Source organism: Uloborus diversus, chromosome 9, assembly GCF_026930045.1.
Source record: "Uloborus diversus isolate 005 chromosome 9, Udiv.v.3.1, whole genome shotgun sequence".
Classification (NCBI taxonomy): Eukaryota; Metazoa; Arthropoda; class Arachnida; order Araneae; family Uloboridae; genus Uloborus; species Uloborus diversus.
This window is the reverse complement of record NC_072739.1, coordinates 18,370,668-18,514,846: the sequence shown is the minus strand read 5'-3', so window position 1 is coordinate 18,514,846 and position 144,179 is coordinate 18,370,668. Positions and strand designations below refer to the sequence as shown.

The 144,179-nt window shown below is 33.3% G+C and overlaps 1 protein-coding gene and 1 long non-coding RNA gene across 3 annotated transcripts; one reads left to right on the top strand and one right to left on the bottom strand.

Moving 5' to 3' along the window:
• The first annotated feature begins 22,714 nt into the window (after window positions 1–22,714).
• LOC129229920 (uncharacterized) lies at window positions 22,715–27,874 on the top strand. Its single transcript, XR_008581126.1, has 3 exons — window positions 22,715–22,851; window positions 24,875–25,017; window positions 27,616–27,874. It is a non-coding gene; the product is annotated as an uncharacterized LOC129229920 (long non-coding RNA).
• Window positions 27,875–38,434: 10,560 nt separating this feature from the next.
• Window positions 38,435–123,203, bottom strand: LOC129230075 (septin-7-like). Of its 2 annotated transcripts, none has more exons than XM_054864465.1 (13): window positions 122,842–123,198; window positions 84,050–84,309; window positions 80,658–80,764; window positions 78,861–78,961; window positions 76,202–76,336; window positions 74,932–75,049; window positions 71,856–71,951; window positions 67,503–67,599; window positions 67,315–67,366; window positions 61,925–62,038; window positions 61,056–61,191; window positions 57,616–57,779; window positions 38,435–39,356 (listed from the first exon to the last, which is right to left on the bottom strand). In XM_054864465.1, exons 2-13 carry the CDS (start codon window positions 84,303–84,305, stop codon window positions 39,305–39,307), a joined length of 1,428 nt encoding a protein of 475 aa, XP_054720440.1. In that variant the 5' UTR covers window positions 84,306–84,309; window positions 122,842–123,198; the 3' UTR covers window positions 38,435–39,304. The 2 variants fall into 2 exon arrangements, with proteins under 2 accessions (XP_054720440.1, XP_054720439.1); XM_054864464.1 differs by lacking the exon at window positions 38,435–39,356 and adding an exon at window positions 51,378–51,487 and having other exon boundaries at window positions 122,842–123,203.
• Between the last annotated feature and the right edge of the window lie 20,976 nt (window positions 123,204–144,179).

The following is a 144,179-nucleotide window of genomic DNA, read 5'->3' as shown; positions in this document are numbered from 1 at the left end:
TCTGTAACTTTTAAATTTCATGATATCTTATTTTCAGAATGTCTATATTTTAAGCAATTTTTAACTATTTCAAATTTAAAAAAAAAGCTTAAATATTAAATTTATGTGTCTGACTTCAATATTAAACACACTTTATATATATATTTAAAAAAAAATAATTGTTGGGAACTCTGTTTTCAAAGACATAGAAGAGCTTTTCTCTGATGCTTTCGTTTTTTTCTGAAGAGGGGGGGGGGGCAGAATCGCTAAAAGACCCATAACTTTTTTCATAGGGGAAGTTAGGACTCATACTCATGATCATTTTTCATTGTTAAACATGATTTTTAAAACTGACCCTGATGTTAAAAATTTGACAATGGCTTTTTTCACCAAAAAAAAAAAAAAAAATCAATTTTTCTTTTTCCAATTTTTAAAAAATTCTTAGTATAAACCAAGATTATTATAATATTTTTAATAAAAATATTCAAAATCTTAGCATTTTTTATGAAAATTTCCAAAAAGGTAAGTTTATTAGTTGCTAAGAAACAATTTTTTCCCATTAAACAACAGTTCAGTTTGAATGTCTTAAAAATGACAAAAAATGCAAAATCAAAAAATTTGATAAGTCTATATAATATCAAAATACATTGAGATTGAAAGAAAAAAAAAATAAGGGGTTGCTTTTTACCACAAAATGAGGAAGTATACCAAGTTTCATCAAAATCTGGTGGTACATGTTAAAATCCCATTTTTACGGTAGATTTGGGGTGGAACTACCCCATATTTTAAGTTATTTCAAATGAAAAAGAAGCTTAGATTTTTTTTTACATTTGAGCCCAATGTTCAACACACTGTATATTTGAATTTTTGTCGTAATTGCTGACAATTCTGTTTTTAAGAATATGGAAGAGATTGTCTGTATGATGTTTCCTGCTTTTTTTTTTCAGAATGGGGGGGGGGGGGGGGGCAGAATCCCTCAAAGTCCCCTAATGTTTTTTATTGGATAAGTTTGAATACATATTCATGATCATTTTTTAAAAAAATTATGATTTTTAAAGCTGACCCTCTTGTTGAAATTCAGAATTATGTCAGCACCTTTTTTTGACAAAAAAAATTTAAAATTTTCACTTTTCTAATTTTTTAAAAATTTCTTATGTAAACTAAAACTATTAAGATATTTTTTATCAACATGTTCAAAGTCTTTACATTTTATGCAAAAATTTTCAGAAAGATTATAGCATTACTTACCAAGAAACAATTTTTTTAATAAACAACATCTTCTCAGTTCGAGTGTCTCAAAAATGATAAAAAATGCAAAATCGCCAAATTTCAAAAGGCTATAAAATCAAAACGAATTGATATTGAAAGAAAAAAAATTAGGGGGTTGCTTATAAACATAAAGGGATGAAGTATACCAAGTTTTATCAAATTCCGAGACAGTGGGTGTTAAAATCCCATTTTTGTGGTTGATTTGACGTGGAATGACCCTACCACTACATTTTCTGAAGATAAAACCAGAAACAGATGGTTGCCTTTTTAGCAGACGTGATTTTTGCAAAACATTATTTTCCGTTTCAGACATAGGTGATAAATTGTTTTTTTTTTTTTTTTGCTTTTCAATCAAACATTTAAAAGTCTCTCGAGAACCGCAAATCTTAAAAACCGCTAGATTCAAACACCAAACTACCAACACATCTGTCAACTCCCTTTTCTTAGGAACCTGGAAATTTCTCGATTTTTCCTCCCCCCTTTTTTTTTTTTTTTTTTTGTGTGTGCTAGCTGCGATGAATGGTAATCCACGCGCACCCCCTCTCAAAGTTGGATTTGACATTGAAAACTTCAGGCAGATGTCCGTAAACAATAATCAAGGCCATTTCAAGCTACAAATTTGTTTTATTGGGAAGAACACCCGAAATAGCACCCGCTGAATTCGGTCGTTGTATTGGATTAGACGACACAGAATGGTCGTTATAACGAAGGCAAATTAACGTAGTGTTCATAGGAACAAAGTTGGGACTTTTGCCACTGGTCGTTATAGTGGGACGGTCTTTATAATGTGTGGTCGTTATAATGAGCGTCGACTGTATTAGTGTTTTGGTGTTTTATAATAATAAATAATAACTAGCAGTTAGAAATAATTACCATGGACTATAATGAAATCTATTTAGTTATCAATTTAACGACAAATAGTTAATGTGATAGTCTATTTGAGATAGCAACCTGGGATCCCTCTCAAACAGAAACTTGGCTACGTCCACTGCAAACTATTGACAAAAAACTAAGGGTTCCAAAGTGAGCATTTAGAAGGGTTCCGCTGATCAAAGAAGTTAAGAAACGCTGGTTTAGATATTAGTAAATCAATTGCCATACCTGTTTAATGAAATTATTACCAAGTGTTTGTAACATCTCAAAATATTTTGGGGTAAATAATGTAAGCATAATTCATGTCTAAGTGTTTCTTCGTTGAAAGTTATTATACACAAACAGTTCATCAAAATCTAAAAAGAAAAACGAGAGTTAAGCTGTTAGTTTTGCATCAGTTACCACTCATATACTCTCAAAACCAGCCTTTGCAAAATTTTGTACCTTTTTTTTTTTTTTTTTTGCTGCCGCTAAACATCTTTTTTTTTTTTGGCCCCTCCCCCCTTTTTAGTCCCAATCGGCGACTCTGATTTGATTGCATATCTTACTTCTTTTTTTTTCCCTAAACTCAAGTTTATTCTTCATAGAAATGCACTTTTTCTTAATTATTTGAGCCAATTTTCTGAAGCTTGCATTATTTGACCAACGTTTACGAGTAATATAAGGTAATACGGAATAGAGAAGATTGCTACACACGAATCAATCCAAATAATCATCATTAGAAAGCGTCAACAAATACTAAATGTTCTGAACGTTCTAAAATTGACCTTAGACTGAGTTGAGTCATATTCTTTTATGCTTTCGGTGGCGACGAATTAGTTCGCTTATATACGTGTGCGCTCCCCCAACTCAGGGGCGTGCACAGGGGGGGGAGGGGAGGAGAAGGTACACCTGTTGGTTTGAGCCCGAGCCTGAAGGGAGCCCAATATTTTGAAACTAGGGGTGAAATATGCTATTTCCTTCTCCCCCACCCCTTTCTTGCATGTTAAAATAATGTCTAACTGAAAAAATGCAAGTTGTTGTATGATAATATAATTTGCATATAGATTTTAAAAAAAATCTAATACTTTTTGCACAATTTTTTTTTTTTTTTTTTTTTTTTCACAAAATTGGCTCAATAATATCAATGAGGGGAAACGTTAGAGGTGAGAGTTTCTTTTATCTATTAGAGCTGTGCGATGTAGGAATTTCTGCATCGTGATGCATCGCCAACCTTACATCACGATGTAAGGTTTTTTTTTTTTTTTTTGTAATAGCTTTATTTGTAACTTCTTGTTTATATTTTAATTTTTACATTAAATATTTAAAATGAAAAAATATAAATTATACTACAAACAGATTCAATCAGCAAGAAATTGTTTAAAAAAATAATATTGTTAAAAATAAATAAATAAATAAATAAAATTTAAAAAAAAAACAGCATTGAAAGTGCAAGATAACAGAAAATATGAAAATATTACAGAAATTGTGTTTTGAGATTACAATGAACATATTCTTTCAATGCAAGAAGATGTGAAGTCCTGGAAACAGTCTCATCTGCTTGCATTTAAAAAGGGGTGCCTCGAAGCACCAAAATGCGTGTGTTTTGGTGAATGATTACAAGATAGCTTTGTTCATCAATGAGTTTTCCGTCAAGACTAAAATATTGCATTTCCTGCAAGTTTTGAGAAAAATGGAAGTCTTGGTTTGCTAATGATACTTCCACACAGAGAACTCTTCCACATACTAAACCTTCTTTAGCAAAACCAATATCATTAGTGAAGAATATATTTTCCTTCTTCATGAAACAAACAAGCATAACTTTAATCACAGAACTGTGTTTCTGCTGGCTGTGCAAACCAAATGTATAACTGTCGTGCTAAGCACAAAAGTGGAATTTTCAGTTGAGCTCAAACTGAGATACTGCGTTTTAAAGTTTGGCTCATCCATATATTTGATTCAGATGTCTTTTTTCTTTTGTTCAGAATTTTGTTGAAAAATAGTTCCCCATCAAATGACCCTAAAATTTTTTGTTTATTAAGTAAAGTACGAAACAGAGAACAACTAGGTTACATTAACCCATTATTTCGTTCAAAAGTGCGGGCATGGGACAACTTTTACTACTGTGGTTAGCACAGCCATATCGCTTTTTTACTTGAAACTCCCATTTAAATTTTGTTTCAGCTATGTTTCAGCTATCAAAACCATTTTCTTTTGGTTTGGGGTTTCTGTTGGAGAGATCAAGAAAAACTAGTTTCGTGTTGATTTGGACTTAGCCTGGATTGGAAAAAATCAAAACTCAATTGCTTTCTATTTCAAACAGTATAGTTACGTTGCAAGGAAATCATACTTTTTTTAAAATAAAAATATCAATCATGTGTGTTTGAAAGTCAATAATTGCTATTATTATTTCAAGTTTCAAAGGTAATCTAAAATAAAAAATGCAATTGTCATGATTAGACACACCTTACCCACTATTATTGGTTGAACGACGATTTGATTTATTTCTGGTGTTTGACCAAGAAAGTTCTCAGTTTTAAAGCAAAAAGGCTTTTTTTTTTCTAATTGAACTTTCCTGCATGTGTATTTCTGTCAAACAGAAAACGATGTGTGGATTGCATATATTGTTGAATGCTTAACCCTTTATTTGTCATAAGAAAAACTACTATTAAGAAACCCTATTTTCATTCATGAAAAAAAATCATTTTTTCCAATTTTTCCAGGAAAAAACCCGGTTTTTTCCACCTCTTCAAAATTTCCAGAAATTTTATATCTCTAGATGGGCTCCGAAACTTCTGTGAACGCCCCTGCGCCGCCCCCTCCCCTCTCCGCCCCCTTTATTGTAATTATGTCCAATTTCCGCTTCAGACAAACATCAAAGTTTGAAAAGTGCTTGAAGTTGCTAATTGGAAATCTGAAAAAAAAAATAATAATAATAGTAATAATTAGATTTATCGTACTCTAGCGCAGCGTTTTTTAATTTCTTTGACTATTGGATTGGAACCTTTTCTAATATCCAATTTTTTTATGGAACCCTTGGCTTATCTTCATTAATCTAGCTTGAATGCAGCATTCATAAATAGCTTACTTGCAACAAAAACAAAAAATATTCCAAATAATAATTGTGTTCAAAAACTAACGCAATTTTAAACTAAATGTCATAACAAAAATTTCGTATTCTTGTACTGTTGCATTGACAATAAATAAGTTTGTAATTCACGCTTCATTTTGATGTTTTCTCTGCTGTTTATTCGGAAAAGATCGATTTAAAACTTCATTCAGAAGTTATTTTTATCGATTATTTTAAATAAAGATTTTGAATTTTAAATAAAGAATGTGGACCGCTTGGTTGTGAGATCTCCATGGAGCTTTGGGGTTCTTCGGAGCACAATTAAAAAAACACTGCTCTAGAGTTAAATCGAAGAAGTAATATCCAATCCATTGCAGGAAGACTGGCTTAACCGAAAACTTAAACCTTTACCAAAAAAAAAAATGCATTTTCTATATCCTTTTTGTCTCTTTTTTTTAGGCATGCTTTTGAAAATTAATCGTTTTCATCAAATATTTGAAGTTTAAAGTAAAAACATCCGTATTTTATTTTTATGCCATTACAAATTATGACTCCTGAATAACTAAAATAAAATTTTAATTGTTCCGAAGTGGGTATAACTACAGGTCCGTCATTTCGCTCCCCCCCCCCCTGGATTTTAGAAATGTAATGAAATAAGGCATTTCTGTTCGTACTTTGTTGTTTTTCCTATATAGAAAGTATTCAACACAAACCCTTTACCGCCTCCCCCCCCCCGGGAAATTTTGAAATGACGGGCCTGCGTGACACCCTTCCCCCACCCTGTCGTTGCGCTTATGCTTGCCTGCTTGACCCTCCCTAACCCGAATTTTGGCTACGTCCATGGTCATGATTTGTACATAAAATACACAGGCCGACGAGTGTCATGTCAGCCAAGTTAAAAACTAAGGGCCCGACGCGGAATCAAAATAGCAAAATTTTCATATGTTCGAAGGGAGGAGGAGGGCCCGGCGGCTAAAATGATAAGGGGCCCGCCCTGCCTTGATAAAATATAAAACCATGATTGACAATAAGGTTTTAACCTGGAGTTCTCAAAGAAAAGTCTGAGAACTATCGACAAAGTTGTAATGACTAACAAAAAACCTTGCGAATTAAGAAGACGATGTTACTGACGGAGGGAAAACTCTTATTGATAATTTTATGTTTCACATACTCAATATATATATATAATATATATATATATATATATATATATATATATATATATATATATATATATATATATATATATATATATATATATATATATATATATATATATATATATATATATATATATATATATATATATATACATATATATCTTTTTTCCCTTCTTGTTTTAAAGGTGAATTAAATGAAAAATGGCGGAGAAAAAAGTCGCCATTGGAGCAAGTCTACTGTTTTGCATACTTGTTGCGCTGCTGCTGTTGATCCTGTATTACCCAGATCAATCGAGAATTGAAGGTAAGCATCCTAGGATCACACATGGAGTTTTCGATGCTCAAACTTTTCGACAACATGGCGCTATAGCTTTTCATTTCTCCACAATTCTTATGTTAAAGTTTTAACTAAACGGGCTTTCTCAACTATGGACAGCATTTCGATGGACATTAGCTTTGACAGTCATTACCTGCTGCCGTTGCTCTTTTTTACATCGCTTGTAGCTTTGCATGATTCTAGATCAGAAATCCGACAGCGCCATCTGTTGATAGCTAATAAAACTATTCTTGGTTCGTTGCCAGAAAAAAAACCCGGCTTCTCTTAAATCCGTTTTGTGTGAACCACGTCTTTTTATCTTATTTCGCTCTCGAATTATTTATTTTTAAAGTTGGTCCTGACTCTTGGATCACCCGGTATATAATTCTATACTTTAAACTTGCTATCTACAGAGACCTTTTGCTTTGAGGGAAAGTCCTTAAATAAGTCAGAAAAGCAGTCCCGGATCTGCGTACGCACAGACCCCACAGTGCGGAGGGGCCCACGCCCTGAAGGAGCCCAACGGTCCAAGAAATTGAAAAAAAAAAATGATAAAAAACTAGCAGTAAGACTTATTAACGCAGCAAATATACACTGCTGGCCTCTGGGGTGAGTCCCTACAGATTTTGTTGCACTGGGCTCAAAATTTAAATATCCAGGCCTGCACAAAAGACAATAAATAATAGAAAAAGAAAACGTCCAGCATCCAAGCCCTTGGCTGCCATTCATTTGCATTTTGACGTCTTGAATGGAAATGAAATCCGTCGCACCCGTCATATTATGACTGATTATCTAGATTAGGTATTGTGAGGATATTCATAACAAGAAGTTTCGTCGAGAGCTAAACGAGCCTACTTTCCCGTATACCCATATTTTTCTCCTGTTGCCAAAAAATGACTTTTTAAATGAATTAATGTACTTTCCAAAACAAATCTTTACAAATATTATAAAAAGAGAGGGCGGATTTTTGTGTGTTTATATGTTCGAAGTAATCTCCGGCACCACTGCACCTATTTGAAAAATTCTTTCACTATATGAAAGGTGCTTTCTTACTGAGTAACATAGGCTATAATTCGAAAAAATCTGATAAATTGTTCTTTTTTTATTCAAATTTAGGCTCAAATTTCAGGTAAATTGCCTATTATTGGCTATTAAAGGGGGTGAAAAATTACTTGCACATATTAATATTATATATCGTTAAAAAGGGTAGAGTTTTCTGCGTTTTAAACAATTTATTTCAATGCTCTAACTTAATTACGGCGGGAGTAATTTGCGTTTTTAGCTCAAACTTTTTTAGGCTTAGGTGAAATTTAGGCAGTACTTTCTTCATTAAATCTATCAATAAAAAGTGAAGGAATTGTCCCACAGTTTTCTTTTTGACAGCATTGAAAAAAGCGAGATTTTTTACTTCAGATCTCTCTCGACCTGTGGTCGAAAAAATTAGCTTCTATCTTCAAAGGAAAAAAAAGTTACAAGCGGTTTTAAATCAATTTCGAAATACGTCATTTTGATTCAGGTTTTCAACCATTTTATTTTCGTGTTTCCATGGTTACGCTTTTTGAATCCATTGTTAATTTCCATCTTTCTCATTTTCAATTCTTAAACGTATTTTATTTCATGTTTCCATGGTTACGCTTTTGAAATCCATCTTTCGCATTTTAATTTCTTAAAAATATTTTAATATCTGTCGTCATTGTTTGGAAGGGTAATTTTGCATGGTGTTTTTTTCTTTTATTTAAGTTATTAAGTTATTCTTTTAATTAATTGTTGAATATATGTCACTTGACACAATTTTTGTTCTCAAGGTAGACCGCGCAAAGCCGGGCAACGCAGCTCTTACGGCACGTTAGGCGCTGAACAGTTCATCCTAGGATTATTGTTTTAAGGCAACCGTTAATGTAATTCATTGTTTTGGCGATTTGTTTTGAAAGAAAAGAAACTTTTGATTTGTTTTTATCCGAGTGAAATGTACGACATTTTCTTCTTTTTTTCCGAAGGCGATTTTTGAATGTTCCACGGGATGTCCCCCCCCCCCCCCCCAATGATTTTTGAATGTTCCACGGGATTTATTTTTTTTTAGACGGATGGATTATGATAGCGTGGTTGCTGGGCAAGTATGGCGATAAACAATAGAGCTGCGGATTTATTTTTACATTTGAAAGATATTATTTGATGTCTTTTTTTTTTTTTTTTTTTTTTTGTTTATTTGGCGAAATATTTTAAATTGCAGTAAAAACCGCTTCACTCGCTAAATAGAGTTTTAAGCAACTGTAAATCTAATTTAATGATTTGACGAAAAGTTTTAAATTCCAAAGAAACTTAAATAATTTTTTTTTTTGAAAAGGTGTGTACGCATTTTATACATACGATCATTTCACATCAGAAGGGGAGGGGGCGTCAGTTTGTTTTATTCAACGGACTTCCATTAAATTTTTAGCACGGGCATCTCTGTGCGGGTACTGCTAGTAAAATCAATATAATGTCAACTTGAAAAAAAAATTTTCAATGTCAAAAAAAAAAAAAAAAAATCGTCTGCGCATAAATTAATGTAGAAAAATAAATAGGCTTGCCAGATTTCTGAAATGTTCAACCTTGACACCGGAAACCCCCCCCCCCCCCTAGCGTCGTAAGTATTCAAAAGAGCTGGCTTTTAGAGTATTTTATAGGGCAGTTTATTCTCAGTCTCAGTGATATGAGTAAATGGTTACTAATTATAAACCTAAAAAAAGGGTAATAAAAAATGACACTAGCTGATAAATTAAAAAATTTTACTTCTTGCATGTTAATATTTACAAGTTATTTTAGTAAGAAGAAACGCTTTGAATGAGGAATAAAAAAATTGACATTATGTACTTTTACTTTTCATTGGCAAGGCTCTTTTTACAAAGTCTCTTTTGGTTTTAATCTTATTGTGAAAATACTCACAAGCTAATCCGATATTAAATTTTTCAAGTTAATGCTACAAAAGGCAAAGTAATTATCCCAGATAATCCTTCCCAGTCATTATGTTTAGATTTAATCGGTCATCTGTAATTAAATTTCTCTTTTTCCGGGACATGAAGTAAACCGGTTGGGACACCGGGATTTTGTCTGAAAACCGGGACGTCTGGCAAACCTAAACATAAAGGACTTCGAGTTTATTCGCCGAAAGCTGAATACATAAATTAAAACTTAAGAGTGAAAATAAAAACAAGTCATATCAACAATAATTATTTCATGGCGTCGGAGTCGGAGTCAATCTCATTTTGGGATAAAAGAGGCAGATTCGGGAGTCGAAGGTAGTTAATTCAAAGACTCGGAGTTGAAATCGGTCATTTCCCTTAGAGTACGCAACTCTGCCAATGTTTGCGGAGTCTTATTTTGGGATAAAGGAGTCGGAATCGGAGTTAAATATCCAAGAATCGTCGTCAGTCATTTTTCCTCCGTGTATAAATTTTTGCCAAAACTACGAAGTCGGAGAGTCGGAGTCCGACTAATTGTCGGGCAAAGGAGTCGGAGCCGGAGTCAGGTACCCCAAAATTCTGGGAGTCGGAGTCGGGAGTTTGTCGTCAAGAGCTATTGCCAACAAAATTTGTTTGAAGTAAATCCGCCTTCATGTGCGGAATCTACATTGACTTTCAGTTTCCCAGAGTAGGCACTAATGTTAAGGGATTGAAATTGAACGGTAAATTGTTCAAATCAAAAAGATTTTTATGTACATGTTTTTCATCAAAAACTTTTTCCTACAAGTTTGTTTGAAGCAAATTCGCCTCTAAGTTCGAAATTATTGAATGCAATATCAGTCAACCTTCTATCGATGTCATAATAACTGTAAACTGCTATGGAATACAGCTGATGTAAAAAAATGTAGCATAAGGAACTTCTCACACAGAAACCTCCGTGACATTGTGATAGAAGCTCCGTCTTAAGCCGGAGGTCGTGGGTTCGATTCCTGTCGATGCCGTGGGTGTTATTTTCTTCTCTTGTGTTGTCTGTGTACATCCGAAGGCAAAGCGCTTTGTACGCACGTTTACATTTATTATGAACCAGCGGTACCCGCACGGCTTTGCCCGTAGTAGAAAATTAAAAAGTCTTTTGGTTTGCCTGTATATTTACAAATAATGTAGGATGAATTTCTCGCCAATTGGCTTGCCCATGTTACGGTTCCACGTCATGATAACTTGGTAATTTACTCGACCATCTTATGATAATTTTGCTCGGGAAAATGTTCTTAAAATTGGAATAGAAAAAGAACAAAATCGAATTTTCAAAAAATCGCTTCGATGTGCACACCCTCATGTTGCAAACTAACTTTTTGCCAAATTTCATGAAAATCGGCCGAACGGTCTAGACGCTTGGCGCGTCACAGAGATCCAGACATTCAGACAGAGAGACTTTGAGCTTTATTATTACAGTGGTGGACAAAATTATAGACTCAATTTTTTTTTCTTTCGTTTCAATTATAACATGACTCAGTTTAAATTATTTTCATTGAAGTGAATATGAATAGTTGAAGAAATAGTTCTAAAATTAATATATCTTATCAATTGAATTAAAAAATTCATGAAATTAGAAAATTTGCAAATTTAATATTTTATCATTACGTGAAACCTGGACAAAAGTATAAACTCAAAGGTAAAAAATCCAGGATTACGAGAAAGTTTCGTTCGAAAATGTTAATTTAACGCCATAGAATGAATAAATGTTGTCATCAGTGATTGCTAAAAGTTTTGTTTTTGGAAATTAATGAGAAACATATAAATGCACCGCTGGACAAAATTATAAACTCTTTTTTTTTTTTTTCCATTTTTTCAATCATAATTTAACTCGGTTAATTTTTTTTTTCCAGTAAAGATAAATAACTGACTAAATAGTCCTAAATTCAGTATAACTCATAAACTTCATAAAATAAATAATATAATTAAAACAATTCTCAATTTTAATATCTTAATTCGCAACTCCAATAAACTATAGGGGTGCTGCAGCCACTGTCTGATGGCGGATGAAAAAGGTAAAACAAACAGTTGCCGTAACTTATAACTTGCTTTGAAGCTTAATAAATGACAGTAATATTTCATCGTGCTTGTGGGAAATTTTCTTTTTGATTCCTCTGAAATTACATTACACCATAAACACTCTGAAGCCTGTAATTTTCTCCAGAGAAAACACGTGGAACGGAATGTTTTACCTTTTTCTTTAGTATTGTTAATCACCGCAAGGTAGCGTATTCGAGCTCTGGAATTGCGAAAAACACATGAAACCTGGACAAAAGTATCAACTCAAAAGTAAGAAACTCAGAAGTTTGGTAGAATTTTATTTTTAGAGTTTTGAAATGCCTCAAGGTTTAAAACTTACAGAGTAACAAGTAGGAAAAATTGTGGCCTACAGAGATGCTGGTAAAACCCAGCGCCAAATTGCCTTTGTAGTTAAATGCTCCCAAGGGGCAGTAAAAAATGAACTGAAGGATCCCCCAAGTTATGGGAAAAGAAAAAGGACGGGGAGGCATTCGAAACTTAGAGAGATTGAAGATATATTTTACGCACAGCATCACACACTAAGACACTAAAGCTTCTTCCCGCAAAATTCTGAAGACTTTAAAACTCAAAGGCTCTAGAACAGTTAGAAGAGTTCTACAACAAGCTCAGAATATGAAGTGGAGAAAAATGAAAACACAGCCAAAACTGGAGGTTCAGCATATTGCTGAAAGACTACAGTTTGCACAGAGACATATGTCTTGGAAAAAAATGTGGAATACAGTTGTTTGGTCCGATGAAAAAAAAATTCAACTTGGATGGTCCAGATGGCTTAAGATACTATTGGCATGACATTAGAAAAAAAGAACAACACATATTTAGCCGAAACTTTGGTGGAGGTTCTGTAATGGTTTGGGCTGGTTTCTCTCAGCATGGTAAAGCAGGATTCGCGTTTCTCAATGGAAGACAGAACGCTCAAGATTACCAATTAATACTGGACGATCATCTCTTATCTTTTGCTCATCTGATTTCTGCAGGTTACTGGTTATTTCAGCAAGATAATGCGAGTGTACACACAGCGAAATGTACAAAAGAATAGTTCAAGCACTGGGGTATCAGTTATCAAATGGCCAGCTCGTAGTCCGATTCAAAATCTTTGGGGGACCATGGTTCGCAAAGTTTATCATGATGGGCACCAGTACCAAACCACAGAGGAATTAAAAAGGACAATACTTCCAGCATGGAACCATATGCCACTGCCTTTGTTGGAAACTCTTGTGAAATCTATGCCTAGCCGCATATTCGAGGTAATTCAGAAAAATGGTGGCTCAAATCGTTTTTAAAAGTTAGTAGTTTACACTGATGGCTAGATTTAATGCAGTGTTAATTTTCAAATATTGATTTTTTTTTTTTTTTTTTTTTTCAATTTGTCCATGTTAATAGCAAAATTACATTTTCCTAAATCTCTGCTTTGTATTGCTAAAGTAATTGCAAATGTAACTTAATTAAACTCAAATTTTTTTTTTATTTTGTCAGCTTATAATTGTGTTTACGCAGTATCGTAAGTTTGTAATTTTGCAATTCAGCATTGGTTCATTTTTGGATATTAAATTATTAAGTATTTGAATAAAATTCTACCAAACTTCAGAGTTTTTTTACTTTTGAGTTAACACTTTTGTCCAGGCTTTATGTGTTATGAAGATATTAAAGTTGAGAATTGTTTCAATTAAATTATTTATTTTATAGTTTATGAGTTATACTGAGTTTAGGACTATTAAGTCAGTTATTTATCTCAACTGGAACAAATAAATAAATAAGTAAATAACTGAGTTAAATTATGATTGAAAAAATGGAAAAAAAATGAGTTTATAATTTTGTCCAGCGGTGCATTTATATGTTTCTCATTAATTTCCAAAACCAAAACTTTTAGCAATCACTGATGGAAACATTTATCCATTCTATGCCGTTAAATTAACATTTTCGAACGAAACTTTCTCGTAGTCCTGGATTTTTTACCTTTGAGTTTATACGTTTGTCCAGGTTTCACGTAATGATAAAATATTAAATTTGCAAATTTTCTAATTTCATGAATTATTTAATTTAATTGATAAGATGTACTAATTTTAGAACTATTTTTTTAACTATTTATCTTAAATTCAATAAAAATAATTTAAACTGAGTCATGTTATAATTGAAACAAAAGAAAAAAAAATTGATTCTATAATTTTGTCCACCACTGTAGTAAAGGAGATGTGAAGCTGTTTAGCTTCTGTGGGAATAAAATAAAAAAAATTTTGTACACCTAAATTTTGTGTACGTAAAAATATACCGATACAGTTAAAAAAAGTGTCACTTTTAATGCAAACGGGTTCGAAAATAATATTGATAGTTGGAACTACTGCGACTGAGAAAGAATTTCTATCTCAGCCTTCGCGAACCCTAACTACCGTCCTTTTGAAGTCCAGATGGAAAAGGGGAGGGATGTCTCTCCCCTCCCCCCTCGTCCCGTCTACCGTATAATAGAACTGTGTAAGGAAATACGTTTCCTGTTTATACGAGGGTGATTCAATAATTAAAGAAACAAACAGACCTGGGGGAAAAAACATTTATTCCTACAAAATAAGATTTTTCCTACTTTTCAACATAATCCCCATCAACATTTAAGAACTTGTCCAAACGGGTTACTAACTTTCTTGTACCAGCTGCAAAAAACTCTATCTTGGTGCCGGAGCCAATTTTCAACAAATTTCTCTACACCCTCCTTGTCCTGAATTTTCTTTCCACTTAACGTCTCCTTCAACGGACCAAACAAAAGAATTCAGAGGATGCTGAATCAGAGCTATAAGCAGGGCCGATCCTAGCAGGTGTGCAGAGTGTGCGCCGCACAAGGGCGGCCAAAGCAAGGGGCGGCCGCAGACCGCATCATATAATTCTTATAATCAAGAAAAATTACTCAAGAATTTCCCACAAGATAACTTATAATAAGAAGAATAAATGTGCTAATTTTTAAATGTTCAATTGTCAAAGTATGTCGATTTCCCGACAGCATAGCATAGTTAAAAAAATAGAATGTTAGGAAACTTTGTGCTGTTTCATTGCCCATTAATATCTACTCTTAACACACATGCTTCATTTGGTTACAACGTTTGTGACACAACCGGTAATCAGGCATAAATACAGGTTAGGGGAAAGGCCCCCTTCTGAAGCATGAAATGGTGCCGTCTAAAAAGAGCACCGAGGGCGGCGCTAATGTTTACCCCCCAAGTTTACATAGACCTAAACAATGAAGACATATTTTAATTATTTAAAAAAAGTTATACTGATTAGGTGTTTTCGCAAGCATTTCAAATAACAAACTATGTAAAAAACTCTGTGTTTAACAATCGTGGATGCGCGGAGAGAAAGTGGAAAATTGCGACTTCCTTGAGAGTAACATACATGAATGACGAACTAAAATGTTGTACTTTTCCCCCTTTACGACAATTTTTCTGATTAAAATCTTGAATGAACTGCCCGGTTTCAGATCAGATAGGAGGACAGGGCCCTTGCCCCGGAAAGCAAATTTAAATGTAGCTCCAAAACAAAGATCCAAAAGGATACCATGACCTCCTTGACGAAACTAAAGAAGGCTTAAAATTGCGTTTCTAGGACTTTACTTTCGGAAAATTTCGCTGGTAAAACCATCGATCTTAAGGACCCAATTAAGTCTCTGATTCACCTCTTCCACCTTAACTTAATCAAACATAGCCTAAAAATGTTGTCTTCAAAATCCAAAACGTGTTTTCAGACGACAGGCCTTCCTATCATCAAACGTCATATAAAATTGCTTGGCATTTTTCGAAATTTTTGCAGTGGAGGACCCCGAAATCCATTCGCAAACATTACTACCAAAGAAAGTCTCAATTAGCGTCTTTAGAGAGGCCCCTAATTCCACCCCCTCTCACTTAACGTATTGAAAAACAAACTAAAATTGCGTTTTTCAAACATCAGTTTCAAGAACTTTTGGGGAAGACCCCGGATCCCCCTTTTCTTCAACGCAATTACTATACCTGAAAATTTCGTTTTTAGACGGTTCCGTGGAGCCACAGCTTCCTGCCTAAACTAGCCTAAAGACTTCAGTTTCAAAAACACAGTTCGTGAGGGCACACTGAACCCCCGCCCGCTCTTAGTCCCATCGTTATCAAACATTGCTTAAAGTACGATTTTGGGACTTATATTTCTAAAGAATTCAGGAAGAGAACTGCCATGCTTATGTAACTTTTTACGGCGCTGGAGCATATCCATCAATCGTCGAGGTGAGGTGGACAAAAGTCTATAGTTATATTTTCAGATATTAATGTTGAAAAATATCCGAAAGATCCATAGAAGTTTCCCAGTTTTGTTAACGTCACCAAAGATAATATAAAATTGCGATTTTAGAAATATCCGCTTAAGAGCTCCAAAATCTTTCCTTCCCAAAAATAGCCTATGATGGATTTCAGTTCCGAAAAATATTTTGGTTCCGGATATTTTCACGTTTCCCCTACTGATTTCAAGTCCAGCCAAAAACGGGTTTTTGAAAAAATAGTGCCGAGAAATTACTTTAGGATAGCCGCCAGATCCCCTACCGTCACCAAAGACGGCCTAAATTTGCGTTTTAAACTTCGAAATCTTTCGGTGGGAGACGATTGAATCTCCTTTCCTCTTGCAGCGTCAACAAAGGTAACCCAAAATTGAGGTTTTAAAATTTCAGTTTCGGAGATTTTTCGGGAAGAACGCCGATCCTTTCTAAAGCTACGGTCTTAAAAAATAGCTTCAAATTGATTTTGATTTTGAAAGAATTTTAGGAAAGACTGCAACATTACTTTCACCTAAAGTCTCGAAAACGTTCCTAAAATTGCGATATTTGACATCAAAATTTCTCCATGCACCTTGAATATACTTGACTCTTTTGTCCTTGCAACCAAACACAACTAAAGATTAACTAAAAATATTTTTCATACGCCAATTTCGATAATTTTCTTGGAACAATCCTCTTCCCCAGAACCCCTGACACCTCCCCCCACTCTTCCCCTTCCACCGTCCCTTCTCTGATGTCACCGAAGAAAGACTATAAAATGCGAAAAGCAACAACGTATAAAAGCACAAATTCTGCAAATTTGTGATTTTTATACGTTGTTACTTTTCGTTTCTTTACAACAGCACAAAGGTACTTATTTATCTTAATATAAAATGAGTTTTTACGACTAGAAAAATTTGGTACCTATTACTTTCTTCAAAAATATAAATTGTACCTAAGGAGTTTAATATAAAAAATTTCTTCCTTTTTATAAGATCATTTTTCTGTCCCCCCCCCCTTTTTATTTAAATTCGAACTTGGTATAGAAATTTAAAGAAAGCTTTATATAGATGTTAAAGATAAGTCAAAACATGAAAATTACTCTTGAGGGGCGGCACATTAGGTCTTTGCACACGGGCGGCCGACACCCTAGGATCGGCCCTGGCTATAAGAATGATGAGGGAGTACCTAACAGCACTCTTTATCAATGGTTTTACTGGTTAATTAATCCACGTGAAGACATGCGTTGCCTTGTTGGAGAATTCCACCTCTCCTCTCAGATCCACGACGTTTCTCTGACGTCGCGCTGTTTCTGCTACCAAGATTACAGGCAGTGGCCGATTTGCCTTGTCGCAATTGTGAGTGACGACATAGGGACCCCGGAAAGGATACCAAAAAAGGATATGAGAAGTATATTCAGTAAATTACCACCCTGTAGCCAGGGCTAAGGCAGAAATACATGGCCAACTCAGTCATTCCACAGCCGAGTAGTACAGTTTTTTGCTTAGCACCCTTTAGCCCGGCATAGGAAGTGACTGCGCTGGAGGTGGAAAACCTCTTAAGGAAGCCAAGAGTGCCAAACAAACTGGAAGCTAACTCCAGAAGTAGCACTGACCAGAAGGAGTGACCGAAACAATGGTTCGGTTCAACTCGAAGATTGAAGGCAAGGCATGGCATATTGCATGGTATGTTCCAGCAAATTCCAATTGCATGGTATGTTCCAGCCTCGGCTGGAATGACTAAGTTGGCGGTGTATTTCATTTATATGAGAAGTATTTTACGTAGTTCTGTTCGTCTTTAAGTGGTCCCCAAAAATGTATTACGACGAGTCCCAAAGTCAAACCAGTAAATCTGCCACTGATTGCAGGATATCATAAGAACGAGTTTTAATCTTACTTCTCACATAGTTGTCATCAAGGCTCAACTAACTAAAAGGGAGGCCCCAGGCCCACAATGTTTTAGAGGTCTCCTCTCAATTCTATCCGTTTAAGTCAACGCAAAATAATGCTGAACAACTTTCGCCTTATCTGAGGAAAGATTTGTGTGTTGGAAAGGGTTCAAAGAAGGGTAACTGGACCAGGAAGGGGACTTTCAGATTTAGATTATGATACTAGACTTAATAGGCTTAATATGTACAGCCTGGAGCAAAGGAGGATCATAGGGGACATGATTCAATTGTTTAAATTTATCAAAATGGATGATGTTAATGGATTAAATTTTTGCACCGAAAGTAGGACGAGAGGGTCATTGTTTTAAGCTATTCAAATCTCGAGCTAACTTGGAAATTGGGGTGATGGTGGGAATCGTACTTTAGTAGGGTCGTGGGCACTTGGAACAGCTTACCGGCAGAGGTGGTAATGAGCAAGGGAGTGGATAGCTTTAAGAGGGCCATTGATCTTCATTGGGGGCTAATAAATTAACTAGGACCAGCCTAGCTAGGCCAAGAGCCTGTTGCTGGTCGTCACATTTGTATTTGTATTTGTAACGTCGTTGTCCCTTGTGTGTAATGGCACGGGGCACTGTGAATGTGCTGTCGCACTGTTTACGCATACCTAGCACCGGCACTGCTATTTTTAAATTCAATTTTATATCTTAATGCCTTAAAAGCTCAATTAAGCAGTGAAGAACATATTGTGAACCCTCTCCCTCCCCGCACGTAAATATTCAAAAGATAAAACATGCCTTTTACCAAACAATTCTTTTTTCAGACTTTTAATTTTAATTAGTCTGTATATTTATGCGGAGGGGGTTAATTATACTTAACTTTGCATGACACCCTTCAAAAAGTAAAGTTTTTTTACTCATATAAAACCAACTGCATAAGAGATATACTGATAAAGTATCAAAAGAGTTTTTCTAGTTAATAAATCATAATTTTTTTATAATTCTTTTTAAAAATACATGCTTCTTTAATGGTATGCATTAGTTTTAAAAATTTTTTAGGCCTCTCAGAAGATGGGGCCCTAGGCCCAGGCGGCCTGTGTGATAATCAGGTCCCGGTTGCCATATTTATCGAATGCTTATTTTATAAAAATAGTAAATATTCAATTTTTCCATACTTTTTCATTTTAGATGATGAACTCAAAGAATGGGAAGTCAAGAATATTGCTAAAGTTAATACTGCAGCTACAGAAACTCTGTCTGAAGAATCAACACTCACTCAACTAAGTAAAACGCTGGAAGAAATTGGCATCTTGTTTCTAGTCCTAATTGCTGTAATATTTGTCGTATTGGCTGTTGGCTGTTGCACGTGCTGTTTCTGTTTGTAAAGGAAGATTTCGTCTTTTTTTTTTTTTTTTTTTTTCAAGATGGAAATTGCTTATGGATGCAAAACTTGATCGAAAGTGTCTTTACCGATTTTATGTCAGCAGAGATTTCCAAGTGGGAGGTTTGATCGACGTAATAGGACTGTAGTAGCAAGGAATGGGCTGGCATACCAGTCTTTAGAAATCGTCTGTACCAGTGGTTTCCAACCTTTTGGGGATCATAGCCCCATTTTAGAGTATTACTAACACCCAGCGCTCCCCCATCCCCTTTTTTCTTTCTTGCAGAAAAACCCTAGTTGGCGCTTGTGGGCATCGATGTTATTGAAAGAATAAATGTCTAGTTTTCTTTGAAATAAAATGTAGAAAAAAAAGCAATTTTACTTAATTACTTTTAGTTAAAAAATGAAAAAAAAATTTAACGCTTTTTTTTTTCAAATCAAGCTGATAAACACTGTTTCATAGGATATACTTAGCTATGACCATTGATGCACTTTGCAAAAACAGAAGTACATTTCTTAATGGAATTATTATTTTCTTAAATTGCTATCTGGGGAGAATTATAAACCCTGACACTTACTATTAAAAAAAAAGTGCAGATTAACTTGGCGATGAATGTGGAAATAAATCCTTAAGGTTCAACCGAGGTGTGATTAAGAAGCGCTCGAATTTGTTCTACTTTTGAACTTGTGATTCTTTGTGTGAACTCTAACAATCGTTCTTGTATACATTTTCAATCTCGCTATTTGCTTACTTTTTGTTCTTTTTGTCTTTTAAATACTCATCGCCTCTTTACCTCCCCCCCCCCCTTGAGTAAACAAATCGCCCACTGGTCGGGTGCCACTGGTCTACACGAATTTCCTTTATCGAACATGTTGCTTAAAGAAAAACTTTTGTGAAACGTCTTATTTGTACGAATCTATTATGTTGACTCTCAAGATTGCGCACCCCGCATCGATTTTCGTGATTGTGAGAATGTACATTGAATTTCATGACTTTGCAAGTGTACAATCCTGACATTCATCAAAGATTTCCAAATGTTTGGTATGATTAACTTAATAGACCTGCAACAGCAAAGAATGGGCTGGCAAGTGGAACATATCAATGGACAAATGTCTACCAGAACGTCCTGCTAACGGTTCGTGCTTTATGAAACGGCTTGATTTTGCGAATCTATGTTGACTTCCGTGATTGCGTATTGGCGTCGATTTTCATGATTGTACGAATGTACATTGCATTTCAAGACTATGCAAGTATACGATCTTGACATTCTACAAAAACTAAGAAGTGTCTAAGTCCCAACTTCTATGATTGCGCATCAATTTCTATAATTATTCGAGGTCACAACAAATTGCAAGCATTTACTGAGGTGTAATCATCAAGTTTGATAAAAATTCGCCAGCGTTTGAATCGATCAAAAAATAAAAGCTGCACTGCAAGGAATGGCTACTGATAAATATGCCAATTTTAGTCAACCATTGAAAATCCACAAGAGCTGCCCGCTGCCCTCTTCCCAGTCAAATTATAAAACAAAACGTTTCAGGATGTTTATATTGACTGCCATGATGGCAGTCGTTTTGAGTCTGTGACTATGTACATTCGTTTCAAGATTGTGCAAGTTAGGTTTTCACGACTTCGCGAGTCGTCTTGGGATTTTAAGACTTTGCAAACCTTGATTGATTTTCAAAAATGATTCTACAGCTATTTTGACCATTGCAAATCTGTGACGGTTTTAATAATTTTAAAGGTCCGCGTCGTTCTATGATATTTTAATACTGCGTCAGAAGTTGTAACTGTTAATGCTGAGCTCTGTATCATAAAAGTTCAGACGGTCTTTAGAAACAACATTGACCCCCCCCCCCCCAGACTTCGATGAAAACAAATATTACCATGTGTGTACTTTTGGCAGCTTGAACTACAAAAGCTGTATCGATGAAATAAATGTACACATTACTTTTGTAGTTTTATATTAGCGAATATAAAAATCACACAAAAGTGTTTCAATCGAATACAGAAAAATTTCATTGCCTGCTTTTCCTTAACTTCAAAAAAACATCCAAATCTTTCTTGTGGGTTTACTCATTGTGTTCATTTTTGCTGATTACTTTAATTTTTTAGAAGACACTTTTAATTTTCTTCATTAAATACTTCGCGTGGCAAGAATTGACGCTTCAATCAGGGAAAGGAATTCAATTCTACAAGGATTCAAACTTCGAACTTGAAACTGTGCCGTGCTTTCATGCTCAAATATTCATCGTGTTCCAGATTTAATTATCATGTTCCAAATCATTTTCATAAAAGCGTTCTAGAATATTTTTAACTGACTTTAACTTTAGAAATGAATGTGTCACTAATTTGTGACGATCGAAGTTTTTTTTAACTTCGGTTCTTTAGTCTTACGAACTCAAATGTTGAACTTTAAATGTGTCATGACTTGTCGTTTTGAAATGTCTTTTTCAATATTGTTTTACGAAAAGTATGTGAAATAAAATGTATACTTATTTAAATTAGTTGCATTTATAAATTTTAAACTACCATTAAGGTCACCAAATACATCAACTATTCAGTCGAGTTATTATGCAGAATTAAACTTTTGACCTTAAAGCACAAAAAAAATCAAATAAACTTTAAACTTGAATTTTAACAAAACTCTCCAAAATTCGAGCAAAATGCTTAAAATTTTGCGGATTGTGAAAAGCAAAATGTAGAAAAAACAGAATTCAACAAGAATGCGATTCATCGCTTTAGTTACAGAGCAACTCAATAGATGGCGCTGGAATATATTGGGAAGAATTTATTTTTACTGCGCCATCTATGAAGTAACGAGATAACTAGAGAGGTAAATTGTATGCTAAGTTATACCAAACATTGTAACAAACTTGCAATATAAATTGCATACTTACAATTAAAAATTCCGAAATTCTCCCAAATATTTTAAATTTCTATACAAGGAAAATTCGTCAAAAATAATTTGTGATCGCTTTAGCCAATTTTATATAAGCTACAGTTCAAAATGAACTTCTTTCTAAAATAAAAGAGCTCTGTGTTATTAAAACCGGACTCTTTTGGGGAAACAAGGATGCAATTTCCCAAAATGTTATTAATTCGTAACAAATAAAAAAATAAAATAAACTCAGCTAAAGTACCTATATTTCTTCAACATAAAAAATGTTTCAAAACTTCGGAGATTTTAATAACATGCCATTAAGAACAAAAAATATACCACCTCCACAAAATTTTTTTTTTTAAATATGCTTGTGATGATTAATATTATTTTCTTAATATTAAGATTTTGATGAATCAATAACATGATTTGCATTCGATAATCTATGCAATAAATACTGAAAGAGAACACATATAACCCCATGGTCCTTCAAGCGTAACAAAAAAAAAAAGTTTCCACAGCAAACATAAAATACCGAAACAAAGACAAGGAAATAGTATCATTCCAGAATATTTTCAATATGTTCGAAAAAACAGAAGAAGGTCGATGTTTAGCGCTCATGTTGCAAAACATCTGTTACCAATGTACACTATAAAAATGGCCGGCGTTCATTTTCGCCTGCAAATATTTATTAAACTGAAAAATGTTTAGTTTTTGCAATCTTGTCTACATCCGCAACACTATTAGCGCTTTTCAGTTCTGTGCTGGAACTAGAGGTGAAACAACAGGTAAGTCATTTCTCAGCTATCTTAACTGATCGATTGATGTTATTACTTGCAACAATTTTAACGAGGAAAACGGAAATTTATTAATAACAAAAATTTTTACACCGGAAATGGTTTATAACGATTTTGTCAATGCTCATTTTTGTCCCTTTTATTCCTTCCTTTCTTAAAAAATAAATAAATATTAAAGGTTGTCGAAACTTCATGAGTTACCAGTAAATACGTCATAATTTGTGTTTAAGGTTTTGGAGCAATAGAAGGGTTTCAAAATTCATAGCTATTTTCTGTTATTGTGTACCGATTCAATGTAATGAAGATTCAGATACATAGCTAAAAATTTTTCAAGGCGTTAAAATACTTCTTGACCTTTATTAAAGGCGGGAAATTCACATTGGAGAACTGCACAAAAAGTCTCATCTATCATTCAGATTCTTAGTCAAACAAACAGATCGCCAATTGTCAATCAATTTCCTTTGTAATGAAATTCTCAAATTTTCATTCATATTTAGGGTGAAATTGTTTCATGTTTCAATATCATTCAGATTCTTTAAAGATCAAGAAAACTACTTTCAGTCATCATTCAGTTCAGATTCACGAGGATCCTATTAATATCCGCTAATTCAATATGGCGAAGATAACTATTTGAGATCATCAGATGCAAATTCATTGATATGTAGTTATTTTCACAACCATCTTTCAGTTTAGATTCACATTGCGATGAAAACACTCCATCTCACTACCATTCGCAATTTCGTTATGGCGAAGAAAAATATTTGTGATCGAGATCTAGGGACGCGGGAGCATCTCGCCTGCCAAAAAAACCGAAAGAATTAGAATATTCGACTAAGGACAGTTCTCACGACAAAACAAAAAGTTTTTTGAACAAGCTTCCCGCCAAACAGCATTGGAAAAAGTTTCAATGATCTATCCATACTGACGAGGAGTTGGCGGTTGGGGGAGTATCAAACGGAAGTAGGCGTCGTGAAAGAGAAAACAGGGAGGACAGTAGTTTGGCAGCTAGAAGGGCAAACTAGATATCATAACTTTTTAAGGCCAAAGGTTTTGAGGTTTAGTATAAAGACGTTCTTTTTTGCGAAGAGTGTAAGATTTCCTTGAGCGAAATTTTTTACAACTAGGTTGTTTTTGAGGATCAGCATTTACAGGGTGTGAAGATAGTTGTTTTCATAATCATCCAATTCAGATTCATTGTGATGAGGATAGTTCTTCCCACTACTCCATTCCTCGCATATTCATCATGACGAAGATAATTATTTAAGATCATTATTTAGAGATTCATTGTTGTGAAGATAGATTATCATTCAGGGGTGTAACTGACTTAATAATAGGCTTGGCAGATTCCTAAAATGTTCAACCGGTACACCAGAATGCCCCCACCCCCTTCAGCGTCGCGAGTACATTTATAAGGGTACACATTAAGTTACTTAAGGCTGGTTCTTAGAGTATTTTACAGGGCAGTTCATTCCCAATGCTTTGAGTAAATGGTTACGTACAGTCGAACCCGCTTAATGGAATAGCCATTTTGCCACAAAAAAATGTTCTAATAAGCGGGATATTCCATTAACCGGGATCAAAATAACACGTTACATTGATTTGCTACATTGAAAATGTATTATATTAAGCGGAATATACCTATAACCGATATTCTAATAAGCGGGCTTGACTGTACTAATTATGAGCCTTAACCAGGGGTAATAAGAAATGACACAAGCTGAACTTATATTTACATATACTTTTCATAGGCATGGAGTTTTTTTCAATCAAGTCTTTTTTTTTTTTTTTTTTGGTTTTAATGATGTAAAAATCCTTACAAGCTAATCTGGTATTAATTTTAAAAGTCAATATTACAACTGACAAAGTAATTATCCTAGATAATCCTTCCCAGTTAATTCTTTTTAGACTTTTTTGGTCATGTGTAATCAAATTTATTTTTTCCGGGACGTGAATTAAACCGACTGGGACACCGGTATTTTGTCTGAAAACTATTTCTCTCTTTGTTTGTCAACAGATTCAATGTGATGACGATAGTTATCCTCCTATGTGCTTTGGTGGCAGTAGGGAGTTCAACCATCATACCATTCACAACACATGATTCCTCATCCCCAGAGAGTTATGAAGATTTCAGATTTCTAGCCTTTCCGTCTCATCATAGTAAGTTGGATATCATTATTCTGCGAAATTCAAATGAAATATTCCAGTTCTTAAAATATTGTAGAAATAAATGAATAAATAACTCAACAGCCAAATATCTTAACAGCCGAGAGTGGACCTTGTGGAAATGGAAGACCTTTCAGAGTTTTTTTGGTGATGATTTTTTTTAATCTCTTTCTGAAAAATTATAGCTTTGATGAAAACTTGAACAACACGCAATCCGTAATTTTCGCTTCCCCGACTTTTTCAAATTTAGTAACATTTATAATAAATGCTAATAATTTACTGTTAAAACAATACACAAATATGGAACTTGGATCTCGCCAATGGGGTTGTTTGCTTCAGTCAAAAATAGTACTTTTTGTCACTAAAACTGACAGAATAAGCAAAAAAAAAAAAAAAAAAAAAAAACATGGACCCAGAAAATACTTTCATTTTCCCAACAGTTATTTTTTATTATTATTTTTTTTAAATGTCCGATTTTTCAAACAAGGCGTGGTCTTGATGACGTCACAAATGATGCTCTTTGGCGCATCTTTCTACCGCGATTCCACGTTATCATAATCAAAAAGCGAATTAAAATTGCGCTCTACTCTTGCTATCAACCATATCATTGCCAATACACGTGAGTCAAGATGCGAATTAAATATTTTGCTCTGTGAATGGCATTTCATCATTTGTGATGTCATCAGACAGAAGCATAAATATTGAAAACGCGCCAATTTAAGTATTTTTTTTTAAATATTAAACTTAAACAAATTATTTAAAATAAATGGTCTGATCCTATGTTTTTAAGCATGCTCTTTCATGCTTAAAATTTTGGAAACGTAATTTATCAAAGAAGCGATCATACAGGAGTGCCCTTCCCCCAAAGCAAGAGCCTCCCCTAAAAATGAAAAAAAAAATACCCCTCAAAACAAGCCCTCTAAAAATTTCAATGGCGCAGTTTGCGCCATAACACCCCCCCCCCCCCACCTCCTAGGCGGACATCCCTGGATCACAGTTAAAGAAAATGGCGCACTTTTGAAAACCCAAATTCTTCAAAGTAACTGCTGAATAAATTGAAATTTTCTCGAAACTTGGGTGGGTTGTTAGCTTGAAACTTCTCAAAATTTTTGAGCTACCGTATATTTTTGAATGGTTTTAAGGTGAAAAGATATATGGATGAATATTTCACCTCTCTTTTTGAGCGCTGTAGATATTTTCTAGTCTCAGAGTTGATAAGTTTCAGAAACATTGAAGTATTCGACAGAATTTTAAAATTTTAAGCCAAAAAATAGATCTAGTTTTCAAAAAATTTTGTCTTAGAAATGGAGGTTGTATGATTATTTTCAAAGCATTTACTTGACAAAATTGAAAAGAGATTCAACGACATTAAAAAGTGGTAATGTGACTACTAAATACCAATCCCAAAGGGGATCATACAGAACAGTGGCGTAGCTAGACCCGACTTTCGGGGGGGGGTTACTTCTTTTATATATATATATATATATATATATATATATATATATATATATATATATATATATATATATATATATATATATATATATATATATATATATATATATATATATATGTATGTATAATCGCTTGGAATTTTTCCCTTTTCTTCTTTTTTTTTTCTTTCTCTTCTCTCTTCTTTTTCTCTTTTTTTTTGAGACTAATTTTTCGGGGGGGGGGTTTTGTCCCCAAAACCCCCCCCTTAGCTACGCCCCTGATACAGAACGTCAGACTTTGGGCAAGTGAGATCAATAAGTAATCTCCTTAATTGTTCAAAAAGGAAAAAAAATAAATAAATAAATAAAAATAAAAAAAAATTCAAAAAATAATTAATGATGAGTAGTTTTCTGCTTCGCAGCATAAATAAGGTCGAAATTGGACACAATTGTCTTGTCTAATTTTAACCTTATTTATGTTGCTATAAGTTAGCAAGATTGAATTAAAATTAACAATTGCTTTGAAGCCCAAACTAGACCACTAGGCCTACTATAGTTTTATGAGGAACACAAATTGTGGAAGAATCAAACGTTTTTCTGAAAAGTATCCTGGGTACCCAAGACCTTGGGTTCTAGAGATAGTCTTGTTACTCCCCATCCACTTGTGTTGCATCCTAAGTTTTCAAGGATTAGGTGCTCTAACCAAGCGTAGATTCCACAAAGAAAAATTACATGAGCAAGACTTAAAATACCAATCTATGAGCCAAGAGCTACCACAGTACGCAACAAGCACTCCGTCAGCAATTTTGGTCACAGTAAAAGTTTAGTTGAAGCTGAAAGGTCACTTGAAACTGAAAGGGAATCCTGTCTTTCGTTTATTTTGTACAGATATCGAAGCATAGCAAATATTGTGCGGGAGGGGCCTGAGAAAAGGGCTAGACTTCCAGTCCTGAGGATATCCTGTGGAGATCCTCCACAAGTTTGATGTCCTGAAGACATTCAGAGGTAAAAGTATTAAAATCATCAATTGTCACCCACAGCGGGGGTGGATCCTCCTAGTCTTAATAATAACCTATGTATAAACAATAAGAGAGACACAAGTCACTGCACATCATCTTACAAAACTTAGTTTGAACTAAAATATTGTATTTTGTTCCAGATATTCCTGAAAAACAAGAGGATAGAGGTTTGCCCAGCTTCCTATGTAATGCAATATTTGTCTTCATAATTGCGTGCACTACCATTGTCATCGTAAGCGGACTTTGTCTCCTCTGCTTCACTATATGGCAAATGTACCTTGAAGCGAAACTCTACAACGCCTACTTCATCTGCACCCCTAATGTACAAGAAATTTACAAGATTTAAATCAACTCTGAGTGGCTGATTATGCAACAGAATAAATATCTTGCCAGTAGTAATATGACGTTGAGATAACTGACTGAAAATCACAAATAACTGTTCAGCAACATCAAATTTAAAGGTATTATTGCAATTTCAAAGTTACGAAATAAAGAAAATTTAGGATAAATCTAATGTGTGCTGGGCTCAACAAACAAAGTGTAGTCGAAATGATTTCCTCTCACATATGCTCAGAAATATTTTTAACGGCTCTTCAAGCGTATATCAAATGCAGGGGGCGCGGATGGGAGGTAAGGAGGCCGCTGTGACTTTCCCAAAAAATTTTATTCGACAAATTTTGTCTGAAAATTCCGCAAATTGGAAGACAGAATTGCAAATAAAAAATACATATAAATGATGATATATGGTAATATTTTATCATTTGGCAGGATTCGGAGCTCCATTTGGCAACTTGAAAATACCTCCCTCCAAAAAATTTTAGTTTGGGGGGCCCCGGATTACATTCATTGAAATCTTAAAAAATTAAGTCAATCGTATTTTTACTAGTGTTGAAAAAAAAAAAAAAAAAAACCTATAGCAAACTGGAAAATGGAGGGGGGGGGGCAATTGGGAATTTTTAATTTATTACATTTGAACACGATTATTTCTTCTATTATCATGCCTTAATTTGCATGGGAGCTCACGAGAGCTCATTCCCTGTACTTCTATTTAATTTTACTTTATTTTGCACATTTTGGAAGGAATTCAGACTATTTAAGCATTGAAATAAGTAAAAGGGACGATAGAATTCCTGTCCTTCTTTCGTTAGAAATTAAACTTTGATTAAAATTTTTTAAATCTTATTTTTATTATTTTATTTATTTATTTTTTGAATACAAAATGTCAATCATTCTAAAAGCTAAAAATCAAAATAGTTGACATCTTTTTTCCCCCAGCCATTTACCATTTTATACTTATACAGTTCCTTACAGAATTGATCGTTATTATTGTCTTCATTGTTTTCGCATACAGTCGAATCCCTATTTACGCAAGGGATGTGTTCCAATGCCCCCCGCGTTAAGTCGATATTTCGCGCTGTGGAAAAGGTAATGTATTTTTTTTATAAGCATACCTAATTAATTTAAACACTTGTTAACACCATCTCAAACTGTTTTAAGCTATTCCTTAACTATACATTACCGTTTCTTACATAAAGAACTGAATTGTTATTTGTACTTCTTAAAAAGCTGGTTTAATCAACATAAAATACTGTTACGGTGCACAAAATTAGTGATCAACGGGAAAGAGAGACATAAAATAAGCCAGTACGGTATATAAGGTAGTGAGTAATAATAAAATGATGTACTATAATGATATTGTACAGTAGATCCAGTAATGATATTCGTTACTTTAAAAAATGAAGATGTTGATGATTGCGTGATCAATTTGTTATTCTAATATATTTTTAAATAGTTGCTTCTCTAGGTCTTTTATAATATGTTTCCATCTATGGCAACAATCCTCTTCCTGGTTTCTTTAATTATCAATACAACAGCAGCTTCCGCTCATAATTTTTGCATAGACCAGCGGTCGGCAACCCCTTAACTCTGTGCCGATCTACTTTCCAAGTTTGGCGAGCGCCAAGGTCGACTTCGGGAGTGGGGGGGGGGATTTCCCCTCTCTGTGGCATTGGTAAAATGTTGTTCGAAACAGTGTTTTCTTACTTTAAAAGTTTGTACAACATTCGAAATAAGTTTGATCTAAATTTTCCTTTTGTGGACAGTTTTCAAGAGCAAAAGGAAAAAGTAAATATTTCTCTTGAATATTAGAAGTTGGGGCACTTCCAGCTTCCAGCGATAACAAAATGCTCTGGAAATGTTTTAAATAAATTTTGTTTCAGAAGTTCAGTCAAATTCATTTGCGGAAAATAATGTGTTTTAATGGTACTCTGAAAAAAAAGTTCCAAAATGTTTTAAGGATCGACTGAAAACGAGCTCGAGATCGACCAGTCTATCGCGATCGACGGGTTGCCTACCGCTGGATAGACGACTCGGCAAGTTTTTACAGATTTCCTTTTCTCGACTTTTAATTGTACATATGGAAGATTCACTCAGACTTAATTGTCGTGCTACTTTCGAGGCATTATTTAGTTGTTCAAGCACATCGAGAACCTCTAGCTTTTCTTTAATTTTTAGAAAATTTCTTTTTTTTCTTTTTGTCTTCACATACTTTAGATGTAACAGTGCTCTTAGGTGTCAATATTTCATCAATTTTCATACTTAGAATTAAAAATAAAAATATGGTAAATGCGGAGTTGTTATTTGTATGCACAAAGTTATGCTCAGATTTGTACTGTGTGGGAACTTCCGCTGCCAGTGATTTTAAAGGGATGAGAAGGTCCATTCACGACAAAAAATATTTTTAGTAGCTAATAACAAAGCAAATACTTTTACACCACGATTCCCTTTAGAAAATTTTCACGAGAAATTCGCGTTAGGTCTAGGTCTAAAATTATAAACTGGGGGGGGGGGGGAAATCGCGTTATAGCTATTTCGCCTATGTCGAATTCACGTTGTAGTGGGAGTCGACTGTATTTCGCTCCTACAAAACAAGTGGCACTGCTCAGAAAAATGTCAAGTACTTTCATGCCATGAAAGAAAACAAAAAAGAAAATAGCAACAAGGTAAGTGCATGTATTGAGGATATTGCACCAGAATCGGGTAACGTCTTCGAAGAGAAAAAAAGATAGTAATTTTTTCTTGCTAGGTGGTCTCTCAAAAATTAGCCCTCCCCCCTTATTCTTTTAGAGGAGCCACCTAGCTATAGGGAAAAAGTTATTATCTTTATTTTTCGAAGACAGTATCTGCTTTTGGTGTATATCCACTATAGGTGAACTTACGTTACCTCTGCATATATGCATACAGTCAAAATCCGCTTTAGCAAAGTTCGTTACGAGGAAAATCTCGTTTTAGGAAAGACTTGAAGAACAATGTCAAATTTCAACATATCATTCTTCCAAAATTTCGCTAGAGAAATGATTTTGCAGGTCCCTCGGTCTTCATTAAACTGGGATTTGACTGTAATATTACAGAATTTTTGTAAAACAAAAACGTCATGATGTAAAATGCCTATTATAGGACCAGAGTTATTATTATTTTTTTTTTTTTTTTTTCAATAGTTGGAACCACACTGAGCTTTTTTTTAAACTTGAGATATCCATGGTTACCACACAAACAATCTCAATCATAAACAAATAAACTTAATAGTTATAGCTACTTCAAAATGAATGAAACAAAGACAATGTAAGCTAATTTTAAATTTTATTGTCTTAATTCAAAATGTCCAAAAGGTTTGGTCATTTATTCATTCATTTTTACTTTGAGCACAAAGTGAAGGGTATTTATGAAATGGAACTTCACTACAACACTTTTCTAAAACATTTGGCATCCACAGTAAAAATGTACAGTGTACAAAATGTATAAGCAAAGATGCACAGTTCATAACTCACAGGCTAAAAATGGAAATGCACTATAGTACAGGACAATAATGTATGAAGATAATCATGCACGTACAAAAGGCATGACTATTTCTAATTTGAATGACAAGAGCTAAGATGAGCAGAATCCAGTTGAACGGTAAGTGGCGAAATTGTTAAAAATATTTAAACAAAATGCAATATTTTCTGTTAAATGAACTTCTTTGAGACACTTGCTTTTCCCAACTCATATAATTTAAAATTCTTCTTTTCTTCCTTTTTTTTTATTTATTTATTTGCTCAATCCATTTGCACCAATGTGACATTTTTGAGCATATATTTGCACTTTATTCCCGGGATTTTAAAATGTGGCCTTTAACTGATAAACTGACTTAATATACCTATTTAAATATAAGGAATCATTATGAATTGTTTGTGAGGCATCAACTTTCTAAAGAAAAATTTTGTACAGTGAAACCTGTGTAAGTTGACCACTTGCGGTGCAGTACTTTGGTGGTCAACTTAGACAGGTGGTCAACTTATAAAGGGGGTAATGATTTTTTTTTTTTTTTTTTTTTTGTCATTTCTTGCACCATGTCATTTTTTGACTCTTCAACTCACTTTCATTGTTTAACATTACTTTGAAACAATAATTTAAATTGTTACTCAAATATTTTTAGACGTTATTTTTCTCAGAATGACGTATAATGTGTCATGTAAATTTAAAATTTCAGTAAATTGATCAAAAAAAAATCATTGTTTATAAAAACTTATTTGATATTAATAGTTCGTAAAAATTCATAGCTAATCAAAAATAACTAATTTTTTGCTTATTTCTTTTTCTCATATACATTTAATACATTTATAACCATGATGATCTACTTTTCAACAAAATAACTCCTTATTGAAGTTTGGCGCACTTATTAGACACTACTTTTGGAAATTCCATATGTGTTATCTAATTTTCTCTGGATTTCTCCCTTTTCAATTAATTTTAATATTTCATACTTTTTATCAATCTCAAGTTCAACTTTCTTTTTGAAGCCATTTTACGTAAAACTATAACACAAAGAGCAACAAGCTGGACTCTCATAGTTCTAAAAGGCAGTTGAAAATGAAAATGTCCTATTTCTTAATCCCTTGCACCAGAAATACTGCAATGCAAGTAGGTAACTTTTACTCTAGCACAATTCCAGTGTTGCCACAAAATATTGCAACTGGTAAAATAATACTTTGTACTTTTCTACCGACACATGTTTTCATTGAACAGAGAGTACAAAAGGTAATCTCAAATAGAACAACAAAAGAAAAACAAGTTTGGAGAATAAAAGGGTTCTTAGTAGTTTTCCAATGTGGTTAAACTTACAAGGAGGTTTAGTTATGCTGCTGTTTTATTTAGTTGGTAAAATGTTGGTCTGGCATCAAAAATATTCTTGGAAAGCTATTAAAAAATAATAGAATAAAATAATTTGCTAAATTAAGTTTTAAAAAACAAACCAAGTGGTCAACTTACAAAGGGTTTTTTACAATACTCCAAACCAAATTTGGGGTACATTAGTGGTCAAGATAGACAGGTGGTCAAGATAGAAAGGTGGTCAAGTTACAGAGGTTTTCCTTCATTATACAAGATAGGGCTAATTCCGTTCCTGACAAAAGCGGTCAACATAGACAGGTGGTCAACTTACAAAGGTGGTCAAATTTACAGGTTTTACTGTACTTTAAAAATAATGATTTGTACTTGTTGCAGGTGCGACTTTACGGTCACGCCCACCCAACAGGTACAAATCATTATTTTTTTAATACGAAAAAATGTTTTAGAAAGTTAATACTTCATATTTTGATACGTATGATCCCTAATACGAATATGACAATTGAAAGCCAAGTTTTAAAATCCCGGGAATAAAGTGCAAGTATATGCGTAAAAATGACATCCCCGTGTAAATGAATTGAGCAAATTAATAATAATAAACAAATCTGTCAAACAAACTCAACAGAACATTTTGTAAAGAAATAATATTTTAATCACAATCTTAATGAAAAAATAATTTAAGATGTTAGTAAAAAAAGGACTTTTAAATTTATTATCAAAATCAATCAGTACTGGATGTCCACAATAGAGCTCTGGGGTTTGAAAAATCATATTGAATTAACCGTATCAGTTAGGAGGGAAGTTAGTTAATTTTGAATAAATTCCTAGCTCATCGAATTTTCTGCCCGCCAGTTTTTATTTGTTTTTTCAGCATTAGGAAAATTTGTGTGTGACAAACATCACTCCGAAAATCCAGGACACAAGAAGAGGTTGACTATTGTTTAAATGTGTGCCATGTCACAAAAAGGCACACATTAAAATCTACTAAATGGTAAAAATCTTTAAAAATTAGCCTTTAAGTACATTTAACCTAATTTTGTGATTGAATTTTTAAAAATTTGCTTCCAACCCCTGAAGTTTATTTTATAGACATCCTATATATTTTTCATTCAAATATCCTTTTACTAAGTAAAAGACTAAGATGTTATTTTAATTTAGCCACTCACTTCATAAGTTGAAAGACTTTTTGAAAGCAACCTTTTTAGCAGCAGTCTTATTATATTTCCTTATAAATGCTTAATAAACAACTGTGAAAATTACACAAGAAGTGCTAATTTAAAATTTCCCTTGTGACTACTTAATTTCACATTGGAAGAAGTTGTAGTTACTTTTGTCTGATTTCAAGTTTTAGACAGCAATATAAAAACATACTAAATTATAAAATAGTTAAGTTCATTTGACTATTTCAAAATGTAGTTTTGCACACTTTTTTTTTTTTTTGATCTGTTCCGATTTAATAGTATTCTAATAAATATAATACAAAAAAGTGTAGATCACTATATACATAACTTCAAGGTTCGAAGATTGTGACAGAATTGAGCAAAGTCTTGATCTAAGATATAGAAAAGACTTATTCAGTCAAGTAAGGATCAAGATAGAGAGAATATAAGAATCAAAAAATGACATTACTAAGGCGGGTGCAAATATAATTTCTATATATTTTTAGTTACTTTTATGGCATTTATGTTTTTTTTTAAATTTTTTAGCGTTTCTTTAACACTCAAATTTGATCCTTAAATTACTCTTGAATGAATAAGAGACTTGATTTTTAATAAATTTTGTGGGTTTCAGCATGTAGAACAAAAATATTTTAGTATTTTGTATAAATTTTGTTTTATGAAAATTCTTCAACAAATAAAAATTGACTTAAATGCAATATATAAATAGAACTTATTCTCATCTCAAAACAAATATAACTGTTAAAAATGAATTTAAATCTTCTATTCAGTCATAATAAAACATAAAGATTTTAATCTGATATTTAGACACATGACTGCTCAGTATAACAATGAGTCGCACATTGGCATGACAAAAAGCAATGATTAAGTCAGGGTCTGGTATTCTCCCAATGAGCGATCTACCGCTCAAGTATAACCTGGTAACTCAACAGGTGGAGCTACTTACATTACATAAAAAGCAATTGATTTCAGTGGTACCATCTGTTGATTTACTACATTTCTTGAGTTGTATATCGCACATTGGGAGAATACCAAAGTTATTTCTAATCTATGATTATTACATGGGCAAAAATTCATTTAATTACATTTATTGCCTTTTCACTTAAATAAAAAAAAAATAATGATCTTTCTCATTTTCCCAAGCTGTTTCTTGCTTTCGCTATTTAAATGTTTTTCAAAAATATTATGGTAAATTGTTCTAAGATTCTGAGACATCTAAATCGTGTATATTGAAAACATTTATACTTAGAAAAATACATATGCAAATATTCCAAATCTTTGTACTGTTGTAGGAAAAAGTAACAATATAGTTGCATAACAAATTATTCAAACTGGCATGTATAATAGAAATATATAAATTGTTTCACAATAAAAACAGACTTAAGATGTAATGCATAAAAAAATGATTTGATTTTCTGAATTTTATGAATAGTTCTACATATTGGAAAAGCAAAGAGTTTGAATTTTTATAGAGAGAGGATGCTTATCATAATAACATTAGGTGCACACAAGTAGGTGAAGGACAAAATGATGCTAATGTTAGAAAATTACTATTAATTAATACTGTTATAATAAGAATAACTTAAACATTATTGGATGTAATGGAAGTGTATCAATTGGATTCCTAATATTTAATAACAAATTTAATAAATTAAACAATTGTAATAGTGATATTTTTCCTTTGAAAAAAAATAATTTCAAAATGGCAGCAGGGAAAATTGTTCCTCATAAGAATTTGAAAAAATTCTATTGCTGAAATTTAATTTTTTTTCACATAATATTAATACGAAAAAAATGGAAATAATGCAATCATAATTATAAGGTTTCCCAAATTCATTCACTCTGTAAAAATACTTATCACAAATAATGATAACTAAATACAAACAATAAATAAATACACCAAATAGTTCTCTCAAGGCAACAATGAAGCTTTTTTATCAATGCAAAATATTTTAAGGACAACTGCTAATACACAAATCACTTATGATTATTTCATTATTGACCAATTGTAATTTGAATATTTTGCACTGCTGGCGCTGCTATACTCAATGTATTACATCCTTGAGTCACTGTTTGCTGTAATTTTACTATTTTTATCTTAAAAAGCATTTTGCTTGCTTCAATCAATAATCTCTATCAGTCTTATTTAATGACAGTTTTATAAGAGGATTTCCGTATTTTGCTTTTCGAAACAGAAAAACACAATTCTAAAAACAATATAAATTAATTGCTCAATTCATTTGCACGGATATGAAATTTTTACACATATATTTGTACTTTATTCCCGGGATTTTTAAACTTTGGCTTTTAATTTCCATAGAATAAAATATAAGTAACCTTCATATCTCATAATACCTTTTGTCAACTTTGTAAAAAGCTTTCTTGCATTTAAAAAATAACGATACATGCATGTTGTGGGTGTGAACAAATGGTCACGCCCACAACAAGCAAAAATCATTTCTAAGAAAGAAAAAAATTTTTGAATCCAAGTAATGATTGTGTATCATAATATTAATTATCTATTCCCTAAAAAAAAATTGTTCTTCAAAAAAAAAAAAAAAATGATTTGTATGAGTTGCAGATGTGTCCGAACCAAGGTCGGATCTGCGTACCCGCAGACCCCACAGTACTGGGGGCCCAACAGCCCAAAAAATTGAAAAAGACTTATTAGCGTTGCAAATAAGGGTGCCCTCTGGGGAAAGCCCTACAGATTTTGTTGCAGGGGGGCCCAAAATTTATAGATCAAGGCCTGGAGCCATACCATCACGCTCGCAACATGTACAAATCATTATTTTTTAAATAATAATAATAAAACATTTTAGAAAAATGAAACATGACATCATGATACATTGATACATAATGGTTCCATACATTCAAATATATAGAATTAAATAGCCAAAGTTTAAAATTCCTTGGAATGAAATGCAAATATATGCATAAACATGTCTTATTTGTGCAAATGGATTCAAGAAAATAGTACAATTCAAAATGAAAACAAAAAAGGAAAATGTAACAAAAAAAAAAGAAAAAGAAAAAAAAAATGAAGTTATCATATATATTTACAACTCATGTGATTGATTCAGTCTTCAATATTGCTACTTCTTAAACCACGTCCAATGCTTTTCATGGCTCCTATTACAATCAAATGTTGAAGAATAAATTTTTGAGGTGGTCATAAAATAAATGTGAAATGTTAACAGAACTGCGAAAAACAAAATGCAAAGCAGAAGCAAAGTGGAAGTTTTTAAGTGCCACATAAGAATTTAAAATCAGTAGCCAAGAAACAAGCATAGGCTAAAATTCAAAAATGGAGGAAAAATATAACTTATTTTAAAAAATAGTCCCAAGGTATTAATATTGCCTGCCACCTGATTTAACAATTGTCAAGGACTGGAAAAAGTTATTATTAAATCAAGGATATCGTTAAATCAAGTAGCATAGACATTCAATGCAGTCAAATCCGGAGCAGTGAAATGTATTACTAAATTGGGAAATTGTTAAATCGGGTATCATTAAATCGAAGTTATACAGTAGTTATTTTTAAATATTAAGTTAATGCATTGAGTTTTTTGATGCAGAAAACTCATAGGTTTATCGGGTATTTTTGAAGATGCACTTACCAAAAAAAAATTTAAAAAATAGAGTGATAATTACAAGACATTCAGAGTAATGTTAATAATACTGCACAAAGATATTAAATAATTACTACCTAAATCTTTGAATAAATTATCAAATAGAATGATTGAATTATGCAAAAAAATTGTTTTCTAAAAAAATTCCTTTTTCAACCTCAGAATTTTAAATAGCTTTTTCAAAACACAAACCCAATATACACAAATGCACCTCCCTGCATACATAGCATCAACACTTTTATTGTTGCAATTAAGATTTCCTTTCAATATAAATCATAAATATACTGAAACAACTCAAAAAATAATGGTTTTTCCCATTTTTATAAAAAATAAATAAATAAATAAATGCTATCTTATCCAAAGAATAAAAGAATACCAAAGAAACTATTATGCAATACATTTAAAGTAGTATTTAAAGATGAATCTCATCTAGTTTCATCATATTTTTAAATTAAGACATAATTACAATTATCACAAAATACATTATTTACTGATTTTTCCCAAAATACGAAAATATAAGGAAAGCATATTTCTGCAACAGATTAATTGAGTATCTAAAAGTATTTGCATCACAGAAATATATTAAAATACTTGGCACATAAGCTATTTAAACTTAATTAACAAAATAAAATGAAGGAAGGAAAGCTCATAAGTGAAAATAAACATTAAACTTCGTTTTCTAGAAAATATTACCGTATTACCCCGCATTAGCCAGCATGCCACAAAATTCGGGGGTCACCAGATTTTCAATAACACTTGCCTGGACCTTTCCGGCACGCCAGAAAAATAGAGGTTAGGGAAAAAAATTAATGCTATAAAAAATATGTGTTTATCTTAAAAAATAATAAAGTTCTATACATATCTTATTAGTATTATTAATCACCTAATTTTGTAAAAATATTGTCATTTGTTATTTTAACAAGAAAAATATTATTCAATAACAAATAATTTTATAAGAATTGATTTCAAATGAGGCAAATATTAAAGCAGTAAGTTAGCGCCCCTAAACCAGTGCTAAAGACTTTACATTAGCTATTCAATAAATAAAAATTAAACTTACCTTTATAAAAGGAACCTAAAGTAATTTATAGGCATATAATTAAATCTGTTAATAATGACCTACCATAAATAACAAGCAGATATTATATGCAAAGCACAATTTTATCTTGCTAATATGGTTGATTCAGTGGGCTGCTTTCTGATTGGAACTGAATGGGGAAATCTATTTTGTTTTGTTGCAAAATAAACCTCACAATATCCGACATAGCGGAAAATTCGAATTTCCCAGCACGCTGGTCAACCTCGCTTTTTTCCGGCACACCGGCTAATGCGGGGTAATACGGTAGCATATGTTCATACTTTTAAATGATGCTCGAAATTTAATGCCACCAAATATGGAGTAAGTATTATAAATTATAATTCCATATAATTCTGAAGAAAATACTAAAATGAAAATACAGAAAAGTTTTGTTCAAATATTCCAACTGGATTATTTTTGGAAGATTCAAAAACTTAAATTAATTACTTTGACTAATACATCAATCAAGTTTAAAATGCATTCTTTAAGTACAGATGATTTATTTTCCTTCAGAAACCATACAAATCCATGAATCTCATTTCACTTCAGTTCCAATATATACAAATCAATAAAAATTGAACACAGGAATGCTCCAATGAAAAATGTACAAGCACTGTTACAAATGCAACTGAAAAATGAGGAATTGGTGTGAGCAGGTTTGTTTTCCGAGCTGTCGCCCCTTCGACAGCCACACGATACATAACGTTGCAGGTAACACTGGACAGTACAAAAGCAAACATTGGTATAAAGAGGCACGTCAAACCCAATTTTATTTCACTCAGAAGAGACCTTTCTTTTTTTCCTTTTTCTTTTCTTTCCCATCCAAATGCCTGAAAAATAGCAAATGCTTTGTTTAAGGTGCGCATAAAAAGCAACTATGTTCATGCTGTTAAAGGCAAGAGTGTAGTAAAGGTTTACATTGGCACTATAGTGGATTTATCGCTATTGGAAACCAAGGATTTCTTGGTTGGCGACATTCTGTGACTGTATGGCAACCATAGTTCAGGGTGATCCAAGTATCACACAATATGTTAGAAAATATTTTATTCTTAAAAATACTATTGATTTTAATCATACACAATTTGTTTGGCTATTTGGAAAAATACCATATTTTAGGGATGATATGCCATTTTTTCTTTTCATTTTTTTTAAACACTGATACTGTCAGTAGCTTTTGGTTTGTATTATGGTCAAGATGGGCTTTTTGCCAAGATCAAGAAATGGGAACAGAAGCATTCAGAAGTTTAAAATTAATGAGTTGAAAAATAATGCTCAATAATAAAAAATCTTCAATTCTGGAGAAAAAAAAATCTTGACCACACTACTTACTAATAACTGTTGAAAATGTTGATGCACATGGAAAATGAGAATAAAACTGGCATGTCACTTTTAACAATATAGTGTTGTCAGTCAGCCAATTAATTTGAATTTTAAATCAATAGGTATTTTTAAAATAAAGTAATTTATATTGGGTTGTGTAACTTTTAGATCAACCCTGCATGTATCGATATATTTGGTCAAGGTTTAATGGAAACTATTCATTTGACATCACACATGATTTCACCGTTTCAAGGTACATTTAAATAATACAAGCCGTTTAAGAGGAATAAAAATTCATTAAATGTAAAATAATCCTCTAAATAAATAAGTTTAGCTTTTTAAATGCAAATCATTCCACTAAAAGAACGAAGTAAGATATTAAATAATGTTAAAAGTTCCATTAAAAATGTAAAATCCTCCATCACCAATCCTCCAATTAATTCAAACATCATTAAAAGCTCCCTTAAATGCAAAATAATTCAATAAATGAAAAAACCATGAAATTAAAAGCAACAACAATTCCATTAAAATGCAAAATGAAGAGCACGGTAGCGTTGTTGGCGATATTCTAGTTTTTGCCAAAAAAGAAAGTAACCCAATGGCCGAGCCTCAATATACACCTACTCTACACTCTTACCTAAGCAACTACGATTATTGTTCATACTGCATGCTGTTAAAGAGCACGAAAAAAGTTTCATGCAGGTTAAGCACAGAAAAGTAGTTAAACTATGCAAAAGTAATGAAAGAATTAGGCTTTGAAGCTAAAAGCAATTTCTTATGATTTTTAAACATACATTAACGAGCAATTCCACAATAACAGAAATAACAATTGTTGCAGGAAACACCCGAAAAAGGCTCCAAAATTAATGCTTCTTGTTTTATTGCATGAACATTAAAAAGAACTTGGACTCTACTTCTAAACACAGTCGCCCCATTTTACGCTTCGACTTTGACCGCTTTACTTTGTCATGTCACTTCTTTTTTTAAATATAGTCACAAGCTTTTTTTTTATGCGGTGATATCGACTCTTTTCTTCAAAAGAGTAACAAAAATATGGTATCAAGTAAGCTCTTCTGAGGGACTGCAGTAGTACTAAATGAGGGAGGGGTATTGTGGGAAACCCATAAATTCATCAGATCAGTTCATGCAAAAGGAGAAATCCCAATTGCGCAACCACTTGAACTCCCACAAGGCTAACTGAGAATGAGCATTGGCTGTCAGAGCAAGATTGTCACTGGAAGAGTGAACGTGGAAATATGTGTATTAAACAGTAATCAACTAAAACCGAGTTATGTAGTGAATATACCACCTCTGACATCTCACACCATCACTACAGTATAAAATCACCAAAGAAAGCGTACGGAATCTCTATCTGATTTCAACTGTTAAACACTAACTGAGGAGTGTTTATTACTATGTTATTGCTAGGGAAAAATAAATTTGCAAATAGTAATCACCTACTTTCTTTTCGAACTGTAAGTCAGGGTTCGAAAATATCCTATATTTCGATACATATCCAATACTTTCAATTAGTACAAACTAAAGTCTTCAAAATAGTAAATGCATCCTCAAATCACTCTTCATTTTGTTATATTATAATTACAATATGTAGACTTGAAATTAACAATTCTTTCATTATTTATATCTAATCTAAAATTTCATTTTGCGTTTCTATCAATTTTAATGCAGCTAATTTAGCATTAGCTGTTTGACTCATTTTTCTTCTGTTAGCTACTTTTACAGTTATATGACTCAGAAATAACTAATATACATTAGTCAGTGCACAGTCATTAGACATTTTCATTTTTTCTGACCAATGTTTAATAATTAGGCACATTTAATATGAATTAAAATTGTTACATTACTAATAATTTTATGAATATAAAATACAAGTAAAAAAGACATATTATATTACTTTGTTATATTAATGATGTATCATAAAAATATAGTACATAACTTTTTGGTTATTTTTAATAATAAATGAATAATATTACTATGATTAATGTGCTTTTAATATTGAAAATACCATAGCTGAAAAAATAAATATTGAAAATATCAAAATATCATGGTATTTTCAAAATGAATATTGGATATATATCATAATACATATCGGCGAACCCTGCTGTAAGTATTGCCTTCAATTAAGAAAGAATGCAGAAGAGTACTGGGAGAGATAATGTCACTAATTTACTTATTTCGTCATCAAACAAGTTGTCTTATTTTCATGGGTTAGTAGTACGGTGGAAGAACTGTGGGTATAAACTCAATAATAACAATGTGATTTTTATTATATAAAAAATGTGTCCTTTTCTCATCCTGTGTGTAAAATATTTAGTTTTATGAGTGTAATGGTTACAAAAGAATGTCATTTCATATTTAGAGGGCTCTAACAATGTTTTAAAATGTATTTAAGGTCATAAATATATTTTATTCTGTCTAACTAGGAACATATTCAATTTTTAAGTAAAGAATCCTACTTCATGGAAATTTAAATCACCTGAGAGTCAGGAATGGATAAATTGCGACGAACATGGGTTGACTGTAGCGCAATTAAATTTTGAAGATTTCTATGAACAAAACTTAAATAAATGTTTTTGCTCAGTAACGGAAGTATCTAAGAAGATTCGTCTGTTGCAAGCCAAAAAGCATTATTCCAGTAATGTTTCTGGAAACCTTCAAAATTTAATTCCATTTTATAGAAGTAGAGTCGATATTTTTCATAAAGCTCATGTAATAAAACAGGAATCTAACAGTTTCGGACTTTGTAAGGCGCTATTTGCAATAACTCATAAATATATTAAAAGAGAGTTGCCCTAACATTAATTTTATGATACATATTTCTATTTTCAGCATTAAAATTTGCTATTAGATTATATTTTTTATCTCTAGAGAGGTAAACATGTAGAACAGCAAAATACTTTTCATTACCCACCTTATCTTACCTCAAAATGTCTCAAGGTTAATATATAACTCAGAATAACATACAAAAAATTCATTAGTTTCTCTGTAATATCACATACAATATATATTGCCCAATGACAAGAAATAAAAAGAGGCAGGAATTTAATTCAAGTAAAAGTAAGAAAATTACTTGTGTATACTTCATATTATATAACAATTTGCAGTAATTACAAATTTAAAAATACTTGGAGTAATTCTTTGAGGTATTGCAGCATTAGAACATAACATACAGATATACATGAAACACACCGCCAGCTCAGTCATTTTTAGTTGAGGACTGCAACTGCAGTCGCTGTAGTCCTCGACTGGAAATGACTGAGCTGGCGGTGTATTTCATGTATTTCTGCTTTAGCCCTGGCTATTGGGCGGTAATTTACGGAATATAACATACAGATGTTGAAAAATTCTCAAAAAATCTAGATTCCAAGCAAAAAATTGGAAATCAGTCTATATTAGGAAACTGCAGAGTAAACATCCTCACATTTTTAGAGATTGACATTGAAAATGTATGTCAAGTGATGAATGCATTTAAATAAATATATTGCAGTGGCCTTGAACTTATAGAATGGCATTAGGGATAAAATAGATGTTGTTAGTCTACTGAAAAATGTAAACATGGTGTACATATTTTGATACTTCAGTGTGTTTTGCACAATTTGGATTTTCGTATATGCCACATCATAGCCATTGATGACAATACATCAAACATCATAAACTAAATCCGAATATCTGTATTTAACTTTCAAAATGTTCAACTTGTTCAGTTTCTGAAAATTTTGACAGCCAATTATGTACTTATTGAAGAGCTTTTTCAATTTCGATGTATTAAATCTTTCTTTTCGCTTTGTTAAATCCCTCACTGAATAAAAGAAAAGGCTGCAAGAAATTTTGATTGCAAGTTCACTTGATATTTATTGCTTCCAAAACTATAAGTAAGCACGTATGGATGGAGTTTTCTTCAAAATTTGTGCTACAAATATTCATTTCTTAATTTTCATGACTATAATAGGAAAATTAATTGAAAAATTACTAACAGTAACAGGAAAAATTTTAACATTAACAATAAGTGACACTTTGCAAAGAAATATTATACAGATAAAAAAATGTACAGTGACCATCAACAACACAACATAAGAAATGTGACCGAATTTCTCACCAATCCCCTCCAGGGTTTGGGAGGCTTATTAAAACAAACATGTTAGCAATACATCAACAACCTTGACTTTACAGTAAGTTACCGCCCTATAGCCAGGGCTAAGGCAGAAATACATGAAATACACCTCCAGCTCAGTCATTCCAGCCGAGGACTGCAGTTTCATGCTTATTAGCACTCATCAGCCCAGTTTAGGAAGTGACTGAGCTGGAGGTGGAAAACCTCTTAAGGAAGCCAAGAGTGCCAAACAAACTGGTAGCTAATTTAGAATTAGCTCTTGGCTTCCTTAAAAGGTTTTCCACCTCCAGCTCAGTCACTTCCTAAGCCAGGTTGATGAGTGCTAATCCACCTCCAGCTCAGTCACTTCCTAAGCCAGGTTGATGAGTGCTAATAAGCACAAAACTGCAGTCCTTCGCTGGAATGACTGAGCTGGCGGTGTATTTCATGTATTTCTGCCTTAGCCCTGGCTATAGGGTGGTAATTTACTGAAAATACCACTGCCTTTTGCCTTCAATCTTCGAGTTGAATCAAACCATTGCTTTGGTCACTCTCGTCTGGTCTATGCCAATTCTAAATTAGCTACCTGTTTGTTTGACACTCTTGGCTTCCTTAAGAGGATTTTCCATCTCCAGCTCAGTCACTTCCTAAGCTGGGTTGATGAATGCTAATAAGCACGAAACTGCAGTCCTCGGCTGGAATGATTGAGCTGGCGGTGTATTTCATGTAACCTTGACTTTACTTTAGAGAAGTACTACAAATTTTGTTTCACAAATGTTCTACATGTGTACCTTATGCAATGCAGCTGATATCAAGTCAAAAGTCTAATAATTGTTTGACTCGTCTTAACACGGCATAAATCTTGTAAACTACATTACACAGAACACAAGATCTTTGATATAAATCCGTTTAAAAAATGTGTAGTTAGGTCCAGAAAGCAAGGTAGTTGTGGAAGAAGATGATTGTCCCCATTAGAACCTCGTCCAATCCAATGACCAGAAAGCTTGTTATTGAGTTACTGGCAAATGTCCAACAGATAATGAAGGGAGCCCCATCTTGTTGGAAAATGAAAGATCATTGATCCTGACATGTTACAGCGAGTGAAACAAGAATAGGACATCAGACTTGATAACTGCTGCATTACGAAAGGTTCACATATCCAACATTTGGGGAACAAAACTTGTTTATTTTTCCTGTAAAGTCAATGTTGTTTCTGTATTGGTACAATATGTTAGTTTTGAAAAGCATTTCAAGCCCTGGAGGGTATTGTGATTTGTGACAAACTCTGTATTTACCTTTCAATTTTCAGATTATATCAATCAAAAATAAACAGATTTTCAGAATGAATTACATTAATTTTCATCACAGAAATAGTTTGAAAATGAAACATTCATGTTTTATATATGTAGCCAAATTTGTGTCATTTTTTCTAAGTTCAGCATTTAAAAATTTATTTCATCTAAATTTCAAAATGCAGCAAACAAAAAACTCTCCTGCATTTAAAAAAAAAAAAAAAATTGTATTTCAGTAGTTTTACATGAAATAATTTTTAAAAAATCTAAACCACTTATCAAGTTGTAGTTCAACATTTAACATTTTAATTAAAATTTGGAAAAGTTATTAATCATCTCTTGTTGGGAATCAATAGCTTACTATTCAGCAAGAGTAAGTGGTACTTAAATAAATATTTTACATTTAAGGCATAAAATAACTTGATAAAACTTTGGTACCAAAAAAACAAAAATAAAAAGTAAAACTCAATGATATATTCTAATAATATTGGTGTAGAACATATGAAGAAAGCAGACTTTTAAGCATACATCATAAGTCATACTTATTATAGGCCATAGATAATCAGCTGTATTTTACATTTAGAAACTTTCAAAATAAATTTAAAAAGAAAAAATATATGGTAAACTCATTTTTAAAAAATCATAAGGTTACCAAAAGAAAATGTAATCAAAGAAAACAGCTGTACACTATACAAGTAAAACACTGCAAAATAAAAACAAGATTTAATTTCATTTAAAATAAGAAACATGGGAAAATATTAGAATTGAAAGTACTGTCGACATTTTATACAAATGCTTGGTTGGTACAATCAATTTAAAATTATTAAATTATGCTCTTTGATCAAAATATAAAAATCAACTTCTTCAGAATATCAATCCACATCAAGAGCTTATCTGTCGGAGAATTTTCCATTTACTCGACAGATTGCAAAAGTAATTCATGAAATTAAAGATAAATTTTAACTCTTGCTTTTCAAAGTCCAACCATGTTGTTTTGCTTTATTTTAGTATCTAAATGAGTTTAAAAGGACTAAGCGAAATATAGAAATACGAGAAAATGATATGAAACATCATTTACACTCCAAATATTTTGAGAACTTGCGAGCTTCAAGAATAAAAAATATTTTTTAAGATTAAAACAGAATAAGAATAAATCCCCTCCCCCCAATGGTAACCTTACAAATTATGTTCTCAAAATGCAAAGAATAGACCCAACACGAATTGCTCTCTCGCATGAACCCCCGACTGCAGGAGGAAGCGTGGGCATCCAAAGCTAACCTGACGTCACATGGCATACAAGAAAAAACTGCCTTTAGTCGGTTGGAACTTAGCTGGGCTATTGTTTATGGTTACTTCTAGTAGGTAACACTTTCATGTATGAATGAGAAAAAAGAAAACAAAAGGTTTCGAAATTGAAAAATATTTGCATTCAAAAGTTACATTTTCTGGAGAATGACCTATAAATTACATATATTACAAACTTAGTATGTTATTTGTGTAAAAATGGCTGTGTTGGAGGAGATAGTTTAAATTTAGGGTTGAATTCTTGAGATTAATTAGTGACCTACAAAACTTTCACTATTTAGAGATACAGAAAATATGAAACCTAACACACAGTGCACGAAAAAACGTAAAAAGACAACATATAACTGAATGAAAACATACTTTTCTTTCTTTCATTTTATTAAAATGTATTTTATTTATTTGTGACTTCAAATTAGCTTATTTTACAATAATGTGCACAGAACTTAAAACAACAAATGTAAATCTCGTAAAAGATAACTTCATAAATATTAACACTATTGGAAGAAAAAGCAAAACATATAAGGAGAAATTATAAGTTACTGAGCATTTTTCTTAATAAACAAGAAACTTTTCGATGACTTAAATAAGTAATGAAGTCATAGATACTAAAAAATAGTGTCAATTGCTAAGAAATATATTCTAAGCATACTTCGTAGCTAACAAGGCTTATCACACTTGTATGGTGTGCCATTTTTAAATGCTTTTAGGACTGAAAGGTTTTTTGAATTTTCTAATAGATTTGAATATCAGAGATTTCTCAACAGCCATGTAAGAAACATTACTGAATTAGTTTCAAATGAGGTAGTTAAACTCTTATGAAAATGTGTAATGGAAGTGCTATCCTCTTTGTAAAATCAGTCTTCTGAAACAATTAGCGATGCCTTCAGGAACAACATTTTTTCAAAAACTTTTAAAACATTTGTTGGAATTGGAGCATGGTAAGAACAAACTGATCCCAACTTTCTGCTTTGTGCGTAGCACAAAAAGCGGTTTTAATTGGAATAGCATTCGAATAACTTTTAAAAACCTGTACTCAAAAAGCTTTTTTTTTTCTTCCTTTCTTGAATGATGATTTTTAGAAGTGAAGCTAAAATTGGTCCTTTGCAATTCAGGTACTACTAACATTATGGCTACATAAACCTGCTTTTAGGGAGAGAAAATTTTACAACTATTATACAGGGTGTGTTGCATTTCCATCTGAGGTTTGGAAGGCTTATTGAAACAAACATATTACTAATATAGCAACAACATTGACTTCACTGGAGAAAGAAACTACAAATTTTGCCCCCTCAAAAGGTTTGATATGAGAGCTTTTTGTAACATGGCAGATATTAAGTCAAAAGTCTAATTCTTGTTTCAGTCTCTGTAATGTGTCAGGATCAATGGTAGTTTATTTTTCAACAAGATAAACTATTCCTTATTATCGGACAGATGATTTTTTTTAAGGGGTTATATCAAAGATCTTGTGTTTGGATCCCCATAAACAACATTATTTACAAGATTTACACCAAAAATTTCACAACTGAATTCGCTACCATTGATCATGACATAGGACAGAGATTGAAACAAGAATTAGACTTTTGACTTGATATCTGCCGTATTACAAACAGCTCACATATCAGACCTTTTGAGGGGCAAAATTTGTAGTTTCTTTCTCCAGTAAAGCCAACGTTGGTGCTGCATTGGTAATAAGTTTGTTTTAATAAGCCTTCCAACCCCAGAGGGAAGAGTAACATGCCTTGTATAATGTCTAAATAAAAAATTAATAAATTAACAAGACAAAAAAAAAAAAAAGAATCAAAGAAGAAATAAATTTTCAAATAATAAATTAACACAGTAAAATATGCACAAAATAGCATTCATCTAAAAAGGAATTAGAAATAGTTTAAAACCTGGAACTCAACCTTTGATCCACTAACGTTTCATGATTGAATAGGTTAAGGCAGTCAAAAAACTTGACAATTCATGATATAAACCTTTTTTGTTGACGTACATCCCACAGCTGCCAACATTGAAAGGTGAAAATAAGGGCGATTTTGCAGACATAAATTTAGCAACAAAAATTAGTATTAAAGGTATTTACAAAATATAAGTAAGGATTTCTGAAATTAAACCTGTATAGGACACAAAAGTTTCAGCTTTCGAAAATCCAGCAAGCCCCGAAATTTAGAGACTGAAGTTACAATTTTTAATTTTTCATAACAAGTTAAAAATTTAAAAAAAAAAAAAAAAAAACGAGCTGATGTGTGCATCAGATGACTTCCTTTTACTCCAATTTAATGCCATTTCCCCATTATTATTGCCCATTATTGGCATTTTTAATGTGATTCAATAGTTTACTCTCTAAATATCACCAACAGTGACCAAATCGAAATCAGATTTAAAAAAAAAAAATCGTCAAATTTGTCCCCAAGTTCGCGACAAAACTTGGCAATCAAAATACTGGCAATATATCGCCAAGTGTCCGCCAAATTATAACACCACTTGAGTTTACATTGAAATTAACAATAATTTCCCCCAAAAAAGGGGCAAAAGACCCCTTTAGAAATGCTCGAATGCAACCAAAAGGGGGGGGGTGCACAACTAGACCCCACTAGGATTCTACGAACAAAATTTCAACTTTCTAGGACATACCGTTCTTAAGTTATGCGACATACGTTCGCACATTCAGACGTCACAAGAAAACTTGTTGTAATTAACTCTGGAATCATTAAAATGGATATTTCGCTTGTCTATACGTTCTTAGGCACTTATCCACGTGTGGTTGAGTCGAAAAAAACTCAACATTCATTCGGGGGTGAGTAAAATGGAAATTAAGGTTGATTTTTAAATGAAAATTTTTTCAAATACAATACTTCCTTTTTTGTAAAAGGAAGTAAAAAAAATATCCTACAACTTTTAGTTTTGAAAAAAAAAAAGTGTTTTAAAACAGGCATAAATTTCTGTTTTCTTTATAAAGGGATTATAAACATTCCCTGCAGTTGGTAAAATTTTACGAATTTCTCGAGAAAAATGATTGGCCAGATACAACTTTCATACTTGTGTATGAAAAGGTTTTGTTTTTGCAATCACAATTGTTTTTACCGTAGGGATTTTTCTTGAAATCCTAACCACTGAAAAGGATTTTTGGGTGGAATTTCATTGTTATAATGCAAATTCTGAAGATATTTACTCCATTAGGGACAGGGTTGGCAAAAACCCGGGTTTTTTTAAAAAAGCCTATGGACCCAGGGTTTTTTGGGTTTTTTTAAATAAAACCCAAAAAAAACCCAACTAAAGCTGGGTTTTTTAAAAGAAATGTGGGTTTTTTTGTCTTTTTTTAGGAAAAATGTGGGGTACTTGTAGCATATTGTAGCTTAAATATAAGGACAAAGCACAAAAATTGTCTTTGGGTAAAAAAAGCTGGAAAATTCAGCATTTTCTGAAGAAAAGTATAAAAGACGACGAAACCCGAATGATCAAGTTTCAGATTTTTTAGTTTCCATGATCATCAACAGTTAAGGCAAAGTTACTTCTCGAGGGATAAAATCTATTGTTCGTTTGTTCCTTTTTAATTACTACTATTTTTTTTTTTGCATTTTACTTTATTGTATTTCATTTTATTATGCAAAATTACTGTAGAACCTCAAGCAGTTTAAATCCCTTTTTACTGAATTCCAGCTTAATCAAAACATTTCTTTGAATTTTATGTTGCCTATTTTTCTATTTCTGTGTACAGAGTAAGAAATATTAAACTTTTTCGTAAGATAATGAAGATACTGTACATCCTATTCTGTTTTCTGTCCGACAGCTTGTAAAACCTGTTTCTAAAAAATATACCTTGTTTATTCGAGATTTGTGACGTGTTGGTTCGCAAAAAATAATTCACATGAAAGCTTTTTAGCTTGAGTAGGTACAATCTACAAATATTGAGAAAATCATATGTGACAGGACTTAGTCAAGATAATTTCAGTTATTTATTGACCAGTTAAAGAAAAAAGTTAAATATATCTATTTAAAATCTTTGAAGTATTTTTTTAATGCCGTTAAGAGTTAAGAAATGCTATTAAAGTTCAAAATTCATTTTTATGTCCATTGTCTGCGGTGAAGAACAAATAAAAAAGAAATTTAAACTGTAAAAATATTTAAATTAACTAATTTTTTTTAAAAATTCTCAGAAAAATTTTAAAAAACCCAAAAGTGGGCAAAATAATGGGTTTTTTTAAATGGGTTTTTTCAAAAAAACCCATTGGGTCCAACCCAATTGGGTCCAATCCGGCCAACCCTGATTAGGGAGTTTGGGAGTCTCCTGAACAAGTTGGGAGAGTTGGCAACTAAAAGAACATATTTTTCATTTTTGCAAGCAATTGCAGTTTGGTTTGGGAATAAAACGGGCAAGTTTGTTAGATTGATCTAACAAATTCTCAACAATTAAAACCAGTTCAGCAAAATTATTTAAAAGATGCACATTATTTTTGTTAATTTTCATGTTGAAAATTCTTTCATGCGTATGCAGCCTGAGAACAGAAGGTTGAGCACCACTGGTTTAAACTAAAACTAATTGTACAATTGAACATTCTGGATAATGCCCAGAAACACATCGAAAATTTTTTTTATTCAATAAAAAATTTTAAAAGCTTAAAATTTAATGAGGCTTGTTTTGCATCTTTGAAGATCTATAATATCATTATTTACATTCAATAAATAATTTATACATTTGTATTCTTTAACTAAAGCATGCTTAATTTCATACAAAAATTAAAAACAAAACAAAAAATATGTACATTATTTAGAAAATAAATATGCTTTAGACTTTTAACAGCAACATCAACAATGCAGGAAACTAAATTCAGATTAAATTTCTAACTTGCAAAAATTATTTTACTTAAAAAGAAAGGCAGTCAAATTTTTGGTTTTCAGGCGAGGAGTGTTTCTTGAAGATCCAGATACATTCCTGTAGATTGCAAAATATATGAAAACAAAATATGCAAAACAAATAAAAATGATTTTTTTTAAGCGAAAGAAGCAATGTTTAACACATAAGAACTCAGCATTTATTACTTATAATATACTTTGCTAAGTAAAATTACGTTTGCCTTACAAATCATGCAAAACAAAACTAATACTTATATTCTTAATGCAAGGTAAAGGGGGGGAAATAAAAACTATGTATTTATATAAAAATTATAGCAACTGGTAAGTAAGATTTAAAATTTTCATGTTTAAAATTTAAAAAAGAGTTGGCATTAAAAATGATTGGTAGTTTGCTCAGCCTGGTAAACTAAAAGGTTAGGATATTTTTATTGTTAAGATTAGGTGTTGTTGCACCCTACATTTTTTCTGAGACTCCCTATATTTTTTCTAGTGTTGGGGGTGCTGAGGTATGACCCCCTCCCCCCCCCCTGAACGAACCTATGGTTTTAGGTAGGAAAAATTTCTGAAACTGCTTGGGTGTCAATAAAAAGCTTCAAATTGGTTAGGAATAAGGCACCTAGAAGGGCATAAACGTTAAATTAATTTCATGAGCAATGAAAAAAGAACTAATATTTCAAATATTTACTTTCAAAAATAATTAATGAATAGAAAAGACGGCTGATATTGTTTACATTTGTTCATAAAGTGTTTGAACATAATGGCAGGGCCGTCGCTAGGCCATGCCAGTCTAGTCAAAAACTAGGGACGGGGGGTGTGCCTTGAGGGGGCCCCGGCTCTGAATTGGAGTTGGAGAACTATAGATTTGAAAAGTTGAATATGGAAGGGTGGCCCGGTGGCCAAACTGACAAGAGCAGAACCTGACTATGATTTTTGAAGACACTAGGCACGAAATTTATTTAGTGCCCCCCCTCCCCCCTCTGCTTATTCTATATAGCAAAGAAATAAATCATTTTAATACTTGCGTATTAACACAGCCATGCTAAACTTGGCGGTATTTTAAATTACACTGTAGATACATTATAAAAAGCAGAAAGGTCCATGGGCAGGTAATGGGCAGCAACTGCAAATTTATGCATACTTTCTTTTTTTTTTTTTTTTGCATTTTTCTCATCTATTGTACATTAGCTTTATTGTACAAGTTCGTTTATTTGGTATCTGCTGAAAAAAGATTGAAAAAAAAAGTATAATTTCAACATTCCCCTGTTGTTAGTATTGAATCCAAAACGCACTTCTTCAAATATCTCAGTAACTCATCACTGCAGTCCATGCCATTTATCTGCCCACGGTAATCGAGTACACGATAATTAAACAATTATAATAGATGTCGTCAAACTATGCCCTTTGCAGTAGATAAGCCGTAAATATCAAAATTATCTAAGTTTTCAACTTTTAATAGTGGAACTATAGACTGAACTCAGAGTGGTTTTGGGATTTGGGAAAGTGAAATTCTTGAGGGAATATTTTTTTTCTAGATTTAATATTTGCATCTTGCTACAAGTGTGATATGAAATGAGTTCAATTAAACTTTATCTACAGATTTGATGCCCCTCAAATGCTGGTGCCCTGGGCCCATGCCCCATGCCTTAATCTGGCCCCGGACAAGAGACCCAGCTTGGCTTTCAGCAGCCCTGGACAAGGAGGGTCATGGCGCTGACTGCAGCATTGAAATTTTTAGTGAGGGGTTGTTGTACAGGGGTTTTGGTCTAATTAAAGGAGTGTCTCATTCTTGGGTGGTGATGCACAATGTTTGAGGGGGTGCACCATCGCTCTTAGGGTTGATCGACACCCCTGCAATAGTTACAGCCTCAATTTTGGTGTACAATATATAATTTCTTTGTAATTTTATTATTGCGTGCATATATTATATGTGTGCATTCAAAACTAATGTTTCTCATGAAATATGTCTTTTTTATTCCCATTCCCCTTTCATACATCGTTTGGTCATCATTCTTACTATTTAAGACTGCTCTACCAAAAATTTCCAATGCAGGTTACTTTCTTAAATTTAATACAAGCTAGACATGTACATCAAGAGGGAAAAGATGAATCTAATATTAACTGTAAGAATGAGAGTGAATTTACAGTCATGCATCAACAAATAAACTGTAATACAGAACAATGCAAAAGAGAGAAAGAAAGGAAAATAAAAAGTGCATGCCAGTATTCAAACTCTGAATTCTTTTATGAACATTTTAAAAAGGATTAAAAAATTACTATTTCCTAATTTTGGATAACTATGCAATGCTTTAAAAGAGTTTCTTCCATTTTATGCCAAAAATACAATGAAACTATTAAAATATATGAGAGCGACAGTTTTATAAATAGAGAAATTGTAACTGAAAGTGATCCAGAATATATGTATAGGCAAATTTGCTATTATTGGGTGAAAATTTTAAGTTTTTAGTGCAGGAAGCATTTACTGGAAGAAAAGTACAAAGCGAAATCAAGCACTGCCGAAAGTAAGGTTTACCTGTAAAATAGAAGTATTTAGAAGATTGGAAAGAAGTGAAGACATTTTAAAGAGGTGTAGGAGGTTGACCAAAAATGAGAGAAAATTTCTTTGCAGAGAAAGAACTGCAGCATGTTGACAGCAATTTCTGAGGGAAACTCTGCCTGAATCAAGAGGGTTTGTCGTCAATGTTATAAAGAACAAATAGGCAAATAATTAAGGGCATAAAATTAACAACACACATGCTTCTCCTGGTACACTCAATTTTTCATCATGCAAAAACTTTTATAAATGTTTACCTATTCAAAAAGCAGAAAAGATACTACACTGTATAGTTGAAAGCAGAAAAAATGTAATTTTAAGACAGTTACACAATCATTTTTATTGTATTAGATAAATGTTTCTTAATAATTAATAAAAATATAATCACTACTGCTAATAATACTATTAGTGATAACAATAATAATAAGCAATGTACAGAAATTTTACAGAAAGCAATACACAAAGAGATATCAGGAGGAGTTTAAAAACTCCTCCTGTGGATTTGGAAAGTTATAATTCATTTAATGTCTATGATTTATGCGTAAATCAAATTACGCTATGAACAGAATTATGAATCAAAAAATAAATAAGGATTTTAAATAAAAATAACTTTAAAAAGACCAATTTATTTGAAATGTGGAAAAAAAGAGAGAGAAATGTACCAAACATAAATATATCCCCCACCCCCTTTCTCCATCTAGTTCATTTTCCACGAATTTTTATGTATTTACTCAAGCTCACAGCGTTTGTGAATGTGGTCTAGCTGAAACTGCTTTTGCCATTTTTTTCTTAAATAGTGGTCTAGAGAAAATGAATTTCAATAATGCATCAACAGTTTGCATTGCCAAGAAAGTTAAAAAAAACATGAAAAGGAGGCACTCAAAAAGTGGGCAAGGACAGCAACCACTGGTCTATTGTACTATTGATCCAAAAGCTATGTAACATTCTGACACATGCAAATTATGTAACAGTATGATAGGATACCATAAAATAATTAGCCTATGCTCCAGCACTCTTCTGGACAAGTGTTGATCTGAAAGAGAAACCTTGAATTTGTTACTCGGCAAAGCCTTGATAAAGCATCCCGTGAAACATTTGTACCGAATGTATGATTTTGTTTATTTGGCAAAATATTTCTCATTTAATATACAAAGGAGGCCAAAAAATGGGTTATATGGTTCAAAAAAAAAAACACATTAAAATCAAAACTGCCGAGTTTTAGGCCTTGGTAAAGTGTTTGCACCCATAAATCCTTTTTATAGAATTTCCACATTTATACAGGCTTCTAAAATCATTGGTGTTATATAAAAGAGTACAAATTCTTTACCATAGAAATTTATCCTTTTACCTTATTACAATAAAATTTGAAAAATCATACCTTTGAAAATATTTATTTGATACGATACATTAAGAGTTTGAGTTTATTTATTTTTTTTTTAAATAAATTATTCAATATAATCTCCCTATTGTTGAAATCTCCATGTTTTTCATCATACTACAAAGAAAATTTTGCTATTGGTCTTGTAAAACATATTGGAGTTATTTCCTTGAAGGTTGATTAATATTTTGCATGCATTTTAAGAGGCAGTGACAAAAATATTTTTAAAAAATTTTAAAAAGGTTCTCACGGTGACTTAATTAGCACATAGAAAAAATTAAAGAATTTGTTAGAAATAATGTCACATCAATGTGTGTATTCTTTCTCCGCAAATATATCATAAACTATCTTTAAAAAAAAAAAAAAAAAAAAAAAAACTTCACTATACTTAAAACAATTTCCAATCATTTTTTTCAGAAAAATACCTATTGTGACATTTCAAATGTAAAAAATAAACCTTCATATTCTCTGAAACATTTAAACATAGGAGGAAGCCATTCATTCCAAAGTAACATAGAACAATTGCTATGGAAGATTTCAAAATTCTAGAAATAGAAATCATATGATAGAAACATTTTCAAAAGATAAAGTAACTCAAAAAAGTTAGTAACCAGTTCACAAAAAATTCATACACATACATAAGTTCTAGCTAAAGCAAACATTTCAGAAATTTCCTTTCCTAAAGATGACTACAGCATTTTCTTTAGTTATTGGTGACAAAAATCACATACAATTCATGCAAAATACATTCACACAAAATTGCATGAAAAGCACAAAGGGTTCACCAGAGTAAAAAAAAAAAAAATCTAACAGAATGATACTATGAATTAAATACCATTTTCACACTAAACAAGGAAAACAATCCATTTACAGCTTTTGCACAACAAAAGTCAACATTTACGAAAAAATTGTACACTTGGTAGAAAAATTGATTAGTGAAAAAAAAAAGGAAAATAAATTACAGTCTAAAAACAAATGGTCTTGACAACATTAATCACATTATAAACCACAGCTACAAATTTTCCAGTACTTAAAATAGTCAACAATGATCATTTGAAAGCCCAATATATATATATATTTTTAAATGTACACCTAAAAGTATATTAATATATTTACATAGCTGTAAAAAAAATATCAAGAATTCTTATTTTAAAAAAATCTGAAACATTTTGACAAACCTATGTCTTACTAAAGCGCAAACTATATCACAACAGATCACCAAAATGAAATCTTAAAGCTGCAATTCAAACAACCCAGAAAAGAAAAAGCAATCTGACCATACTATCTTTTCAAAAAACTGAAGGAAGTTAAAATACTATTTCTTTAAAACCTCACTCACAGCAAGAATATGAAGGTAAAAAAAAAAAAAAATCAGACTGATATAAAATAGGGCCAAAGTAACTGTTTCTATCAAAAGAGTACTCTAAAAAATAGATGCTTTATCATTTTAGTTAAAAGCCTACTCTTCTAACCATGGGTGCAGAATATGTCCAAACCGGCGATCTAGGATCAGGGAAATTTGAACAATCTGGGGAAATTTTGAAGATTCGATTTTTTTTTTTTCATTTTTAATTTTCCGATTTTTTCTGCAGTGGCTTTTGAATGCATTTTCTTTTGCATCACCACTCTTAATATTTAAAAGTCCATTCACAGATTCTTTGTAACTCATTGGCCGGCCTGTGCACTGTGGTATGGCCCAGGACAAGGGTATTTAATCGATAAAATCTAAAAATAGCTCTTGTGATGTAGGTATGACCAAGTTGTGCACGGGGATTTTAATAGTTTGGTTGACACATGATTTTAACCACATTACAAAATAAACATTCAATTGGCCATTGTGCAAATGTTATTCTGATAACTTCTACAAATAAGATGTTATTAAATTATACAATTAACATTAAAATACAAAATGTAGAACAATAAATTAGATTAGGCATGAACCCATAAAACACAACACAGTACGAAGCACAAAAAAGATTACTATAGAAGAGAAGTACACACCAGAACATAGCATTTATACACAAGCATTAACACATACTGATTGGGAGATCAGTCATAGCATACATAGTAAGAGAAAGTAGGCCACTGACAGAAAATCCAATTACACTAAAGAAAACTCAGAGAATGAGATAGAGAGCTACAAAGTACACTACCTCAACATAATACTAGAATTAACACCTCCCTTCTTCATTTGAAGCAAATGAAAAAGCAGCTAGAAAAAAAGCGGCTCAAAGCAGAAAAAGCACCAATAAAAATGCATAATCATAAGAGTACTTACTCTTTGGAATTGTTGTCCATGGTCATTCTTTTAAATGCATCTTCTACGTCTTTATTTGCTAGCTCAAATGCTGCCTTTTCTTTCTCGAATGCTTTTCGCCTCTCATCTAGCTCTTGTTTCTGTTGATCTAAACTCTTTCTCATCTGCTCGTGCCTTCTTTGGAGCTAAATTTCGAGAACAAGTAGATTAGTCAAATTATTAAAGGCTTTTGAACATCAAATTGGGTCCATTAATTTAGGTTTCGACATTAACATAGCTCCTAACAATGTTGGATGAAAATTGGGGAGACTCATGGATAAAATTCAGGAAACTTTTCATGGTACATTTGATTTAATGACAAAAGTTTGAGGGTAAAATGGATTTTTGAAATTTAGTATAGATGTCTTAAATTCGCCTGGAAAGCGTCCAAAATCTACAAAATTTACAGTGGGGAGGGGGAGATGTTTTAAAAGAAGCATAAGTTCATTTTCTCTTTTAATTACAATGAGCATTTCTCGCAGCAGGAAAAAAATCAAGAAATGTTTTACCACATTTTTGGGACATAAAAGTTTTTAAAGGAAAGGAACTAAATTTAAATGCTCTAAAAATTATCGGACCTATGCAATTGTCATACTTGTGTATTAAACGGTTTTCATTTTTGTGATCATGTTCGTTTCAAAGTACAGATTTTTTTCATTATTAAAATGAACGAAAATGTATTTTTTTTTTTGGGAGGGGGGGGGGCATTTCAATGCTTAATTTGTTTGATTGTCTCCCAAACAAATCAGATGAGTTGGCAGCTGTATTAATTTGAGTCTTCATAAATTTGCTGATTCAAAACTAATTTATCTTAATGTTTTGACTATGACAAACTCTTAAAGATTTAACATTCTGCTAACGTGATGCTAATAACTTCCAAACGTTTTGAAACCCCATTGGAAAAAAAAGCAATTATGCTTTTGAAGTAACATAGTTAAACAGTAATGTCTAAGAGCTTAAATTCGAGTCAGGTTGACAACAGGATCAAAAGTTATTGGCAGGAAGAAAAAGTGAAAGAATTTTAGTTGATTCTAGATTGCTTTTCACCAAGCTTTAACTAAAAAATTACAAAAGTATACCTAAGTCTTTTTATCATTATTATTAGTTTTAACAACATTAGTCTTGCTCTTCAGAAAACTTGAAACTTTTACGCTTAATGTTTTATATTTAAAAGCATTTTTTGGTACAGATTTATAGCTAAGGTAAACACACGAGTAGTGGCCAGTGCTTCAGTAGTGACCACTTCAAGGTTTATATTTTAAAAAGTAGGATTCCAGGTCTCATAATGGATTCAAAAGTGCACCAAACATGCAGGAGGTATTACCTCCTGCACATTTGAATCCATTGGGAAACTTGAAATCTTATTTTTTCAAATATAAACCTTGAAGTGGCCACTACCAAAGCACTGGTCACTACTGGAATGTTCACAAAATTTTTATTATGTATTACTTAGCGACTATTTATTGATTTTTTAAAAAAATGCCTTTTGCAAATTGCTGAAAAACATTACTACGGGTTAATCTATACATATAATAAAACAAGATGTTTGTGTGTGTGTGTGTGTGTGTTTGTGGCGCGCATCCCGGGAAAACGGTAAGGCCTAGAAAGATGAAATTTGGTACACAGGTGCAGTTTTTGCTGAAAATGTGCACCTCGGGCTTCGATTTTTGATATTTTAATTAGAAAAAAAGTTATTTAATGTTTTATGTGATTTTTAGCACTTTTTAGTACTTTTAACCTCACAGACCCCGAACCAATCGCGCCAGACAAATATTTTTTGCACTATAGTGTTCGAAATTTAATTTTAAATATGATGAACAAAAAAATTTTGAAGATAGAGCAATTTTTGTATTTTTTATGAATTTTTGAAAAAACCTTTATTTTGCATTTTTTTCTGGGTTTAATTTTTTTCTAAACGCATCCCGTGAAAAATATAATAACCGCTTTCCTACAATTTTACTATGTAGTAGCCAGAACATTTCGCCCTCTACAGGAAAAAAAAGTTTTCAAAAATATTCAAAAGTTTTTTTTTTACAATTTTTTAAAGGCAGAACGAAGATATGAGCTATCGCTTCACCGAAATCTGCTGTCCGCTGACTGCTGCGAATATGACGTAACGCAACCACGTGATCTAACTGAAGTGCGTAACTTGCTTTTTTCTTTTCTTCCTTTCGAAGGATTCATTTGCTTTTTTTTCTTTCCATGTATTTCATTTGTTTCTCCCCCCCCCCCCCCGATGTTTTGCTAAACATTCGATTTCGGTTAATCAGACGGACCACATCGGATCGTTTTGGTCCCAGTCACTTTTTTTTTTTTTTGAATTTCAATAAAAACAATGATTTTTATACTTTGGCAAACTCCGGGTACCACAAAGACATAAATTTTTTGTGCATTTTAATAAATAAGTAAGCGCGCTTTTTTTGCATGATTTTCTTTTTGTTAGGGAATAAGATTGGAGGTTAGATCAAAATAAATATAGATGAGAAAATTTAGAGATGGATCGAATAGGTAGATAGATATACATTGAGTGTACAAAACATGTTTTTTTTTTTTTTTTAATTTTGTTCTCGAATTAATATTTTTTTTCTTTGAAAAAAGATTCAAAGATTGTTAATTACTATCAGAGGTAAATTTCCATGGATCTAGAGAAAGATAAATCTACAGGTCGATGTACAGTGAGAGATAGACAGACCCCGTTATTTAAAGAACAACAACGGGGGTTGGGGGGGGGGGGGCGCCGCTGCGATTTGAAAACATTGTTAATTAGTGTCGGAGGTAGCTACGCATCGATCGTATAGATAGATAGATAGATAGACGAATGCAGAGGTCGATATAGTAGATGAAGAGCAAGAAAGAGACATGCCCGTTATTTAAGGAACTTCAACGGGGTGTCAATTCCCCCCCCCCCCCCACACACACACCATGATTTTGAAAAAACAATGCTTTCAAGTAAAAGTGGAAGTGTTTTTCGTTATTTTTTGACAGAATTTGCATGAAGTGCAAGTAGTTTGTGTCTCCCCTCCCCCTCCTTTAAAAATATTCCAAACGACGGAACTGGAGATAGATCTAGAAAATATTTTATTTAAATTAATAATGATATAGATATAGATCGATTGATGCCGCCACGAAACTTATTTAAGCAGCCGCCAAAGACGGCAACATTGGCGTAAAAAGGCAGATGATAATATTGATATATAGAGAAAAACATTGATTAATACTGTCGCTAAATTGTCTATGCAGCCGCCGAAGGCGGCAACCCTGGCGTAAAAAGGCGGACCAGCTGGTCGCCGAAGGCGGCTAGTAAAGGAATATATATAGAGAGAATAATTCTGTAACAAGCCATTAAAAAATAAATCAGGATTACTTCTTTCAAAAAAAATTAATAAATAAATAATTAGTTAATTAATTAAAAACAGACATACATCAACTTCTGAGTCTTTTAATTTTTGCATCTTTTCCCTGACTTTCATTTCAAAAACTTGTTCCATTTCTTGTTCCATTCTCTTCATCTTATTTTCGTGTTCTTTCTTTTCTTCCTCCATTTGGTCCAGCGGATTTCTATTTTGAAAATAATTTATGCAATAAATCTCTAAAGCAATTGACACAATTAAGCTGACATTGAAAATTAATTTTAGTTTCACACGAAATAAGACATCAATCAAAGTTTAAAGTCTATGCTTTCATCTTCCCCTCCTTAACTTACTGTAGTTGCCAATTGTTATTGCAATCATGGCTAGCCTTTTTAATTACTTTATGTTTTTAAAGTTATATAATCCCAATACCCTCAGTAAATTTTCTTTTTAAAATTAATGATTTTTGTAATCCCCACTATCACCTAAGTTAACATTCACATTTTAGTTTAATACAGAATTTTCAATGCATTTGAATTTTTGCAATATGAGGCTTACATTTCATTTTTAAATGTTCAATACCAAAATTCAAAATTATAATAAGAAATTAAAGAATTTACACACAGGCTGAAAAGTGCATTTAGTAAGAGAAACTTTTTAGGTTGTTTTCCTTTTATTATTTCATCATTATCCATTTGAAATTTTATTAATATAATCAACTTGTAACTCCGACGCAACAAACATTAAATGGCAATTAAGATATGGAAACTATTTTAATATTTTGAAATAAAAAGTCAAAAACAAACTATTCAACACTATTAAAACACTCAATGCAGATTTTAACTCTTTACTTAAAAATTTGATAAAATAAAACAGAAAATCATTTCTCAAAAGAGAAAGAGATTGAAGACATTAACAATGTAATGAAAAAGTTTAATTACTTGTTTGATAACCGAATTGGTTTCCCATCAGAACCTACACCAGCCAGCTTCCGACACCTAAAATTCTCATAATGAACACCATTTGTGACATCTTTCAAATCTTGCATGTGTGTCCTGTTAGAAATAAAATGTATCATCAATACATGGTCTTACTTTTCTGAATCATTTATCACCTGCTTAATGATTAATCTTAAAAAAAAAAAAGAAAGAAAGGATTTTTCTTAATGGAAGTTACTCTACCATCATAGTTCAAAACCACATATTTGTTAACGAGCTCAATGTTATCACTCCAAGTAGGGCTAAGACAGAGCTACGAGCATATATGACGCCCAAAGACTTCCCTATTGCCTCTTTTTTTGAATTCATGAGTCTGAAACAGTCAAAGTCTGGGTGAAGGCAGATGTCTTCTCATGGAAGCTTAGATTACCTTTGGCAGCTAAAATTATCTCATCCTTAATGAGAGAATGTGTTTCCGGCTCAGTTACGGTTGCTTGAAACCGATGAGCTCAAAACAAAGACTAAACTGCAGTCTCTATACTGTAACTGGGCTGTCTGTATATGCTTGTATATACATTCCTCAATTTTTGAGACGTATAACTAGAAAAATTTGCTGACGACTTCCCTATTTGAACCTAAAACCAGAGCCTGATTACTGCAGGGGCATGCGGGGCACAGGCCCCTCCTGTTAGATTTCAGGGGGCCCAAAATCCTCTTAATTTATCATAGTAATTAAAAATAAATGATGATTTCACTCAGAATATAGAGTACAATGATAATATTGATATTTTTGCAAATGCCAAGACAAGGAAAAAATCTCTTATTTGTTGATGAAAATTCCCCTTAAAAATTTGATCTCTAATGCTAATCCCAAAACCACTCCAAGTTTAGTCAGTGTTAAAAGTTACATCATAGATAATTTTGACATTTACGGTTTACTGCAACGGGCAAAGTTTAACCACATTTTATATAGTTATCATATACTATATCCCTTCTACTTTTTAAATGTGCCTATATACTATATTGTGATTTGAGGTACCACCAAATTTAGCATGGCTGTGTTAACCCTCAACAGGCGGTCTTACCGACCCCTCAAAAGTTCATCTGATCACCACTATTTCATATTCAGTCCGATTGAACAGTTTTTCCCAATAGCTTTTTGTTTTGTGACCTTGAACACCCCCCTTGCTTATCAGTATCTTTAGGCAACTGCATCTGGTCTAAATTTCATTGCATTCTTAGAAGCGGTCTGTGAGACTGCACCTGCCCTTCAGTGTTACAATTTTTGGCAGTAGTAGACATGGCTCTTAACGTTAGAAACAGCGGATATAGGATCATTCAATCTTATCCGCGTTATGTGGAAGGGATGCAAAATATTCTAGATGAGGTTGGGAGTTGTTTGAAATGTTCACAAACGTTATGCAATGATGTTCTAGAGACAATGAAGGCTGAATTATTCCTCGAAATACGACGCAAAATACTAACAGCTAAAGGGCTGTCAAAAATTTCCCGTAACGTGATATAACCAATTTTCTGGTACTAAAATGTTCTGTGTATATTAAAGAACTAAAATGAAATCATTAATAAATAATAGATTCGTTTTTATTACGAGTAGATAGTTATTCACAACAGCATATGATTTTCTCGAAAAATCTTAAGACTCTAGCAAAATTTCCTCGGAAAAGGTATATTCCGATTAAAAATTCAAAAATTATTTCTTTCCCTTGCTAATAAAAGTTTAAAGAACATCTGTGGGAAATTAGAGGAATGGATCATAATTGCACAAATTTCTTAAAAATTCACGAATAGAGCAGTCTCTGAGACCTCACATCCCCTGTTACGGCCTACTTTTCCACCCCAGCTGCAACAGATTAGTACGCAAACACAAGTATCGAAAAATTTTATTGCTTCACTATATAGAATAAGCGAGAATAGGGGCCAGGGGGAGGGGGCAGATAATGAATTCTGTGCCCAGTGTCTTCCAATATCTTGGTCAGGAGCTTGGGGGCCTGAAATAGAAATGTGCCCCATGTCCAATATCCAGGGGTGATTGTAACTCCATAAAAAAATACCTGAACTTTTTTTCCCAAGAAGAAAAAGTGTTTTAATGGGCATATATATACACATTACGTGTATGTACACATCATATTATGTATATAAATAATTTAGATACATAGTTATTTGTTGGGGCTAAAACTCAAAGTTTTAACTGGAATTCATACGTCCATGTGTATGGTGAGAATTAAATTCTTTTAATTTTTCTCATTTCTTAAAATTTTTCAAAGAATGTTTTATTCTCCTCCTTTGTATCTGAATCCTTAACCATTAATTACATTCATTTACTAATACACAAAAGCCTAATACACCAGCATTTTTTAATGATTCCCAGTTTCTTTTATGAGTATTTGTAGAAGAATGTCGCATTGCAATAATGCCTTCACACCATCATTAGCATGTGTAAAGGGCTTGTTGCAAGAAACACAAAACCAAAATCCAGCCCTATCAATTTTTTTACACTATATTTCCATCTTTTCATTGTAGGAATCCACTCTGTTTAACCATTCCCAATTAAACTTGTTCTTCTTTCCTGCATCGATGGAGCCAATATCTTCAGATTTATCCAGATACCTCATTTTTACTTTCTTCTATATCTAATACATAGAAGAAAGTATTGGATTCGTGCAAATTTTCGAATTTCGAATTTTGACGGATTCGAACGTTTTGAGGTGTGCTGAGTCCATTTCAACTATTTTTGGAAAATGTCTGTCTGTCTGTGTGTGTGTATGTGTGTGTGTATGTATGTGTGTATGTGTGTGTGTCACGTCTGTGTGTGACCAGTTTTTTGTGGCCGCGCTACAGCAAAAACTACGGCATGAAATCGAACGAAAATTGGTACACATATGTGCCCCTATGTGAACTTGTGCCCATTGGTTTTTGGCGCGAATTCCTCCAAGGGGGGTGGAGCAATGGGACGTTTTTTGAGTTACGCGTTATTGCTATTCCTCAGGAAGTAACTGGCGGAATCAAACAAAATTTGGTCCATATGTTGCCATTAACAGGAACAGGTGCTGATTCAATTTTGGTGTCAATAACTCAAACGGGGGTTGAGCTATAGAACGTTTTTCGTCGTCAGTTGTGCCTGCTGTATCTCAAGAAATAATGAACGGAATGAAAGAAAAATTTACCGGCAAGTACCCCTTAGTGGATATAAGAGCTGATTTTATTTTGGTGTCAACAGCTAAAAAGGAGGTAGCGCAATCGCCCGTTCTTTTTTTCCATTGTGAGTGCCCTATCTCAAGAAGTAATGCTACGTTCTGGTTGAAATTTGGAATATATGTGAATCTATATGTAAACAGGCTTTGGTTCAACTTTGGCGCCAATCGCGCCAAGAGGTGCTGATTTATTTTTATTATCATTATTTTTTAGCGAATAAAAATAGTTTTATTAATGCAACAATAAGAAAGATAAATCGTAATAGATTGTCGTCTGCGTATTTCTCGTGATTTTAATTGTATGGAAATGATCGGAAATATTATCTCAATGATTTAAAATTTTTAACTGTTGCCATCTTATGTTTGTTAACAAATAAAATATTTGTAATTAATTCAAGCAAGGCTTTTAAAATAACTTTCAATTTTCGCTCTTTGCTTTGCTTTTGCAATAATTCAGACATTGGGACGGTCGTCAAGTTTTTGCATGTGTAATTTTGTTTTTGTTGGGAATATTGCTTCCTCGTCAAGCATGGGGAGGGATCAGAAAAAAAAAAAAGAAAAATATAGAAGAAAGTTTCGTGATGGCCACAACATACTAGTTTAAATGAGAACATGCAAAGTTCAAATGAATAAATTTATCAAACAAAAATAGTAGTGAAATGAAAAGTAAGAGTTAACTAAACAAACTAATTTATATTTACGAGGAGCATATTAATAACGATAAAGTATAATTAGAGTTAGTTCAATAACAACAGAACGCACGCAGATAAAGATCATAAACCAGAATATAAAATAAAGAAAATATTTGCATACGATCAATTCCTCCAACTGCCATAAAGAACAAAGACAGGAGTCGAAGCTCTTATCACTTTTCTCTTCCTACCTCCTCCCAGTTTACAAAACATGACCGTAGCTTACGCTTTATATTTATACCAAATGTCTTCAATTTGGATTTTTTCGTTTCATTAAACACCGCCCTAATTTTTACTAAAGTGGGTTTTTCTGAAAATATAGAAGTACCGGTATTTTCGAAGATGAAGATACCAGAATTCAAGATGAAAATACCGGAAATCGGGCAAAATACCGGAACACAATCACCCCTGAATATCGGAATGATCGGGTTCTGCCTAAAACTGCACTTTGCTCCCCTTTCTGATGATCATCCCCCCCCCCCTTCACCAGAAATTGGATCCCGCTTTGTGTCCATCATTTTCTTACTAACAGTAGCAATGGGACTTCAAGGAATGTTTTACTACTTAATGAGTTTAAAATTAGGCGGATTTCTTCTGTTCAGTATTCTCAACATTTCTTGAATTTCTTTTTAACTTACCACGGGAATTTTATTCCCTTTCTCCTGGAATAACCATCCGTTTTGTTTGGCGGCTCCCAATAACAAGGAAAGTACCTTAGCATCCTCAGAAAAGAATTAACACGAAACTTCAAATTTTCAGAGCCACCTTCAATGATTCATGCATCTAACGTTAGTAAATGTTTTAAAGTTGCCCAAAATTATTTTTCTGCTTTTCCTTTCGCCTTGTTATTCAAAATTTGAAACTTTGTTTATGTTTTTATTTCGGCTAAACTCTTAAAATTCCAGAAGTCTTGTGTCCTTTACTCTCAATGAAATTTTCCTTTTTTTGCGCATTTTCTTCTATTTATTGACAATTGTTTGGCGCAGTATAGCTTATTAGGGCTCTTGTGCCAATAAATTTAATACGACCAACCAACCAAAATTACCCCTCGACCCATTCCTGGAAAGATACAGCTTTCAACATTTTACTTCGCAGAGACAGCAAGGTTTGTTATATTTATCGCAATACGCAAAAAAATTCAAAATTATGCAAATAAAGTAAGACATATCCGCTTTTCTGCTCCAATAAAAAAAGGAAGTTCAAAAATACTTAGTCTTAATAGGCCTTTACCTGCCCACAGCAGCATTGTTTTCTAGAATTGTGAGCCATGAAAGATATTACTTTTGGGTAATTTTCACTGTTCCCAAAGTTTAAGCTCAATTTTTCAAGAAAATCAAATAGAGGAATTTAGAAAGTCAGGAAAACTTTAGCTATAAAAAAAAATCCTTTTTTTTAAATCACGGAAACTCAATACATTTTCATCAACTTAAAACTTGCTTGTATTACATATTTCTAGCTTACTTTACATACTTAAGAAAAAGTAGCTTACCTTAAAACCATATTCCTTAATGCAATAAAATCACAATGTTCCATGTTCTCCACTAAAAAAAAAAATCAAAGAATTTCAACTTTACTTTTAAATACATATTACAAAATAAATTTCAAAAAATAATAATGATGATGATAAAATAATAATATAATTAAAAATTAAATTTCAACCATCAAAACAAAAAATACCTTCTGCAACACCCCAAGGATACTTTCGGCCTCTGACATGCTTCCCATTCACATCTATAGTTGTATTGCTCCCCACAACAGCAAATGGTACCCGCTCCTACAAAAAAATAAACAAATAATAATGTCTACAGAGGATTAGGAGCATTTGAGTTGACAAAACTCAAGTGATAACTGTAATAATTGAAAGTCTTGGTGCGTGAAGGAGGCAGCTCAATTTTTTGCTCACTTTTTATTTCATATTGAAATGTATGAAAAGAAATATAATCCTCTTATATATAACAGCCGATGATCGAGTAACCTGCATTTTTCAACAATGAAACTCACGCCACGGCATGATAATTTAATATTGTGATTTGGTAGAGTTTAAAATGCAGGGAAAGGCTTTATTGTGACAAGGCTGAACTCGATCTGGTAACTTATTTGTTTTATTGGTAAAACTGTGTCATTTCGGGGGAATGAAGAAATGAAAAAGTGGTGAACAATGAACCCTATCTTCTGGATTTAAGGGTTTAATCACTGGAGTTTGGGTTAAAACTACCAAAATATCACCTACCAGGCATTTGCTGTGTTCAAATGTAGAAGCAAATTTTCACCCATCATGCCATGACGGGTGACTTTCTAGTAAAATTAAAAACCACTGATATAGTGATATACAATTACAATAAGTTTTGTAATTAGAAAGAAAAAAAAAACATTCTATGCATTGTAAGCAAAATTCTTTGGAAAATTAATTCATCATTTTTCTACTTTAGTTCAAAAATTATAAAAGAAAAATACTATAGCAGGATAATGCTTTATGAAGCATATTCATTTGTGAATGACATATAAATTGTATGATTTGAATTTCAACTCAATTCAGTTAAAACTTATTCCGATGTATAAATATATTGATATAAAAGGAATATTATTTTATGAAAGTGTGAAATGATCTATTTAATGCCAAAATCATTATAACAGAAATTTTCTAGTCCTATGGTGTACATTATAATCGACTTCAACTGCACTATCTTTTATACTGAACAAAAACCAAACCTCCGTAGCCAATGTTCCATAATTTAAAGAAAGGAACTGTAACAGAACATGTTTCAGGAGAAGGGTGGTACAACTCCTCAATAACTCAATGTATTACTTAGAAACTAAAGTGTTTTCTTCATTTAGAGAGATTGTTTTCTTGTTAGAAACAAACATTAAATCCAAATTTTCCCCCCAATTATTATATGTATTAGAGGCAAGAACAAGATGGCACTAAGCAATACTTAACAATTAATTACACATAGTTATCATCATATACTTTATTAAAATATTAATGAAATTGGTTTAAAAAACCAACGCAAATTCCAATACTATATTTAACTAGCATTCCCGTACCCGGCATTGCTCGGGTAATGGAATTAGCAGGGGTTAACAGTGCTTGGTGCACCTAGTTTCGAAAATCCCCTATAATAATTACTTATTACCTATAACTTTTTCTAATTTGGGGAGGATCCCGGGGCCCCTGGACTCCTTACATATATGCCTTTGTCCTTAACCGATCTTTAACTGTTATTAACGATCCTTTTAAAGTATTGATTATCTTTGCAAACACAGGCCATCCACATTTTATTGATATACCTATGTTTAAGCAAGAAGTTCTTTGTATACAACATTTTTAGTTTTTTTTTTCTGGTGCTAAAATTATTAAGCTGCTTGATGAACTGACTTTGGAGCAAGCTACATAACATTGGCCGTGTGAAAAAAGTCTTCTCTTAAATCGGTCCCTGCTACTTTTAATGTCTGTCATTGTGACTTATTTATGGTTATTGCAAAGCAAACTTTAACAGGAAACTGCACTCTTCTAAATTCAAAAGGATAGTCCGCCTGTGGTGATGTTCTTAAAAACTTCGTTTCTAGTTTTGAAAAAATGAAAGCAATAGACAGAAACATTATGATTTGACTTGAGAAAAGCATCGAAGAACCACGTGAGAAACAAAAACAATGTCAAATTTATAGTTCGCTATCTACCAAAAGTTGAGATGAAGTACTGAATAATGATTTGAATGGAGGAAAGCCTTCGAAAATAAGGGATTTAAATTCAATGACAGGTTTTAATTTCGCAGAAATTAAGAGGTTTTAATTAATTTGTCCCGAACTAATTGAGATTTCGAAAAATCCTTTCTTAGTGGTTACTTTCGTAATCATGCGGACATGCCTGCCAAATTTCAAGTCTGAAACTTCAGCGGTTTCGGCTGTGCGTTGATATATATATATATGTATATATATATATATGTATATATGTTATCTCAGGACATTGATTTTTATATATTAAGATACGTCAAAATATTTAAATTATTTATTTATTTTTTTTCATTTTATTTTATGATTCTTGAAAGTTCTTGGAGCTCTTCCCTTCTTGCACAGAGGAATTCGCCTGATCTTTTGATTGGGCAATGAAAACAGTTTCAAACATTAAACCTTAAATTAATTTTTAATTTAAGTTGAGAAGTAATTTGCTACTTACAATCAATCTTTCTAGACAGTAGGTGGGCAAAACTAACCATAAGAATCAACATTTCAAGAACCAGCAAAAATATAAATTTTAAAAATAAAAATTAATTTTTCTAGGCTTACTAGAAAAACTAATTGTATTTTTTTATATATGCCAACATATATGACATTTGAAATTCCAATGCCTCTAATTTTGAGGGGAACAACAAGATCAAAAATCTTTTGAGACGAGATTTCTATTGAATAGCATACATTTACATTTGCATTGGAAATCAAATGCCTCAAAATTTTAGTCACATGGATATTTAAACATTTTATATTACATAAAAATAAAGTATCATGAAAAATAAAAAGGAATAAGTCAAGAAAATACAAGTCAAACATTTTAAAAGTTAAAAATAAAAAAAGTATACATGTATGCTTTTAAAGCCATTTTCCACTACAGCCTTAGAAAATTGGATTATTACTGATTTTGAGAATTTCACTCCACTAAATAAAAATCTCAAGAAGTATTTTTACACCTTGAAATAAAAAATTTAAAAAACATAGCATTGACTCTGTTTAATGTATATTTAATTTAAATAATACAGAAGTTTCTGTAGATCACTTGCAATTTTTAAAAAAAAACAAAGAATTTCGCTGCATAACTATTAGTAATTTCCAGTTTTTTTTTTTTTTTTTTTTTTGTTTTTTTTTTTTTTTTTTTTTTCATAAGAACCAACATAAAATGTAGAATATAAATCAGAACTTTATAATTTTTGAATGAACATTTATTTTCATGTTTTTTTCCCCCCTTGCAGTCTATTTACATTCAATATTTAAAAGTGAGCTTGAAGTTTCCTTCTCTCAACCACCAGGAAAATTAGCGTATCCGGAATGCAGCATTTACTGCACTTAAACATTTTTTGCACATCTGGTGCAAAAGTTTCACCCTTCAGATGGAAAAATTGAGAAGGAATTCCCTGACATTTCACGGATTATTTTAAGCAATTTTCATTTCCTCAGCAAATTCCAGGTTTGCCATATTTTCCAGGTGTGTGTGTGCTAACCCTGATGTTATGTAAAAGATAAAGACCAAAAGAAAGTTTTAAGTTCCTGTAACTTCACTATTACAGTGAATGTAAACCCAGCAGAGAATGCAAAATTTATTACTAGCATAAATGTAGCCAATTCCAATCTTCAAGTCTGTTCCAACAAGCAAAAAGTAGTCCAAGAAGTAGAAAAAAGGTGCGCGGATGCTAACCTAGCTCATATCATAAAATGTTTTTTCTCAAATTAAACAATGTCCCATCAAACTAGGAAACTAAAAGGCAATGATTTTGATACATACTTTGGAGAAAATTACAGCCTTACAAACAGGGGCAGATACAAGAGGAGGGTGTTGGGGGTCATGACAACCTAAACCGTCGACAGTATTATCCATCCCCATAGTGTTCAAACAATTTATGAATAAAATGTGAACAATTGCGGTAATCTTTTCAACTCTCTTTTAAAAATTTAAAAGTAAATAATTCTAAGTCATGAAACTAATTAGCAACTTTTTACGCTCTAAAAATAAATTCCCGGCCAATTTGATGCTTTTTGTTGACACCCAAGCAGTTTCAAAAAAGTTCCGTACAAAAAACCTGATGTAGGTTTGTTTGTGGGACAGGGGCATTTTTCAGCATGACTCGTCCTAAAATGTTAGTCTCCGCCCCTGCTTACAGACTCAAATTTTAAATCATTTGTACTGAAATTAACAAGTTAAACATGCTCTTAACATGTCATTTAAACTCGTAACAAAAAACCAAATTCAACAAAAAGTTCTCCGATCAGTATTTTAAACAGTAGCTCTCAAAAAAAAAAAAAAAAAACGTGAAACTTGTTAACCTTCATAATTTTTTGTTGCCTATGCTCTTCTTCATCTTCATCACAGTCAGGAAATTCATAGATTTTTATTTGGTTTTGTGCTATCTCACTCATGATCTGTAAGAAATGAAAATATGTTTGAAAGATATGTCTATCACAAATATCACAGAAAAGATAATAATACCATGCATTCATCAACAAAATACTAATCAAAAAAATGCATTAGAACACAAGAAAGGAAATCTTGCAGCACAAAAGTTTGTTTTTAATTAATGCAATTCAATGCAATTCATAATTCAATCAAAATATAACCACTTGACTCCTGACTTAAGTCAGTTAAATTTTACATTAATCTTGTAGTTTTTATTGACTAAATTAAATCTTGCTATGCTTACTTTGAAATTTCAAACAAATAAGTTTTATTTATTTGTTATATTCTTTTGGATATTATTATTATTATTTTTTTTTAACTTAATCAAATGAAACATGATAGTCAGTTGTCTGGCTTACTTCTAAATTACATGGCATGTTATGAATCAATTACTTGTGTTATTATTTTCCTATGATTATTCTTATTTATCAATTTACAAAACAAACTTTTGCATATTTTGCTTTATTATTGTATTTTTAATGACTTCGTTATCAATAATGATTCATAGGTATTACAAAATGAGTTGAGTCATCTGAAATATTTTCTGAGTATTGATGCCATTCAAATGTTAAGATTGAAAATCAATTCAGTATCAAAATACCTTCCATAAATACCGAAAATACAGTGAAGCATCGTTTACACGTTTTTGAAGGCACTGCATGAAAAAAGCATATAAATGAAAAAACTTATAATAGGTATATGTTAATATAACTATTATATGTATTGAACTCTAGTGACTAATTTTTAAAACCTTTAAATGATAAAAACGTTAATAAAAGGAACGTATAAACAATGCTTTACTGTATACTAATTTATTTTTCAAACTCGAAATACAGTATTTATGCTGGATTTTTTATTGAAATATCGGAAAAATAAAAAAAAATGAAAGAAACATGTTCTTTTGAAGTGAACAGAGAAAAATAAACTTTAAGCTGTTCTACAACAACTCAGATTACACAAATTTCATTATATCATAATTAATTATTATACATGCTATAGGTAAACTATCAAAACTAGAAAGTATTGAGCTTTTGAGTATTTTGATTCAGGTTGAATTTATAAGCTAAACTGCTAACACAAATTTTGCCCTTTACGTTGGCAAAAATAAAATCATGTTAAAAAATATTTGAAACAAGGTTCTCTGAAAAATTCAGGGATGATACAATATTTGTCATCAATGGCTTTTGCAATTTCCCACTAAATGTTGAATAAAAAAATAATCAATGTGTCGACTAGAGAGATGCGATAAAGGCAGGTCTTTGAATATATAAAATGAACTGACATAAAGCCTGCATCATTTTTCAACAGATGCAGAAATATATACAGAACAAAAAAAAAAAAAAAAAAAAAAATGGTTCTTGGTGAACTATTTTAACATGACAGCATACATCAAGGGGGGAGGGAATATTTTTTCAACAAATTGCACTTCTAAATGATATGCATAATTATTTTATTTTTATTTTACCATAAAACTACAACAAAAGATACAGTAATATTTGCAATTAGATGATGGAAATTAATGATACATATCATTGCACTACTAAATGATAAGTATTATCAATTTTTTTATTTTACAAAGAAATTATAACAAAAGAAACAACTCAATTTGCAGTTAATACTGTTTTTACTTTCTTCTATATCTAATATATAGAAGAAAGTATTGGATTCGTGCAAATTTTCGAATTTCGAATTTTGACGGATTCGAACGTTTTGAGGTGTGCCGAGTCCATTTCGACCATTTTTGGAAAATGTCTGTCTGTCTGTGTGTGTGTGTGTGTGTGTCACGTCTGTGTGTGACCAGTTTTTTGTGGCCGCTCTACAACAAAAACTACCGCATGAAATCGAACGAAATTTAGTACACATATGTGCCCCTATGTGAACTTGTGCCCATTAGTTTTTGGCGCGAATTCCTCCAAGGGGGGTGGAGCAATGGGACGTTTTTCGAGTTACGCGTGCTTGCTATTCCTCAGGAAGTAACTGGCGGAATCAAACAAAATTTGGTCCATATGTTGGTATTAACAGGAACAGGTGCTGATTCAATTTTGGTGTCAATAACTCAAACGGGGGTTGAGCTATAGAACGTTTTTTGTCGTCAATTGTGACTGCTGTATCTCAAGAAATAATGAACGGAATGAAAGAAAAATTTATCGGCATGTAGCCCTTAGTGGGTATAAGAACTGATTTTATTTTTGTGTCAACAGCTAAAAAGGGGGTAGCGCAATCACCCATTCTTTTTTTCCATTTTGAGTACCCTATCTCAAGAAGTAATGCTACGTTCTGGTTGAAATTTGGAATATATGTGAATCCATATGTAAACAGGCTTTGGTTCAATTTTGACGCCGATCGCTCCAAGAGGTGTTGATTAATTTTTTTTTTTTTTTGCGAATAAAAATATTTTTATTAATGCAACAATAAGAAAGATAAATTGTAATAGATTGTCGTCTGCGTATTTCTCGTGATTTTAATTGTATGGAAATGATAGGAAATATTATCTCAATGATTTAAAATTTTTAACTGTTGCCATCTTATGTTTGTTAACAAATAAAATATTTGTAATTAATTCAAGCAAGGCTTTTAAAATAACTTTCAATTTTCGCTCTTTGCTTTGCTTTTGCAATAATTCAGACATTGGGATAGTCGTCAAGTTTTTGCATGTGTAATTTTGTTTTTGTTGGGAATATTGCTTCCTCGTCAAGCATGGGGAGGGATCAGAAAAAAAAAGAAAAATATAGAAGAAAGTTTCGTGATGGCCACAACATACTAGTTTTTTTTTTTTTTAATTTCATACAGGGAATATCTTTGAAACTTTGAATCGCCAGATCAGTGGACACCCGGTCCAATGATGTAACACATTTGTTTAATGCTAGTTATTTACCAAGAATTTAAAGAAAAATACTAATAACACATCAAGGGGGTACGGATGAACAAGTGAAGAGCACAACTCACCGTCCTCTTGAAATAATGGCACTCTTCCGGAGTCATCGTGTCAGCTTTGGCAATAACAGGAATTATATTAACTCTGTCATGTAACCTTTTCATAAATTCTATGTCTAGAGGTTTAAGACTGAAAGAAAAGGGTCAATAGTTAGTAGGGTTTTTTTTTTATACAGATTTTACAGTAGGGTTATGCATACATAGCAATCTACAATTCCTTAGGATTCAAACCAATGGAAACACAACAGGCATTTTATATAGCTCACCACATATTTATAGGAAATCTATAATTAAAGCAATGATTTTAAACATAAGAGTTTCAGATTGATTCTTTAGTAGCCTAAGGTCATAAAAATAGTTGCAAAAATAGTAGCATACAAGCAACAAAATAGCAGCATAACGACCAAAATATTAGCACAGCATTAAAAATTCAACCGAAAAACCATATTTTCACACCATTTGATTCAAGTGCACCACAAAAAACAAACTTACAAATCAAAATGGTTTTTCTTAAAGAATACTGCTTAAGGGGGTGAGAGGGCTTAAGGAGAAGGGTGGCATCAGACATTTTGAACATTTTGATAGAAATAAGAGCATTTTTTCTAACAATATGTTCTTATACAAGTTATACAACCTGACATGTAATAAGGGAAGGGGAGGAGAGGGGTAGGGTGGTTCAAAAAAACTTTTTTTTCAGCTAGAGTCCAGGACACCCTTTTTTTTTTTACACTTACTAATAGTATTATACTGTAAAAGTTTTAGCTTCTTATTCAAATTTTAAGACATTGTTCAATGACCCCTTAATTTAACATTAGCCGTATCATAGAAAATGCCCCAAATTGAGAAATATTTAATTTCCCCAGCTTTTTTTTTTTGTAAATAATTGTTTTATTGCAATGTATATGCATATTTCTAGCGTATATTATAATATGTAGCATTGTTTTTTCAGTTCAATGTATTTTTTAACCCCCCTCCCCATACTAATGAAGTTTGGAGGAGGAGGTTGAGCACCCTCTCTCAGTTGAAATAGGAAGCTAAAATTCTTTCAGTATATTACTATCTTCAAGTCGAAAAATATTGAGGGGTGTCCTGTTATATAGGAGAAACTTTTTTTTACATGTATTTTTGAACCACCCTAGGGAGGGGGTTACATAAAGTGACACATGGGTTGTGGAGGAGTTCAAAAAATGTGCAACACTACCTTTATGGACGGCCCCTTCACACAAAAAAGCCTCATTAAATCCTCAAGTGATTATTACACAAATAAACTATATGTACGTACCCATGACCAGAGGGGGCTATGAAGTAAAGGCAGCAATGCACCCTTCCATCAGGAATGGTTGTTCTGTGTACCCTGGATTCAGCATTTAGATATTCTTCATACTTATTGTCAATGTACTCAGATAGTGGTTGCCAGCTAGAAAAGAATAATCTTTTTAGCAAAGAGAATTTATTCAAAATTAATTACTGTGCTGTAATAAATTGAGAAATGATTCCCAGAAAAAAAAAATCCCACGAGCATCAAAAAAATGCACAAAGAGGAATGAGAGTTGCAGTTTTTATAGCTATTTGCGCATTTTTACATTGCTTTAGAGACTTTTAAAATGTCACACAAAGGGGGTTTATTTATTTTTAAGAGATGATTGATTTTAGGAAGTCTGCTATACTTCCATTAAGAGATCATTTAGTCTTTTCCTAACAAATTAGAAAACTTAATAATCAAAGCAAACTAAAAAGCATGACCACCACCGTAAGCTTTGTACAGGACCACTTCAGCTGAAAACTTTTAAAGTACGAACTCGTTCCAACTTAACCTTACAGCCTCAGATTGCAACCATTTTTATCTTTGTCTGAGAGGTTTCTTGCTTTTTTTTCTTTCCATTTCATTTTTTTTCTTTTACTTAACTGGGTAAGGGACAAGCAAATACCCCACTTCTAAGAATGAGACTGTCCAGAGCCTAATATTTCCCCATAGACGCAACATTAAGGATCCCTGTTAAATCGAATAATTTTCCTGGATAATCTAATAAGACTGGTCTGCTTTTGTAAATGCTTCAGCTAAGAATAATTTTGATTAAATTAAGAATTATTTAAACAACGTAAAAAGATTTTTTTTTTTAAATGGACAATGTTGTGAGCACAAAGTGGGAGGGTTCCATAAGGTTTTCTAATGTGAAAGTGATATTTCTCCCAGCAGCCAAAATTCAGCCCTTTTACCCGGGAATAATAGGTACTTGGAAAATTTAAGTGTGTTACCAGTTAGCAACAAACAGTTCCCTGCATTGTCAAATGCCTGCTTAATTGAGTATTATGTGTTGGAACGGGTTTTATTCATTTAAGTGAAGCTGACAGTATTTCGAAGTTCAGAAGTATTATCACTTCAGAAGTAACTATAATAATTCAGAATTCAGATGAGTTCCTCTAATTCTCATTGTTCTGTAGAATGTCTACAATAACAGCACAGAAAATAATTAAACAAGTTAATTTAAGGGGATATTCTAGTCTAGAAATTCAAAAAAAAAAAAAATAGAATTTTTTTTTCTTTTCATATTTTTTAAGTTTAGACCTTCAAGAACAAGCCTCCAAGAGGATTTACAAAAAGCCAGCAAACGAGGTCAGCAATGTGACAAACGTTACAAGGTGTACGTTTCCAAAGCTTCAAAAGAAGGCAGAACTGCTCTCATGGCTGAAAGATTTGCCAAAATGTAGCTTTTGAGGCAGAGGAAGAAGTAATGTATAAGGCAGAGACGGCTGTTCAAAAAAATATAGGTATAGCATACGATTAAACCACTCACACTGCCCGAATTGCGACTGCAAACTTTAAACGCATTTTTCTCCAAACTACTTTTTTCAAAGCGGTTGACAAGATATCTAAAGTTCTAATGCACCGATTTATTTGAAATTCAGTACAGACTTTCTTTATACTATCAGTTTTTTCTCCACGTGGGGGTTTCTGTATTTTTGTTTATTTAGTATTTTTTAAAAAATACTAAAGTTGTAAAAAAGAGGCAAAATGACCTTTTTTTTTTTTCAAAAAGATGTCATTTTATGCAAAAATATTTTTTTAGAAATCGGCTACGCCCTGACGATTCTACATCCTTGTTTAATAAAAATCAACCTTAATTTCATGTTTCAGATCACCAGGAGGATAGGAATCTTGTCAAAGAGTAGACACCATTTTTTTTCCCTGACTTCCCACTTTGTCAGCCTCTACTGATTTCAATTTTGAATTTTTTTCCCCGCTATTATACACTTTTATATTTCTCAAGTATCAGTAACAAACTGATAAAAAATTGATACTAAAAATGTTTTTTTTTTTTTTTAATTATTATTACGCCCACAAAATTGCCTCAAAATCGAGCCTCTAGACTAGAATAACCCCTTAATTGACATAATATATTTAATTTATTTAATTGAAATAATTTAACTGATATGCATTCACATGGTTTCAGTCTCAGGATCACAATGTAAACATTTAAACCTTAAATTGTTAAGGAGTTCTAAAGTGCAAGAAAAACAAGAATTGTCAAAATTGCAAAATTAAATCAGTTTTGTTTATCAAGTTAAACTTTTCAGCTGAAAACATTGATGTTATCAATAAATCTATTCAGTAATTTCTTACATTTAAATTTTGAGACACCTTTGGAAAGGTTACTTTCTGTGGTTAGTCCAAACAAGGTTTCATTGCAGACAAGTTAATGACTTACTTAAAATCATAAGAGGTGATTAACATAGGGAAAAACAAAACAGAAGATACATGTCTTTTTGGACTTTAAACATCATTTAACTAAACTAGTTACGTTAGTGTTGTTTACAAAGAAAAAGCCTGTACCACTCATAAATAAAAACATGATTACTAGCTGGCTGATTATATAGAACAAAAATTATGCAATCAAAAATTAAACATCTAAGGATGACACTTGAATGCTGATTATATTTACCATTGTGAATTATCTACAGCATCTCCAAAGCCAGGTGTGTCCACCATTGTGAGTAATAAATTAACCCCATTTTCTTTTAAAAGAACTTTTGAAGTTTCTACCTGAAATTTTGAAATAATAAATTAATTAATTAATCTGCAAATGAAACACACATTTATATTATGCTTCAATACGCTGGCCCATCACAAAGGGATGACAGATCGGGGCAGTTCCCCCAGGCATCAATAGTACCGATATTCTGAATAAGCCACCCCCTCTGTTCTCTAGCTTTAAGAATTACCAGGTATTTATTAAAGATACAATTTTTTTTAGTAAACATTTAGTAAACAAAACTACTTCCAGTCTAACTGGCCATTGCTGGATAACTGGCAATTGGCACTAGACATATGTTGCTTATCCTGCTTCAAGTTACAATCTCAGAAAATAAGCATAAAATACATACTAAATAACTTAAGATAAGAATTTTTATTTTATTATTTTATAAAAAGCACCCCCAGGATGAAAGACAATGAAAAATATACGGCAACCAGATGGTCTGAGATATGGCTTCGATGAATACAAAATATCTGATGTCTAGTATCTGGTCAAATTTATATCTGTTACAATCTGTAGTATATATATATATATATCAATGTGTACATACTGTAAAAACTTTTATTTTTTCAAGGCATTAATTTGTGCGAGCCTGGTGTAATCACAAAAATTTAATCCTCAACGTTTCCAGCTTGAGAAATCATCGATGTCATTATTTTGGCAAAAGTGCTTTTACAGTACTTAGCTGATTTTTTTAGCATACTATCTGAAGCCGGCTGGCTCAGGGATTTTTTCGGCAGTGGACTCTATATATGTATGATATTGGACTGCATTGATGAGTCGTTGATGAAAACAAACAATTTAATTTATTTACAACTTAGGTACAAAAAAAGAAGAAAACAACACTTGTATCCTAGCTAAGATTGCGAGTGCGAGCCCTATGGCTGCATCTGCTAACGTTCGATGAGCATCTCATGAGGGGTAGTTTTCACATTCCTCTCCTAAAATGGGGGTTTTATGATTGCTTGGCGAAACCAAGAGCCAAGACCCCAAGCGTTACTCTTTATCTCTCGGGGACGAGCACAGGGGCGTTAACACAATCCATTGAGTATATATTCATTGCCCACATCCCCCATATCAAACATCGAGCTAGCTTATATATTTAGCTTAGATACCTCAAAGACATCTACAGTGGACGCCTGTCAACTGAATCAGTGGTTACTTGAATCAATCGCTTTAATGAATCTATTTGTCATAAACAGAACAAAATCCAGCTTTATTAAATTAGCCGCTTTATGGAATAAGAATTGTTTAGATTAAACGTGATTCATATAAGTGGCGATCACTGTAATACATGTTCATAAACAAAGATAATGAAACTTAAAAAACAAGCATTCTTGGTGCTGATTGCTGGCATACTCAAAGCTATTTAAATCGTCCTCGATTTAGAAAGATTTTATTAACAAAACCGATAGAAGACCAAGACTCATTTGCATAAGAAAAAAAATTGCATAAAAATGCTATTACTTGAATTCAAAGATATCAATAACAGATTATGTTTACATAGATAAATTGAATTAAATAGTAATTTTTAAAAAAAATCCTATTAGGGCTAAAATTTTTAAAGAAAATTTCAATGCTAAAGGTGTGTTTGTGTTTGAGGACCTTAAATTTGAGATTAAAATTAACCAATGTGAGAATCTAGGAGAAAAAATCAGTCAATCAAGAATTATAACTGTAATATATGTTTTCATCAAAGATCACCTGTAGAGTTTTCTTTATTCGAAGTGAAGGACCAGGGTAGTCAGTAGAGTAAACATCAGTAAGGAACATAGAATTTATTAGTGTAGATTTCCCAAGTCCAGCTTCACCTATCAAATAAAAAATTGTTTGTACAAAACCTAACACACTAATAATAAACAAAATAATTCTAAAAACATATTATGCACAAACTAACAATTAAGTTACTAGTACTAAATCCAAATTAAAGTAATAAACTTAAATTTCCAACATCAGTAGAGGAACTGAGCTTAACTTTTTTGGCTAAAGCAAAATTTTACATCAGAATTTTTTTTATTCACATGCCTTTCTCATCTACACATTGGTCTTTTGGAACATGCGTAGATGGTGCTTTATAACACAGACATGAAAGCGTGAAAATTTTTTTTTAAACTGATCTGGTAGCATATAATCATTACAAAAGAGACCCATGAAAGAACACACTATTTCTCACATCTGTTCAATCTACTCTCAAAAATTTAACCTCTGTAATTGGTGTGGGAACAGGGAAGAAATTCATAAAATTTTGAAAGTCAGGAAGAATATTTTTAAAAAAAGTTTCGAAAAAAAAGAGTCAAATTGTGAATCCATGGACGAAACTCAAGCTTGTGTATAATATATGTTTATTATAAATTTTTTTTTTTTTCAATCAACTGAACCAAAGATCAGTGGCGTATATAGCATCAATGTTATACAGAGAGGGGGGGGGGAGGGCAAAAGGTGTTAGGCGTATGCTCTGAAAAATAACACTACGTTAAAATTATTTTTAAAAAAATGAGGGGGGAGGTGCACACTTATAAATCTTATGGGGGCAGGAGATGCACCAAAGTGTACCCTACTGCTTAAGATACTATAAAAGATCAAATTAAGTAAGCAAACTTTATCAGGAAGGTTGAGAAGGAAAGAGAGATAACGATTTAATTAAAAATTATCAAGCAATAACTTGAAATAAGTTAAAAGCTTTGCTATGGGTGAAAGATAAAATAAAAGATGAATGAACACAAAAGTCACCAAATAATAATCAGTCGATGAAAAACTAAATTTTAAAAAAAAGGAAAAAACGAGTCACTGAAAACACTATTTCAAAACTTAACCAATGATTACAGAAGCGAAGAAAAAGTTTTAAAAGAAAAAGAAAGAAAAGTTATAATGACATATTATTGGATACAGTTAGAAATGGATATTTCTTCTACGAAAAAATTGCAAGAATTTTATCAACAAGGCTGTCCAAGCTGAAAACTTAAGATGCTTAGGAATGCAGATAAAATTGGATATTATTTTTGCACACAAGAAATTACTTAGATGATAAATACAATTTTTAAAAGGAAGGAATTGTTTTTTAATTTAGGAGTCATCCACAAATGATGCCTCGCTTTGAGGGAAAGGGGGTTGTGAAATTATGACAATTTGAAATAAGGGAATGAGAGGTTTTTGATACAGGTAGAAAGGTGGGAGGGGGGTCAAATCAGTTTTAAAAAAGCGTGTCATTTGTGTACGCTTATAATAGCAAAAACAATTTTAAATCTCAAAGGAAAAAGGCAGAGAGTATCAACCTTTTTCTCTGCCACTGAAAGTACTTGATTCTACTCTTATACAGTTTATGTCAGATTTTGGAGCAAGTAAAAAACTCTTTTGTTCCAGTCTTGCAGCAGCAAGGAAAAAAAACGAACTTTTATTAGATTAAAAATAATTTTTGCATCAGTGATGAGGCAAAAGAAATTTTCTTTCACACGGCTATTTTAAATGATTAACTTATTGAAACATTTAAAATTAAATGAAAAATTAAATGCGTACTTTACCACTGACATCTTCAAATTACGTTTTTGGCAAAATTACAAAATGCGATGGGACCCTACTCGATAGGCTTCTTGTTTCTACAAGTGGCTCCAATCACAACCATAATTGTGAAAAACATAATTTAAATTCCAGACACAAAAATTCAAACTAATGCCAAGGGCTGGATGCTAGCTGTATTTAACGTGCTGGATACTGTTTTTGTCTAAATTGCATTAAGTCAAGAGGGCTGGTTATAAATAAAGTCGATTCCGAGGGACATGGATGCCATAGCCCAGGGAAAGGGACAAGCTTGCGAAGGGCCAGGGAAGCAAAAGTGACCTGGAATATCAACTTCAACCAAGTGAGGACCATTTAGCAATTCATGACTGCTCAAAAAAACTTAACAATTTGCTTGATTTGAACCTAACGGCATACAATATCGTACATAATTGAAGTACCTAGGAGCAAACTAGTGAAAGTGCCAAAACTAAACATTTGGAAATAGAGTAGAGTCGCGAAAATCCAAGGCAATTGGGGCTCCTGTCACCTCAGATTACTGAAACCTCGGATTATCCAGAAAATTTTACCAGATAAGCAAATTTATGCTATTTGGATGACATGACGAGGAGCCCTTTTCAACACTTCCTTGAACAAATAAGAGGAAGTATTGTCTTCACGAAAAATTCGTCACACAGACTTCAACATTAATTTACCTTTTAACTAAGTCCAAACAAAGTTTGACTTTAGTTTTTCACAATGTCCATATATTTGCGAATTTGTAGGCAACCAAAACATGCATTTTGACTGCCCAAATCCATTTTGACGAGATTTGTCATGACAGTTGTTGTAAAAAGTTTAAATTTCGCATTAAATTGTGTATCCCCTTTTTTGATTGCAATAAAATATTCCAAAAGGTATTTTAACACATTCTTTGTGGCAAAAAAAAAATCGATTTTACCTATTAAGTTATTATCTCCAAGGCATCTCTTGATACATATCTTGTATTCAATGAACATTTTGTGCCACTAAGGGAGTGTTGTTGAAACCAACCTCTCAATGTATTATTGTTTACTGTAAGTAGTTAAAAGTTTTACAGTAGTAAAAGGTTGCTATTTTCAGATTTTTAAAGAAAATCATTTTTTAGCTACTAAAAAATGTAACTAAAAATGTAAATGAAACACCTCAGATTAAATGGAACCTCGAACTTTCAAGACTCTACTGTAGCTAGGTAGAAAAATTGTCATCTGTTTTGGGGAAAAAGATAGCAATGGTAGGTGCTGCTGTACAGCACAATTAATAAAAACTATTCCATGACAACCAACCAAAAATTTTAATTTAGCACACATTTTACTCTAAACTTGAAAAAAGTTCACTCACACCCATTATTAGCTTCTTATTGCCTCAAATTTTCAAAAACAATTATTTTGAAGCAGGACACAGAATAAGTGTTTTGGTGCAGTTTGGTGCATTTGGCACAGATGTGGAAGCACTGTATCAATAATATTTGCATGAAATTCAAGGCCCACAGGTATAGAAAAATAAAAATAAATAAAGCAGGCAGAGAAAAACTGATGTTGGTAACAATTTTCCATTGAACTTACCAACAACCATGAGGGTAAACTCAAAGCCACGCTTGACAGCCTTGCGGTACACCTGATTTGGTAAGTTGGCAAATCCAACATAGCCCTCTATGTCCTTGGGCAGCATGTCCTTCATTCTGTCTCCCTCTTTGCTTGACAATGATTCTTTGGATGATGAGTTGGAATTGATGCTGAGAGGGGAAGGAACGGCTGGAGCAGCTACCGTGGAATTAACTGTGGACGCGTCATGCCGATAAAAACAGATCCCTCTTTGCATTTAGCTGCAAGAAAGGAACAAATTGTTAGAAAAAGACATTTAAAAAAATTCTGGTGTCACAAATATGTTTCACGAAAATAATTATCACATCCTGCCCCTCTGAAAATCTATTCCTAACGGATAATGAGAAGCAGAGAGATGTGGTGAAACATCTGAAGCCTTTGGTATTGAGCCATATTGCCTATCTTAGATTAATAAATACACATATACATGTATTCTGCAGTGCAGCCAGGATTTCCCCTATGGGGGGGGGGCATAGCATTTCTTACATACAAAATGTTATACCTTTTACGATTCTCCGCTCCCCAAGAAAAAATGGAAATAAAAAAACTTGGAACATTTGGCACATTTCCAATATATTTCGCCAAACTAATCAATACCAAGCCTTTATCTGCTTGTCACATCTTGCCAAAACCAATTTTGCGAATATTTAAAATGTAATGTTTCATTTTAGAACAAAACAAGCCATTAAACAAGAAAAAAGAAATACCAAATAATTACATAAGTCATTAAAATATAAAATTATCCGCTAAATAAACAAAAACAAGTCATTAACTAACATGAAAAAATTACTTAAATATGTAAAATTAAAGTATAAGGTGCAAAAATGGCAACAGCTATTTCAGCAGGGGAAAACATTTTTGCAAATTTGACATGTTCTACATTTGATGATGACCCAAACCCTACTCTGTCAACAGAGGGTGCCCATCAAACCCCTTCAACCCCCCCCCCCCCAAGAACAAAGGCACACTCCCCTCCTAATTACACCAAGACCTCCCAAATCAGAAGCCCCCCAAAAAATACCCCCCCCCCTAAGAATTTCAATTTTGCAGTCTGTGCCAAGCCAATCAGGTAGGCAACCCTGCCTTCAAGGAGAAAATTCTGGCTGGGTAAGTGCTGCAAAACTATTCCCAGTCTTTTTACAATATCCAAGCAAGAGACCCAGGCGCACAGCAATAGGAGTTTAGAGATGAGAGGGATTGCCCCGCAGAAAACTTGATTTAACTTTACCAGCCCTAGTATAGTAATTTACATAAATGTAAGGATTATAATACATGTAACGATTGCAATAGAAATTTTCACACTTTATGCAAAGCTAGAACCTTTCCCCTTCCTAAAGTTAATGTGAAAACTTTGAATTGTCATCAAGGGAGAACAAAGAGGAATTTAAGTGCAGCACTTGGCGAGTCTTCAAAATATTTCATCAAACTAATCGAAACAAAGAGCCTACCTGCTTGTCAAACGCTGTAGAAGGCAAGAGTATTACTGAAATTAAAATTTTTAATGTTTATTTTATCCACAAAATAAGCCATTAAGGGTTAAAAGTTGCATTACATGGAAAAAAATTCCGGTAAATAATTAAATCAAGCTCTCAAAATTAAAAAAAAAAAAATCCTCCAAATAAAATGCGCAACAAGTATTTAACAAACGAAAAAAGTTCCATTAAATGTGGGAAAAAAAGTATGAGGTGCAAAAACGGCAACAGCGTTTTTAGCAATTGGAAATTTTTTCGCCTTTTGTCTTGTCCCAAGTTTGATAATTCCTCTCAAAATGCGTGTGCATTGAGAAATCAACAAAAATAGAAATCACGCCAACTCCAGAAAACAGACTACATTACTTGTACTACTAACTTAAGCAATTCAAAAACCAATGAAAACTAATTAACTACACTGCACAGCTTTTACATAACGTGGTCCTTGAAACGAAACGTCGCGAAAAAAAAAAAAACGTAAACAAAGAGAGGATTCATACATGATTTAAGTATTTCTTCGTAGCAGATAAAAACTCATTTTGTTCTGAAGCTACTTGAAAGCTCTTATCGCTTGGTGGCGAATTCGTATCGGTGGTGAAAGCACAAAAAGTACATATAACGATCCAGAAGGTACTAATTCAGTTGCAATAAAATCCCCTTCAACTATTGAGAAAAATCTATGAGAGAGTTACAGTATCAGCTCCTTAAAATTATATTAATTTTTCACCAGTAACTTCAAAACTTTGAGATAAATTCAAGAATGTGAAAATAAAAGCAACGCTTCCTTAATACTAAATGCCTATCACATTAGCCTCAAAAAGTGAACCTCCACCGGTACACCTCATTTCAACGCAACCTGACGGCAATACAAGGATGGCATTGCTATGGCGACGGATCCAAGCATTTAAATCAAATTGTTAATTTCAAAATTTAAATTTAGAAATTAACCAATTGTGATCATCGCTAATAATTTCTAATACCCTCCGATAGGTGGCAATGGCAGGTGTACCAAAATTTACTTATCCTCGTTCTATCGATTTAAGCTCATTTAGCTCTATATTAAAATCGAGAAAGCGACAAGCATTTTGTGTTAAGGGAATTAAGGGGGCGTTGGTTTCTAAAAGGATGAAGTATTCTGTTGATACGTAACACAACTTGAACAAAACAGCAAGCCACGCGGGTCGGCTGCGTGGGCTGCATTAGCCTACTGGCAGTAGTTGGGCATCACGGCTGTAAGATAAACAATTCGGAGGAATAATTTCGTAGCCGAGATCAATTGTAGCCAAACTTTTGATATCGACAATGCACGAATGTTCAGGGTAACTATAATTAAAGTCAATTTTTAAACTACTAGACAGAATGACTTGATATTTCACCAGGGCGATCGTAAGGTCCTCGAATTTCGTTTGGTGAAAGAAAAGAATTGTTTCTTATATAGATGGTACTGTCCGTTCACAACCCTGTTGTGGAGGTTTTCTAATGGCATGTGCACGAAATTCATAGAACCAGCACAGATACCCTACGTTATGATGTGAAGGTAAGTGGAGACCAATTTTCACAGCTAATGAGTTAATCATCCGTAAGGAGTTTGTTTCATAAGGTTCATCTTTTTCTCTTTTCACAATCAGTTTTCGCTGTAAATACGTGATCTTGTCTTTTCCATTAAATTTTTTTCTAAAATTCCTTGGAATTTGTTGTACTCATTTAGCTGACAACATTTCCGTGTTTGAAGAATTCATTTAGGACTGATCCTTCACACTACCTTGACGGCACGTTTTGGAACCATTTTTTCCCTTCACTAAACAAAATCCGATGGCTTTTCGATCGTTCTGGTGGAAATATCAAATCATCATGACCATTACTTTTAAAGTTGTTAGAGTTTTTAAAATCATAGCTTTGATTATTAATCCCCCTGCATTTTAGTTTGGCAAAATAAAACAACTATTTTTCTAACTTTGGCGATAAATCTCAATCATCGAAATATCTCCCAAATCAGTAACTTATTTATAGCTTCAATATTCCGATTAACGAATCATACCTCTCTTTAATGGTTCGTTAATTTTGAGGACTAATAAATTGACTAGAACCAGCCTAGCTGGGCCAAGAACCTGTTGCTGGTCGTCACATTTGTATTGTATTTGTATTTAATTGTAATTTTTTACGTACCCATTATTTTCAAAACTCGTTCAAAAAGCCCAAAAGAGATTAAAATTCTTCGCAAAAACACAGCTGGAATTGGAAACGACCAGGAGAGGCAAAAATACTGTCACAGCAGTTTATCACCACATAAACAAAAGTCTTGACACATGGCTTTTGAACAAATGATAAACGAATCGAAAGCTGGGGAGCAACCTCTAATAGTTCGCGCCCAGAGCCATGATAACCAAAAAAGGGCTCTAAATAAGTGACGACTGATTGATATCTCGGTAGACAACTCCTTATCCCAAAACAAAGAATTTTGTGCCATTCAGTAGTCTTTTTGAGGCCTTGTACGGGGTTAGATTCGATGATGACACTTGAGAACAAGAATAGAACGCTTGTGTCATGGCACCCCATTAACAAGATCTTGTTCCGCTACAGCTGTTACGCAGTTATTCAGGGTATGTCAATGGACTCTTTTTTTTTTTTTCCTTCTTTCTCTTTACCTCTTGTGGACAAAGTTTTTCTTGCTTGTTCGAAAGCAGAGGTCAAACTTGGGGGAGTTATAAATTTAGCAGTAACTTATATGATGAAAAAATTGCGCCATTATGAAGCTCTTGTGGTCGTCTAAAAGTCGCGTCGCTGAACTCTGATTGCCGAATCTATTGCTTGAAGATGGATTATGAGTAGAGGTCAACAAAGGACGTGCTGTTGTGCCATGACAAATGCAGCTCCGGCAGTGATTTTTTGCTTCGGAAGAACAAATTTAAAGTCTATTACTTGCACTAAAGATTATTAAAATTACGGGGGGAAAAGTTTTGCGAGCGAAAAATGTCGCCAAGACAGGGGGGGGGAGCGTCATGGTGAAGACTGCATGATTGAAATTTTCAGAAGGGTCGTTTTGAGGGTTTTCTTTTTTTTTGAAGGGGGGGGGAGCTCTTGTTCTTGGGAGGGGTCTTCGCGATATTTAGGGGGATGCGCTTTCGCTCTTAGGAGGGAGAGGGCACACCTACCATAGATAGTTTTATGGTTAAAAGTAAGAATCCGTTTTCCTCTACATATATCTTACTACTATTACATATGAGAAAGTTTGTCTGTATGGATGTTTGTTACTCTTTCAAGCAAAAACTACTAAACAGATTTTGATGAAATTTTACAATAATATAGCTTATGCATCAGAATAACACATAGGGTAGTTTTCGTCCCGTTATGGGGGGCAAAACCCCTTTGAGGGGGCAATAAAACACAATTTTCGTATAAATTCTCTAATACGGGGATGAAAAAATACTCGCACACATTAACATTATATGTCCATTAAAAGCTCTGATTTTTCTGCTGAAGATGGCACCTGTTCGAAATTTCTAAGTAGAATAAAAAACGAGTTATGACTATCTTTGCTTTTCGTGACTGTTCAAGGCTTTTTTCAAGTCAAATCTTGAAGTAAGATTTTTGCACAAGATTGGCAAATAATATATTGATTTGGCTGATTATTTTCCATTTTAAGGCAATTAATGGTTTTTTTTTTATTTATTTATTTGTGTTGACTGGGTCGATCAGCAGGAATCTAGCCTTTTTTTTTTTTTTTTTGTGGGATCATTTCAATAGCTAAGACATTTGGCATTTTTTTCAACTATCGCTGTTTTCGAAGCTTTAGACTACGCAATACTGTTTCTCGGTTTTTACCATGTAACCAAATATCGCCATTTCTTTAATATCTCTTTCTTTAAATTTGTTAACACGTAAAATAATTCGCCAACTAAATTAAGCAAATCCATAAACAGCACAGAAACGTCCATTAATTTGTCTTTGAGCACAATTTCAAACAATTGCCAAATTTTTGCTATTTATTGGAAACATTTCGGGCAGCATCATTTTATAATCACCAGAAGTATCTCAGTATTTAGCGACACTATCTCTTCGATGAAAATCAGTAACACACAGTGGGGGGAAGGGGGGATAGGGAGGGGGAGCCTCATCTAAGGTATCCCAAAACGACTAACGTAAATTTAATAACATTTTAAAGGGACTGAATTTCGTGAAGTGTACTTTCTTGACAGGCTTTTTTAGTTTTGCGAGAAAGATTTGACTGACGGACGTTTCCGATTTCGCGTCATCATGAGTTATACAGGCTGTTCATATAGCTGTGCATTTTTGCCGACGGTCAAGCACATGTAGCTTTAAGCCTAGTTAGGTCCCTAGAGGGACTAATTATCAGTAGTTTAGACCACCGCAAGTTACTTAATAAACCTCACGATACAAACAAACTCTTTCAATGAAATGGCAAAATTGCGAAATGTACCGTCTTATAATCATTAAAACTAAGTCAATGAAAAGTAACTAAAAAGTGTAAAATAAAAAATTATTAAATGAAAACAAATGTATAAGCTAATGTACATACATGTGGTTTTGAAAAAAAAAATGATAAATTAAAGTTAGGGGGAAAAAGCACGATTTTCGAGGGAATTTTTTCGAACATTTACCCACAAAACCTTAAAACTGGTGAATCCTATCACTCTGATATCTAACGAAGAGATAAACACAAAATGTTTTTAAGTTTTTTGCTTAACAAAATGCTTTTATTAAAAAAATAACTGAAAAGTGTAAAATAAAAAAAATATCAAATAAAAACAAAAAACCCGACTGCGTAAAAATAAAAAAAAAAAAAAAAGAAAAAGAAAAATGTATAAGCCCAGTTGTTTAGAATGTTATTAAGTACTAGTGATACCCGCACGGCTTTGCCCGTAATAGAAAAATCAAAAGGTGTTTTGGTTCGCCTGTATATTTACAAATAATGTATGGTGAATTTTCTCGCCAGTTGGCTTGCACCCATCTTACGGTTCCACGTTAGGATAATTTCGTAATTTACTCGTTCATCTTATGATATTTTTTTTTCTTAAAATTGGAATAGAAAAAGAACCACATCGAATTTTCGAAAAATCGCTTCGAGGTGCACACCCCCATGCTATATACTAACTTTGTGCCAAATTTCATAAAAATCGGCGGAACGGTTTAGGCGCTATGCGCGTCACAGACATCCTACAGACATTCAGACATCCTCCGGACAGAGATACTTTCAGCTTTATTATTAGTAATAATAAAGATAAAGATAATGTATGGTGAATTTTCTCGCCAGTTGGCTTGTACCTATCTTACGGTTCCACGTTATGATAATTTCGTATCTCGCCAATTGGCTTGTGCCCATGTTACGGTTCCACGTTATGATAATTTCGTAATTTACTCGTTCATCTTATGATATTTTTGTTCCTAAAATTGGAATAGAAAAAGAACCACATCGAATTTTCGAAAAATCGCTTCGAGGTGCACACCCCCATTGCTACATACTAACTTTGTGCCAAATTTCATGAAAATCGGCCGAACGGTTTAGGCGCTATGCGCGTCACAGACATCCTACAGACATCCAGACATCCTCCGGACAGAGAGACTTTCAGCTTTATTATTAGTAAAGATAAAGAAGACTACTGAATAGCTACACCGTTGAAATAGTTTTATAACTGTACACAGATAAGACAAATCATCAATACAAAAGCAGAATAGAAAGATCAATAGTCGGTGCTCATTCAAATTTTACGGGGTTCCTTGAATCAGAAAGGAATGCGTCCCGACTGTTGATCCTTCTATTCTGCTTTTGATTTTATGATTTGTCTTATCTGTGTACGGTTATAAAACTATTTCAACGGTGTAGTTATTCAGTAGTAATTAATAATTCTTCAACTACTGTGCTTATACATTTTTCTTTTTAGTTTTTTTGGTTTTTACGCAGTCGAGGTTTTTGTTTTTATTTAATAATTTTTTTTTGGTAAGTATTTGACCTCTGCCTGTGTTGACCATTAACTTGAATCGATTGAAAAAAAACTACATCAACGTGAGCGAAGCCACGGGTAAAATCTAGTATTACAATAAACGAATCTTCAAATCCTAATATTTAAAATTATTTACTTTATGTAAATGAGTGCACAACCTTCATTATTTAAAAAAAAATGAATTTATTTTTTCTTAGATTATTTCAACTTCTGGTGATTTTTTTCTGGATAGTAAATACATTAAACTAAAAAAAGAATTCTTACGACTTAATCCAAAGTAAGAATAATGGACAAGCAATTACTGCGGAGAAGTATTTAACTATCTTAGTTTACAATTTAGGAATCACAAAATTAATTTAGACTAGTAATTTGAATGAAGCAACCAGCCCGAGGCTAACCTACATCCACGCCATTTTCAACGAGAACATTTCGCTAACGTGTTTTCAAATTTCTAACACGTTCATAACAAATAAGTTATGTGGAAGAGGCAAACAATTTGCTACCCTCGGCAATTAAAATATTTCTGATGACATAAATTTAGATGAAGCCGAAGATAATCTCTCGAATAAAAGTTAACAAAGCATCAGTCACGGTTGAAGGCACACTAATTCGCAGTCCCTAGCAGATGAGCAAGTTGAAGTTATTCCACAATGGTAGCGTCCACAGATCAATGGCGTTCCTAAGTTGTTTTGGCTGCGGCTGAAAAGCGAAGATATATATGATTTTGCTGTCACAAAGTAGCATTTTTTATGGCTAGTTAAATATTACGCAAGAAAAAGAAAAACCATCAACCTTCAAAAAAGTAGTTTCAGAGGAACAAAAGTTTATATTTCATCGTTAATGCGACAGCAGTCTGATTGTAATGACCGTCTCAAATTCTTCTCCTAACGTTTATTTTAGAAACAGAAGTAATAAGGTCTTTTGGATAAGCTACCGTGGCAAATTAGATGCAGTGAAGTTTACTAAAAAAAAGGAGTTATTCACAATTGGATGACATATTTTCCCACGGACTAATCCTTAAAAGTTTAAAAATAGGTTTGCATTCTAAACCGTGAAATTATGATTTGCGATTGCCCACACTGGTAAGGTTCTTGTTTTTCTTTATCTGAATCAGTGGATTCCAACGTGGCCCAAAATGGTCAACCTATTTAGACCAAAAAATGGTCCATATCAACAAAAGAACAATAGGGTCGTTTCCAAAATTTTCAAAGCATTTTTTTCTGAGAGAGCATGCTTAAAAATATTGGATCTGAGAATTTTTTAAATAATTTGGCAAAAGTTTAATATCTTTGAAAAGTTACTTTAATAGGTGCGCAGATTCAATTACGCTTCTGCACATGACATCACAAGTGATAAAAAGATATTCACTGATGCCATTAGCTTCACGGATGCCATTAGCGCAGAGCGCAATATTTAATTCGCATCTTTACTCACATGTATTGGCAACAATATGGTTGATAGCAAGCGAAGAGAGCAATATTTAATTCGCTTCTGAATTATCATAACGTGGAAACGCGGTAGACTGCAAGCGTAGGCATTCAGCGCGCCAGTGGAATACGCGCCAAAGTTCATCACTAGTAACGTCATAAACACCAAGCCTTCTTGCAAAATCGGACATTTAAAAAAAAAAATAAACGTTTCGAAAATAAAAGATTTTCCTCGCTCCATGTAATTTTTTGCTCATTCTATCAACTTCAGTAATTAAAAGTAGTACTTTTGACTGATGGCAGAAGTATTTAAGTACCGAGGTTATAGTGCACTGGAGTCCATGAGATTTAACCAGAGGCCCACGAGACTGAATACTATTTGAGCTGGTTGTTAACAAACGAAAAAAAAAAATCAATGTACTAAGGTAGTAATTTACATAATGAGTATGTAGGCTGATTTATATCAATTAAATACGTTTAATAAACTTGTGTACGAAGTATTCTTAGTGCATTTCTCAACAACTTAAAAACATTTGACAACCAGAGCTACGAACTTCCCCAGCTATGAAATATTGAAGAATTCAGCGAAATTTTTCAGGACAGCAAAAGAAAATTATTTTTCATAGGAAATGATTCTTAAAAGTTTTAATTGAATGCAGTGGCGCCCAGAACTACAGGGGGGGGGGGGGCTTTGGGAAAAAGAAAAACTCTTGATTTGGAGACTGAAATTATCATCTTGCCGAATGATAAAATGCGAGCATGCACACATTTCATCTATTGAAAAGGAACATTAAGAATCATTAAAAAAATTAAAAAAATAAAAAGAAAAGAAAACAGTTTCGATTTTGCAATATTGTCTCCTAATTTGCCGAATAAGGAATTTGGGGGGGGGGGGGACTCACAGTAACCCAAAAATTGAGACGCATTTGCTGTCACGTGATATTTCACATGATTTGCTTTCATCCGACTTTTTTAGAAAGGCTTGGCTGAAACTTTTATCTTTCGTTTCACAGTTTTGTTGATGAAATAAAAATTGCTACATTTCCCCAGACCGTTTCTTTTGGACCCCTATAAAAGAATCTGAAAATCAGAAGAAAAAAAAATAGGTAGACAGTCCACGGGACAAGAAAGCTATGGAACATTTGTACAGAGCCGAAATTATACGCCTAACTGCTGTTTTTAATAAGTCAAGTTACCAATAATTACTTAAATGTCAGCGGTCCCAAAGCTAAATACTTCCTGATTTTCTGCAACGAAAATTATTTGACCAAAAATGTTCTGAAAGGTAAATTCATACATTATGAATTTACCATCAGAACGGCATTAAATACTGTTGCGAACTCTCAATAACTCGAAGTCCCAAGGGACCGGCTAAAAATTTCGAATTATGTGAAGTATTCACAGCATTCTCAAGAGTTTGATGACTCAATGAAAACTTTCGAGATAAAAAAAAACATTCAAGTCATAAGGCTTCGAGTTATATAAAGTTGACTGACATATTTTCTTAATTACGTGCATTATACAATTTAATGAAATATAATCACATTCTAAAACAAAAATGCATACATTTTAATGCTAACTCAAGTGATTTAATTATTATTGTTGCTTTTATGAACACATTGCAGCAATATTGAAAAAAGTGTCATTTTTGCTCTGCATAAATTTAAATTCTGTAGACCCTCGTTTTACGCGGAGGTTACTTTCTACGGATATGCGGCGTAAAGCAAAACCGCGTAAATTAAGACGTAATTATTAGTTTTAAAATACTGGTTAGTTTCCATAGATTTAAATTAAAAAAATACTTCGTTCTAGTGACAGATAAATGTATCTCTCTCTCTCTTTTTTTTTCCTGGTAAGACTGTCATTTTAGGGGAATGAAGAAATGAAAAAATGTTCAATACTTAACGCTATCTACTGGAGTTTAGAGTTAACCCACTGGGAGTTAGGGTACAAATGTCAATTATCAATATATCAATCACCAAACAGGCAATTGCTTTGTTCAAATGTAGAAGCAATTTTCACCCGTCATACCTTGACCAGCGATTTTCTAGTTCGGAAAATATTAATGAACTTCAAAATGTGAACAATGAACAAAATTTAGTATGTGAGAAGAATTAATAGCCATAAGAAGTTTTTGCGAAAATAACTTCCAGCGGAAATAATACAAACGCGCTGAGTTTTATTTAGCCGAGCCGACTGCCAGTACATTTCCTGAACAGCTGATAAGTTGACTCAATATGAAGAGAATCGTCGAATGTTATCAAATACCAACCAAATAATATCAACAGGGCCTATCACTCCCGATTTTCAGGGCCCCCAAATGATAAAAATTGATAGTTGTCTATTTTTCAGAAAAAAGGAAGAAGAAAATTAAAGTTTCCTCCTCAGAGCATTTCCCCTTTCTTCTGCTTACTTAAGGCTTGAGATGCTCTGCGCACCAACAAATATTTTGAATGAGTGGTTCAGCACAACAGCACCCCGAAAATCACGTCGTCGTCCCCCCCAGTTTTCGTGAAAGTTTGCGTTTAAAAAGGGGGGCAAAGGGCCCCAAACGGTTTTGCCCAACCATACCCCCCCCCCCTCCTCGATTATCTTAATCCGGCCTTGACGATTGATAGTTGTGCAATTCCAATTTTTACCACACTACCGAGCATACTTCAATTTCAGTCAAGCACAACTATTTGTAAAACTAACCAGCTTTAACTGAGTTGGAACAGAAAATAATTTCAAAACAAACCACAAAAACTAAAAATAACATGCAATATTCCAATTCTCTGTAAAGATAAAACATTCATAGGTTTATGCCAACTCCACACCCCGAGGCGAACTAAGTTAAATACAACATTCGACTAATTTAAATAAAACAAGAGGACATTAGGAAACAGCAAGTTTTGGAAAATTCCATTCAAAAGGTTGAAAAAATAAATGCTCAACCAAGTAGAACAACTGTATTGTCTGCGGAGAAGGAACGCGAGTTTTTTTAGTACTTGTTGCATCACTGCATGGCGCATACCAAAGAAAAGTAGCAGCGGAAACTTATCATGGGATAGATTTCATAAATTTAAGGACTTTTTAACTTACGTTAAAAAACACACAGCTTTATACAATTCTTTTTCTTCCTGTTTTTTGATCCTTTTTATTTTGAAAGTAGGTGGGTAAAATGAATTCAGCCAGATTCAATCAATAGTATGATAGAAGATAGAAAATCTGAGCCAAAAGGCAACAAGTAAAAAAACAAACTAATAATCTTGAGTCAGTGGCGGATTTACAGGTTTGTGGGTCGACGCAAGGCATTTGGGGGGGGGGGGGCTTTGTGTATTACAGAACTATGTAAAACATTTCTCATCCGCATTTTGTATCCTCTTCGGGGTCTTTTAGTCCGGATCCATCATTGAGTCGAGTTGCTGATTTTCCTTCGCAATGTTTAATCAATATCAATAATGTAAGTGTACTTAAATACGGTAGACGTCGGTTAATTGAATCAGTAGTGAATTGAATCAACCGCTTTATTGAATCAAATTGCCAAAAAAAGAACAAAATTTAGCTTTATTGAATTTGCCGCTTTATGGAATCAAAATTGTTTAGAACAGAGGTAATTCATATAAGCGGCACTCACTGTATTCCAAAATGAGTTTCCGATATTCGGGAAAAGTGTCACTAAAAACCGCATATCTAAATCAATTTAAAGTGAGGGTGTAGCGCAGGGGAGGATACAGACTGCCATTCTAGGGGGATCATGCCCCCTGAAGATTGATCCCCCCCCCCTTATGAATGAAGCGACTGTTATGAGTGGAAAAAATTTCTGAAATTGCTTGGGTGTCGATAAATAGTACCAAATAGGCCAGGAATCAGGAGCGTGCACAGAAACAGGGTTCATACTTAACTTTGAAAATTATAAGTAAGGATTTTTTAATGAGTTTTGCAGGAGTTCATTTTACTTTTTAAGGACTAGTTTCTTGTTTAAAGATGCATTTTTTAAGACGTATTTCAGAAAAAAATATGTACAACTGTTGTACTATTTATTTTTGCTTTCATACAATGTATTGAATGCACAAACATACTAAATTTATAATAATACTAGCAAAAATACCCGGCGTTGCCTGGGTCAGTAATAGTTATGAGAAACAATCGCTACTTTCCTTCGTTTTCTGCTTTAACTGAAAGAACTCAAAACATACCGCTTTGACATGATTAAAAAGCGAGCTTGTTCTTACACATAAAAGTAAAATGGCAATAAGTATGGGGGAAGAACAAAATAGTTTTCTTATAGAAACGAAAAAACGACATTTGAGCATACATAAATTTTGAGGAATTTCCAAAATATGAAATTAAACTTCACATGTTGAAAAAGATTTATCAGTTATTGTTATTATATTTTTAATTGAACATTGTAGTCTAAGCTGGAGCTGGACAGTAAACATTTTCATCCGAAATTTTTCCAAAATACGAAGTAAAATTTGGCGATTGTTTGAAATTGCGCGGAAAGACAAATTAATGGAAGTTTTTGTGCTGCTTATGGATTTGCTTATTTTAGTTGTGGCGGATTATTTACATTTTGACTAAAGTTTTAAAGATTCTTTTAATGGCGATATTTTGGTTACATGGTGAAAACCGAGAAACAGTATTACGTAGTCTTTAGCTTCAAAAACAGCGACAGTTGAAAAAATCTGCCTTAGCTATTGAAATCTGTCCGCAAAAAGAATTTGCAAGATTCCTGCTGATCGCTATGATAATGAGTTAGTGTCCAATGAACAAAAATAAATATATAAACCCATTAATTGCATTAAAGTTACATTAAAACGGAAAATAATCAGCCAAATCTATTTATTATTTGCTAATCTTGTGCGAAAATGTTATTTAAGATTTAACTTGAGAAAATCCTTGAACAGTCAGACGAAAAGCAAAAATATTCAACGATACAACAATTTATTGTAGCTATCGACGGGGAGTTGATATGATACACTAAACACTGTATTTACTTGAGGAAAGCCTTCGAACATGGAACTAAAAAGCTTATAACTCGTTTTTTATTCTACTAAGAAATTTTGAACAGGTGCCATCTTCAGAAGAAAAATTAGAGCTTTCGATGGACATAAAATGTTAGTATGTGCAAGCATTTTTTCATCCCCATATTAGAGAATTTGTATGAAAATCGTGTTTTATTACTCTCTAGGGGGGGTTTTGCCCCCCATAACGGGACGAAAACTACCCTATGTGTTATTCTGATGCGTAAGCTATAATATTGCAAAGTTTCATTAAAATCCATTCAGTAGTTTTTGCGTGAAAGAGTAACAAACATCCATCCATACAGACAAACATTCGCATATATAATAGTAGTAAGACATGTATTTACAGCTTATTAGACTTTAGCCGACTTAGAATCAAATTCAAATACGAACTCGGAGGTGGGAAGGGTAGTTGACCATTGAAACACATGTTTTATTTTGAAAATAAATAAAAAAAATAAGTGAAATTGATTGAAAATTAATATTTTCTCAAAAACAAAACGTACTAACAATTTCCGGACCAAAAAAAGAAATACTTTTAAAAATAAAATAATCGTTTGAATAAGAACTATAATAAGCCGACTGAAAGTGATAGAGGCCAAAATAACTTCCAACTAACAAAATAATTGAAATACTTGCAGTGCAGGATACAAAAGGACAAACTTCAGACACAACAATTTTCGGTGAAGCTTTTGTTTGATTTTAACATAAGGTTAATCAAACGAGATTGAAACACAGAAAATCTAATTTAAGTATCAGGGATTCTTTTGAAAAAATTGTACAAATTATTTTAATCTTCACAATTTTGTAGATCATTTTTAAAAAATTTTAAATTTTGGGGGTCCGACACGAATGGTTTTTACGGGCCTCCCTACATATTGTTTACTCCTACGTCCCAAAATATATTTTACCCCTCATTTAAACAATCTAGGGCACCCTCCAGGCTCGGGCCAACAGGTGTCCCTTCCCCCCTTCCCCCTGTGCACGCCCCTGTCAGGAATAGGGCACCTATTTAGAACATAAACGTTAGAAATTGATTTCATAAGCAATAAAAAGAAGTAGTATTTCAAATATTTACTTTTAGAAAAAAAAATAATGAATTCAAAAGAGTACTGAACTCGTTTACTTTTTGTTCGTAAAGTATTTGAAAATAGTGGGAACGGATAATATTGTCGATTGTTGGAAGGGGGTTTCACCCCCCCCCCCTTCTGCCGAAGGTAGTGTTGCGAGTTTACTTACAGAATCTTTGGTTTCAAGTTACATTAAGAATCCTAGCATGTGAACAAGGAACAAGCACATAAAAACAAACAATAGCTGTTCTGCAAATTGACTAAGTGCAAACGTAACGGAAGAGCAAGAGTATTGCAATTTCAAAAAACAATGTTCCGTATCTTTAAAAGGATAATATCTTGGTCTCAAACGGCAGTTTTCCTCCACTAGGGTCTAACATTTACCGACTCTGCCTGATTTCAAGCCATTTGTTTGTAAACAATAACACGTGTTCGATGTTTTTTATTTGAACTTGGGTAAAAGTGTTTTTCCATCCCTTGTGGATATGGGCTTTGGTTTCTTCCACACGAAAAACGAAAAATTTAATTTACGAACAAAGCAATAGCAGTGAAATATTACTTTGAGAAATTTTCTGTAAAAACCTGTATGACGTAAGAAACCACAAACTCCGTAGCTCATAATAAAATCAGACACCAGATGCAGAGCGTGGGGCGCTGGAGGATGGGGGTTAATCTTGATTTCATATCATTCACACATACCAGGGGTGAATTCGTAAATTTTCCATGAGGAACAAATGAATCTGAGACGTGAATATTTTTCCTTGAAAGGAGAATTTATCTTTCCAGAAAAGCAATAACGGAACCCCGCTCCAAAATCCCCCTTGATACAGACATACATATATACATACAAACGAGGACAAACAGGGAAACAGTTAAATTTAAAATTGTTCATAAAAACCCTCAGGTAAAAAAAAAAACTCTGATCGCGCCTCAGAGTCCAATATCTCATTCCACCTGAAATTTTGAAAGGTTGGCACCAACGATGACCAGTAACATGACACGGTGCAAAAAGACTTCTTCCAAACGGGGGGGGGGGAGGTTGTATTTACTAAAATTTTAATAAATTTGCCAACTAAACATAGTTTAAGCTAGTTCAATGGAAAACAATGATTTCAGCAAAAGCTTTTGTTTTCGCGTGTTGTAATTTTCACGAAAGTGAAGATATCGGTGATTTCGCGAGTTTGAAATAAATAGAACTGAAACTCGATTGCATGATACATTAAGTAGAAATATTTCGTGTTGCTTAAAATTTTTGCGATTGCGACGGGCTCACGAAAATAAGTGCTTTTGCAGAAAAGGAAGAAATAAAACCAGCGTTTAATTACATTTCATTCAAGAGAAAATGTGCTGCAAAATCTCCAGAAAGGAGCATATTCCCTTCTTGTATCCTCGCGAGGTGAGGATCGATGAACTAAGCATTTCATATTCATTAGAAGAATCAACAACACAACCAAAACGGCAACTCTTTAAAGAGTAAAGGGGGAAAATATACCAGAATTATCTCACGCGATAGCATCTTCTCCATCATAACCTAATTGAAAAAGCGATGATCTACATCGAACCATAAGGTTAACATCAAAACTTCTCAACTGCTACAAAACCCTTTGACACCGAACGTAAACACATACAAATATATCTTCCGAAAAAGAAAATTCCATCGAATCTGGCAAAATCAGTTCGCCATGTTCTAAAAAGGAAGACACCGCAGACCATCGGGCGGAAGTAATGACTCATTGCCGATAGAAAGGATGGGAGGGGGGGGGGGGTACTACCCAAGATGGGACCCTATGAGGTCGAGCACGGAAGAAACTGGATGTAATCAATTACGGAAAGAAAACAGGGCGCTAACAGATTTATTCGACGTCTGGTGATGAAACGAGCAAGTAATGCCAACTGACGGATTGGGTGGACGCTGAGTGCGCTGAGCAAGTTTCAAGGTCCTCCACTTTTATTTCTTCTTCCATATTCATGAGGTTTTTCCTTTCAGCATTTTGTATGGCGGGCATAAAATTTCGCACCATCGACTACAGGTGCACGTTGAGCGAATAAATCGGATTTTCTTTCGACACAAAGGAAAAAGTTCTCGAGTTTCACATTGTTCAAGTGGCCGTGAAGAAAGTGGCAAGCATGAAAACGCTCAGATTGTATTTCAGGACCACTCTAGTGTGCAGTCAGAAATGCCACAATGTCTCTTTGGTAGGTAGATAGCAGTATGCAGTAGTCAGGCCAGTCATTAGAGCAATAAGCTCCCCCCCCCCCTTGGATTTTGAAAACAAATGCAATAATGAATTTATGCATGAATTTTGCTTTTATCCTTTGCCGCCCTCCCCCCGCTCCCCTCCCCGGAAAACTTTTAAATGAAAAGCTTATCAATGGCCCTTTAAAAAAAAAATTATAACACCCTTCTGATGCCTTTTTGAAGCACTCTGCAGCCTCTGCTCTTAAAGCGATGTGAGACATTCATACTCGTGTCGTGGAAGCCCAATACTGGTCATTCTAGATAGTGGCAAATCTAGAAACTTTTCAAGGGAGGGATTTGTGACTTACCCTTTACTATACATATCCTGGTCTACAAATAGTGATCACAAGTGTTTAGGACTTCGATTTCGAAACATTTCCAGATGAAAGCCCTAAACCTCTCTTCCCCTAACTCGTTTTTGGAACTTTACTATTTTTAACCACCATCGGAGAGTCTGATGATAAAAAGTTAAAACAGGACAAGGTTTTCATACCGATCAGGGATACCGACCTTTGTGCACAAAGCACAGAATAAAATCACTAAAATTGGGAGTAAATGACGAAAAAAAAGCCCTCATTAGGCTTGCCAGACCTCCACCGGAAGAGTCCGGTTTTCAGACAAATTACCGGTGTTCCAGCCGGTTTACTTCACGTTCCGGGAAAAAATTAATTTGATTACAAATAAACCAAAAAGATCTAAAGATACATAACTATGAAGGATTTTTTGGATAATTACTTTATCATTTGTGATATTGACTTAAAAAATTAATACCGGATTAGCTTGTGATGATTTTTAGCAACATTAAAGCCAAAAAAGATTAAAATGAAAAGTGTTTTTTATTCCTCATTCAAAATGTTTTTTCTATTTAAAATAAACTGTAAATATTTACAACTCGGAGGTGAAATATTCCAATTTTATCTGCTTATGTCACTTTTTATTACCCCTGTTTTATGTTCATAACTAGTAACCATACCATGTATTCACAGCATTAAGAATAAAACTGCCCTATAAAACACTCCAAAAATTGTACCCATTTGAATACTAGCGACGCGGGGGGGGAGGGGTATTCCGGTGTCCCGGTTGAACTTTTCAGAAATATGGCAAGCGTACTCATTATGTAGTGTGAGTAACAGTATGAGATTAAGCTAGAAAAGTTCCTGGCAGGGCAAGCGATTCACGAATCCATTTTTGATTGCTCAGGAGAGCCAAATAATAAAAACACCAAATTGATATTTGTTGTGTCACGCCAGAACTCTTAGGATGTATAGTAACATGTCTGCCTATCAAAGCTGTCTTTGTTACATTTTATTATTATTATTATTTAATTTCAAATGTTTTTTCAATGTGTATGCATTAATGGATCAAACAATATGTCCCTTCCCCTCTTGCAATAGGATAAAAACACAACTTAGAATGATATTTAAAAACGACAAACACGTGAATCATTCTAAGATCTCAAAATTTATCGAAAACTGAAGAAGTAAATGATAATCTCCTAATCAGACATTTGAAAACATGTCTTTACAAGACCAAGACCAGACCATGGAATAAGAATTTCACATCCGCCACACTTCTTCGATGCGATAACAACAGCGATCATAGATAAGTCCCAATCGTGAAAATGATGCAATCTTTCCAACTGGTAATTGGACCTGAAAGTCTAAACATTACCGCCCATGGAGTCAAGGGCAACTCTAACGAGCAACGAAGGCGTTTTCACTGCCAGCAGCCCCATAAGGCACATAGAAATTATTACTTTTTATCGCACGTACGACACTGACTGCCGTCGGGAGAAAAAGAAGAAGAAGAAAAAAAAAAGAAGTGGCTTGTGCTAGCCCAGAATATTGATTGTTCCATCGTATACCAGACTTCAACAAAACTAGATCGAGTATAAAACCAGGAGGTTAAAAAATCAGATGAAAAAAAAAATTTAAAGGACAGATTGTCATCGTATCTATTTTCAACTCACAGAGCTAACCAAAGTTGTCATGGTTGAAACGTATGAGCTAAAAAATGAAGCTGTCTTTCAGTCATGGTATGGCCTCTACATGGGGTACATATACTAAGAGGTACAGCAGCATGGGGACTTCGGAGGAGATGGGGCTCGGAATAATTTATAAATATGTATTGTACTTGACGAAACTGGAAAGGGTCCCACGGACATGATTGGCAAGAAGGCACAGTGTAAAATGTGGGGGTCATGTTTTTAGCCAATCAGAACATATAGACTGCATTGATGAACTCATCCGCAAAGGCTCTATTTGATTTGCGTTATTGATGGATGGTTAATAAAATGAAATTTTGTTCATTTACTTTGGTTCTTATCACGGAGAGTATTTTAAGAGTGCGATTCCTTTTTACTATGTCCAATATTTTATTACTGATTTGTCCCAAATGACCTTTATTCAAGTTCTTCATGCGATAAAGTCACCTTTTAGAAACGAATTCAGAGCATGAAATAATGGGGTGATGGAAGAACTTGAGGTCCATAGCAACCAACAACCCACGTTCCTAAAGTTAAAAGATCTTCAAACTCGTAAGGACATTTAAATCACTACGCAACAGCAATGAAAAATCTATAGGGGAATTGCTATTTTCAGTGCCTTTAGCATTAAGAAATTAGGAATGACATTTAAATTTGTGATCTATCGTAATAGTAATAATATCAAACAGTTTTTATTCCAGAAAAAAACCAATATTTTTCTGTTATGCAAACGGAGCCGTAGCTTTCTCACCAAGACTTCTTTCCAAAAAGAAAAAGTCATAATTCTTTAATAGGGAAGTTGCAACCTATTAAATGTTCATATTTCGGCTATTGGATATTGTTAATTGACCCTCAAAACTAAAAAATTCACCATCGCCGAATTTTAAAACACCGTGGTTGATTTTTAATGAATTTTTAAAAATCCACGCGCAAAAGTGCGCTCTTCTGAAACGTCACGAACCTACGTCACAGGGCGCGAATGGGCAGCCTTCCGCCGAAGATCCCTTGTTTTCGCTAGGGACATTTTGAGCGCGCTGATAGTAGGGGAATAATGAGAGTTCTGCAACAGGAGGCGGTGGCGGTAGTATGCATCTGCAATCCGCCTCCCCCTCCCACTCTTCCTCCCACCGCCTCCTCCACTTCCTCCCCACCCCCTCCCGACCTTGGGGTTGACCCTCCCCACGACCGGGGCCGCCGCGAGAACCCGTAGAAGGTGACGAGGGTTTTTCCCGCGTTTTAGATATTTTTCCCGCGTTTTCGGACTTAGAATATTTTGAACTTGTTGTCATGGTATCCACAAAGTTTTTACTTTTTGGATGGCAACACTTGTTTGAGTTTCGGTTTTGGAATGGCAACACTTGTTGTCATGACAACCAGAGTTTTTAGTTTTCGGTTGGCAACACCTGTTGCTATGCTTTAACTTATGCGGTGTTTAACGTTCATGGCGCCATCTATTGAGAGGTTTATTTTTATTTTTTTTTTATTTCTACGAATTAATTTATTATTATTTTTACAGAGTGTTGAAGTTGGGAATCGAACACCCAAACTTTGAGTTAGCAAAAACGTATGCTAACCACTATGCTATATTTTTCATTACTCTTTCAGTCTTAATGTGAATCTGTACCATGACAACGAATATTAAATTAATTTTAAAACCATCAGTTAATTTACTCTTTAGTACTAATCATGGCATATCATTAACTGAATTTCAGCTCATAATTGAAACTATCATCATTATTATTATTATTTTTCATAATAACAAAGTTTTCACTTAAGTAAAGATTTATTTAAATACAACCCATTCGAGATTTTAGATTTATTTCAATGCTTTGTGGACTTGAAATATATTTTAAACTTTGATTTTCTTTTTCATGCATTTCAAACTTTATCCTTTTTATTTTTTCTAACTTGTTAAATTTTCTTAACTAATTTCTTTTTTCTTTGTCAAATTTACAAATAATTTTTCTAACTTGTAAAAATTTCGAAGAAATAATTTTCTTAACTAATTTTTTTTTTTTTGACTTTCATAAAACAAAATATTTTTTCTTATTTGTTAAATTTTCTAAGAAATAATTAACTTAAATATTCTTTCATACATTTTGAACTTTAACGTTTTTTCCTGTCATTTAGCACTTTGATTTTTTTTTCACTATTTTAGCGTTTTTCAATTATTTTCAGTCTTTAACTATTTTCTTAGCTTTTTAGTCTTTAACTAATTTCAAGCATTTCAGACTTAGATTATTTTTTCGTGATTTCGATTTTTTTAGTATATTTTAGAGTTTGATCATTTTCCCGCTTGTTTTTACTTTATCGTTTTTTTTCCGATATTTTTAAACTTAGAAATTTTACGCAATTAGTGACTGGAATTGAAACCTCAAATTTTTTCGAAACATTATCAGGTCTACAATTTTTGCAATCATGTCAAACTTGCAATCAATTTACTCTTAGTAGTAATTAACACTTATCATTAACAAATTTTTACGGATTTTAAAAAATCAACTTAATTAATTTTTTCCAGTAAGCAAATTTCGCACTCAAGTTACATTTCATCACTGCATATACGTTTCAAGAGTTTCATTGAATTTATCACATTCCATTTAATTAACTCTAATAATTACTTTTTCATTAATACTTAACTTAATCATTTTATCATACATTTATTCCAGTTACAAAATTATGCTTAAAAGTTATTTATTTTTCTTAGCACAAGAGATTTTAACATGTTCCTACTAAAATGCTTTTCACTCTAGTTTGAGTTTACTAAAATAGCAACTCATTTACGATTTAGATTCATTTAATCGTCTTTGATTCTTTTTCATTATTATTATTTTACATTATCACATACGTTATTATTTTTATACATTTATCCATTTAATTTTCCAAAATCTACAATCAATTTACTCTTCGTATTAATTAACACTTATCACTATCAAATATTTTCATGAATTTTAAAAATTATCTTCTTAAATAATTTTTTACTGTAACCAAATTTCCCACTCAAGTTATATTTTATCACTACATATGCTTTTCATGAGTTTCATTTAATTTATCGCATTTCATTTAATTAACTCTAATAATTATTTTTTATCATCGATATTTAAGTTAATCATATTTTCCTTTATTTATTTTTCATGCAAACACTCTTGATGGAATAAAACAAAATTTTCAACTTTCATGAATTAAATCCCCTCTGACTAATTTATTTTACTTTACCATACTTTACTATTTTACTTACTGCGTTTTACTATTTATCATTCATTACAGCTTTTCCAAAATATTACTTTACAACCAACTAATTTCATTAACAGAATTTTCATTACAATTTATAAATTTCACTTTTATTTAATTATTTTTACCTACGGTAAAATAAAACACATCACATAAAAAAGTTAAACATCAATGAAGAACCCGAGAAATGTTAAAATTATAAGTCGAGTATCAAAACTTCATGTCAGCAAAATTTTAAAAATAGACTTACCGAAAAATAATTTCTACTGAAATTCATTTCAAAACTTGGAATCAATTTACTCTTAGCATTAATAATCACTTATCATTAAGAAATTTTCATGGATTTTAAAAATCAACTTATTTAATTTTTTCCAGTAAGCAAATTTCGCACTCAAGTTACATTTCATCACTACATATGCTTTTCAAGAGTTTCATTTAATTTATCACATTTTATTTAATCAACTCTATTAATTATTTTTGATTAGTATTTAACTTAGTCATTTTTATCGCTTAGTATTTAACTTAATCATTTTCTTGCTTGTTTTTACTTTATCGTTTTTTTTTCCCGTTATTTTTAAACTTAGAAATTTTTCACAATTAGTAACAGGAATCGAACCCACAAATTTTTCGAAACATTATCAGGTCTACAATTTTCATCCAACTAATTTATTTTAAAAACTTGCAATCAATTTACTCTTAGTAGTAATTAACACTTATCATTAAGAAACTTTCACGATTTTAAAAAAATCAACTTATTTAATTTTTTTTAAAGTAAGCAAATTTCGCACTCAAGTTACATTTCATCACTTTATATGCTTTTCAAGAGTTTCATTTAATTTATCACATTTTATTTAATCAACTCTATTAATTATTTTTTGATTAGTATTTAACTTAGTCATTTTATCGCATAGTGTTTTACTTTATTATTATTTTTTTTTTTTTCATACAAGCACTCTTGTTAGAATAAAACAAAATTTTCAACATTCATGAATTAGAATCACTTTGACTATTTCATTTTCCCAATAATATTTTACTTTAACAACTAATTTCTTTAACAAAATCGATATCATTTATTTTAGTCTTTATCCTTTTCGAACGATACATTCAAATGGACAGCTATACGTTAAATTAAGAAACTTAATCTAAATTTTGACAAATTAAGTTATAGCTAAATACTGACTAAAATTAAGTACAAAAGACTAACCTTTTTGGGGTGAAATCCCTCAAGTACCAGCTATCGCGAAGTTATTTAAAAACAGTGAATGAAATTGTAATAAGTGGATTGTTAATTATAACTCAATCTCACAAATTACAACTACATGCATGTTTTATTTGAAATCGCTGCATACGGCTGTTTGCCCATCGTCGATTTGCAGAAGGCATGCCGTGAAATCACAAATCAACGCGGCTGTTGAAAAAAAAACTCCAATAATCCCAAAGAACTTCCCATCGTCCACACTCACCGAGGCGAATTGAGAAAATGACTTTATCAATATTGCTATCTACCCCTTTACCGATAACAGATTACAAACCCCACGTGCGAGTATTATTCACCACCTGGCCTACGTCTTTCAAGTGATGTCACTGTTTCTGACCAATTAAAATTAGTTCACGTTTCTCAAATATCAAGCACATAGATCGGCAATAGCCTGATGTCTGGTTTTCCAAACAAAATTTTAGATTTTAATTCGTAGTTTCGAATTAATTTCTTTTTCATTTCAAACTTATATAAAAAAATTTCCAGCTTGTAAGAATATTTCTTTCAAAAACAGATTTTTGATTCAAAACAGTATTTTTTCAAACTTGTAATATTTTTCTACTTAGAAAATGAAATCAAAAATTTTTGTTTTCTTTAATCATATAAAATGTTTTTAAAAAATAATTTCTCAAACTTGTAATATTTTTCCACTAATTAAAAAAAAAAATCAATTTTTTTTTTCAATCATATAAAAATAAATTTTTATTCTTACAACAATAAATTTTTCCGCAAAAATATTTTTTTCAAATCAAAATAATAATAATAATAATATTTTTGTAACATATTATTTTTTTTCTTTTCAATCTTTTTTATTTTTCGCAAAACTATTTTTTTTTTTTCAAAAATTTTCAAACTTACAAAATAAAATTTTTTCAACTGAATCTTTAAACGAAATGATTTAATTAAATTTAAAACTCAATATCACTTTACTCTTAGTATTAATAACCAATAGCACTTAACCATTTACTCTTCGCACTCTAAGTATTAATTAACACACATGCATTATAAATAATAATAATAATGTTTAAGATACTTACAAATCATCTACTCAAGCTTTCAAATATCCATCTAGCATGTTATTGTTCATTCGTGTGAGGGAACTTGTAATAAAACTTTACTCATCAACCGAAATTATAAGCGAAAATATCACATTTTCAGCACTTAATATAATCCTACAATTAACAAATTGGTTTTAACTTTGAATTTAAGAAAAATAAAAACTATTACACACTTAGTAACATATCTATCGATGTATATTATTTCATGACAAATCACAAATAGGTGAGGATCTTTTATCGATCATGTGACCAACTAAGTTAAGAAAGAGCATCCTTATCTCATATGAGAATTTATAAGTCTTTAATATTTCTCTTTAATGTAAGTGTATTCATACGTACGAGTTTGTGTATGTGAATATAACTGTGTATTGTTTTCAAACCATTGACATGTTTAAGCTTTACGGTTCTAATTTTGACTTTCCACTTAGCATTAGTCGAAGTCCTTCGCATGTATTAAACTATAGAAATATCACAAAAATTATATTTTCATTCAGTCTTAATTACAAAACCATACAATAACATGAAGACAACACCGATAGTATAAAGATTACTTACAATAAAGTGCATATAAAGAATATATGTAAGAGTGATTTCAAAGTATAATCCATCAACCATATTCAACATCTCAATAAAAACACAAGTCTCTTTTAAAATGATAAACACAATTTATTCACACACACAGTAAAAGACAATTAAAAAAACTTACATCTTTAAGTAAAACTCTTCAAAACTTTCAAGCGTATTTTTAACATCGATTGCATCAAATAAATCAGACACATGACATTTTAAACATGGACTATCAACATTCAAAGTAACGAAGTCACGAGTCAAGTTTTCCCAATTAACATTAAAAAGAGCCTGTTCGAAAAAAGTGTCGAACTTCCGACCCCTTGTTAATGATTCACATCCATGCACGCTCATGTAAAAAATGAATCCATTTTTACAATCCACACATTCTTTTTTAGAAAGGTAGTTTATGTTGCATATGAGCTCATCAAATAGTCACTTACGTAGAGAATCAGCCAGTTTACCAACTTCTTGTGATGTATATGTGCTGATTTTATCACATCGACAATCACAGGGATATTTTTTCTCAATTTCCGGAAGGATGTACTCTTTTAGAGTATAAGTCATAAGTTTGTCTTTGACACTACGTGAGATACAAGGGGACGCGTAGCACAATTTGTCAATCTGGCTTTCCAAAAGTAGAACTCTATCAGGTATCAACTGGAACACTTCTCGTTTCAGTTTGAACAATCTTTGCACACTAACACAGATGTTACCATTCGCACTCGACTCTCCTTTTTTATAACAAAAGCGAAATCACGGTCTTCGATTAATTTTTGATTTATATTTTTACGTAGGCTTGAAATTAGTGATCTCCACACATCTGGTTCTAAGGAAATACCATCCATAGTTGGTCGAAAAATACCATCTTTCCCACACGTATATCTTCTAATATGCACGCGTGTACGTTTCCGAAAAGCATTCACCTAAAGTGAAAATACAATCACCCAAGTGTATCATATCATCAGGCTGTGGAGAACCCTCAATGTTCATTTTCATGTTCGTTGCATCCCATCTGTTCATCTTCAGGCTTCAAAGTTTCAGAATGATTTTCACCAGCGTTAGTCATTCTTAACTCTCATAGGATTAGGAGTCACAATACTAAAACAACTTCCTGTGAACTTAAAAAATAAATCAAACTAGGTTTTAACACTAGCTGGTGAAGAAAAATCCTAAGTACATAGAATAAAATTTCACGATCTCTTTCAAAGCTCAGAATCACCCTGAAAATGATTCTCCAAACATCCACTATAAACCAATGAATATTCACTTTAACCAATGAGAAGTGTACATAAATCTCTTGCTACTGACGTCATAGAATATCACATGAACTTTTGAGCAGAATTGTGTTGTTTTACACAGTATTCAGATTTTTAGAAAATGCCAACACTTTGACTTCCAAATTCATCCTGACCTACTACGAGTAATTTTAAGATGGTAGCAGGTTTTCACATCACATCGAATGCCGATGACGGTTTCGCATCTCACGCATGACATGATCAATCACGTGTAATTGATCATGTCAATTTGCATGAGATGCGAAACCGTCATCGACATTCGGTGTGATGTGAAAACCTGCTACCATCTTAAAATTACTCGTAGTAGGTCAGGATGAATTTGGAAGTCAAAGTGTTGGCATTTTCTAAAAATCTGAATACTGTGTAAAACAACACAATTCTGCTCAAAAGTTCATGTGATATTCTATGACGTCAGTAGCAAGAGATTTATGTACACTTCTCATTGGTTAAAGTGAATATTCATTGGTTTATAGTGGATGTTTGGAGAATCATTTTCAGGGTGATTCTGAGCTTTGAAAGAGATCGTGAAATTTTATTCTATGTACTTAGGATTTTTCTTCACCAGCTAGTGTTAAAACCTAGTTTGATTTATTTTTTAAGTTCACAGGAAGTTGTTTTAGTATTGTGACTCCTAATCCTATGAGAGTTAAGAATGACTAACGCTGGTGAAAATCATTCTGAAACTTTGAAGCCTGAAGATGAACAGATGGGATGCAACGAACATGAAAATGAACATTGAGGGTTCTCCACAGCCTGATGATATGATACACTTGGGTGATTGTATTTTCACTTTAGGTGAATGCTTTTCGGAAACGTACACGCGTGCATATTAGAAGATATACGTGTGGGAAAGATGGTATTTTTCGACCAACTATGGATGGTATTTCCTTAGAACCAGATGTGTGGAGATCACTAATTTCAAGCCTACGTAAAAATATAAATCAAAAATTAATCGAAGACCGTGATTTCGCTTTTGTTATAAAAAAGGAGAGTCGAGTGCGAATGGTAACATCTGTGTTAGTGTGCAAAGATTGTTCAAACTGAAACGAGAAGTGTTCCAGTTGATACCTGATAGAGTTCTACTTTTGGAAAGCCAGATTGACAAATTGTGCTACGCGTCCCCTTGTATCTCACGTAGTGTCAAAGACAAACTTATGACTTATACTCTAAAAGAGTACATCCTTCCGGAAATTGAGAAAAAATATCCCTGTGATTGTCGATGTGATAAAATCAGCACATATACATCACAAGAAGTTGGTAAACTGGCTGATTCTCTACGTAAGTGACTATTTGATGAGCTCATATGCAACATAAACTACCTTTCTAAAAAAGAATGTGTGGATTGTAAAAATGGATTCATTTTTTACATGAGCGTGCATGGATGTGAATCATTAACAAGGGGTCGGAAGTTCGACACTTTTTTCGAACAGGCTCTTTTTAATGTTAATTGGGAAAACTTGACTCGTGACTTCGTTACTTTGAATGTTGATAGTCCATGTTTAAAATGTCATGTGTCTGATTTATTTGATGCAATCGATGTTAAAAATACGCTTGAAAGTTTTGAAGAGTTTTACTTAAAGATGTAAGTTTTTTTAATTGTCTTTTACTGTGTGTGTGAATAAATTGTGTTTATCATTTTAAAAGAGACTTGTGTTTTTATTGAGATGTTGAATATGGTTGATGGATTATACTTTGAAATCACTCTTACATATATTCTTTATATGCACTTTATTGTAAGTAATCTTTATACTATCGGTGTTGTCTTCATGTTATTGTATGGTTTTGTAATTAAGACTGAATGAAAATATAATTTTTGTGATATTTCTATAGTTTAATACATGCGAAGGACTTCGACTAATGCTAAGTGGAAAGTCAAAATTAGAACCGTAAAGCTTAAACATGTCAATGGTTTGAAAACAATACACAGTTATATTCACATACACAAACTCGTACGTATGAATACACTTACATTAAAGAGAAATATTAAAGACTTATAAATTCTCATATGAGATAAGGATGCTCTTTCTTAACTTAGTTGGTCACATGATCGATAAAAGATCCTCACCTATTTGTGATTTGTCATGAAATAATATACATCGATAGATATGTTACTAAGTGTGTAATAGTTTTTATTTTTCTTAAATTCAAAGTTAAAACCAATTTGTTAATTGTAGGATTATATTAAGTGCTGAAAATGTGATATTTTCGCTTATAATTTCGGTTGATGAGTAAAGTTTTATTACAAGTTCCCTCACACGAATGAACAATAACATGCTAGATGGATATTTGAAAGCTTGAGTAGATGATTTGTAAGTATCTTAAACATTATTATTATTATTTATAATGCATGTGTGTTAATTAATACTTAGAGTGCGAAGAGTAAATGGTTAAGTGCTATTGGTTATTAATACTAAGAGTAAAGTGATATTGAGTTTTAAATTTAATTAAATCATTTCGTTTAAAGATTCAGTTGAAAAAATTTTATTTTGTAAGTTTGAAAATTTTTGAAAAAAAAAAAATAGTTTTGCGAAAAATAAAAAAGATTGAAAAGAAAAAAAATAATATGTTACAAAAATATTATTATTATTATTATTTTGATTTGAAAAAAATATTTTTGCGGAAAAATTTATTGTTGTAAGAATAAAAATTTATTTTTATATGATTGAAAAAAAAAATTGATTTTTTTTTTTAATTAGTGGAAAAATATTACAAGTTTGAGAAATTATTTTTTAAAAACATTTTATATGATTAAAGAAAACAAAAATTTTTGATTTCATTTTCTAAGTAGAAAAATATTACAAGTTTGAAAAAATACTGTTTTGAATCAAAAATCTGTTTTTGAAAGAAATATTCTTACAAGCTGGAAATTTTTTTATATAAGTTTGAAATGAAAAAGAAATTAATTCGAAACTACGAATTAAAATCTAAAATTTTGTTTGGAAAACCAGACATCAGGCTATTGCCGATCTATGTGCTTGATATTTGAGAAACGTGAACTAATTTTAATTGGTCAGAAACAGTGACATCACTTGAAAGACGTAGGCCAGGTGGTGAATAATACTCGCACGTGGGGTTTGTAATCTGTTATCGGTAAAGGGGTAGATAGCAATATTGATAAAGTCATTTTCTCAATTCGCCTCGGTGAGTGTGGACGATGGGAAGTTCTTTGGGATTATTGGAGTTTTTTTTTCAACAGCCGCGTTGATTTGTGATTTCACGGCATGCCTTCTGCAAATCGACGATGGGCAAACAGCCGTATGCAGCGATTTCAAATAAAACATGCATGTAGTTGTAATTTGTGAGATTGAGTTATAATTAACAATCCACTTATTACAATTTCATTCACTGTTTTTAAATAACTTCGCGATAGCTGGTACTTGAGGGATTTCACCCCAAAAAGGTTAGTCTTTTGTACTTAATTTTAGTCAGTATTTAGCTATAACTTAATTTGTCAAAATTTAGATTAAGTTTCTTAATTTAACGTATAGCTGTCCATTTGAATGTATCGTTCGAAAAGGATAAAGACTAAAATAAATGATATCGATTTTGTTAAAGAAATTAGTTGTTAAAGTAAAATATTATTGGGAAAATGAAATAGTCAAAGTGATTCTAATTCATGAATGTTGAAAATTTTGTTTTATTCTAACAAGAGTGCTTGTATGAAAAAAAAAATAATAATAATAAAGTAAAACACTATGCGATAAAATGACTAAGTTAAATACTAATCAAAAAATAATTAATAGAGTTGATTAAATAAAATGTGATAAATTAAATGAAACTCTTGAAAAGCATATAAAGTGATGAAATGTAACTTGAGTGCGAAATTTGCTTACTTTAAAAAAAATTAAATAAGTTGATTTTTTTAAAATCGTGAAAGTTTCTTAATGATAAGTGTTAATTACTACTAAGAGTAAATTGATTGCAAGTTTTTAAAATAAATTAGTTGGATGAAAATTGTAGACCTGATAATGTTTCGAAAAATTTGTGGGTTCGATTCCTGTTACTAATTGTGAAAAATTTCTAAGTTTAAAAATAACGGGAAAAAAAAAAACGATAAAGTAAAAACAAGCAAGAAAATGATTAAGTTAAATACTAAGCGATAAAAATGACTAAGTTAAATACTAATCAAAAATAATTAATAGAGTTGATTAAATAAAATGTGATAAATTAAATGAAACTCTTGAAAAGCATATGTAGTGATGAAATGTAACTTGAGTGCGAAATTTGCTTACTGGAAAAAATTAAATAAGTTGATTTTTAAAATCCATGAAAATTTCTTAATGATAAGTGATTATTAATGCTAAGAGTAAATTGATTCCAAGTTTTGAAATGAATTTCAGTAGAAATTATTTTTCGGTAAGTCTATTTTTAAAATTTTGCTGACATGAAGTTTTGATACTCGACTTATAATTTTAACATTTCTCGGGTTCTTCATTGATGTTTAACTTTTTTATGTGATGTGTTTTATTTTACCGTAGGTAAAAATAATTAAATAAAAGTGAAATTTATAAATTGTAATGAAAATTCTGTTAATGAAATTAGTTGGTTGTAAAGTAATATTTTGGAAAAGCTGTAATGAATGATAAATAGTAAAACGCAGTAAGTAAAATAGTAAAGTATGGTAAAGTAAAATAAATTAGTCAGAGGGGATTTAATTCATGAAAGTTGAAAATTTTGTTTTATTCCATCAAGAGTGTTTGCATGAAAAATAAATAAAGGAAAATATGATTAACTTAAATATCGATGATAAAAAATAATTATTAGAGTTAATTAAATGAAATGCGATAAATTAAATGAAACTCATGAAAAGCATATGTAGTGATAAAATATAACTTGAGTGGGAAATTTGGTTACAGTAAAAAATTATTTAAGAAGATAATTTTTAAAATTCATGAAAATATTTGATAGTGATAAGTGTTAATTAATACGAAGAGTAAATTGATTGTAGATTTTGGAAAATTAAATGGATAAATGTATAAAAATAATAACGTATGTGATAATGTAAAATAATAATAATGAAAAAGAATCAAAGACGATTAAATGAATCTAAATCGTAAATGAGTTGCTATTTTAGTAAACTCAAACTAGAGTGAAAAGCATTTTAGTAGGAACATGTTAAAATCTCTTGTGCTAAGAAAAATAAATAACTTTTAAGCATAATTTTGTAACTGGAATAAATGTATGATAAAATGATTAAGTTAAGTATTAATGAAAAAGTAATTATTAGAGTTAATTAAATGGAATGTGATAAATTCAATGAAACTCTTGAAACGTATATGCAGTGATGAAATGTAACTTGAGTGCGAAATTTGCTTACTGGAAAAAATTAATTAAGTTGATTTTTTAAAATCCGTAAAAATTTGTTAATGATAAGTGTTAATTACTACTAAGAGTAAATTGATTGCAAGTTTGACATGATTGCAAAAATTGTAGACCTGATAATGTTTCGAAAAAATTTGAGGTTTCAATTCCAGTCACTAATTGCGTAAAATTTCTAAGTTTAAAAATATCGGAAAAAAAACGATAAAGTAAAAACAAGCGGGAAAATGATCAAACTCTAAAATATACTAAAAAAATCGAAATCACGAAAAAATAATCTAAGTCTGAAATGCTTGAAATTAGTTAAAGACTAAAAAGCTAAGAAAATAGTTAAAGACTGAAAATAATTGAAAAACGCTAAAATAGTGAAAAAAAAATCAAAGTGCTAAATGACAGGAAAAAACGTTAAAGTTCAAAATGTATGAAAGAATATTTAAGTTAATTATTTCTTAGAAAATTTAACAAATAAGAAAAAATATTTTGTTTTATGAAAGTCAAAAAAAAAAAAAATTAGTTAAGAAAATTATTTCTTCGAAATTTTTACAAGTTAGAAAAATTATTTGTAAATTTGACAAAGAAAAAAGAAATTAGTTAAGAAAATTTAACAAGTTAGAAAAAATAAAAAGGATAAAGTTTGAAATGCATGAAAAAGAAAATCAAAGTTTAAAATATATTTCAAGTCCACAAAGCATTGAAATAAATCTAAAATCTCGAATGGGTTGTATTTAAATAAATCTTTACTTAAGTGAAAACTTTGTTATTATGAAAAATAATAATAATAATGATGATAGTTTCAATTATGAGCTGAAATTCAGTTAATGATATGCCATGATTAGTACTAAAGAGTAAATTAACTGATGGTTTTAAAATTAATTTAATATTCGTTGTCATGGTACAGATTCACATTAAGACTGAAAGAGTAATGAAAAATATAGCATAGTGGTTAGCATACGTTTTTGCTAACTCAAAGTTTGGGTGTTCGATTCCCAACTTCAACACTCTGTAAAAATAATAATAAATTAATTCGTAGAAATAAAAAAAAAATAAAAATAAACCTCTCAATAGATGGCGCCATGAACGTTAAACACCGCATAAGTTAAAGCATAGCAACAGGTGTTGCCAACCGAAAACTAAAAACTCTGGTTGTCATGACAACAAGTGTTGCCATTCCAAAACCGAAACTCAAACAAGTGTTGCCATCCAAAAAGTAAAAACTTTGTGGATACCATGACAACAAGTTCAAAATATTCTAAGTCCGAAAACGCGGGAAAAATATCTAAAACGCGGGAAAAACCCTCGTCACCTTCTACGGGTTCTCGCGGCGGCCCCGGTCGTGGGGAGGGTCAACCCCAAGGTCGGGAGGGGGTGGGGAGGAAGTGGAGGAGGCGGTGGGAGGAAGAGTGGGAGGGGGAGGCGGATTGCAGATGCATACTACCGCCACCGCCTCCTGTTGCAGAACTCTCATTATTCCCCTACTGCTGATATTTTTATTTTTTAGAAATTCAATAATCCTTTTGAACACACTGTGGATGCCGGATTCGTTAAAGCACAATCTAAATAATCTTCCTCAAGTAACATCAATGATGATATTCGAATATTTCCGAGAGGATGAGAGGTTTAATGTTCCAGAAACGCGAGGAGTTAAATGCGAGGAGATAAGCCTTTTACGTTTCGTCTTCGAAGTCGAATGCACGTCCTTCGGTTTCTCCCCTATCGGAAGAGCGCATGACGTCACTTCCTATGCCATTTGACGTCACAAGCGCTTGAACTTTAAAAATTAATTAAAAAAAATTACTTATCGTATCGCAAAATTTTCTTCACCTACGATGTTCATACATGTTACTCTATCACATAAAAATAAAATTGAAAAATCGGAAACTTCCCTACTGTACGAATTTTACCTGTGCAATATTCGCAAGATCGCAATGCTGGCGTTTTCCCGTTTACAGTAAAAAGCAATATCCGGAAATTTTCATCATCATCAAGGATTAGGCATATAGCCTGTTCCGGCTTCTTAGTCGTCCCACCGTTTCCTGGGCCTACCACGGCCTCGTTTGCCTCTTGGTCTGTAATAAAAGGCAGCTCTTGGAAGACTTCCTCGTGTCATGCGTCGAACGTGGTTTTTCCAATCATTACGATATTCTGGAATTTTTTCATTGAGGCTGAATATCTGTATTTCCCTTCGAATAGATTTATTCCTTATTTTGTCTAGGATAGTGCAGTTATTCAGTGATCGCAAATACTTCATATCTGCTGCTTTGAATTCTACTAGTTTCTTGGGTGTTCAAAGGCCATGTTTCGGAGCCGTATAGTAAGTTTGGCACCGCCATAACCTTATAGAACTTCAGTTGTGTTTCCTTTCTTGTTTTTCCCTTTAGGGTTCCACATAAGTGTTGAAACCTATGTACAGTAAAACCTCAATAAGTAGTCAACCGTTTAAGTGGTTACTCCGCTTAAGGCGTCGTTTTCCTTTGGTCCCGACAAGGTCTCATTCACAGTAATGTAAAATGATCCTCTTTTACTGGTCACCAAATTTAATTTTACCCCAGTTAACTATTCACTCAAAAATTGTTTTCTAAAATTCTCTTTTCTTATCGGATCTTAGATACTAGCGTTAGACTTAGAATGCTGTATGATAGTCATTTTTCCTTGAAATCTCGCTCCTCACTTCTGGTCATTCAAAGCATATTTCTTGCTGCGACTTTGTCTAGTACCAATCATATGAATCAAACTCCATCCAGCAAGGCAGACAAAATTTTAATACCTGAAGAACGTTTGTCAGTATTTAACATTCGTTATAGGTACAACAGACGCAGAATTTAAAGCTTGAAGTACGTTAAAAGACAGTTATTTTCAGTAAGCAACAACTTCATCAGTCAACACTGATGAGTTATTTTAATGGACAGTAAGTATATTAAAATGAGTTATTATGATTAAGTAATGTATAAGTAAAAGAAAATAAAACTAGGTAACTATAATGTGTTTTTTCCTTCTTTTTAAAGTTTCCATTAATTTATAGACATAGATTACGCAGGCTTTTGGTTTTTCTCACTGATTTTTACAGCTATTCATGAAAGTACTTGTGAAAAGTTTTTTTCCCTTCCTTATTTCCCACTCCACATAAGTAGTCACTCCGCATAAGTGGTCAAAATTTTTTGGTCCCTCGAGTGACGACTTAACGAGGTTTTACTGTAGTTTGTTTTGGACATCATTGTCGTGGTCAAAGGTGATGTCACACCTAGGTAGTTAAAGTGCTTCACTGTTCCATAATTCTATTATTATTAAATAACAAGGAAATTTTCATGTTATTAAAAATCGGAAGTTTTCTCAAAATTTTTGTAGAAGTTGAGAAAATTCAGCTAAAGTAAGGAGAATTATCGATCTTGCGAAGCCTGTTTAGTTTCTGTTCGCAACGTTGCCAATCGCTACTTCATTATAAAATCAGCGACTCGTTCAAACTCCGCTATTTGATTACTCCACATGTTATCAGTCAGCCAATAAAACTTAATAAAAGAGAGCCCGAAGTGATAACGAGTAGATAGGCAAATCTTATCAACAATAATTTATTTTGCAATAATAACCTAAAAATAAACAAGATAGATGGCGCACATGGAATTTAGCACGCTCATTAAAATAAACACCAACTCTCATTAAACAAGAGCCAGACGGTAAACAAACGAGAAGATAAGTTGCCAATTGCAAAAATCAAGATAGCCTAAGATCAGTTTCAAGAAGACTAACATGGAAAAAGCCGGAAACGCTTTGAAAACGATGAGGCGACATAAAACAGCAGACCACAATCGAGTCACTGTGTTCAGTTGTCAGCATAACCCATTAAGAGATGAATTTAAGAACTTAACCGAGTTCAGTAGCCTTTTTTTCCCCCTAATAATCAAAAGTGCTAAAGCAAGAATGGAAAACCATTAACGATATTATTATTATGGTAACCATAAACTTAAGTTAAAAGAACTCATTTTAATAATCTGTGAATACTAAAACCTGATTATAAGTGGGGCTATGTCAAGTCTGATCAACACTTTGCTTTTGGAAAAATAACAAAAATATTCTCCTGCACGCAAACGATTTGAGTATAAAATGTTTACGAAATTTAGGTGTAAGAAAAGTTTTGGGGATTATGAGCTCCTGCACTTATTTTCGTAGAAATTAAGCCCTGGTTAACAAATATGTCTGTATGACCTATTCAATCACAATATCGCTGCCAAGCATTGCTTCTGTATTTATTATTTTATTACTCTCATCACAGGGCTCCCAACAGATTTTTTAATTATCCTTTGAAAAAAAGACCCTTAGTTGTTAAAAACAGAGACATAAAACTTAACTTTTAAATTACGAATGCACTGATTAATCGGCAATAATCGATAATCGGCTACTTTACCGACATAGTTGGTCCATTTTAGCCGATTAATCAGTTTTTTTAAATATATATATATATATATATATATATATATATATATATATATATATATATATATATATATATATATATATATATGGATATATAAATTAGTTAAGAACAAGAAGTTAGCTGAATGAATTGATTACACCCGCCAATAGTTTAGAATTCGAGCTGTAGTGCCCAGATTTGATTCAAAATTTTCAAAATATTGTGGTAAGTGTGAATAACATCGATTCTTCAGGGGAAAATGTAAATGGATGAAAGAAGTTTCAGGGAACAACGCAAAATAAAACTGAAATTTTGTAGAAAAAAAAGGGAAAAAAATACTAGATTTTGAAGAAAAAAAACGACTTTAAGGGACTTGAAACTAAAAAAGGAACTTTGAAGGGATAACGGGACCAATTGGGGGACATGTACCCTAACTGATTTTTTATTTTGCTGCGCACAGAAACAACGATTAAAAATATCCTTTTAATCACTACAAAAAAAAAGAAAGAGGTGAAAAAATCAAAAAGTAAACAAGGAAAGTACAGTGAAACCTCCGAATAGCGGACAGTCAAGGGATTAGAAGTTTTGTCCGTTATTGGGAGGTGTCCGCTATTAGGAGGAACTACTTAATTTACCTTTTTCAAAATGGACTGCTGTTCCCTTTGTAGAACACAATCGAAACAATTGCGAAAGGTTTACTACATTTTACGTCAAGTGTAATTAATCTATTTTTTCTTAATAAAGGTATACTGACAGCACACACTTGTCTTAAAAAGCATTTAATCAATTAAAGTAATCAGTTAAAACAGTTTGACATCTCTTTTTTGCATTACCAACGGCGGCGATTCGGCGGAGCAACCCCCCCCCCAGACACACACGCTTTTTATGGTTAATTTATTTATTTTATCTCAAGTATCACTATTGCATAATTGACAGTTGGCAATATGACCTTGAATATGGGCAAATCTTTTTCATGTCTAAAAATTAAACAACCCAACGAAACCACGGCGCCTTAAAGCCGACTACTACCGGCGCCGGTCGGCTCAATTGCATCTCCCGAGAGCCCTAGTTAGAAAAACCGCCCAGTTTCCTCTTTTTTATCTTAACTTTTGAATAGTTATTGTGTACAAAATTCATTAAAATCTTAAGAAAAACGTATGTTAATTGTTAGACTGACATCAGTTTTCACTTATCTGCTTCAATACTCTCAAAACTAGCCGTTACAAAATTATGACTTTTTTTTTCTTTTTCTTTTTTGCTGCCCGCAAAAAGTACCATGCCTTTTAATTCGTTTTTTTTCTGCCCCCAACTTTTAAGCCCCAATTGCTGCCTCTGCCAATTACCACCCTTTTAATTCCAAGAAACAGTGATAAGGAAATGGGGGGGGGGGAATATCAGTTGTGGAGGATGAAAAGTTTTGTAAGGCAAGCAGTTACTAAGATATTCTGTGAAAAGAAGAAAAATAACCGGAAGTGCTACGATCGCAAGGGAAATTTTTTGTGAAATAACTGTCCGTTATTCGGAGTGTCCGTTATTCAGAGTGAATTACATGTAATGGCCTATATTGAGGGACTGGGACTTGCAAAAATGTCCGTTAATTAGAGGTGTCCGTTATTCGGGAGTGTCCGTTAAGGGAGGTTTCACTGTAGTACTGACAAAGAAAAATACTAATAACCAGGGTCGTGCACAGAAACTTAGGGGCCCGTCACAAATGAAGTTTACGGGCCCCTCCATATTGTTCAACTCTACGTCCCTGCGCATATTTCACCCCTCATTTAAAAAATGTAGGGCCTTCTGCAAACAACAGGTGTTACTTCTCCCCCCTTCCCTGTGCACGTCCTTGCTAACAACCATGAAATTTCTGCAGGGACGGGGGAGGGTGGGGGCCGTAAAAGTCATTTGTGACAAGCCTCAATATTTCTGTGCACGCCCCTGCAAAAAAACTTGGATTTTTCAGCATCTTGGGGTTAAAGCTGAAACTGATTCAAACAAGGATGTTTTAAAGAAAAATTATTGGATAAAAACCATTAAAATCACTGACACTTTGCTTCTTGCTAGTCAACTCGCGATAGCTGCTAAACCATCGAGTTATTGGTAATTTGGGAGTTCCTCCAGCCTCCTCAACAGATTCGACACCCAATGAAAACTTTGGAATGAAGGAATATCTGAGTTTTAAGGCTTCGAGTTATCACGAGATGACTGTATATCTAAAAACAGCAACTTAAATGAATAGAGTCGTGTGGTTAAACAGCATGTTTAAGTTATTTACGTGATAAGAAACAAAACTATCCATTCATGAATACACGTTAAAATATTTTTCAAGCAAAAATCTCAATTATTACATAATATTTTTTCATTTAACTACACAAATAGGAAAAAATATTCACACATCATAAAATGATATTCATTGCAGCAATAAAATAACAAACTTCTTAAACTGTTGAAAATAAAAAAAGGAGTATTACCTCGTAGGACAGCATAGACGACAATAAGTACGCATTAATTCCACAAAAGTCCAAAAAAAATTAAAATCAAATATGGGCACACCCACTTTGTCTACGAACAATAGCAAAGAAAGTTTCCAAAACAGCTGAATAAAAAACTGACAAATCAAGGGTAGCAGAAGCAGGCGCACAAATGAATTAAGGATATGACGTCGTGAAGACCACAACCGTAATCGCAGCAATAATAGAAAACCCCACACGAGTAATCTACTTCAACTGATGGAGTGTTTAAAGCACTCTTTACTTCATCACGCCGCAAGAAATCGTCTGCTACTCTTGGAACTTCAGAAGTGAACTGATTCAGAGAAGAGCGTAAACGGCGCGAGAGCGGAGCGGAGCCCCGCCCACCGAGTTCAAAGGAACACAGGAGAGGAAATGATCTTGATTGAGCGATTCCTCAACAAATCAGCGTTGGATAAAAAATGTTTTTTTTTTCTCTTTTCATTTTACTTTCTCTTTTTCTTAAAAAAAAATAATCTATTTTATTTGAATTAATTTTAGTTTTCTTACCTCCCTTCGGCTCTTACATGTTCTGCAACTCCATTCTATTGGTGACAAAATGGTTGATATGCCCGTCGTATGTATTCGATAGACAGATGGTTGACGCCCCCCCCCCATATTGTTTACCCTACATCCCTACATGTATTTCACCCCTTTTTAAAAATTTCAGGCCCCCATCCCCCTGGGGCCAGGGCCAAAGGCTGTCTCTTCCGTCCCCCTCCCCTTTGTGCATGTCCCTGTTTTTAAGTACATCGGAACTTCCTAAGAGAGAAATGCGAATACTTCTGAAAGTTTTTTTTTTTTTTTTTTTTTTTTCAATGGGACGAGCAACAAAAGATGATTCTTACATCAGGAATTTCTGGAGAAGCAATGAGCTGTGGTATATTCAACTCTAAAAATAAGAAATAATAACGAAAATTGCATAAAACTTGCAGATTACTGCATACACATGTTTCGGGGTTACAAGGAACACATTTTTCAATTCAAACCAAGTGAGCATGTGGGTGAAATTTCGGATGTCTTTACATCCAGAGTTAAAATCCAGGGCTGACAATTAGCTGACTAACCCTCCCCGTTCGCTATGACCCTGAAATGAGTCTAGGATACACTTTGGAATTAAATAATAATAATAACAACAATAGGCTCCCAAATAGTGATCATTTGGAATTTCTGTGAACAAATTACACCAAAATACTTTTCTGCTAAAAAAAAAATTGTTTAAAACATTCAGCTCGAGAGCAAATTTCCCGCCTCATTTTTTCAATTACTGAATGCGGCGATTGTTAAGCTGCATTTACTGTTGATGCGAGATTAGATAAATTTTACTTCCTTTGTTTATATTGGCACTCACTTGCTCGCTCTTGCTTCCCGCATTTGAAACCACCTAGCTTGAACATCAGTTTTGCTAGCTTCTCAGGAAATATTTTGTTACTGCATTTTGTGAGAGTTGCACACAATATAAAAAAATTTAAGGTGTCACAGTATCTTTTGAACATTTTTTTTTTAAATTCATGAACATTGTGTTTTTCTTTGAAACCATAACATACACACTCATTTCGCAACCAATAATTTATTTTCAAAATCTTAAAATATTGCCCACATTTTTTAAAAATTCAAAAATTTAAGGAAATTTAAATTTTTTAAAATCCCTAAGGCTTTTTTGTTTTTGCACTTATTTAAAAAAAGGTTTTTGCTAAGCAATCACAATATTCATCTCTAAAAATCTGTGCATTCATTTGTTTATATATGTATTGAAACATTTTCTGTGATTAATTACGTAAAAAATCGTAATTTTATTCTCTTTAAATTTGTTTCTAAAGGTATAACATGCTCTAAACTTTTGAGTAATTTATAAAATGCTTATCCAATGCACAGTTTTGTTAAATATATTATCCTGACTGCAAAAAGTATTACTTTAAAACTGTATCTTTAGTAGAAAAATATCCTTAGGGATTCTAATGACATGAAAACACAAAAAAAAAAAAAAAAAAAAAAGATCACCGAGAAAAAGCAATTTAAAATTTTTCTTTTGCATAAGAACACATAGCGGGCTTGACCTAAAACTACTCATAACTTTTTAAATATTTGAACGAAAGCGATGAAACTTTTTCCCTGTGTTTGGAATAATTTGTAGCTTTGAAATAAGCAATAAAATATTTTTTGACGGTTTGTTCATTTTTGAGGTATTGTGACCCCTTAAAAAACTGGACTTCCAGAATTTGTCGGTTGAACCCCCCCCCCCCCTACCCCGGAATTCACGGGTAAATTATACGAATATTTTGTTACCAGAATTCTGGGATTCGTTTAAAAAAATAAATAAAACCGAAATTATGAGATCCGGAGATGCTAATACCTGATTCTTTCCAACAACATAAGAAACGCGACTTATGCAAAATTTTGATCACAAAATCCGCGAAGAACTATCTTTCTTATTACCGAAAATAAACGTCGAAAGAAATCCATATCTACGCCACACATTTGTTTCATTGACATTCCCCCCCTCCCCCCCAGTGCAACAATTATTGGGCTCTCTTTTCTTTGCCAATAATAAAAGCTGAAAGTCTGGATTTCTGTTACGCGCATACAGCGCCTAGACCGTTCGGCCGATTTTCATGAAATTTGGCACAAAATTAGTTCGTAGCATAGTTGTGAGCACCTCGAAACGATTTTTCGAAAATTCGATTTTGTTCTTTTTCTATTCCAATTTTAAGCCCATTTTGCCGAGCGAATTACCGTAACATGGACGAGTAAATTACCATAACATGGACGAGCAAATTAACATAACATGGACAGCAAATTAATATAGCATGTTGGCGAGAACTTCATTACCATTATTTGTAAATATACAGGCGAAACAAATGATCTTTTAATTTCTTCCACTACGGGCAAAGCCGTGCGGTACTGCTAGTCTTAAACAAAATGAATGCTTTCAAAATCTTATGAGTTCAAACTTTTATGCATATGTTAAAAGTAACTACAGATATTTTGATTTAGCTTATGTTATGTTTTACTTCCTTGACATCCAATGGTTTCGATGTGGCACAGGCGAAAAAATTCGCTGAAATGTCGAAAACATTCTGTCGTGGGAAGGTGAAGCTCAACACCTGCATTTTTTTTTTTTTTTTTTTTTTTTTTTTTTTGCATTTGTGCATTTAGCTCAACACCTGCATTTTTTTTTTTTTTTTTTTTTTTTTTGCATTTGTGCATTTTTGTCATCTATAGTACTTTAGCTTCATTGGACAAGCTTGCTGAAAATAAAACCCGAAAAAATCGTCCAATTTCAACATTTCCCTGTTGTTAGGATAGAATCCAAAACGCGTTCCTTCGAATATCTCGAAAACTCATATCTGCAAATACTGCGCTTTGCCTTTCCACTGCAGCATATATTACTAGATGACCTCCTCAACAGGGGCGGATTCAGGGGAGGGTCGAAGGGTCAGCTGACGCCCCTGTTACAAGAATTTTATTATGATAATTTTCAAAGTTCATTTGTTTAAATTCGAAAAAATAGTACATGGAATCAATGAAAACCTTTTTTTTTTTTTTTTTTTGGTACTTGGTTCTCCAGTTTACTTCTTTTCAGCGTATCAAAATTCAAAGGATTGACTGGGTGCGTTCACTGGGCTACCGCTAGTTTGAGTTTTTTTGTTCATTTTCAAAAGTATAATAATTTCTAATGAGCTTAAAGTTTTTCAGAGCATTCTTCCATATCAAACCATGCATATGTGTGTGTGTGCGCGTGCTTTTCCCAACGTACCAACCTGTCTGCTTAAAGAAATGTAACTTTATATGAAAATTTGAGGGAATATGATCCATGGTACAGATTGTGTCATTGGAAGTTTTTGGAGGAGGAGTGGCAATTTGAAAGGGTTTTTGTCTCAGTTGGGGTGGGGGGTGCTCCGTAACATATAAAGGATTAATTTTTTTTTTTCGAGGGAGGTTTTTTCCATTGAAACTTGACCCCTCCCCCCTTGCAAAAATGTCTGGACCCGCCCCTGCTCCTCAATGAATTTTGAGCTCGGCAATGGTTATGAGGTAATTTTTGTAAACTTTTTCTTCATTAGTATGCTTCACGAAAATGAATTACAATAGTTAAGATCATGGAGCAAATCGAATACTATTTCAACCCTTTATCCATCAAAATTCATCTTTTCAAAGCCAAACGATATTTCCGTTAATTTTTTATGGGGCTCAAGTGTCAGGGGCACAAATATCACAGCACAATAATCAGGGGCAATCGTGAAAATATTCAACAAAAATGTACTAGGAAACAAAAATAATGAACGAATAAAAAGAAACAAAAACATGCAGTTCTCAAAAATTAACCAGGCAAAGACAAGGTCAATCAATGTACAAGGAGTAAAAAAGAAGCTTCTTGCTTTTCTTGGAGAAGTTATGTTTTGACATGAGTCGTTTTTAAGAAGAGATCGATGCTGTGACGTCAGAGCTAATTGTGATGACGAGATAAGTCAAAGGGGAGTGACACTCGACAACATACGGGTCAGCAAGAAGTCAAAATAACAGAGGAGGGAAAACATACACATGAGGCTTTCATTAAAAGCTTAGCATTTGGGTTGATTAAAAATATAAATATAAGGTAACCGTTTCGACGCCAGTATGCTTTACAAGTCTAAGGCTAATAGCTAAGAGGTGGGGTGTGTTCGGAGAAAAGTATGTTTTGCAAATGAACGTTGTTTCAACTACACACAAACCCCCCCCCCTCCCCCCCCCCCCCCCCCACACACGGCACAGATCAATTTAAAAAAAAAAATCAAAAAATTTTCAAGCAACAAGTATTTTATTCAGTAAATTACCGCCCATTAGCTAGGGCTAAAGCAGAAATACGTGAAATACACCGCCAACTCAGTCATTTCCAGCCGAGGACTGCAGTTTCGTGCTTAATAGCACTCATCAGCCCGGCATAGGAAAGTGACTGAGCTGGAGATGGAAAACCTCTTAAGGAAGCCAAGAGTGCGAAACAAACTGGTAGCTAATATAGAATTAGCAGACCAGACGAGTGACCGAAGCAATGGTTCGGTTCAACTCAAAGATTGAACGCGCTCAGTCACTTTCCTATGCTGGGCTGATGAGTGCTAATAAGCACGAAACTGCAGTCCTCGGCTGGAAATGACTGAGATGGCGGTGTTTTCACGTATTTCTGCTTTAGCCCTAGCTAATGGGCGGTAATTTACTGAATATACCTTGCCTCGCGTTCAATCTTCGAGTTGAACCGAACCATTGCTTCGGTCACTCGTCTGGTCTGCCAATTCTATATTAGCTACCAGTTTGTTTCGCACTCTTGGCTTCCTTAAGAGGTTTTCCATCTCCAGCTCAGTCACTTTTCTATGCCGGGCTGATGAGTGCTAATAAGCACGAAACTGCAGTCCTCGGCTGGAAATGACTGAGCTGGCGGTGTATTTCACGTAACAAGTATTTTACTAAAGCTTTAAATAACTGCAGAAACAAAGTTGTATGAAAAAAAGTTATTTCAGCAATGATTGAACTTGTGTATTGGTAAGATACTTTTACAACACACGAACGGTAAGAACATTTTTAGGAAGGAAAATCCTGCTTATGATGCAGATCAGTGTCATTTGAAAGAAAAGCAGTAATGAGATAGCCATTCTTCAAAATATATACAGTGCTAAATTTTATGTATAGATAACGAATTGAACGAGTCCCTTACAAGCCAAAACTTTTATTTTTAATTTGTAAGATATGCCCTTCTTCTAGGACAGGAAGGACAAAATATTAATGGAGATCTAGTGAAACATATGCCCTTCTTCTAGGACAGGAAGGACAAAATATTAATGGAGATCTAGTGAAACATATGTCCTTCTTCTAGGACAGGAAGGACAAAATATTAATGAAGATCTAGTGAAACATATGTCCTTTTTCTAGAGACCCATTTAATTAATGAAAACTTGACAGGTGCGCATAACAGAAAGTTTCAAAAACTCTTCTGTACACAAGAGACAGAGCAAAGAAAAGAGTTTTTTTTTTTTTCGTAATTTATTTTTTATTTTTTAGCGCATTCACTGCATCTGCATACACAAAGTAAAAACAAAAAGATGCCTTTCTCAGCCCCAGGTCAATAAAAATCTATAGCACGTCTTGTGTTAGATAAAACATGCTAATCAGTTTAACAAAAATGGCTAGTAATTCGCCGTAAAAATAAAAAAATTTCTCAAAAATATTAGTTTTTAACTAACGCTTCCAAGTAATTGAAAAACAAACATTATTTAACGGTAAATGACAGGTAGTCGTGCAGCTGAAATTCAACAGACATAATGAATGATGGCCGTTTCCTGTACGTAAACATTCATTTCTAAGTTTTAGAATTACCAGACAACCAAAAGCAGTGTATTATTGAGCAATCACGATTGCTTATTGTTCACACTTGACTGTTTTGGCGTGCTATCATTTTATTTTCCCACTAGCACCCTCTGCAGCATCACCCGTCGACCGGCTCCTCACGATGCTGCTCCTCTAGCGAAAACCGTCTCCAGGTTGCGTCCATATCCTACACACACACCCATACAAACTCACACACCTACATACACACACACACACCTACACACACGAACGCCTACACACACGCGCGTACACACACAGCACTGCATACACAACATGCACACACATGCATACATACACACACACACCCGTACACACACAGCACTGCGTACACAACATGCATACACAAGCTTACATACACACGTTCGCACCCACACACATGCGCCTACACAAACACACACGCGCATACATACACACACACGCTCGTGATTGCGAAAAACATAATTTGAATTCAAGATGCCAAAAATTCAAATTCATTTTTTTTTTTTTTTAATTTTTAGTTATTTGTTATTCGACATTAAAACAAAGAATTATTCTTTCCAAATTAAAGACGTCTACTTAAAAATAAAAATCCTTTTACTCGGCATATTTTGTATTGACGGCAGGTGGCAAATAGAATTTTTCAAAAGAACCGATTTACTCCATTCTACAGCTATCGTGTTTATATCGACAGAGAAAATTAAACTGCTTATTTATCTTCGAAATGAGCGAAAAAGTAATTAATACGGAAAATCTGAACAAGTTGTATTTGTTGTTATTGCGCCATTTCCACTCACTTTCCGCATTGAAAGCAGCGTGATTGTTATCGTCTGCATAGTCACCGGCAGACTGTTTCGCAACTAAACAGAATGCCGCCAAAATTAATGCAGCGCGTATTTTCACAAACATGGAATGGAGCGCGTGAGGACGCAAGTCAACAAATATGCTCATGGCTCCAGCTGCGTGGTTAGAATTCCGAGGAATGCGTTTGCTAAGTAAGAATGCGCGGTTTCTATCGCATTATTGTTCGAAGAAGTAGTAACTTTTGGAGAATGTTTTTATCGGAACTGAAAGTGTACTTTTCTAAAGGAAGGAATACTTTCAAGCTCGCGATAGAGCCAGTTTCATGCAAAAAATAATGCATTTCACGCGTACATTTCATTTTTAATATTTTATTTTAAGAGTTCAGAAATCGCGGTAACATGTGTCATTTGAGGCAGTGAGAAGAAAAGGATGTAAGTTGACTTCTTAAAGTTTCTTATAAAACGTGTTTAAATTTCAGATCCTTTCATTGAATTTTTTTCTAAACAATACTGTAAAGCATCACCCACCAGGTAGTACTATCTCTTGCCCAAAACAAAGGAGAGGTTCCCCTATCACTTGTACTAGGTTATCTCCAAAATTTTAATTTTGGCACGAACATCCCTTTGCTTCTCACTACCTCATTTATCACACATTTGTGAAAAAGCAGACAAAAACTCAAGAGCGGACAGTGTAGGGTCTTACTCCCCCCGCCATTTCCGACCAAATATTGCCTAAAACAGCGTTTGGGAGCTTGAATTTTCAAAATTGTCTCAAACTCCTCTATTTAAGCCAGAATGCACTTCAACCCCCCTTCCCTTTTACCTACTCCAAAACCAGCAGAGTCTGGATCGTCCTTACTAAAACTAGACGTCTTGCAGTTAGTTATATAGTTTAAATTTTAATTTTTGAGAGAAGGCAAAGCACAAACGCACAAAAAAAAAAAAAAACTTACGGTTTACTATTATTCGAAATACTACGTCTGTTTGTCGCAATAAAAGTAATTTCAACATGACACGGAAGTGCCTGTTAAAGTGACGTCAGAAATTTTTGCAACCGGATGAAATGTATCTAACACTTTAGCAGAGAAACTCGCGTAATGATTTGAGCTCGTCCTGAGCTCAGCGAAATTTCTAATCACTACACCACGGGGAGCTTATTTAACAACGAAAACATTCGTTTTCTATTCGTCGCAGTATAATATTTGGAAAAATAAGATTAAATAGAACGAGACTCGACGAAAAATTAGATTTCAGTGTTTCTTTTACATCATTAACTAACTGTAACAGGCTTCACATGAACACAAACTACCAAGAATTACTTCTTGAAATACAGCAGTTAGTACACTGAGTGAGAAAAGGTTCCACTGCACAACCCGAAAATAAACAAATAAATAACAGTTAATTGAATCTAACTACTGAAAATTGCATTGTCACTAGGTTTACGATCGACGGTCGCATATCAAAGTTTAAATGAATCCACGCACCGAAAAAAGTTGGAAGATTCCATTACAAACACAGATACATACATAGAGTATGAAGAAAATAAAAGCGTGTCAATGAACTATGATTTTGGTACAAAGGTCAAGTCGCTGTGAAACGAAAATTGATCAAATAAGCTTTATGCTACAAAATAGTTCAAGTGAAAAACCAACGTAAATAAAGCAAATTCTCCAGAAAAAGCAGAAAAGGTATTCCAAGGTTCTACAATGAAGCTTCTTGATTAGCGTAAAACGTATCGCATAACCAGAAAGTTGTGAGGGAATTGAACATCAAAAAAATGGACAGTGGTATTTTTATCAAACAGATCAACCAATATGAATTCACGACAAGAGACGACAACCAACCAATTTTTCTCGAGAATTCTTGCTTCATTTACGTTGGTTTTTCCCTTTAATCATGGCCTCACTAAATTTCGCTTACAGGCCGTGACAATCGCTAAAACTCATAGCAACAAAGAGGGCGCTACAAGGAACCCTTGTTTTCCATTACGTTGCCATAGATCGGTGGATGCAGGGTTCCGTTCAGCGCCCCTTGCGGTCAAAATGGGCGACGTTCAATCAAAAATAAATAAACTTTGAAACGTTGACATTGATTGGTGGATGAATAGCAGATCATAGTTGCATCGGTTTAACACAGAAAAGTCATAAATTGTCAAGGCCCGAAAGCGTCAGCGCCATCTAGTGAGGCCATGCTTTAATCAAGATGCTGTGGCTTATACATTTCGATGTTCTTTTTCACTACCACGATACAATCTAATCATGCGTATCATAATAAATAAGTGCAGTGACATTTATAAATGCATAAATAGTTTCAATGCTAGCAACCTACGCAGCCTTTTAGATTAATTATACCAATTTTGGCCAGGAAGGGAAATGATTTGAAAAGCTTCGGCATTTCTTTATAAACTCTAAGCTTGAGGCTGAATTTGGTGTTATTACTATGGTCGTGTTATTCAAAAAAGCGACCGGTTAACACTAAAAAATAACGAACCAATACCTTTGTGCCTGAACATTAAATGAATGAATTGCCAACGTTTAATGCACAAAAATGGCAAATTACTGCAGACACGTGTTTCGGGGTTACAAGGAACTCCTTTTTGAACACAAAGAAGTGTGGGCTTTTGGATGAAAAGTCATCCGAGGAAAGCAACACGGTGAAACAGAAGGGCTCTAATCAGAAGCGTTTCAAAAATAGCAATTGGTAAACCGGTCGTACCTAAAATCTTTCTTACCAGGAAACATCACGATCAAGGAAATTCAAAAAAATTCCAAATTGGTGGCATTCGAAAGAGCATTGGAAAACATGTTTATGGCACTGAAACTACGTGCCCTCGTGACCACGTTATCGAAATATGAGGTCTTAAAAATTGCCGAAATTGTTAGTAAATTCGCCAAGTTTAGCGAGTTTTGTTCAGAAATGGAAGGTACGGCGCGAATTCAACATCTGCATCTGACAAGACATTTCACTTCCATATTTGGTCACCACCAAAGCGCGTGAGAAATATCGCATTAATTCTTTACTCGGGGTGACTACCATGGCGCGGGGCAAATTAAAATATACTGCAGAGAGAGGTTCCCAGAGCTTAAACTTTTGGGAAAGCAAAAATTCTCAATTTACCGAAAGAAAATTCAAATTTTGCCGAGCGATAAAATACGAGTATGCGCAAATAATAATGTATGAAAAGTGACTTTCGGGAGTTAAAAAATTGTAATTATGTCCTCTAATTTACCGAACTGTCAGACGAACTTTGTCGAATAAGGAAAATTTTTGGGAGGTCACAGTGACCTCCCATCAGTGCGCTCTTAACTGCAGTCAACAAGAACGACCTCCTATTACTGCGACCGATCTGTCATAGGGTTCGAGCACAAAATCTCGTTTAAAATTCCGCAGATGTAATAATATTTTAGCATCCAATAGAACGTATTAACTGAATACATTTGAATATACCGTTCAAAGTTCAAACTTTTTTGTTATTCTTAAGACTGTCTGTTGAAAAACTGATGTTTAAAACTTTTATGCTTCTGCGGGTGAAATATTTCCACTGAAAGAGTTTATTCGATGATGAAACTGTTTTGAAAAAAATATGATAACCGTAGAGAAACGGTAAACACACTTTAAAGTCTTTTTTTTTTTTGAAAAGTCGTAAGTCTGAAGTCTTCAACATTATCTAAATACGAAGAAAACGACATTTTTAAAGATTTAAAACCATGTTCTCGAATAAAAAAAAAAAAGATTTCTGTCAGTTATTTCCGGTGTGTTTTTCGTTATGTGTATCGTTTTCAAGTTATGTGTAAGCCCTCTAACAAGTCAAATAAAAAATATAAAAAAAACTGTATTAATTTTTATTTTGATCGTATTTGAATTCCCTTTTAACTTGAAACATAATTGGTAAAAGTGACTTAGGTATTTTTAAAAACGACTAAATAACATGCAATATGATGTGCATTTACGTTATAACGACTTTCAGTTGAAGTGACTGACTTTTTCGAACTACAGGGGTTGTTGTAATGAACGTCGACTATAAAATTTTTGATAAGAATCTGTTATGAAGTAATTTCCGACATCGTTAGTTTTGCTGTGCAAATTTTTGACATTTACTATCCGTTGTTTTCTTTTTTTTTAATTATTATTTTTTTCGATTTTAAATTAAAAATTAAACATTTTCGCTAGCAGTGGTCAGACAATAAAACTTCATGAACGATAATAACTTTTGAAAAAATAAATAAGAGCTGGGACAATCCATGATCATTTTCTTTCAACATCAAAAACTATCCATTTTATTTTTAATATATAAGCTTTAATAAGCATGTTTTTTTTTACTTATTCATATTAATTCTCGTACATAATTATTAATTACTTACAACACATTTCATAACAAGGGTACAAACTTAAATTAGTTAAGTAAAACACACTTGAAATGCATTATTATCACGATTACAAAGTTAAATCCTACGTTCAATTTCGTTATAAAGTTGTAGCTCCTCTGGATAAAGCTCTCCAGTTTCCATTTCACAGGCTTCATAGTTACTTTTTAATTTTACACACACAAGTAAAGGGTTAATTCGGAACATCGTTTACGCGCTTTGCAGATGACCAGAAATGGGAATGAGAGTCTTGCTAGACGCAGGCGATGAAATCACGTGGTATTTTCCATTTCTTGCCAAGTCTTTAAATTTGGCGAATTTTCGTAAGATTTCGACAGACTTTGACCCCTCATATCTCAAAAACAAAAGGACGAGGGCACACAATATTTGGGTCAAATTTTTTTCTAAAGATACTCTTTCGAATGCGACCATTTTTAACTTTTTTCATGATTACTGAACTCGTGATGTTTCCTGGTTAGAGCTTCACCGGTTGATCGCCCGGTCGTCCCCAGAGTAACCGCATTAGACTGCCGGTTGTTAAGATCACCTGACAAGTTTGGCCAATCAAATGCCAGCAGCTGAAGTCGAAGTTCTAAAGTAATGTTAGCGGGAATTCGTCATCTCAAGTAATCGCGATTAAACCGAAAGCGCAGATAGAGCAAATCGAAATCGTATCTACCAGACACTAATTTAACCATTAAAGTCATTACCGCCATGTGATCAACTTCCAGGGTTAACCAGTGGGCCTATTCGAACATGACGTACCTTAACTGGAAAGCTCACATCTATTTAATTATTACTTTTTTATAGTGCCTTAAACCAACCTTGAATGAACAAATCGTATTGTAGCAAAAGCTCAGTTACCGTACGTAAAGTTTAAGCGCGTTAAAATGGTTGCACAATGTTGACGATTATTGAACGCATATGAAACGAAATGACTACCTGACAGGCAAGAACGGATACAAGGGAGGGGCGATGGAGACGATCGCCCCCTCCTTGAGCCGAGATGCAGGGACTCTCCATCGGCATATTTTCGATACTGAAGTTCCAAAAACGTAATTTTTGACGATCTTCAATAATGTTGCGGAATAGAGGACTCTACCTCGGATAAATTTTTCAAAATTGTAGTCTTGAAAGCGCAAATATACCCTTAGCGAAAGGGATCGGAACTTAATACAGGATTTTTTTGAAATTCCAAAAACACAATTTTATACAATTTTAGACAATGTGGCCCGGGAAAGTTTTTTTAAATTGAAATTCAAAAAAGTTAATTATAGGACGCCTTTAATGACGTTGAGGTTTGGGATGGGGTTCAGTACACTCCTCAGGAATTTTTTAGAAATGGAAATTACAAAATAATAATAATAATAATAATTTGAGAAGATCTTCCATGATGCTAGGGGGCGGAATTTCGGGAACATAAAAATCTGCGAATTCAATCGCCCCCTCCTTGAATACTCTCTGGATCCGTCCTTGCTGACAGGCAATGCATCGATGACAATAATGAACATAATAAAAATCAAATTTTAGCCCAATTAATCTCAAATAGAAAAAAGTACTAAACAACATCAAATGGCAGTTACTTACTAATATCTTCTACCAATTGTCACGCTTCATACACAAATTAGCGTCACCGGGAAGAGTTCTTAAATTTCATCAATCCCCCAAACGGAAAACGATATCTAGTAGTAAAATGAAGCCCACTCCCATTCACCTGCTCCCCTACACCAAACGTAAGTTTACGTTTACGTCTGCGCGTAAGAAGCGCGCGCAACTCAACCCCAACGATCCTCAGCTTCCGTAACCATGGAGACGAGAGAGAGGATGATGAACCTGGTTGCCATGCCGACGGAGAAACCTGAAGACGAGAAGCAGACGCGAAGTGAAGATGAAGGGTGGCGTGGAGTGGAGGAGGTCGATCGTTTTCGAATGCACGTCTGCTGTCCGCAGACGATAAATAATAGTTTATTTGGGGAATGGGGCAACGATCGTCAAGATCAAGGTTATGAATGAGTGAGTTGACGAGCATTATCAATATATTAGTGGTCGCTAGCAAAACAGAAAAAAAAAACTAGTATCTTGTGGCCATTACGAAACTTTCTTCTATATGTTTCTTATAATTCTGATCCCTCCCCATGCTTGACGAGGAGACAATGTTCCAAACAAAAACAAAATTACACACGCCAAAACTTGACGACCATCCCAATTCCTGATTTGTCTCAAAAGCAAAGCAAGGAATGAAAAATTATTTTAAAAGTCTTGCTAAAATAATTACAAATATCTATTTGTTAACAAACACAAGTCGGCAACAGTTAAAAAGTTTAAATCATCGCAAATTTCTGGTCATTTTCCAACAATTAAAATCACGCGAAATACGCAGACGACAGTCTATTACAATTTCTTTCTTGTTGTATTTATAAAGCTATTTTTATTCACGAAAAAAAAAATCAGCCCCCCCCCCCCCCAAAAAAAAAAATAATAAGTTGTGGGGTGGGGATTATTACGCTCTTTATGTCTTATTACTTATGAAGAAACTCTACTTGGGGCAAACCTAACCTGGCAGCGTCGTAATGCTGTGGTCAGAAGCATGCGAAGCATTTAACAATACTGCCAGTTTATGTTTGCCCCAACTATCAATGAGGGTAGGTCAACCCAAAAGTGGAATCTTAAACCATATGCTTTATTTAAAATGAACCTGGAATCAGCGTTACAACTCCATATTTTTTTTGATTTTATGTGATTAATTGAAAATCTTTTTTGATGGCATTGGGTTGAATGTCCCAAGTCCACATTTCTCCTTCTACATTCACTTTGATGCACATGAGTGACATCAGAGCATGAGATAGCAAATTTTGCTAACAACCTGTTTTTCAAGCACGAACTCAGTGACATTTTTAAAAGTAACAGATTAAAAACATTTACAACGTTAAAATTGCACGAACAGCGTTAAGTATTGTAGCAGATGCGTGTTTGCAATTACACTGCCATTTGTGGAATTAATTTAACGCTATTCAGTTGCGTGACTTCGTTAGAAAATATGTTGGCTAAGTGAGCATATCTCAGCATACTGACTGGACGCAAGGCCTGATTACTAAATAAGCCATGGGCTCGGGCCCTCGCTTTTCAGGGGACCCCAAATGGCTAAAATTGTTTCAGCCAATTGTTAAAATTGTAAGATTTGATTGCGTCCCCCCCCCCCGAAAAAATGCTTGGCCAAAGGCATCCAGATATATTAATCAGGCCCTGATTGGACGCACATGACGTTTTGTGGCCATAAAGAGGATACTTAAACTGTGCACATGAAACTTACTAGCTGATGCTAAATACGATAACACAATACAATTAATTTGCTACAAAGAGCTTAGGTACTTTTGAAGGCAAAAAGAAAGTGGTTTGTTTAAATTCGATGGGGACATCTTTATTTTCTCTTCTTTTCTTTTTATTTTAAATATACAGTTTTACACATGCCACCTGAAAAGTGAACATTCGATTTTTAAATCTTTCTTTAACAATTATTAGAGAACCTTTAGTGTACATACAGGGAGCAGAGGGTTTGGCAAAGGGTTCGTTAGGTGCTCTTTCTCCCCCCCCCCCCCCCCCCCATCAAAAAAACCCTTTGGTGTTCCTCACAGTGTAATCGAGTAAATTCGGCCTGCGCTAGTGAAGTACAGGATTACACTAGGGAGTTCCGATCCCACCCCTCCTTTCCGCACAAATAAAAAAGAAAAATCTAAACAGACCTTCACAATTCAAGAAAACAATAAATACTTCGTTCAATTATTGAAAATATTTCAACTATCCATAACGACGAGCATAAATTATTAATGTGAACGTCTAAATTTAGTTCCTGGTTTGCTGATCCAAGGGCGCCCATATAGGGGGGGGGCAAGTGGGGGCTCAAGCCTGCCCCCCCCCCCTTAGAAATGAGAACTTTCATGCTTTTAGTGCTTTTATTTGCAAAAATGTATAAAAAATAGTTTTCCAGCAATTAATGTATAAGTTATTAAATATGTCAAATTTTAATATCTCTAAATTGTATTGAAATCGGTTTCCATGGGGAAAATATTCTGCTAAACCATGGGAAAAAATTTTGAGACCCCCCACCCCTTAAAATTTTGCATATGGGCTCCCTTGTGCTAATCAAAAACTGATTGTACACAATCTAGAAACAATGACTCTTATCAGATAGGAGGGGAAAGCACGATTACTCAACTGCATCGTTTTAAATCGTCTGCCCCGCACAGGTCACGCAGAGGAGCCCCGAACTTGAATTTGGGGGAGGGTGGGGTTCTCAATTTTTCGAATGATAAAAAAAAAAGGATCATATACACCCTGTAGTCTTCATCTAATTACAAGATATATTATACCTTATATGAATAGAAAAAAAGTAATTCTGCAATTGTGTCGTCCAATCTTACGAATCGTCAGAGAAAATGTGCCAAATAAATATTTTTTTGGAAGTCGCCGCCCCCCCCCCCCATCCCCTCTTCTCCCGTGACCTTCCATAGAGGCACCCCTGATTTCAGCTCAAGAGCTCCAAACAAGAAACATTTAGCAGAAACATGAACCAATATCGGACTAGTGGATGTTGAGGAAGGTAGGAAACTCGACACCAGCTTGGACACGGACCGCTGCCTTCGAAATCGATCCACGGAACAAGATTGAAGAATTTGCGCGGGAAATTATTGTTCCACAAATGGCGCCTCGCATTGCCCAGGTGCCCCGGATTTGGAAAATAGAATGTCATTAATGACTTTACGTGAAGGATAGACAGTATAGAGGCAGACTCTAATGTTAGGTTCTTTTTCTCCACGGAGAGAGGGAATGGGGGCTGCGGCTCTATGCACCTTTCATTGCACCTGCAGACTTCCACCCCCATGCTGCTTGAAATAACTAAAAGGTGTTGCGATTACTTTTTCTAATTGATGACGGTGACACTCATTTTAGAAGAAAAAAAAGCCAACTGTTTTCTTTTCGATTCTATGTGTAATTCAAAGACGCTTTCCTAATAAAATTGATGCCGCCGTAGACTGGGATTAGATGTTCACAAATGACGTCACGCTTTGAGAGGGAGAGGGGCTTATGAAATTTTAACAGTCGAGGAGGAGGGAGAGGGTAACAAGAAACAATTAAATAACGCGATATGTGACGAGGGGATGAGGCAAGGTCAAGAGTGACACTCGTAACAAAGGTTGGGGGGGGGGGGGGGAGAAATGTTGAAAAAGAGGGCATCATTTACAGACAGCCCCTTTAGAAAATGTTCAAGAAAAATCGAGGTGAAGAACATATAAATTTCACAAATAAGTAGACAATTGTGTCAAACTAAACAGACATACTAAAATAATGCACAAGAATCCGAATTTATGGACTTTTAAAAACATTTACAACTTATAAATACATTTACTATTATTAATTGTTGAAGAGCCGTGGACTTTAGAGAGACGTCGGTCGAGAAACGCAAAAAACAATAAATGTAAAACAACAAACTGAAAAGCTGCAAGATATTTTCAATTTCGTACCAATCCAAAATCTAAATTTCACTAAAATCCGTTTGCAACAGAAATGGATCGACCTGAACAGAATTTCAAGAACCCCCCCCCTCCCCCCGCATTAAAAATTAAGAAGCCCGTGAAGTAACTTTGAAGCGGTACTACCCCTTCTGCAAAAATTTTCCAATTAAAATATTAATATTTCGCCAGAGTGCATGTCAAGGGTCGCCACCAGCCAAGGCGGGCCTCTTATCGGTTTTGTCGCCGTGTCCCTACCCCTGTAAAACTTATAAAAACTTGCACTAGTCTTATTCCTGCTCTCAGTTTCCAACCAGGCTGACATGGCCTCTCTTCGGCCCTTATTACGGCAGCACAGGAGTGCAAGTGAACTCAAGTAAAATTTCCTGAAGACTGAAATTTTTGGAAGCTCATCTACCCCCCCTACTCCTCCCCCCTCTCCCGAAAATACTCTTCAAATATGCATACAAAAATCATTGAAACGGTTGGCAAAAAAGCAAGTTTTTTTTTTTTTTAATATGATTTTTTTAGTTTTAGAATGTTGCTAACTAAAATTTTCAGAAATGTAGGAAATTTCGGATTACAAACGACCCTGGGAAACAGGGTCAAGTTCGAGCACTAAAGTCTTCCTTCTTGTTTATTATCGGTTAAATATGGAGAATAATATTAAAAAAAAAACACGAGTTACAAAAAAAAAAAAAAAAAAAAGAAAGAAAAGAAAGAAATGGGAAAAAAAAACAGGGTGTATCTTACAATAAAGACACACGAAAGAAGTGAAACTTTTATGTCAGGGAAACATTTTAATTATTCATCTTTTTTTAATAGCACAGATTATGTTTATAATTCACTTATACACATAAAATATTATCTGAATAAGTATACATATGAGTCACTGTGTATCATCATCTTTGTTCTCTAGAAGAGAACATACTTATATTGCCGCCAAGCGCAATCTGAAAGATTATCATAGTGCCTCAATCGGCGGAGAGCCAAGCTTCGGATCCCGGATCGAATCCTAACCAAGGTGTTTCAAACATATTCACAAAAAAACTGCAGGTTTTTTTTTTTTTTTTTTTAATACAGGGTGTCCCAAAAGGTCGTTTACAAACTTAACATGCTGGTCAGCCATATCATGATGAACAAGATTTACATAGTAACATACGTTCGCATGCCCAATGCTGGCGCACTACGCACACCAAGTCAGGCACTAACGGATGCAGAACATGTCGCATATTTATTACACAAAGACGATTTTACACAACATTTTAGTTTTCAAGGAAGGCTTAAAGCTGTTGTTGAAATTTGCTGCCTTTAACTGTCAGACACCGTCGCAACGAACGAAGTACCGACCGTCGTAATAACGATCCATTCTGACAAGAACTCTCTGATCGCTGCGTTGTCGTTGCAACGTGATTATGAGAGCTGGCAGGACTCAAATTTTAGCAACTGCTTTAAGCTTTCCTAAAAGACTAAAATGTTGTATAAAACCGTCTTTGTATAATAGATATGTGACATGTTGTGCATCCGTTAGTGTCTGACTTTGTGTGCATGGAGTGCGCCAGCATTGCGTTTGCGAACACATGTTCCTATGTAAATCTTGTTCATCATGATATGACAGACCAGCATGTTAAGTTTGTAAACGACCTTTTGAGACACCCTGTATATATAATGAAGAAAATAGATTATAAACAACGAGAACACAAACAATACTCGAAACGCGTTGGTTATGCACACGAGTTTCAACGGATGTTGATAACCAACAGTTGTACTCTACGCAGTACACGCAACCACGGACAACGAGAAAGAAAGAAAGCGAGTAGAGCGCATGTGTGAGTTTTCGTCACATAGAACTACGTCACATCCGTCGCACAAAAATTTACCGATCACAATTTTAAAGCCCTCGCATAAAAAGTTTCACTTCGATAGAAAAAAAAAATGGACCGAACACGAGTTCTCCAATCTCGGGGACCGTCCGTCGCTGGCAACCATAATCGATCGCCAGAAGTAAATGATCCATTATAAGTCTGCGTGCAAACATACGTCACCTAATCAAGAGGAGTAGAGGCACGTCCATTCAAAGTAGAAAGAATCCACCTATAATGAATTCGTGCAGCGAACGGATCGATGAGCAACAATTCATTAGTGAAGAAGACAATGTTAATGCCCGCGATTACTCCACTAATTTTAAATGCGCCCCACGAAACTGCTGTATTGTTTCTGATACTTTACATTCTGCTACATCGTTCCTCTTCATTTTTACACTCACTCAACTCATCTGTATTTATGAAGTAGTTTTCTATTTATAAAATGCAGATTTCAGCAGTAATGTGATTAAGTAACTGATTATTTACTGATTAAGTTTCTTTTTCAGTCGTACAAATGAACGAGTTCATTATACGGGTCAAAAAAGTGAACGATCCGCTGGTGAACGGATCTAAAGAACGACGTAGCCCATCTCAACTCAGTACGTAAATTACGGACTTGGCTGGCAGCGAACAGAAAACTTGGCTCAGAGAAAGAATATGGAAGAAAGCTCATTATGTCTAATAAGATAAGAAGACGAAATAAATTTGGCTTTTAGCAGCCAAACAGCAATTTCGAAAATGGGTCGCAATTCAATTCGCAAAATCAAACCATTAATAGTTCAATAAACATAGCTATAAAAAAACCTAGCAAAATATCATAATCTCATGAATTTCGAACTTGGAATCATTATTTTCAAAAAATCACGTGATCCAACTTTGAGCACTAAAGTTGGTAAAAACAACCTAATGATTTTTTTTCCCATTCATTTATTTTCAATTTTACTTTTTCGTTTTTCCTCATTTTGATTTCTTTAGCAGGCTATGTACGACGGTAGTTAAATAATCAATCAATAGATGGCGCTACTGAAAGAAAGTAAGGTAGCGTAGCTGTAGCAGACGATATATTGTTCCAATTATCCTTTTACGCAATAGATGGAGCCACTGAAACCAATGTCGTTAAAGTGACGCCATCTATTGAGTAACTAAACTAAATAAAGGCCTGTTACACTAATAACTAACCACTATTTTTTTTTTTTTTTTCAATCCAGATTGTTTCTACATTTTTTTTCGGTTATTTTCCATTCTAGATAAACGCCCAATGTTCCTCAACACACTGCAAATAAATTTTTTGCATCGTCTCGAGAGCTGGAGTCGCATAAAATACTACTTAGTAAATTTAAACCACAGTTTATATATATATATATATATATATATATATTATTTATTTATCTATTCATTTACTTATTTTTAATAATTGTATCGTGTATGCTTGAGCGTAAAAGTTTCATAGAGCAAAACAAAAATGGTAAGATTTATTGTGATTTCAAAATAAATTTCTGACTACCGCTGCACGCCTCGCGGCAAGATATAAATCCGCAAGCCAAGGCCACAGCGAAAGAAAAGATTTAAGGACAACCCTCTCCTTCTCCCCCCCCCCCCCTTAAACCTCGTTTTCACGCCATATAGACAATCCTAGTACAGGTATAATTCACGTGAAGATCGTCTCTCAGGAGAAAATTCAGTCTCTCAATTACCAACCCCCCCCCCCCCTAATCGGAGCAAAATTTATGGCTGCTACGTTTGGACAGCATGCAATGTTTTAAAAATACCACAATTGATTAAAATTGCATAAAATCGTGAAACAAAGAAAATGTCTATTAATTTATTAGCAATTATCAAAGAAAAAGTAAATACAAAACAGCAAATAAGCAGGAGTTCACTGTCCCAATTACCGGATGGAAGTACAAAATACTAAAGCCCCTACTAAACTGCGTGAAAACAAATACAACCCCCTACTACACCTTCGACTTCCGCTTTAACAAGACCACCAGGTGCGACTCAGCAGCAGCTGTGTGAATCAGTGCAGCTCAGCCACCGCACGGCAACTTGCAATAGTTTTGGTAAGCGAAAGGATCCGTGCCAAAATGTAACCATTTCCAAAAATAACAAGGGAATTGGAAATACAAGGTCAGAGAAGTGTTTTATAGTTACATCTCTGATCGTGAAAAAGGAAGAGTTGGAGAAAATAACGAATGTGGGGCATTTGATTTCTTACGTTTTCGAATAATAATGCGCAAGAGCGATTGCCAAAAAAAGGGTCTCACTTTTTCAGCAATGAAATATTTTCAAAACGGACGCCAAAGGAATTTAATGCAATTCACATTCGACATTGCATTGAAAAAAAAATGTAGATAAAACTACTCTTTGCAACCCTAAAATCCCTCTCCCCCCTTTTTGGCAGTAGTATTGTCTTTTTAGACTTTCTAA

What these genes read in the sequence shown, in the direction of transcription:
- LOC129230075 (XM_054864464.1), bottom strand. Translation starts at nt 84,305, where the DNA reads ATGCAAAGAGGGATCTGTTTTTATCGGCATGACGCGTCCACAGTTAAT. An exon ending in GCTGTAGATAATTCACAATG is followed by an intron (nt 76,337 to 78,860) that starts GTAAATATAATC and finishes ATTCTTTTCTAG; the next exon opens with CTGGCAACCACTATCTGAGT. An exon ending in GCCATTATTTCAAGAGGACG is followed by an intron (nt 71,952 to 74,931) that starts GTGAGTTGTGCT and finishes CATTTCTTACAG; the next exon opens with ATCATGAGTGAGATAGCACA.